At 42.3% G+C, this 112,802-nt stretch overlaps 2 protein-coding genes across 6 annotated transcripts; one reads left to right on the forward strand and one right to left on the reverse strand.

Moving 5' to 3' along the window:
• Nucleotides 1–52,839: 52,839 nt before the first annotated feature.
• NUFIP1 (nuclear FMR1 interacting protein 1) lies at nucleotides 52,840–81,707 on the reverse strand. 3 transcript variants are annotated; one of them, XM_050949225.1, is made up of 11 exons: nucleotides 81,383–81,707; nucleotides 80,467–80,555; nucleotides 77,957–78,061; nucleotides 75,231–75,293; nucleotides 74,812–74,888; nucleotides 67,079–67,171; nucleotides 63,391–63,497; nucleotides 63,232–63,291; nucleotides 61,369–61,503; nucleotides 59,443–59,684; nucleotides 52,840–56,225 (listed from the first exon to the last, which is right to left on the reverse strand). In XM_050949225.1, the coding sequence occupies exons 1-11, from the start codon at nucleotides 81,558–81,560 to the stop codon at nucleotides 55,890–55,892; spliced, it is 1,485 nt and encodes a 494-aa protein (XP_050805182.1). In that variant the 5' UTR covers nucleotides 81,561–81,707; the 3' UTR covers nucleotides 52,840–55,889. The 3 variants fall into 3 exon arrangements, with proteins under 3 accessions (XP_050805182.1, XP_050805175.1, XP_050805191.1); XM_050949218.1 differs by having other exon boundaries at nucleotides 63,232–63,497; nucleotides 81,383–81,706; XM_050949234.1 differs by lacking the exons at nucleotides 77,957–78,061; nucleotides 80,467–80,555; nucleotides 81,383–81,707 and adding an exon at nucleotides 76,451–76,502 and having other exon boundaries at nucleotides 63,232–63,497.
• Nucleotides 81,708–81,793: 86 nt separating this feature from the next.
• On the forward strand, nucleotides 81,794–111,971 carry GPALPP1 (GPALPP motifs containing 1). 3 transcript variants are annotated; one of them, XM_050950592.1, is made up of 8 exons: nucleotides 81,794–81,942; nucleotides 88,010–88,148; nucleotides 90,552–90,647; nucleotides 102,190–102,298; nucleotides 108,711–108,842; nucleotides 109,013–109,177; nucleotides 109,580–109,678; nucleotides 111,639–111,971. In XM_050950592.1, the coding sequence occupies exons 1-8, from the start codon at nucleotides 81,858–81,860 to the stop codon at nucleotides 111,852–111,854; spliced, it is 1,041 nt and encodes a 346-aa protein (XP_050806549.1). In that variant the 5' UTR covers nucleotides 81,794–81,857; the 3' UTR covers nucleotides 111,855–111,971. The 3 variants fall into 3 exon arrangements, with proteins under 3 accessions (XP_050806549.1, XP_050806560.1, XP_050806569.1); XM_050950603.1 differs by having other exon boundaries at nucleotides 88,016–88,148; XM_050950612.1 differs by lacking the exon at nucleotides 81,794–81,942 and adding an exon at nucleotides 82,192–82,301.
• The last annotated feature ends 831 nt before the right edge of the window (nucleotides 111,972–112,802 follow it).

The following is a 112,802-nucleotide window of genomic DNA, read 5'->3' on the forward strand; positions in this document are numbered from 1 at the left end:
GGACTGGGAACAGGGACTGGGGGTGGGGGAAATGGGATCATGTTTTGCTAAGGGGGGGAATGGGAACAGGGAATGGGAACAGGAACAGGGACACAGGCAAGGCTCTGTGGTGTCAGAGCTGGGAAGGGGGACACTAAGGAAGGAAATTGGAACCAGGCTTGCTGGAAGTTCACCCCAATAAACATCGAATTGTTTGCACCTTTGGACTTCAGGTATTGTTGCTCTCTGTTCATGTGAAAAGGACCAGGGAAGTAAGAGGGTGAAGGAATAAGCCCCCTAACAGTGAGTTCATCAGGAGGAAGTACGGCTGAGTGAATGGCAAGGAAGCCCTGTTACAACGATACCCTGTTCTCATAAAGAGAGCAGCTTTTGAAGTAGTGACAGAGCTTTGGATTTCAGCTTGCCGTGGCAAGTTCAGGCAAGTTAAGACTCATTCCTTTTGTGTGATAGAAGGTTTAAGTTTATTATTAGATCTGACTCAAAACATCCTTGCCAAGTTTGAAAGTTCATGATGTTTCAAAGAAAGAAAGACAGAAAGATTTCCCTCTTATAGAGGTTTCTTTCTTGATTATGAAGGAGGCCAAGGGTTATTTTATTTTCCTTCCCAATGATGTTGACAATAAGAATGGAAGATGTATAAGGAGGATTCAGCTGTGCTACTCAAACCCAAAAGCGGTTTTGTCCTTCACAACTTCTGAATGAGGCCATTGCTGCATTTGTCCCCATAATAAAATCTGTATTTCCCAGGTTTGTTTTTGGTTGTGGATGACACAAGGGTTACATGCAGATCAAAACAAGGTTCATGCAACTGTACATCAAGTAATAATGTGCACAATATAATAGTAGAGAGACCTATTAAGTTACACATTGGGTAGTCAGTCTTGTGTCATTCAGATGGAGCAGATAATGCAGCCACAGCAATGGGTGTTGTTCATCTGCAAAGCCTATAGGAGTTTTTCATGTGCAGAGGGTGCATATTCAGACCCAGGAGGTGTAATATACTCCTGAACAATATCCTCCTGAGTAGTCCTAAAACTAAGGCCACTGCTGGCCATAGTTCTCCACATTCTTCTGAATACTGGGAATGAGCTTTTCTAGCGCTGTGGTATCTCTCATTTACATTAGTCACAGATCAGCCTAAGAAGCAGACTTCCAGCGTTGTGTAAATAAGTCCAGCAGTGTGTGCCATCTATCTTACTGAACTCTTCGGTTTGAAGGAACTCTCCTCTGGGTGCCAGCCCAGCCACAACACTTTCTGGTCTAAAGCTATGACCCAATCGGTTACTTCTTTATTTATGGGGAACAAATACTTGGAATAATGCCCAGCCTGGGGGCATCGCCACTACACAAAGAGGTTTGAGCAGTTTTTTCTCACAGCCCTGACAACAATAGATAACAAGGGTTAAATAGCCCATAAAAGGACAGGCTAGAATTTGAAAATCAAATGAAAAAATTAGGCCCTGAATTTTTTACCCCCTATGTCCAGGACATCTAATCAGATCCCAATTTCCCTATTATTTTCTCTGTTTGATCATTTTTATTGCATATGTATGGTATTTAAAACTTAGATGCACATTTTATGTTACATTATATTATTTTATAACTACTCAGCCAATTCTCATGATGTTTAAATGGACACTGTCAATTTCATTCAGTAAAACAAATCTCTTCAATGGTCCCATCTAAAAGACCTTCCCTTTGTACTTCCATGTAATGCAAAAAAGTCTGAAGTTTTTTATCAGGAGTATAATATTAATACTTAAAAAAAAAAACCCACACCACCAATGGTGAGTTGTGAGGTTGACAGCTGTATTGCATTCCTAGAGTTTCAGACATTAGAGATGGAAAAGACTTATTAAACCATCCCCAGCTCAGGACTGTTCCCTATGTTTTCTGATGATGTGTCCAAGCTAATGTGCCTGGAAAAATGCTAATTAATGAAGTTTTAAAAGGATGCTAGATTTATCACAGCTTGATTGGAACAACTGATCTTCCATAAACACCATAACCCTCAAGCAACAGGCTACATGATGGGTTGCAATTCCCGCAGTTTCCCCAGGTTTGTAGATCTATTTGGGCCAGTTTCTATCTGATCCAAATGTAGGTAAGCCATGGTGGAAGAAGCACAAGAAGCCTTCAGCTCTCCCTGATGCATCTTGCCTAAGACCCAGCAGTGGTGGCAGCTCTTGTGCTTTGGGAAGCACAGAGGCTGCTCCCTCCCTGCTTCCCAAAAGGTGCTGCATGCTCCAGAGAGGTTGGGGAGGGGCAGGCAGGAGATGGGACCTATGGAACTGAACAGCCATACGGCAAAGAGTAATCTGTGCCTCACAAATGGGTGTAGTACGGGGCCTGGAGTCTGTGTAGAGCTGGGAACTCTGAAATGCTTTCTCTTTTACCAAAGCAGGATTCCTCCCAGTGCTTGGTCTGGGCCAGTACAGCTCTTCCCTGCCCCCAACACAGGGCTGTGACTGTTTGACACAATCCAGTCTTGTCTGAATCAGACTTACAACATACCTGCCAAGGCAAGGATACAAAAAACCCAGAGAAATAATGCGACAGTTTCTTTCCTAGAGGCTGCTCTTTACAATTAAAAAATAATAATCCAGTTAATCTTAGTGCCTTCCTCTATCAGCTCCTCCGAGGAATCCTGTGGGTGTGCTCATCTGCATACTTGATTGTTGGAACAACCATTTGCTGACTTCTCCATCCCATGCAACCCCCCACAATGGGGTCCTGTTCTGTGGAGTTTAAGCAACAGCTTGGTCTCTGCTGGGGAGAGTTTCCTTTCCAGAGTGCTAAGTCTGAATGATGATGTGGCAGCAGCCTTGATGTTAGATGCCAGGCGAAATAATGGAAAAGAAATATTTTTTATTGTGAAATGCCAAACTGATTTCACATCCAGCTGGCACTATTTATATATCCTCCTCTTATTTTTTTTTTTAAACACTGCCCTAATTTCACAGCCTGCAATTGTTTTTACAGCCCATTCCAAGGCCAGAGCATTCAAGAAAACCAAGTGCTCTTTCTCCATTGACGACATTAGCCACCACAGCAATTCCACAGAGAATGTACTAGTGCTGTCATAAGGCATACAATGTGTGTAGGGTTCTCTTGGAACTGTTGGAACAAGGCAGAAATCCTCATGCCTATGACTACCGGCTGGAAATGCACCAGGACAGGTACCAACTCCAAACGTTATATATCTGGAGCACCTTAGAAGTGGCAAATCGTTGAGACTGGAGCCAAACCTCTCCAAATAGTATGAAATCCAGTGAAAACAGACCTTAATCTTGAGCATGCCCAATAAATACCATTGGTACCTTTTTGCAAGGGAACGTCCCAGGAATTGTTCATTCTCACAGTATTTCCTGTGAATTACTATGGAACAAATTGTTTCCAGCCTGTTCCTAGTGCCAGCTAGCCACCTGTCTGGGTGGATTTGAACACACAAAAGGCTGAATATGAAAGAGAGAAATGATAATGAAGAAACAGAAAGGAACAGAAAAATGAAACAAAAAATCACAGATAACAGGGTTGTAAAGAATCTCCTGAGTCACTGGGTCAAGGGTCCTCTCCTCAGACGCCAGGATGGCCGCTATAATACTGTATATACAGTACTTTCCAAGTGTCTATCTAATCTTGCCTGGAATGCATCTAATATATGAATCATAATTACCCCACCAGGCAAAGCATTCCATTATCTGATGTCCTTTCTGATAAGTTATTGGGAAAAAATTCTTAAGTTCGACTGATCTTAAGCTGCAGTCATTCATTCCTTGTTTTACTTTATCCGGTGTAAATAACTCTTTTCTTCCACTAAGGTTTTTATAACCCTTGCTTTTATAAATTCTTTTCACTTATGTGCTTATCTTACTGTGTTTTAACCCTTTAACAATCACATACTTCTATGCACTATTCTTCACAGAATGAGGCTCAGGCACTTTTGAATTCAAAAGCTATAAAAAGTAGCATCAAGTGTATAACTTTATTTAGTCTTTAAATACAAAAGCCAAGCCTTCCAGTTTCATGAAGGAAGGTGATTTCAGAAGTGTGGAACATAGCTATTAAAAGCTCTCATCCTGAATGTTTTCAAATTATATTCAGCATACAGTCAGACGCGAGCAAACTCAAACCTCAAAAGATGACTAGAAAAAAGGCATGTCATTAAGTCACACTGAGTTATTACTAAAAGGACCTCAAAAATAAACAGAAATACTTTGAAATTAATAGCAGATGTTATTGGTAGTCAGCGAAGCAATATCAAAAGCAAACTAATATGACCAAATACCCTAATTCTATTTGGCCCCTAACTGTGTCATTCTGTACCAGCTGTAATCTTTTAATAGCACAATCTATTAGGTTCAAAAATAATGCATGACAATTATATACAATACAAACTCTTATCAGCCAAATCATTCCATAGGAATGATTTCTTTAGGCTAAATATATTCATATTTCTTTTAAAAAAATTGTAAGTCATGTAATCTAAAATTTTGGGCATGTTAAAAGAAGAAGCCAGATAAATTAAGAACACACAAAAATACAAGAGCTACAAAAAGAAGGCTTTTTTTTTTTTCCAAGGGGCTTGTCAAGACCATGTTTCTTACAGAGCAATGGCTAGGACTTCCCCTTCAAACACTGGCATAGCTGCAACAAATGGAAACACCGTGTTCACTTTCAAAGATGTGTGCAGGGAAACAGACCTGCCCAATGACAAACATACCTACACACAGGCCACTTACAGGTCAGCAGCCATACCCTACAGCTCTAACCCCCAATGGGTATATTAGTTCGAGACATTTCCCACTTCAACTTTACAGATTTATCAGATATTGAGAAATCAGGTTCTCTTTGGTAGACACCACTTTTATTTATTTTCGGAAGTCTTATGTAATTTTTACTAACAATTCATTGCACCTGTTATGGCTAGCCCTGACCTGTCGTATTGTTGCTATAGTAACCTCCTGAGGCAATTTAGAAGAATATGTTACAGATTTTTTTTTTAACTTTAAGAATGCAGAATCTTTGTATGAAGAAGATGTATGTAAGGTTAAATTAGACAAGGTCTCTGTGTATTCCATAAAAGCAGCATATGCTAATCAGAACTGCAGTGAAGTTTAAGAGTAGCTGCCTCATCCTTGGGACTTGAAATCAGTGGGCCTTTTTGCAAAGTACTACCAGGGCCAATCAGAGGGGCGGGCCAGGAGGGCCATATGGCCTGGACTTCAAACTCAAAGGGGGCTAGAAATTTAGACACTTGTTAATTTTTTGGCATTTGATAAGTTTCACAACTTGTTTTTATGTGCATCCCTATCGGACCAAAATGTGACACACTCTCTCAGCTTAGAGCTGCAAATTTAAGCAAATAAGAGATGTGATTTGGTAAAAGACAAAATCTATATCAGTTCACAAAAAAACTGTCATATTAACGAGTTTAAAATGTTCATAAATATTAATAAAAATATATCAGTTCTGATGGCACAAGATTAGAGTGTGATGAACATGTCCTCTCAGATCAGCTGATTATATAAACAAGCCAGTACTAGTGGCTGGTGCTGGATCAAGTGCATGTTGAAAGGTAGAGAATTGTTACATTTTAGTTTTAGATCTAGTTGACTAAGGAATTATCTATGTGTGAGAATTCCTCATTATTATCTTCATATGGTAGCTCAAAGAGGTGACTGGTTGGTTGGCTGAGCCCTAGCTTGGGCATTATCATAGGCTTTCATAGTCTATAGGCCCAGATTCAAGTTGAAAATTTGTGAGGACAATCTTGTATGGTAAGATTCGTGAGGACACACGTTTGAAGTTTTTGGACATTATCCCTCTGTCTTTATCCATGTGTGTGTTTACTATATATATATATATATATATATATATATATATATATATATATATATATATATGTCATCCCTTTGTCTTCAGCTCAGCCTGCTATCTTATACCTTGGGTGCTTGAGTTTTGACTCAATGATAAGGATAACAACATCTGTCTGTTTCATTTTGTGGTCTTAATTAGTATTCCTTCATTTTAAGTTTTTTCAGCCTTTGTGTACCATTCAGTATTAGTGTACATGTTTATAGCAGAAGATTTCAAGTGTAGATAAGCTACTTATTTACAGCAGAATATTTCAGGTGTGGATAGGCTACATATTTACTTTAGAACATTTCAGGTGTAAATAGGCTACTTATTTACAGTAGAGCATTTCAAGTGTGGATATGCTACTTATTTATAGCAGAACATTTCATATATGGTTGGCTCCATGTTTCAGCAATGAAAGACATTTTGTAGTTAGCTTGCTTTGTATTTCTTACATTGTGATTTACTTTTTCTAAAATCCTTGTTCCTCCTTTCCACCTTTTTCTCCACTTTTACCTGACTCGTTTTCGTAGCTTGTGTATCATGTGAGACAGGGGTGGCCAACCTGAGCCTGAGAAGGAGCCAGAATTTACCAGTGTACATTGCCAAAGAGCCACAGTAATCAGTGCTGGCTCTACAGTTTTCGCCGCCCCAAGCAGCGCACCGAATTGCTGCCGTGGGCAGCGGGGGCAGTCCGTGTGCCCTTAGGGCGGCAGGCGCGTTTCCGTAGCGGCGGCAATTCGGCAGCAGCTTCTATGTTTATCTGAAGCCGCCCCAAAAAGCTAAACATAGAAGCTGCTGCCAAATTGCCGCCACCGCGGAAATGCGCCTGCCGCCCTAACGACGCATGGACTGCCCCCGCCGCTCATGGCGGCAACTCGGCGCGCTGCTTGGGGCAAAACAACAGGGACTGCTGCCCCTTGCACATTGCCGTCCCTTGGAATGCTGGTGCCTGGAGCCAGCCCTGACTGTAATACGTCAGCAGCCTCCCATCAGCTCTCCATCCCACTCCCAGAGCCTCCCACCCACCAGCAGCCCTGCCAGTCAGTGCCTCTCCCTCCATCTCCTGATCAACTGTTTCCTGGAATGCAAGAGGTTCTGGGGAGGAGGAGCGAGGGCACAGCAGGCTATAGGGAGGGGGTGGGAAGGGGTGGAGTTGGGGACAGGGCCTGTGGAAGAGCCAGGGGTTGAGCACTGAGTACCCTCTGGCATCTAGGAAAGTTGGTGCCTGTAGCTCCAGCCTCAGAGTCAGTGCCTCTACAAGAAGCTACATATTAACTTCTGAAGAGCCACAGGTGGCTCCGGAGCCACAGGTTGGCCACTCCGATCTGTGAGCTTCCTAATTCATTTAACTGTCTACATAAAAAATATATATATTCATATCAAATCTCTTATTTTTTATTCTAGCTTTGCTGTTTTTTGACCTTACAATTTAACCATTTAATTATAATGGGAAAATAAACAAACAAACAAGATTAAAAACAAAATAAAACACTAAGCATTGTTCCGTAATCTTGAAATCCACTGGATTATTTTTATGAGCTGAGTGGGTTCAATTATTTAGAATTGAAAAGGAGTGAAATGAATGCACTTACTTGGATAATTTTTTGAGAGGCTCTCTATTTTTATTTTTATTCCGTGTTTCAGATAGATCACTATGAAGAGGAGATTTGAAAGTAGTGCAAGCAAGACAGTGAAAACAACTGAGTGAAGCAGCAGCTAAGAGCTCAAAGCCAATAGCTCCATTTATCAAACCACTGGAAAACACACTTTACCCAACAAACAATGCTACAGATAATGAAAACTCCGCAACTGCAACAGGTGATATTTCAATGCCAATACCTGAACATGAGGATAGTAGTCAAGAAAGGCATGTGGGAATAGTAACAGATGCAACAGAAGATCCTGTGTATGATCAAGAAACTCAACAGGAACATGTAGATCTTACGTAAGCAAGAGCAATTCATGAGTACTACAGGTTTGACTGTGACTGACGTTGGAATTATTGACAAGAGCAATGCTGCCCAAATGCAATCTTTTCTTCAAATTACTTGTTTTGAAATTCCAAGTTACATTCCATGAGATGCTGATCATCATGTTTTCCCTACTCGCCTGCTGACAAAATCTCTTCCAAATGGAGAGACCTGCATAAGAGACTGGTTATGCTGGAGTATGGAAAAACAATCTCTGTATTGTGCACCGTACTTCATTTTGAACAAAAGTGCTGCAAATGCATCAGTTCTCTCTTATCAATCAGGATGGAGCATCAACAGAGGTTGGAGGAAGTTAAAAGATCTAATACTATCACATGAGAGTTCAGCGTCACACACAAAAAACTATGTTGCATGGAAATCAACCAGTAGGGCAGCATCAACTGAAAGTTCAGTTGAGAATTTACTCTTGACTGAACTCTCTACAGAAACCAACAACTGGAAAAAACTTCTTGCGTGCATCCTGAATGTCATCCTTTTTCCTTGAGCGGGGATTGGCTTTCTTTGGTTCCAGTCAACAGATTGGTGATCGTGCAAATGGAAACTTTCCAGGCATAGTTGAGCTCCTCAGCAAATATGAACCACGTTTATCAGAGCATGTTAAATGTGTTTGAGAATCGCAAGAGAGTCAAAAGCGCATGCTAGTCCATTATCTCTCCACACGCATAGAACAAAATGAACTTTGTGGGTCATTCATACAAACAGTTCTTGATGAGATTCAAAATGTATTTTTCAATCATTGTTGATGCCACTCCAGATTGTTCTCACGTGGAACAGATTACTATGGGTATTTGATATGTTAAGATTGTAGACAGCTTATATATTTTCAATTGAAGAAAAGTTTATTTTGTTAGATAATTTCATGAGAAAACTGGAAAAGAAATTGCTGCTTGAATACTAGCAATTCTAGAAGGTTTTAAGTTAGATTTTCAAATCTGCATTGGTCAAGCCTATGACAATGCATCTAATATGGCTGGAAATACAAAGGTGTACAAGCAGTTGGACATTAGGACATTAGGAAAAAGTTCCTAACTGTCAGGGTAGTTAAACACTGGAATAAATTGCCTAGGGAGGTTGTGGAATCTCCATCTTTGGAGATATTTAAGAGTAGGTTAGATAAATGTCTATCAGGGATGGTTTAGACAGTATTTGGTCCTGCCATGAGGGCAGGGGACTGGACTCGATGAGCTCTCGAGGTCCCTTCCAGTCCTTGAGTCTATGAGTATAATTCAAACTGTATTTTCTCCAGCTGTGGAAACCACACACTAAACCTTCTAGGTGTTGACTGTGCTGAATCATGCAAGGAGGCAATCAGGATCGGCTTTAGGAACTGCGGGGCCTGATTCGAATACTCGGCGGCGGTCCGGGTCTTCAGAGGCACTTCGGCGTCAAGAGGTCCTTCACTCACTCTGGACCCCCCACTGCCGAAATGCTGCCGAAGACCCAGAGTGAGTGAAGGACCCCGCAGCCACTGAAGTGCCACTGAAGACCTGGACCGTTGCCTAGTATGTAAAAAAAAAATTTCAATTAAAAAGGTGCCTAAAGCGCAGGGCCCTCTTAGGTGCAGGGCCCAATTCCAGGGAGGGAATCAGCCTAAAGCTGGCCCTGGAGGCAATTACTTACTTTGGAATTGTTCAGCAAATGTACAATCTCTTCATTAGCAGTCCACAGAGGTGGGAAATTCTGAAGCAATATCTTCCTGTTTCACTGCCTGGGATGTCCAAAACTAGATGGTCTGCTCGTATTGATGGTGTTCAACCAGTTACGCAGCATTTGAATTCAGTGAGAAAGGCTTTAAATGAGTTTGAATCTCTCAATCTCACTGCATAGGCTCAAACTGAACTTCAGTCTATTCAGAAGCACATGTCCAAGTTTGAATGCATTCGGATGTCATCTTTGTGGATGAAACCACTTACAATGATCCGCCAAACTAATCTGATAATTGAAGCATGCAATGCTACACTTGATGTTTAGAGGGATAACACTGAAAGTCTTATCAATGACATTCAACAGATTCATGAAAAATGGGATGCGATCCTGACTCAGTCCAAATTAGTAGCACAGAATATTGGCATTTCATCTGAGTTCTCCACCAATCACAACTTACCTACTGAATCCGATGCCAAGCAGCATTATAGGGTCAACGTCTTCCTTGTCATCGTTGACTCTATTCAATCAGGTCTTACACATCGATTTGAATCACTGTGACTAATTTGTACCCTTTTTGGGTTTCTTTGGCAGTTCAACAGACTGAGTAATGAAGATCTACTTTCTGCAGATGAACAATTTCAGCAACAGTACAACAAAGAAATCTCAAAAGATCTCAGTGACGAGGTCATCTTCCTGAAATGAATATATTCCATGAACTTTAAATTGGATTGCAAGCCAAAGGAGTTGCTTCAAAGAAATACTTGAACTTGGACTCTCTGGGGTGTTTCCTAGTATCACAATTGCATTGCGTTACTTTTGTCAGTTTGCCTGCATCAGTGGCTTCAGGTAAATGCACCTTCAGTGTGTTGAAGCAGGTAAAGAACTATCACCATTCAACTATGGGACAAGAGCATTTGCATGGGCTCGCCATGCTTAATATCAGCTGTGACATTGCATGAAAGCTAGATTTTTTTCTCAATATAATTAGTGCATTTGCACAGAAAAAGGCTAGAAAAGCATTTGTTAAATAAAAAAAATTCAAATTATGTTTCACTCTTTTTTTGGTGCCTCATTTTGTTTTCATGTCTTGTCATTTTTTATTTTTATTATGGCTAGGGGCCTCAAAAGCTGGAAGTGGCCTGGGGTCCTCTCTGGACCTCTGAGAGGGCCTCGGTACTACCCAACATGAGTAACCAGAGCAGAATCAGGTCCTCACACTTTTGATGAGAAAATATCATTTGTGTGTGCCAGATAACATGCCATAAAAAATTAGGTCTGGATTCTCCCCTCAATTATACTATAATAATTCCAATTAAGTCACGGGCGCTTCATCAGTGTAAAACTAACATGAGTGAGAATCAGGCCGCTAACAATCTATAAAGGTACAATGTATTTGTGGTATAGCCTTTGAACACTCATTTACTTAGTTTTACATTTTAATAGGCATCATTTTAATGATTTGTTTATTAAACAAAAAAGAGACAATACAAGTAAAATACAATTGCACATACCAGTATACCAGTGACAGCAGTAAAAGTCAATGTATCTTAAATGATCAAGTTACCCAAGGCTTCATGCTCTGAAGACAGGATCTCTGATGCTGACGCTGACTAATGTCATATTTTTATCATGTTTAGTCTCACTAGTCAGGTGACTCAGGAAAACGAGAGTGTCTGAAAAGAAGAAAATATTTGTATTTGTTCCTGGAGAAGAGAGTTGTGAGAACTTGGGGAAAGAAATATTTTAATAACCCTGATATTCTTGTCTTCATCATCACCGGATCGCTATAAAGCATCAAGAACTTTGTGAGACGATATGGGGAGGATGCTCACTATCCAAGAACAAACTGGGCTGACCGTGACAGGGTGGATCCTACAAGTCAGAACAGTAGCAACACAGCCTGGTAGGAGACGGTGGTGGCAGCAGCAGTTCGTTAGTCCTTTCATCCAGAAGGAAGTTGTTTATTAACTGTTTATCAGTTGAACTCTTGCCCTTTTAGCGTTGTGTCATGATTTCCCCAACACTGCTGAGCCAAAGTGCACTGTTGTTCACTCATCCAAGTCCTGGTACCTCAAACCATGCAGATCAGGAAGGAACCCAAAGGATGGCTCTGAGATTTTAAATTATTTTATTTTAAATTAAAGTTAATTTAGTGTTCAGGAAAGATGCTAGACTGACAGTCTGGAGCCTGAAGGCCTCTGCTGAGCCATGAGACAGAGGCAATGCAAGCAGCAGTACTGAACACTTCCTCATGCAGCCCTCCCCATATGCCTCAAACCTGTTTGGGAGCGACCACCTCTAGAATGAGGAAGTAAATTAGTTTCCAAGCCCCACTGAATCCTTGGTTTATATAGGGTGGCAAAGCCCCAACCTTGTCTCAGTGGGTCCCGCGCTTCCAGGCGGATTATGCTGGCTTCAGAGACTCACTGTGACCTTCCACATAGTCCTTCTTTCCCTAGGGGCAAGGGTCACAGCCTACTGAGCCATTTTCATCATAAGCCAGCAAGGGAAGTGGGAAGAAACAACCCTCCCTTGCAGTCTCTGTTGCGTCACAGTCTCTGCGATTAATTGGGGAGGGAGGGGGAGGAAAGAAGGGAACCCAGCCCACTCTCTACTCTGGGTTCCAGCCCAGGGACCGTAATAGCAGCAACCCTTGGTAGCTGACTTTGAAACAGGACAGGTACAATTCCCTGGGCCACTTCCCCACAGCAGCACCTCCCCCAGCCCACTTCCTCACCATTTACTTCACCCTTACCTCAGGGCTTCCTCTCCTGTGCTGTATAGGGTTTGTGCTGCCTAGTTTCTCCAGCAGCATGGCTTCCTCTTACCATCCTGACACGCGCCCCCACCTGACTAACTGGAAGACTTTTAACTAGTTTCAGATAGCCCCTGATTAGCTTCAGGTGTCCCAATCAACCTAGCTATCTTCACTGCTTTCTAGAAGGATCTTAATTGGCCCCAGGTGTCTTAATTGACCTGGAGCAACTGCCATTTGCTTACCCTGGTAACATGGATTTGTTTAGCCTAGGCCTCATATATCTGTCTCCCACTACTTTCCTATAGCCATCTGGCCTTGCCCCGTCACATAAGCAAGTCTGCCATCAACAGCCAATATTGAGGATGGCTTTGGCAAAGTGAATGCCTGATCTCCCAAACTATCACCTGGTCACTTGCTGGAAGATTCTCTGCACCTTGATGTCTTTAAACCATAATTTAAGGACTTCAGTGGCTCAGACACAGGTTTGATACTGGAATGGATGGGTGAGATTCTGTAGTTTGCACTGTGCAAGAGGTCAGACTAGATGATCATCATGGTCCCTTCTGACCTTAAAGTCTATGATTTCACAGATACTGAAGAGTTATCAAATTATAGTGACTTTTAATCATTACAAACCTGAACTGAATGAAAATCAGTAGCCAAGAGGTGAAAGGCTCAATATCCCCAGCCCATCTGCTCCTATCATAGTGATATTGCAAGAAGATTACAGGCATTTAAAAGGACTTTTAAGTAACACAGTTCCATTGGCTAGTATACATTAACTACGAAATATTAATTACTGTTACCTTTCTCCTCCCTAAGCCTACAGTTTTGGTCATACTCATATCTTGCATTGTCTTGAATTAGATTGTCAGCTCCTTGGGGCAAAACCAGTGTCTTTTATTATTTTTATAGTGCTTAGAACACTTGAGCCCGCATGCCAAATGGCCCACTTACGCATTACCATAATATAAATATTGAATAGAACCTACTGCTGATTTGACTCAAAAAAAATCTATGAGGTGAATATTTCTAATGTAGTTAATAAATATAATATGTTCCCTCTTAATCCCCTTCCCACAAAAGGAACGGAAGGCCAAATTGCTGAATAATTTCAATCACTTTTTTCATGAACTGTGGTGATTTTACACTAGCAGAAGCAATTTATCCTACTAAACTTCACTAAAGATAGTTTCCCCCATTGGTTTTTCCAGTGGCATAATGTTTCATATCACTAAAGCCAATGGCTAGCTTTAACACCCTCTCTGTCTCTCTCCTTGTCTTATTGAGTTGACTTGTGCTGCGGCTTGAATTTAAGGCCAGCTGCAGTTTGAATGTAGATTCTGAGCAAGAAAACCAGCAGGCACTGTGGGCTGGTGTCAGGCAGGATTCCTATCATTGTAGTTTGTAGCTGTAGAATGTCCAGTAGGTTTTGCACTCTTAGGGAAAACAATGAATAAGATGTCCAAGAAACAAAGATTTCTGTCTTGGTGGTTCCAGTACGGGCTCAGTCAAGAAGTGAAGGATTTTATTATTCATATTTTCTTCTGGACATTATGGCCAACAATATAAACATTAGCAGCTCAAACCAATGTAGATGCTAATACCCACTGCTGGACCAGTTGCACTTTGTTTCACTTAACGCTTGGCTTCCTTGTTCGCTTGGCTTCTGTTTAAACACAATGACATTTTTTTCCCTAGCTGCATTCATATGCTATATTGTTATGCTGGCAGGGGAGAGTAAAACAGCTGCCCTTTGTTTAGATCAAAGGTAAGAAGCAGTTACTTTGTAAAATATAAAGAGCTTAAGATGGCTGAAACAACAGGAACCATCACCTAAAACAGAGGCCACATGCAAGGCCAGTCAGAAACTGAGTTATGTGGGCAGAGGGGTTTCACTGGGTATTATTTTGCAGGAGGTGGACGGTGTGGAAGGTGACAGACAAGGCAGCAAAAAGCTAAGGACAACCAGAGAAACACTTGTAGCATGACCTAAGAGAAAGCTAAGAGAGAGGGCTTTTTGAGTAGAGCGCTGGCTGGCATATGCGCTGACTCCATGGGTCCAAGGAAAAAAATTAGCAGGTGCTTAGCATCCACCAGCAGCCAAGCTCTCCTCCTCCCTCAGTGCCTTCATTCTGCTGGCAGCCCCACTGATCAACTCCTCTCCCTCCTTCCCAGCACCTCCTGCACATTGCAGAACAGCTGTTCCGTGGTGTGCAGGAGGCGCTGGGAGGGAGGGAGAGGAGCGGGGATGGGGTGTGCTCAAGGGAGGGAGTGAGAAGAGATTGGATGGGGGCAGGAAGAGGCAGGGGATGGGGGTTTGGAGGAGTGAGGTGGAGTGGGCGTGGGGTTGGGGCCGGATCAGGGGAGGGAAGAGGCAGGGTTGGGATGGGAGATTAGAGTAAGGGGTGGAATGGGGGTGGGCCTGGGGCGAAGGGTTTGAGCACACACCCATCTCCCCGGGTAGAGAGGAGGTCGGCACCTATGCTGGCTGGAAAAAGAGGCTTGGAATGTTGAACAAGGAAACTGCCTCCTGTTGGATTCTTACTGCATTCAGGGAAGTGACTTTATGTACTGTGGCAAAGCACCTCCTCCATTTTGCCAGACTTAACATTTCCCCCTCTGGTGGTGGCGGGGCCTGGAGTAAACCAGCTCCAGTGTGGACAGTCTTTGTCTTCCCTCTCTGTGTTCACTTGTCAGTATTTTCGAGGTAGGCCTCAGAGCAGGCTTATAGAGTGCTCCTCCACCAAACAAAGAGAAACAAATTTACAAACACAAAAACAAAGGGGGATACCTTTCCCTGCCCCCTTTCTGGGGTGGTGTTGTCCTGCTGTTAACCCCAGAGTGTCAGTCTTTCCCCAAAACACACACTTAGCTTTGGTTGTTTCCCCCTGTAGGGAGGAGAGCAGCCTCTAACCCTTGAGAAGCCTATCTCCTTGATGCCATTAACCTTGCAGCAACTTGTTGCTCCCCCTTCTCTCACCAGAGGACAGGTTTTAAAAGGTCTCAGGCAGCCCTTAACTGTAGATTTCAGAGCACTTGATGGGTCAGATTAATCTCTTAAAACTAGTCTAACTCCACTAGCTTGAACAGAGTAATTCCAGGTCTACATCCACACACAAAATCATCATCAGGCCTCTTCCCTTTTACACAGTGAGTTCCACTCCAATGCCTGAGAAACCCATTGTGGATTTCTGAACTATTGGTGAAATTCACCACAGCTTGGAGGGCCCACACAAGTCCCTCCAGAACATTTAAACCCCACACATATTGCATGGTGCAGAAGGAATCCCTGTGCCAGCTCTGAATAGATCAGCATAGGAAACCCAGTGGCAATGAGGCTACTCCGACTGTGCTTACCTGTATCTACATCCAGTACAGAAGGATCCTCCCATGAAAGTTGGAAGCTCTCCAAGAGTGGCAATGCTCAGCTTTCTGGGGACCAGTCCTCACTAGAGAAATAAACAGCATTGACCGTCAATTGCATGTGAAAGAGGCAGACCCAACTTCTAGGGCTTCCAGATAAACAATACAGAGATAGCTGTGAGCCTGTTGTTACAAATGAGATCTATATGTGAATTATTTTGTTATGATTTAACTCCTTCTCTACCAGTCCTGGACATCTCTTCCCCATTCCTCCAGAGTTTTCTTGTACTGTGCTTTAAAATGCAAATTTCATTGAAATTAATGGAATGAGAAGATGTTCGAAATATGAGGACTGGATGAACAACTTCAATGGGTCTAACTCACATAACTAATGGCTGAGTTAAGGTTTACTGGATCAAGCCCATGCCATTCAAAGTAGAGGTATTTGGGATATTGATACCATAGCTGGAGTGATGTGATTAATATTCCTGTTGACCTAATTGCTTATTATTTTAAATTATTTATTTTATTTTAATATAATTTTCAAGCTTCATTACAGCTTGTGGGTTGAGAACTAAGAGTGGCTGCTTATCAAGAAGGGGAGGAAGAACAAATGGGAAGAAAGAACAACTTTTGTGATGTGGATGTCATGTAAGTCTCTAAGCCCAACTTTCATGCCGCTGAACATTTTACTGCATGCATTTCCCATTCTTGATGGGCTAAACCCAAACTGTCTAGAGATAAAGGATTTTGGAAACTGATTGAGTCTCCAAAGCCTTCTGTTACACTGATAACTTTGGGGGTGCTGTCAGATTTTTCATTCATAATCTCAATTTTTTTTTTCTGAAGTGAAATTTGGCATCTAAAACACATCACATCCCTAAGTCTATTGTGTATGTGCACACAAATATCTAAGTGGTTATTACAAAGTTATTTGTTTTTAAAAAGATGGCCTATTTACATTGCCTTCTTGCACTTTTACACGCATTTCTGATTTTAGCCTTTTATAAAAGCTATGTTGCCAAGCTGAAAAGAAAGCCACGTTTAACAGTATTTGCTGTCTGAAGAAAACAAAATCCAAACTGACTCTGATTTGGAAGCTGAAAACCATCCGGTGGTTGGTTAGATAGCATTCTGAATTAATAATTCACTAACTAGCCTTGCATCTCCAAAGATTTGGGGTCTGATCCAGCAGCCTTTATACTCTCATGAGTAATCCCAGAGATTTCAGAGCGGGGGATAGGAAATTAGTCATGCTATCGAGAGCTGAATTTGGGGCCTGGGGATTAAGTCTTGCTTATATTAAAAGTGCAGATAAGTTCAGCAGTGCAGTCTTCTCCAAGTTGCCCCAACACTAACCCACTCTAAAAAGAACAAATCTTGTTTGCTATGATAATTTATCCAACCCTGTCCTATTCTTTTAGTCTCCAATTTTAAAATCAAATTTTCTTTCAACACATTCGTATCTAGTGGTGTCCCACAGTGGTCAATCCTGGGGCCGGTACTGTTCAATATTTTCATCAATGATTTGGATAGTGGAGTAGAAAGCATGCTTATAAAATCTGTAGATGACCCCAAGCTGGGAGGGGTTGCAAGCACTTTGGAGAACAGGTTTAAAATTCAAAATAACCTTGACAAATTGGAGAATTTGGTCTGAATTCAACAAACTGAAATTAATATAGACAATTGCAAAGTACTTCACTTAGGAAGGAAAAATGAAATCTCTGCTCTGCTCCAGCTTGAATCCTGTGTCCAATTCTGGGCACCACAATTTAAGAAAGATGTGGGCAACCAGGGAAGAGCCTAGAGGAGAGCAGCAAAAGTGTTTAGAAAACCTGACCTAAGAGGAAAGGTTTTTTAAAAAACCTGGGCATATTTAGTCTCAAGAAAAGAAGAGTAAGAGGAACCTGATGATAGTCTTCCAATCTGTTAAAGACTGTTATAAAGAGGACAGTGATCAATTGTTCATTGAAGGAAGGACAAGAAGTAATGGCTTGATCTGCAGCAAGGGAGATTTAGATTAGATAGTAGGAAAAGTTTTCTAACTATAAGGGTAGTGAAGCTTTGGAATAGGCTTCAAAGGGAGATTGTGGAATCCCCATCCTTGGAGGCTTTTAAAAACAAATTGGACAAACACCTATCAAGGATGGTCAAGGTTTACTTGGTCCTGTCACAGTGCAGGGGGCTGGACTTGATGACTTCTTGAGGTCCCTTCCACCCCTACATTTCAATTTTATTTCTTCAATCTCAGATTTTTTAAAAATTCCTCCACTAGGAGGGAGGCGGATTTTTAAAGCTCAGGAGGAAATAATGGGTTTTACTTTTGATGATTTTCATCTAGGAGATGTGTCAAAGGATTTCCAAGTCTGGATCTCAATAAATGTGCACTTTACAATCAACATCAGTGCAAGGAAATTTACACACTAGAGCCTCCAGCCTGTTAATTAAGGCTTCTTTCACAAAAAAAGTAATGTAATTAAGTCACTGCTTTTATTGTTGGCATTTCTAGTAGTGCACTGCTAAGCATCTTTTAAGAGAAAAGACACATTTGCTGTAGATTAATTAACACTTCAGAATTCATTTCATTTGAATGGGCAACATTTTTCAATGTATAGGCAGGATAGATGTTCATTGAGTCATTGTGATGTCAAACAGTTTCAATGTATTATTAAAATCCAATTTAAATGTCATATCACTCTGATTTACGTTTTACTGGCATTATGCATTAATCTGTCATAATTATAGGATATCACTAGGGCAAGGTTGAGATTATAGCTACCCAAGCTTAAAAAGAAGTCAATACTTGCATTTTGATAGCAACTTCAACTGGGGTCTCAAAGTGCTTTATTGGCATTTGTTACATTTCACAAAACTCCAGTGAATATGGAGCACTATTGTACTGACTGGCTAATTCTCAGAGTTTAAGTGATCACCCAACAAATCAATGGTTGAACCAGGACTAGAAGCTAGGAATCCTTGCTCCTAATCACCTGCTGTATTCATTAGGCCACACAAAACCATTAGTGTCTCACAAAAGAAAATGCACAAAAAATGAGACCGTACTTTCAAGGCCTTAACAAATCTTTGAGTTACTGGGTGCAGATGAATTTCTCATGGCTCTTCTGGGAACCCGCTCTAATGTATCAACATCCTTCTTGCATTGTAGGCACCAGAACTGGACACAATATTCCAGCAGCAGTCACACCCATGCCAAATACAGAGGTAAAATACCTTTCTACTCCTAATCAAGATTCCCTTGTTTATGCATCCCAGGATCACATTAGCTCGAGATGTGTGGGTCTAGAAAAACCTGTAAGATTTCAGGAAAAACAAACTTTTTTTCTCATTCCCCTTCCACCCCCGCCCCCCATTCCTCAAGGCCTGGTATGGAAAAATTGGAACATTTGGGGAAAGTTTAAAAAAAACTTTAATGTGAAGAATTTTGTTTCAGAATGAACAGTGAAATAATTTTTAGAGTTACTTTTAAAAGTGGTATTACTGCTGTACTTGAGTCCTTCAGAATGCTAATAATTAAGACTACATTTTAGTCACAGGTATTTTTAGTGAAAGTCATGGACAGATCACGGTGACCTGTCCATAACTTTTACTATATATCCCCGACTAACACTTGTGGGGGAGGGTGCGGCTTGGGAGGGGGGCCCTGGGGGCACCGCGGGTGCTGGGGAGGATGTCCCAGGGGGCGCGGCCTGTGGTGTGTGTGCCACAGGTGCTGGGGAGGCAGTTGCAGCCTGGGGGGTGCTGCTGGTGCTCAGGGGGGTCACGGCCCCAGAGGGGCACCGTGGGTACTCCGGAGAAGTGTGGGTGCTGTGGGGGGGTTGTGACCCAGAGGGGATGCAGGTCCTTGGTGGGGAACGGGTGCTGGGGGGGTTGGTAGGGCTGGGGCAGGCTCCTTATCTGGCTCTTGGGAAGCGCAGACCCCAGCTCCTAGCTCCATGTGCTGCCTCCACTCTACCCCAAGCCCTGGTTCTGCAGCTCCCATTGGCTGGGAACCACAGCCAATGGGAGCTGCAGGGGCGGTGCCTGCAGGCGCAGGCAGCGCATGGAGTTAAGAGCTGAAGGAGGGGAGTTCCTGTTGCCCTTCTGGGGAGGCCCCCCTAGGTAAGCCCTGAACCCCCCCTCAGCTCCTGCTGCGAGATGAGAGGGGGCTGTGACTGCTCTAGCCACGGCTGATGTGCCTGGCCCAGGGGTTGCCAAAGCTGATCAGGTGACCCCTGGACCAGGCACTCTGGCTGCTGCAGAAGTCATGGAGGTCACAGAAAATCACAGAAGCTGTGACCTCTGTGACAAACATGGGGCCTTACTAATAAGTATTTCAAATGAAGTCACATTATTTCAAAACTTATAGTATTAGGCAATTACAAGTTCCTGTATTCTGAAGGTGTATATACCATATATTTATCAGTGTAAACCCCTGGGGCATATTCTTACAGCCCCAAACAGCAGAGGGCACTGCCATCTCTACTAGAGAATAGGAGTGAGTACAATGGCCCTTTTTGTGGATTGCTGCCTGCTGTCCTCTGGTGACTTCTGTCCTAGAAGTGGAGTTTGGTGTGCTGCTACCGTGAGGCTGCTGTCCTCCAGACTTGTCCCAGTGAGCAGGCCGCTCATCCCAGAGATATCACCTATCCTCAGTGGACTGGGAGGTTGACACCTTCTGTCAGAAGAAAATGATAACATTAAAACACTCTAGCGGAACAAGATGGGTAAGTGTGGTGATGTCATTTGAAAGTTTATTTAAAAACAAAGAAGTTCTTCATGACCCAGTGCTAACTGAACATCTTAAAGTAGTTAAAGGTATATGACACACTGTACTTGGTGAAGATCTTCTGGGCACACCTGCAGAACTCTCTGAAGATTCAACAGCCATTGTGTCTGCAATCACTCTAGCTGAATCAGACAAACCACTTTTGTTAGACATTCCTCAACATACGGCCAAGACTAAGTCAATTGGTTTTGACAATTTACATGCATCTGCACTCACAAATCAGGATGTAGTAAAAATGAAGGACTTCATTTATAGTTGAGAAGAATTTTGCTGCACGCCAATACAACCTGCTGCAAACCTTTTAGATTAAAGGTAGTAATGTTGGTGATGATAGCATGTTACAGAGTCTGACTAAACTATTAAACAAGCAACATGCTTAGGACTAAATGTTGGCAAAGTACCTTCAAACGTTGCAGAATACAGGACCTCTTCAAGTGTTTGGTCCAACAATGCAATCTGTGAATCTGCCAAGCACGTTGCTCCTACAACATGGTGGCAACACAACCACTGGCTGCTCTTGCTTCCCAAATGCTTCAGATTCCTCCATCTTCTGCAACACGTGAAAGAAACTGGTCAGTGTTTGGAAATATACACATAAAAATCAAGAAACAGACTAACATATGAAAGACTTGAGAGACTTGTTTCTCTCATGCAAATCATCAGTTTAATTAAGCTCAGAATCAGAAGTTGTGGATTTTTCACACACAGATTCTGATTAGAGAAGTCACAAGTTAAAATTTAAGCTAGAATTTCCATGATTATATTAGGAACTAAACTGTTTAAGTTATACTACACTTGTTTATAGCATGGCTAATTTTGCCTACAGTTGTGACACAATAATGCTGTACTAAAGAACCTAGTGTTTACTATAAAGTTTGGATGTTTACCCAGATTCATTGCTGGTCCTTAATATTGTGCTGTGTTAACAACATTACATTGAATGTATATAGGATGTTTATTTTCTGAGCCTTTTCTCTAGAAACACGAGTGTTTTCTGTATCTGCATTATAAATCAAGTCTCTTTTTACTTACTGTTTCCGGGCCTTGTGGATATAATCTTCCTTTTTGTTTACAAGTCAACAGTATTGATGCTTTCTATTTTCAAAAAATTATTTTCCCCCTAGTTTAAAGATATGTCAATGGCAACAAAATACATTTAAGTACCTGAGCATGCAGCTCCATCTCTAATACTAAGTATATTTGTTGTTATTCAAAAGTAAAGAAAGTATACTTATTTCATAAATATATCTAGCAGTACTTTATGTTCTAATTAAATTATGCATAACACATTCCTTAATCTTAAAGAAGTAATTAATGTTTAGCTTTGATAAGCAAACAAGTACTGCAGATATTGCTCTTTTTTATGCCAAATTTCCATTTTTTTTCCTGAAAAAAATAAAAAAAAAGGCTGTTTTTTTCTGCATGCTCTCAAAATTTCCAGAAATTTTACTTCTCTCTTTTGGCCACAGTACATACAGGGAGCTCATGTTCAGCTGATTATCCACCATGCCTCCCAAATCTTTTTCAGAATCACTGCTTCCCAGCATAGTTTTCCCCTCCTATAAGTGTGGCCTACATTCTTTGTTCCTATATGCTAACATTAACATTTAGCTGTATTAAAATGCTTCGTGTTCGTTTGCATCCACTTTACCAAGTGATCCAGATTGCTCTGTCCTTCATTATTTACCACTCCCCCAATTTTTGGGTCATCTGCAAACTTTGTCAGTGATGATTTTGTGGGTTAAGGTCTTTTCTGCCAGGAAACATTTCTCTCTCAATCTCTTTTTCTATATCTATTGCTCCATTATATTGTCTATGCTCCATTACGTTTACTATACTATTGCATTGTAATGGAATATTAAAAAACAAAGTAACCTTTCCAAGCTGGAAAGGTTGTTGGAAATGTGTTGGATGTTCCTCTCTACCAAAGAAGGGAAGGAATAGACTGCAAATTGCATGCTTCAAATGCTCCCCTAGCCAGTCAAAGCCCCAGGCAGACATACCATGGAGTTGAGTCTGTTCAAGTTGGCATGGGGAATATTGGACCTAGATGGAGTTGAAGCCAGGAGAGTAGCCACTCTCTATGGTCTGCTTTCCTTGGATCCAGTGGATTTCTGAGTGAAAATTGCTACAAAGGGCCCAGAAACATCCACATTGACAGTACTGGAGGGCTTCAGCTCCCTTAATGTTGTAAATAAGGCATGAGATGTTTCCATTTTAACCACTTGAGAGCAACTGGGAAACTTGGCAAATGCAAAATGAAATGAGAAAAAACAAATTGTGTAGCAAAATTGTCAACACATTTTCCTTCATGCTTTCCAGAGACCATGGTTCCACTCCTATGAGTCAGGTTCTGCATAACATAAATTAATTTAGCCTAAATAAGATCCTGTTAATTCCACTGCCAAGTGTTTGCTTTTGAAGGCCATATTCTTTCATCATAAATGACTTTGGATGACACTTGTTGTTACCATGAAATCTATTCTTGAAAATATGTATTGTGAAGTGCATTGGCATTCTACAGGATTTTCTGTGCTCGTGTACAAAGAAAGCAGTTTAAGGTTTTGGTCATGAGAATATTGATAATTCCCCCAGAACAAAACTTGATTAAAAGCTAGGTTAGGCTGCTGCTACCCAATGTCACCCAATTCAAAATCAATGCTGAAATTTGCATGAATATGTATTGTATGGATTGCCAATCGGTCCACTTCTCCCACAAAAAAACCTCTACACTGTACTGCCCTCTGAATGAGAACCACGCTCTCCATCAAGATTACACCTACTTTTGTATTACAGCCTTTCTTCAAATCTGCTTTTGCTGTGATGCCTGCAAATCACTCTCCTTTGGCATCAATTAGGCAAGCGGTGAGCTGAGATGCCTGCTTTTCTGCTCAACTGTTTTACCTATCTTCCCAACCCCAAACTTCCCAACCCTATATTCCTGTTAATCTCTTTCCTCTTCCTGCTCCATCTGATGAGAGTGACATTTTCTAAATGGTTGTGTAAATCCAATGGGCCCTAAACTGGAAACACATTAGTCCACTGTTCTGACTCCGTGTGGCAAAGTCAGGAGTAAAATTGGCTGATGTTGAAGCTTGAGACATGATCGCCCCAACATGGTCTGATATTTGCAGGTAGGTGACAGTACATAATGCTCTGGTATGATCAATGTTAGGTATTTAATCAGTGCAGCTGTCCAGTGTGTCTTAAAATGGAAAGCAGATGAGGTCAAAGGAGGAGTCATGGCTGCCAAGGTGGCCAAGTCATAGAATCATAGACTTGTAGGACTGGAAGGGACCTCGAGAGGTCATCTAGCCTAGTCTCCTGCACTCATGGCAGGACTTTAGACCATCCCTGACAGGTGTTTGTCTAACCTGCTCTTAAATATCTCCAATGATGGAGATTCCACAACCACCCTATGCAATTTATTCCAGTGCTTAACCACCCTGACAGTTAGGAAGTTTTTCCTAATGTCCAACCTAAACCTCCCTTTCTGCAATTTAAGCCAATTGCTTCTTGTCCTACCCTCAGAGATAAAGAAGAACAATTTTTCTCCCTCCTTCTTGTAAAAACCTTTTTTGTATTTGAAAATTGTTATCATATCCCCTCTCAGTCTTCTCTTCTCCAGGCTAAACAAACCCAATTTTTTCAATCTTCCCTCATAGGTCGTGTTTTCTAGACCTTTAATCATTTTTTGTTGCTTGTCTCTGGACTTTCTCCAATCTGTCCACATCTTTCCTGAAATGTAGTGCCCAGAAGTGGAAACAATATTCCAGTTGAGGCCTAATTAGTACAGAGTAGAGCAGAAGAATTACTTCTCATGTCTTGCTTACAACACTCCTGCTAATACATCCCAGAATGATGTTCACTTTTTTTCAATGGTGTTACATTGTTTATTCATATTTATCTTGTGATCCACTATGACCCCCAGATCTCCTTCCTAGGCAGTCATTTCCCATTTTGTATGTGTGCAACTGATTGTTCCTTCCTAAGTGGAGTACTTTGTATTTTTCCCTATTGAATTTCATCTTATTTACATCAGACCATTTCTCCAGTTTGTCCAGATCATTTTGAATTTTAATCCTATCCTCCAAAGCACTTGCAACCCCTCCCAGCTTGGTATCGTGCACAAACTTTATAAGTGTACTCTCTATGCCATTATCTAAATCATTGAAGAAGATATTGACCAGAGCCAGACCCAGAACTGATCCCTGTGAGACCTCACTCATTATGCCCTTCCAGCAAGACTGTGAACCACTGATAACTACTCTTGGGGATGTTTTCCCAACAATTTATGCACCCCCTTATAGTGGTTCCATCTAGGTTGTACTTCCCTAGTTTGTTTGTGAGTAGATCCTGCGAGACAGTATCAAAAGCCTTACTAAAGTCAAGATATAACACATCTATTGCGTCCCCCCATCCACAAGTCTTGTTACATGACATGACACCCAACATTATTGTTAGAAGAAAACCACATGTCCAAAAGTGTTGTCAATATTGCTGTCTCCTCCCCAGAGTTTCAATCCATGTACCACACCTATCTATTACATCATCAGACACCAAACTTCTGAGCACATCTGTGCTAGGGAATCAGTTACTGCTATCTTTTGCTGATTTTTATGTAGCAACTGTGAAAGCTTCCCAAATAAGATGCAATGCCACAATTAAATTGAATGCATTTAATAGCCAAATGCTTTGAAAATTGCAAAGTGATACCACTTCTTATTTCCCTGGGGATTGCTAGAAAAATAGCTATATTCTGCACTCATTTACATTCAGTCCATTCCAGTGAAAGCAACAAATTGTCTGGATGTAAATGAGAACTAAATTAGGCCTATAATTTTCCATTTAGCCCTATTTTACAGCCTGCCTTGTTTCACTGAACCAAGAAATTAATCATTATAAAAGCTGCATTTATATTTCACTCTTCACCCTGGTACTTCAAAGCCCTTTGCAAATATTGCCCATATAACAGCTGTGCAGCCACATCTGGACTAGAACAAGCTTGAAGCTTCAAGGACAACAGCCAGCTGCTTTCTGACTCTTCTGATTTATTTTTTCCTGACTATTAACTGGAAAATAGATGAAGCTATGGGCCACAGAAGCATAGACCAGTACAACTCATTTCACACAAGTGTTCCAGCCCAAAACCAAATCAGGGTCCCGGAGATTAAAAGTAAGCATGTGAATCATTCCATCCTCTGCCCCTAAACTTTAATGGGGAAGCATTACTCAGATACTCAGAAACAGTTTAAATAGGGCACAGATGTAGTGATAGATCGCCACACAAAGCCCCAGAGCTCTCTCACTGTTTGTCACTATTCTTATGGTTTAACTCACAGCCACTAGCCACAGTTCCATCCACTCCACAAGCCAGAAACCAAAGGAATTGTGACAGGTTCTTTCTGCAGCTGTAGAACGAACTTTCACAAATGTTAGTATTTTGGAAAGAGATACAGATAAAAATCATTGGCCACTGTGCAGAAAGTCCCTGGTTTCACTGACCCATTTGCTACTTGAATTTAACCATTACAAATGACAGCTCACTTCAGACAAATTCCCTCAATTTCTGTCACTTGAAAAACCAAGGAGTGTTACCATTCATATTGGGTCTGGTCCAGTGCCCACTGCTGTCCATGGGAGTCTTTCCATTCATTTCAATAGGCATTGGATGAGGCCCTTACTAGATTTAAACTTCAGTACAAGCTTCTCATGCTAAAAGCCCTGTGAGAGAAACAGCGAGGCGGCTCTCACCTACAACACAGGAGAAACACACTGAACTATGTACTCCAGATCCAGAATTTTGAGTCAGGGAAACCAGGACAAAATCCTTATCCCTCGATCCCTCATACAAGTGGATAAAATAACATGAAAACAGAGGAGAGTGTCTGGCATGGTGAATTGGCAGGATACAGGTGGGGAAGGGAGCCCCTCTTGCTTAGAACTAGCAGAAAATGTTCCTTTCAAACTTTTTAGGTTGGAAAATCTTTTTTTCATTGAACATTTGTTTTGATTTTCCTTTAGAGGGGTCCTTAACAATTCTCTCCCTTTATTCCACCTCTCTCCCCCACCCCATCTTCCCCTTTGCAGCCACATAATTCCCTAAAATGATTTAAGGCTCTGGGTACAGAACATGCTAGAACAGAAGTAGGAGGAAGCAGGCCCAAGAAGTAGTTAGACTTCATATTGTGCTCCCCTCAACTGCCATGCTTTACCCATGTACAAAGAGCAAAACACAGTGCACATGCAGGATGGGAAGGGGTGACAAGGGAGAAAGAGAGTGCGTAGCTGTGGGCCTGGATTAGAACAAGTGTCACCACCAGCTGTGAGGCAGAGGCACAGACGAGGGAAATATTAGGTCCTATGTAAGTAATATTGACAACTTAATGCTCAACTGTCAAGTGTCTCTCGTCCCTTCCCTGCACTTTGGAAAGTTCCTCCCAAAAGAAAGATTCAGACTCGCCCTTCTCATGGACACGGATTTCTCTGACAGAACCCAGCTCTCATTTGCAAGCACACTGATGTACAAGGTAAGAGAGCAGTTCCATAGCAGACCTGCATATAGATGCTGTATAAACGGGAGCCAAATATTCTGACCAGTAACACACAATATAAAAGATATTCCTCCCTCCTCCCCAAAAAATCAAAAACAAATTTGTGGCGGTAGAACTCCACTTGTCACACAAATTGTATTTGGTCTCATCCCTAATGATTCCGAGCACTCTGGTAAGGAAATTTAAAGTAATCATGTGGGTGGGAGGTGGAAACAGACTCAAGAATTCACCACATATCCCATTTCCTTGGGGACTAGCATTACAGTTAGACATTGGTAAGTCCATATGTCAGAGGATGGAGCCAAGTCATGAGGTCTAGCTTGAATCTGTAATAGAAAACATGAGCCAAACCATTGCAGCTGACTATACACATCTGAGAAAGTAAAAATACCCTAGAAAAGGTCCCTGTGGCCACCTTTTAGATAATGCCAGAATAGTCTCACTGGGTTGAATCTTTGTCAACCACAGACAAAAGGTCAGCCAGAGACATGAGCTTTGCTTAAGCCTCCACTGCTTTAGCCATTTTAAGTGATGCTAGCAGCAAGGCGGAAACTTTACTGTACTAGCACGCAGTCTATAATATATACCATATAGACAGTCACTTTTACTTCCAGGATATTAAATCACAGACAACTAATCGTTAGTTAGTTCCCATCATACTAAACAAAGAAACAAAACAAAAATCACACAAAGCATCTATTTCTCTTTCCCAGTACAATCTGAAAGCACTTTAAAGTGTCACACTGACACCCTGCTGATACAATTCCTCCTCTTCTTTTTAAATCTGTGCCTATATATTTATCAACTGGAATCATAATCGTCTCCAGTGGTAATTAGTTGTGATGTCACAAATAAAGGATTCTAACTTCAGGCAATGTCTCAGGAAGCGCTGATCAATAAAGATAGTGTTTTCATGCAAAAATAATAAATAAAGCCCAGGAGTGAAGGGGAGAATTGTGCAGTATAAGACTGACCTACAATACTGTATCTCAATAGGAGGATTTTCTATCTACCTTAAAAGAATCCAAAGAGCCCATATCTGTAGAATATAGGCATTAATCTCTCTCAAAATTTCACGAGACATCACTGGCTCTTTAAAGACTTATTAAAACAAAATGAGGATGATTATGCTGTTGTGTTGTATAGTTAAAAGAAGATTACCAAATACTGCACTGTTTTTCTGCAGTGAGTTTTCTCCCTGCACTGAATTGTGTGTCTCATCTAGTAAAACTACAGTTGATAACATGGCAATCAGATTGTTTCACATGGGTTCTACTGGCCTTTTGTTAAAATTTCAACCGGAAAGTGCATTTACATTTGAAATGTGTGTCATGCTGACATGTCAGTGCTGCCCTTTGGGATAATCAGGATTTGAAGTGAGCAGTAATAGATGGATGGAGAAGAGAAATAATTCCCCTTGCTAAAATAAATGAATTAGTTTAATATAAACATGAAAAGGACCAAAGGGAAAGGAAATTACCATTGTTCAATGTTTTATTACTTGAGCAGTGGGCAAGAAGCCATTAAAAATAAACTGCCAACCTGTTCCAGAAAGCCTTATAAATGTAATCAGACCTTTGGGATGTTTTCCTTCTTATAAATCACAGCTTTGTACAAAATCTCACTTTTGCAGACAAATACAACCCATGGAAAGGTTGGCAAAAATGAATGGAAAGAAATATTGCTTTTCACTGCTGATGTGGTGCTTTACAAAATACTCAACCGTTTGTGTGTATACAGCAATTAAGCAATAACATTAATGGAATTCAATCCACACCAGTAACAAAAATAGTCTGATACCGACTGATAAATACTGAGACACAAATCAAAAAGCTTTATTTTTAGCAATTTACACACCTCAGAAAACATCACTATTATTACACCTTATAGGGGGGAAAGGAAGCTTGTAAACTGAATGAAGCAGTTACTTGGACCCTGTCTTCCAGCGAAGCTAATCCAGGATGGTTGCTGTAACTGAACCCACTGTGGCCATTATAGATGCTCTGAAAGCTCATTCTGGTTCCAAACAGTCTTTTGAGTGGTGTATTTGCTCAAAAAAAAAAAAAAAAAAAAAAAAAAAAAAAAAAAAACTTTTAGAATTCTTTACAATGGGCTTGATCATCTCAATGACAACATGGAGTCCAGACAGCTGTTTTAAAACTTTTTAAAATGTTGTAAAGAGTAAATAAGTGGTCCCCAAACCACAGTCCATGGGCAGCTGGCTGTTCATATGGTTCTGGCTCTCCTCTGCTTCCAGCTCTATACACTGTTACTTTTCCATGTATACTACTACTATAATTGTTCCAGGGATGTTACCCAATGGAATTACGAGCAGGAGAGGTGGTGGCCCACCAGATCATCTCTCTGTCAAGAAAAGATCCACATGCTGAGGAAGTTTGGGAAGCCCTGGAGTGACTCCATTAGAATACATAATGATGTGCTATTTCAGACCTGCAAGTTATAAATGATGATGATACAGGCCAGACAAAGAAACGGTAGCCACTTACACCATTATGTGATAACTGCAGGAAAATGCTGCATTTTAGTGGCAATCACCATCAGTGTGTTGGACAGGAAAACTTTTTGCTTCCTTTTGCAATTGATACCTTTCAGGGAAAAGCCTTGTGAAAATTTCTTCTCTATGACTCAATTGTAATAAGTAATTTTTTTCTAAGAAATCCACCACCAACAAAAAGACACATTGACATCAACCCTAAATCCTAATTATATTCTGTTTAGAAGGGCAAGCAGCTGAGAAACCAGTAGAGCAACTTACTATTTTACTGCACTTTGTGCTTTGGTTTTCTTTATCATACCTACTTGGGAAGCTTAGTGAATTCACATTTGTGAAGTGCTTAGAGATCTTGTATGAAAGAGCAGAAGCAGAGAGAGAGCACAGCAATTGAGTGAGCTGCCAAGGTGAGGCGATTTGGCCACAGGGGGAGGAAGATGAGGGATTAGACCAATTTAAAAAGACACCAACTCCTCAAGCAAAGTAACTGACAAGAAACATAAATACAGCTAAACTTTGCCCTGGTCTACACTACAAAATTACTTAGGTATAACTACAACACTCAGGGGCATAAATAATCCACACCCTTGAGCGATGTCATTATACCCACCTAAGCACCGGTGTAGACAGCGCTATGTGGCGGGAGAGCTTCTCCCACTGACAGTGTCTGCCTCTCATAGATGTGGATTAACTAAACCAATGGGAGAAGCTCTCTTCTGTCAGCTTAGAGTGTCTTCATTAAAGTGCTACAGCGGTGCAGCTGCATCAGTGTGATGCAGCATTTTAGGGGTAGACCTGCCCTTAGGCCACATCATAAAAAGCCGCAAGCATGAAAAAACACAGCCAGAGGATCAGCAAAGGGTGGGAGCTATCCAGTTTATTTCATTGAGACTAACATGTACGGTTACCTGCCGTGTGTGTGTGCCCGCATGCATTGCAAGTTATTCACAACCCTCAGAGACAGAGTATGGGCTCTGGAGGCCAGAGTGACTGAACTGGAGTATTAAAGGGAGACAGAAAAGTAGAAGAGACTTTTGAGGATGCAGTAGAATAGTACCATGTCCTGCCCAACAGCTTCTGTGCTGTTAAGGAGCAGGAAAGTCTCAGGGGCTGGAGAACATCAAGCTGGAGTGGAGGCAAATGACCCCATAGCTGGGTCCCACCTTCCAGATGTCATGATATACTCTCACACGGAGGATATCCCTCTGGGGACAGGGACCCCAATTACTAGGAAGAGACCAGCAACAGTAGTGAGGGATTTGATTATTAGAAATATAAATAGTTGGGTTTATGATGACAAAGATTTTCATTGTGAATTGCCTGATGAGTGTGAAGATAGAGGATCTCATGAGACATCTAGATAGCTTTACAGGTAGTGCTGGGGAGGAGCTGGTGGTCATAGTGTACATTGGTACATGTAAGTACCAATGACATACAGAAAGGTATGAGAGGTCCTGAAGGCTAAAGTTAGGCTGCCAGTAAGAGATTAAAGTCCGGGACTTTCATGGTAACATTCTCTGAAATGCTTCCATTTCCGTAAGCAGGGACAGTTAAATAGGCAGAGCTGCAGGGTCTCAATGCATGGATGAGATGATGGTGTAAGGAAGAGGGATTTAGGTTTGTCAGGAACTGGGGAAACTTGAGGGAAGGAGTGGCCTATGTAGGAGGAATCAGCTCCACCTTAACCAAAACAGAACCAGACTGATGGCACATAGAATTAAAAAGGTAGAGAAATTTTAAACTGAAGGCTGGGGAAAAACCAACAGCTGCAGAGAAGCACACAGCTTGGGCAGAGACAATCCTTAGGGCTGAAAGTATTGAAGGACAAACTCTATATCCAGGGCCAAAGACTGTATACCAGAAGCATTGCTGCCCTATGTCCAGGTAACCCTCCGTTAAGCAGAGAGGAGGGAGGGAACTAAACAGCAGCCTCAGATGTTGTAAAAAAAGGAGAGCTCTGATTCTTTACTCCAGTGACCAGATGCCTGGGAGAGAAGAGGTCCCTCCTGCTCCCCCGGGTGTCAGCTTGAAGGGAAGAGAGAGGGCCAGAGAAGAAGGGAGTATCTGGCTCCCCCACAGATTGTTTTTCCAGTTTTCCCAATCTTCAGTTGGGAAACTGCATCAAGTTAGGCCCTGTGGGAACCTATCATACCACTGCAGTTGAAGTGAGTGACTGACCCACCATATAGTTTGCCTTTTTGACCACTGCTGAACATTGTGTGGAAGTTTTCACAGAACTATCCATGGCAGTGGTGGGCTGCAAGGCAGTTTGTTTACATTAACCATCCGTAGGCACAGTCGCCCGCAGCTCCCAGTGGCCGCGGTTTGCTGTTCCCAGCCAATGGGAGCGGCAGGAAGTGGCGCAGGCACCGTGCCTATGGATGGTCAGTGTAAACAAACTGTCTTGCAGCCCACCATCAGGTTACCCTATCTGAAAACTTCCACACAATGTGCATCAGTGGTCAAAAAGGCAAACCAGGCATGCCAGATATGCTAAACAGTCATATGCCCCTTCATGCTTTGGCCACCATTTTGGAGGACATGCTGAAGATGCTCATTAAAAAAAAATGCATTAATTAAATTTTTGACTGATCTCCTTGGGGGGGAATTGTATGTCTCCTGCTGTGTGTTTTACTCGCATTCTGCCATATATTTATATATATGTTATACCAGTCTCAAATGATGAGCCAGCATGTTGTTCATTTTAAGAATACTTTCACTGCAGATTTGATAAAATGCAAAGAAGGTACCATGCGAGATTTCTAAACATAGCTAGAGCACTCCACCCAAGGTTTAAGAGTTTGAAGTGCCTTCCAAAATCTGAGAGGGATGAGGTGTGGAGCATGCTTTCAGCAACACACCATTGCAGAAACTACAGAACCCAAACCACCAAAAAAGAAAATCAGCCTTCTGCTGGTGGCATCTGACTCAGATGATGAAAATGAATATGTGCTGGTCTGACAGCTTGTAGTCTCAAGGAATGCATTGTTGATCTTCCTGAAAACACTATTCAGGCCACCAAGGATGTAGAAGTGCTTCACACCAATAATCCACGTGAGGATGGATTACAAGCCATCAGGAACAGTATCCCTGATGAGGCCACAGCACGCCTGGTGGCTGAGCTTTGTGACTTTGTCCTCACCCACAACCATTTCAGATTGGGGGACAACTTATACCTTCAAGTCAGTGGCACTGCTATGGGTACCCGCATGGCCCCACAGCATGCCAACATTTTTATGGCTGACTTAGAACAACACTTTCTTAGCTTTCGTCCCCCAACACCACTACTCTCCTTGCGCTACATTGATGACATCTTCATCATATGAACCCACAGAAAGGAGGCCCTTGAAGAATTCCACCTAGATTTCAACAATTTCCACCCCACCATCAACCTCAGCCTGGACCAGTCCACACAAGAGATCCACTTCCTGGATACTACAGTGCAAATAATTGATGGTAACATAAACACCACCCTATATCGGAAACCTACTGATCGCTATACTTACCTGCATGCCTCCAGCTTCCATACAGGACACATCACACAATCCATTGTCTACAGCCAAGCCCTAAGATATAACCGAATTTGCTCCAATCCCTCAGACAGAGACAAGCACCCACAAGATCAAGCATTCTTAAAACTACAATACACACCTGGGGAAGTGAGGAAACAGATTGACAGGGCGAGACAGGTACCCAGAAATCACCTACTACAGGACAGGTTCAACAAGGAAAATAACAGAATGTCACTGGCCATCACGTACAGCCCCCAGCTAAAACCATTCCAGTGCATTATCAACAATTTACAATCTGTCCTGGAAAATGATCCCTCACTCTCAGAGACCTTGGGAGGCAGGCCAGTCCTCACTTACAGACAACCCCGAAACCTGAAGCAAATACTCACCAGCAATTACATACCACACCACAGAAACATCAACCCAGGAATTCCTGTAGTAAACCTCGTTGCCTACGCTGTCCCCATATCTACTCTAACAACACCATCAGAGGACCCAACCGCATCAGCTACATCATCAAGGGCTCATTCACCTGCACATCTACTAATGTTATACATGCCATCATGTGCCAGCAATGCCCCTCTGCCATGTACATTGGCCATACCGGACAGTCCCTATGTAAAAGAATAAATGGACACAAATCGGAGATCAGGAATGGTAACATACAAAAGCCAGTAGGTGAACACTTCAATCTCCCTGGAGATTCAATAACAGATTTAAAAGTAACTATTCTTGAACAAAAAAACCTTCAGAAACAGACTTCAAAGAGAAACTGCAGAACTAAAATTCATTTGCAAATTTAACGCCATTAATTTAGGCTTGAATAGGGACTGGGGCTGACTGGCTCATTGCAAAAGCAGCTTTGCCTTTCCTGAAATTGACACCTCCTCATCTATTACTGGGAGTGGACTACATCCACCCTGATAGAATTGGCCCCGTCAACACTGGTTGTCCACTTGTGAGGTAACTACCTTCTCTTCATGTGTCATTATATAATGCCTGCATCTGTAACTTTCAATCCATGCATCTGAAGAAGTAGGTTTTTCACTCATGATAGCTTATGCCCAAATAACTTGTTAGTCTTTAAGGTGATACCGGACTCCTTTTTGTTTTTGTGGATACAGACTAACATGGCTACCCCCTGATACTTGTTTGCCTGAGCAATTGGCCGAACAAGAAGTAGGACTGTCTGGATTTGTAGGCTCTAAAGTTTGACATTGTTTTGTTTTTGAATGCAGTTTTTTGTGTGTGCATAATTCTATATAATCTATAATCCTGGACGCCCCATCATCTCGGGCATTGACACTCTCACTGAAGGACTGTCTGGATATATGGACTCTCTACTCAGACCCTATGCCACCAGCACTCCCAGCTATCTCCGTGACACCACTGATTTCCTGAGGAAACTACAATGCATTGGTCACCTTTCAGAAAACACCATCCTAGCCACCATGGATGTAGAGGCTCTCTACACAAACATCCCACATACAGATGGAATACAAGCTGTCAGGAACACTATCCCTGACGATGCCACAGCACAACTGGCTGCTGAGCTCTGTGCCTTTATACTTACACACAACTATTTCAAATTTGATGACAATATATATCTCCAGATCAGTGGCACTGCTATGGGCACTCGCATGGCCCCACAATATGCCAATATCTTTATGGCCGACCTGGAACAACGCTTCCTCAGCTCTTGTCCACTCACGCCCCTTCTCTACCTACGCTACATTGATGACATCTTCATCATCTGGACCCATGGGAAGGAGACTCTGGAAAAATTCCACCATGATTTCAACAGCTTCCACCCCACCATCAACCTCAGCCTGGACCAATCTACACGGGAGGTCCACTTTCTTGACACCACGGTGCAAATAAGTGATGGTCACATTAACACCACCCTATATCGAAAACCTACCAACCGCTATGCCTACCTTCATGCCTCCAGCTTCCATCCCGGACACATCACACGATCCATTGTCTACAGCCAAGCACTGAGGTACAACCGCATCTGCTCTAACCCCTCTGACAGAGACCAACACCTACAAAATCTCCACCAAGCATTCTCAAAACTACAATACCCACACGAGAAAATAAGGAAACAGATCAACAGAGCCAGACGTGTACCTAGAAGCCTCCTACTGCAAGACAAACCCAAGAAAGAAACCAACAGGACTCCACTGGCCATCACATACAGCCCCCAGCTAAAACCCCTCCAACGCATCATCAAGGATCTACAACCCATCCAAGACAATGATCCCACACTTTCACAGGCCTTGGGTGGCAGGCCAGTCCTTGCTCACAGACAACCTGCCAACCTGAAACATATTCTCACCAGTAACTGCACACCGCACCATAATAACTCTAGCTCAGGAACCAATCCATGCAACAAACCTCGATGCCAACTCTGCCCACATATCTACACCAGCGACACCATCACAGGACCTAACCAGATCAGCCACACCATCACTGGTTCATTCACCTGCACATCCACCAATGTAATATACGCCATCATATGCCAGCAATGCCCCTCTGCTATGTACATTGGCCAAACTGGACAGTCTCTACGGAAAAGGATAAATGGACACAAATCAGACATTAGGAATGGCAATATACAAAAACCTGTAGGGGAGCACTTCAACCTCCCTGGCCACACTATTGCAGACCTTAAGGTGGCCATCCTGCAGCAAAAAAACTTCAGGACCAGACTTCAAAGAGAAACTGCTGAGCTTCAGTTCATCTGCAAATTTGACACCATCAGCTCAGGATTGAACAAAGACTGTGAATGGCTTACCAACTACAGAACCAGTTTCTCCTCTCTTGGTTTTCACACCTCAACTGCTAGAACAGGGCCTCATCCTCCCTGATTGAACTGACCTCATTATCTCTAGCTTGCTTGCTAGCATATATATACTGCTCCTGAAAATTTCCACCACATGCATCTGAAGAAGTGGGTATTCACCCACGAAAGCTCATGCTCCAAAACGTCTGTTAGTCTATAAGGTGCCACAGGATTCTTTGCTGCTTTTACAATTCTATATTTGTAAGTCCAACTTTCATGATAAAGAGATTGCACTACAGTACTTGTATTAGGTGAATTCAAAAATACTATTACTTTTGGCTTTATACAGTGCAAATACTTGTAATCAAAAATAAATATAAAGTGAGCACTGTACACTTTGTATTCTGTGTTGAAATTCAAATCAATATATTTGAAAATGTGGAAAACATCCAAAAGTGTTTAAATAAATTGTATTCTATTATTGTTTAACAGTGCGATTAATCACGATAAAGTTTTTTAATCGTTTGACAGCCCTAGTAGGAACTATTAAGAACAGATAGAAAATAAGACAGAAAATATCATAATGCCACTATATAAATCTATGGTATGCCCACACCTTGAATACCATGTCCAGTTCTGGTCGCCCCATCTCAAAAAGGACATAGTGGTACTGGAAAAAAGAATCAGAGATTGGCAACAAAGATGACTAGGGGTGTGGAACTGCTTCTGTATGAGGAGAGACTAAATAGTTAGGGCTGTTGAGCTTAGAAAAGAGACAGCTAAGAGGTGAAATATCGAGGTGTATAAAACCATGATTCGTGTGGAAAAAGTGTTATTTAACCTTTCACACAATACAAAACCACAGGTCACCCAATGAAGTTAATAGGCAGCAGTTTTAATACAAAGAAGAAGAAGTTGTTTTTCTGCACAACACACAACTAACCTGTGGAACTCATTGGCATGGGATGTTATGAGAGCCAAAAGTGTAACTAGGTTCAAAAACAGAACTAGATAAGTTCATGGAGGATAGGTCCATCCATGGCTATTGGGCAAGATGGTCAAGGACATAACCAAATGATCAGAGTGACCACATGCCAGGAATGGAAGATGGGCAAATCACTCAATAATTGCCCTGGTTGGTACACTCTACCTGAAGCCCCAGTACAGGCCACTGTTAGAGACAGGATACTGGGCAAGATCTACCATGGTCTGACCAAGTATGGCAGCTCTTATGTTCTTGAGGACAAAATATTATAAACTCCTTATTTGTGTCATCGCAGGTTCTCTATCTTGGGCCACAGCATTGGATGGGTCCCTCAATCCACAGTAGTTTTGATGAGTTAGCAGGACTTGCTCAAGGGCATACTGCTGCCCATCATCCTCTACTTCAAGGTCTATGATCATCTCCTCTTAGGCCAGGTTTAGTTTCCATTTAATTAGTCCAGACCAGTGGAAACTGAGGTAGAAGCTATCCTCTCCCTCACTATCAGAAATACTGAGAACAACTGACACAGAGTTCTATCACTACCACTTGCCAAACCAACAGACCAGCAAGTCTCTTTTAATTTGAACATGATTGGCTGCATTTACCTCCCACCGATAAGTAAGAGCAGTGTTTTATGCTAGTTTTGTGAACAACTATTTGATAATCCTACATTTGTGAAGGTCTAATGATTGTTGTGCAGTAACCCTGACAGGGGGTTGGGATTGCAAAGTTTGCACAGGCAAGAAGCTAAAATGGATTAACCTATTGTTTAAAAAACAAAAGACAGTACCCAAAGCTAAGAGAGGACCGAGGATGATCGGTTCATATTTTGGGGTGGTTTTTTTTAATTCATACAGCAAAGCCTTCTTACCAAAAAAGCTATGTAAATATAGACATTGGAACTTCCTTGGTGCCTTGTTTCAGCAATTATCCTAATTTTTGAAGTCACCAGCTTGCTGTGCAGTAAGAACACATTTAGCTGAATGCCGTCATGGCATATGGTGCAATATAAGCACAAAACTTGGAATACAATCTAACTAAATCTTCCTAAACCACATCCCACAACCTACTTCCTAGGCCTGCCGCCAGTGTTGTGCTATGAGTCACGAAGGGAAACAAATAGAATGTGAAATTAAATAGGACAAAGCCCCTTTGCAGCATTTCAAAGCAGGACAATCATTGCACTGCAACATACAAATTAAGCCAGATCTGTGTGACTTTTCTTCAACAGATCCTCATGTTTGTAATAAGAAACATCTCTTTAATTAGTTTCACCTAATGAAATTTGTGTACTGTAAAGTGGGAGTTTTGCTCCTGGGCAGAAACTAAAAACTTCTCTCAGCTCAATTGGGCCATTTTTTTGTAGCAGTCATTGGCAAATTTTATTGAATCCTTGTGTCAAAACAGTAACAACTATTGTTTGCCTAGAACACAGGTCCATTTATAAGCTGCAATATGACACAGTTTGGAAAACCCCCACTGAAAAGCACTTCTACAAAATCCATTACTGGCAAAAAAGAGTAATTTCAGATTCTCCAAAATGCACAATAGAGAAACTTCAATCTGATTTTCAGTTTGCTGTGATCTGACATTCATTTATCTGTGCCATCTTTACAGGCATGGCTATTAAAAAAAAAACCCTTAAAAATGAAATAAAAAGGAGGAGGGAAAGGAGGTGCCTCATTTTTCATCTCTCCAACTGAAAGCTCAGGGTTACTCATTTTCATTACATCAAGGCTCTGTAAAATGAGTAGAATTCCTAAGATGTACATTTGCTCTTATGGAAATATTGACCCATAAGTTTCTGTTTAAATCCTCTCTGATGGCCTCCAGAGACAAAGCAATATCCATGGTAACAAACAACTTCACTGCAGAACAGAGATCACATCCAGAAAGGGTATAAAAGCTCTGTGTATTGATGACTAAAAGTCTGAAAGCATTAAGTCTGAAGCATAATGGAAGAGGATTCATTCAGCTGAATTGCAGAACTTTTATATCAGGATGCTGTTTTGCAAACATGTCAGAGACAACTAAAGAAAAATCAGAGTTTTGCCCAATAGTTTGATTTCACAACTATTTTATAGAAGGAGAGAGAAAAGGTGGTGCTCCATTCTGAGTTTATGGTTCTCCATTGAGTAGCTAAAGAAAAAAAATGGATCAGAATGAACTACAATGGAGAGGCAGCACAATGCGCAAGAATAAATCACCAATAAAGATAAAGAATTCAGATCAATCGTTCTTATTGAAATCCTGTTTTCTGCATATATTCACTCCCTTCAGGGAGTTTGCAAATTTCAGCCAAAAGGCCATGGTTCAATATTTCAGACTCTGCTGCTCCACCTTGGGCACTTAAATCCACACATAGGTACCTTAATGAAAGTAGTCCAATTTTCAGAGCTACCGTGCTATCATTTGTGTAGGTGCTGCTCTGAGAAGCCACAATACTGTGGGCTGGGAAATGTACGTTGCAATGGTCAAGCTCTGAACAGTGGCTCAGACCATTGCTGCTGCTTGGCCCTGTAGCCCAATGAGTGAAATCCTGGCCCCACTGAAGTCAATGACAGTTTCGCAAGCAACTTCAAGAAAACCACCTAATGAGTCTATTGTCTCAATGGACTGATGTCTGGCAACCAACTGGGAGACACAACAGGGTTTCCTGTAGCTCAAATGGGCCACGCTGTTTCCCTGAAGTTTACTGCACAGTGTAGTGTAGCTTTGTCAGTAGGCCACCACCCCCACTGCCTGTCTGACTGAGCCATGCTTCCAACGGGACCCAGCAGCACTCACTTCTAGACCAGAAAGGATCAAAGCATTGGACCTTAAAAACAAGCCTTAATGTTAGGTCTAGGAAAAAGGTGATTTTAGATCATTTCAAAAACATTTTTGGCTTCTCGGTCCCCAAGAGCCCAGCACAGTTAGACTGCTGGTAACTAAGACAGCAGACACTGCAGTCAGAGAACATAAAAAATAGTCCCAGTAATTTCATTTAAAAACAAAAAAACCCCAAGCTAATCCCTTCCAAAAAAAGACCTACCTATTATCTGTGACAAATCCAAAATATACAAGGGTATTGGGTAAAAACAATCAATGTTTCTTTGGAATGATTTGCCTAGTACATAATTTGGCTACTTGTGGGTAATGTGACCATCCCAAATTCATGCCGATACTGCACCACAATGACCTGTACTCCACATCTAGAGTGTTATTTCCAGGAGTGTCTCAGCTGTTATTATTGCAAATCAGATGACTATGGTCAGAATCAGAAGAACATCACCCATATGTTAGACAGGAGGAGAGGTCTTTAGTTTTGGAGACAGTTTGAATTCCTAATGCTGATGTGCCGCAAAGGAACATTTACCACTGCCCACGAGATATTTTAGGACTATCATAATTACCACAACAAGTAATGGCATTGGGCATGGGCTATGTGCCATACCACATGGAAAGATGATGCCACACCAGACGCACCCTCTTTCTCTATACATATCTTCTCATACTAGGGCTTCCTGTATTTCCAGTAAATGTTTTTGTCACATAGATTTTCTATATCTCTGGAGGAACAAGATGGTCTGTAATCAAGAGCTAGTTATTTGAAAATTAACACTCAACATAGCATCTCTAATGATGTTGTCAGGATAATGGCTTTACATCTTGACAGTAATGCAGTGTCTCCTGTCACTATGCAGGGGTACTGGTTCATTATCCACCTAAGTACTATTCAGGCCCCTGCTGGCTTAGCTTCAAAGGTCTGAAACACAATGTCCCTTTGTCCCTGTTACCCTACTGATTTTGTGTCTTCCCAGATGCATCCCTATCTGAAGATGAAGCCAATGCCATAATTACCAGTGTTGCAGTTCATACTGCAAGAGAGTCCAAAATTATGTCTCACTTCACTAAAATTGACTTTGAAAGAGACACTGTCCTCTAGCAACACAGTGAAGTGTTAATTGAGCAAAGTGTTTTAAAAAACAGCACTTTTCATCCATATTTGCAAGAACAACAAGAAATCCAGCATACACCCAGGACTACGACAGCACATATCCAAAAGGCGTGAAAGTGATTGGAGCTCAACTGCATAATATAAAACAGACCGAAAATCTCCTCCTCAATTATTCTCAGTCAAAAGACATGTGGGAGGCAGGCACTATTTGCCCATTGTGTCATTGAAAATTTCCTCCTTAAATTCCACAGAAACTGGTGTTACTGAATGATTAAAGAACGAGAAACAGGATAACTTTCCCCCCACCCCCAGTAAAACTTGACAGTGATGCACTGTGCAAAGGGCAACAGAGATTCAGATTCTGTCACAGATTAAGCCACAGGCTGCTAGTCCACATCATTTCTGAAACTTATCTCTTTAAAAACAGAACATGTTGCTTTTCTAGGCTTTAATCGGTTATCTGGAATTTATTAAGGGAGAGCCAGTGAACCAAAATTTGCTTCCCATCAAGCACACAAACACAAAAGCCACCGAATAGCTTTTGATTAATGCCAAATGAGGTTTTCATACAGGCCAACATTTTCAAACCTGGATGATTGGAATTAGGTTCCTAAATCCATAGTTAGGTACCTAACTAGAAGTGACTTGATTTTCAGGTGTGCTCAGTAACCCTCGCTCCCAGAGGAGCAAAGAAGCTAGCTGGAGAAGAGTCCTACTTCTTTTTGCTTGTCAATGCAGCTGCTAACAAACAAGACATGGTTTGCTGGATCACAGCTCCTCTGGTTTCTCTTTTGCTCAGGCTGCTAACTATGACCCTGCTGCAGAAATTCCATTCCTCATAAACACAAATGGACAGTTCAAATGAATGACCATTGGACCCTATACTTGAATAGGATCAGTGACTAGAGAATATTATGATTTTTCACTGAATGGTGCAGGATAAAGGATATAAACACTGAGGGTCAGAATGCTCAAGGTTCTCTAGTTCCCATTCACCAGCAGTGGCACGTGTGGATTGTGTATTGGACACTGAAGCAATACAGTAGCGCATTGAAATAGCTAATTACAGAGAAACTTAGAAGACGACGTCATATAAAAATAGACACAAAAACAATATGGTAAGTCAGAGGACATAAGTCCAGATCTTCATCAAACAGTAGTGATTTTAATGCATGCAAAATTCTTCAGACAAAACAGCAGTTCTACTGAAGTAGAAATCAAAGCTCTCTCTTACACACACTATGCTGGAATTCAGTGTTTCCATATTCCAAGTTAGAGCATACTGTCAAAACAAAACAAAAAACCCACAACCTTCAGACCAAGTGAAAGCCTGATTATTTTTCATGCATGAGTCCACATAGAAATCCAGTTATGCTCTGCTGCATCTGATCTCCTTTGGCTCATCCCTAGTTTCAAGGCCTGCTCGGCAGACCCGAAAAGAAGCATATGTATTTCTTCCACCAAGGCATGCATTAGACATAAGGGAGAGTTGGTGTGGGCTGCCTACAACCTGTGAATGTGTGTGTTCATGTATTACAAGAACTCTCACATCGTGACGGGGTGGAACAGACTCTTCGTGATTCAGCAGTTAAATGCACCCAGCAATCAGCAAGAATTATAAATAGAAATGCTGGGTGATTGGATGGCTCAGGCAGCCTGATGAAGTAGATTATAAACAGAGATCCTGCAGTTATGCTCATGATTGGAACAGGACAACTTTGAATGCTAGACAGTTTTAGTATCTGTCATCCCATTTATATCCTGAATTCTCTCATTAACACTTAGGCTATGTCTACAGTACAGTCTATCTTGGCAGAACTTATGTCACTTGGGGGTGTGAATAAACCACCCCGAGTGACGTAAGTTACACCAACATAAGTATTTGTGTGCACAGTGCTATGTTGGCAGGAGAGCATCTCCCATCGACATAGCTTCTGCCGATTGCGGAGGTGGGTTTTTATGCTGGAGGGAGAGCTGTCTCCCATTGACACACAGCATCTTTACCAGATGTATTGCACAAGCGCCACTACGTCAGGACAGCTGTGCCACTGCAGTGCAGTACGGGTAGACATGGCCTTAGATTGTAATAAAGACACTCGGACAAATTCCTCATCCAGCTCCATGAAGTCCATGGAGTTGCACCCAGGGCCAGTATAACCATTAGGCAAACTAGGCAGCCGCCTAGGGTGCCAACTCCAGCAGCTCCCTGCCCCAGCTCACCTCCACCTCCTCCCCTGAGCAGGCCGCCGCATCCTTCTTCTCTCCCTCCCTCCCAGCTGATTTGCAGGGCAAGCCTGGAAGGGAGAGGGGAGCAGGAGGAATGCGTGCACTTGGGGAAGAGGCAGGGCCAGGGCAGGGATTTGGAGAGGGATCCAATGGGGCAGGGATGGGGCAGAGTTGGGGCAGGGCTGGGAAGATAGGGAGGTGCAAGGTGGAAGTTGCGCCTAGGGTGCAAAATATTCTTGCACTGGCCCTGGTTACACCTGAGTTAGGCTTTGCATATAACTGAGCAGAAGTGATGGCTTAGAATCAATGCTAATAACTGAATATCTATCAATACGATATACAGCAGAGAGACAGACATGGCATGGTGGTCTGAACACAGGACTTCTGTGAGACAAGAACTACCGAGTTGAAATCCCAGCTCTAGACAGAGATTCTAGCTGTGGGTGGGAATCCAAGTCACTTAATGGGTGACTATCCTCAGATTGTACTTGGCCTTTGAGGGTCAGGATTAGCAAATCATCTAGTAAGGGTATAATTTTAAAACTATGATTTTGTGAGGGTGGAGTATTAAGAGTTCTTTCCAGAAGCCTTGACTCTACACTGGGGATAAGCCCCCACTAAGTTGTCTGACAAGAACGACTCCTCTCAGACTCCCACAAGGCAGCAATGGGGACAGTCAGGACTAGGCAGCGGAACAAGCAGATCTCCACGACATACTGCAGTTGACAAAGGGTGGAAGGAGCAAAAAGCACCATCAGGAGCCTTTATTAGAGTGTGGACATCAGCGGGGAAGGGATGAAACAGAAACTCCCACATAGGAGAGGTCCAGAGCACAGGGACGCCTCCTCCTCCAATTATGCCTGATATGGGTCAGGACACAATAGGTGCTAGTATTCTGAAAACCTGTTTGAAGAAGCACTGCAACATTCCATTTAATCACTTATCAAAGCCTTTTAGTCACAGAATTTCACAATACTACTCATGATATGCATTTCCATTACTTCTGGGTTTCAGCTGGGCCAGAAATTCCATTCTAAAATCTTGGCGGCATCTACAGACGCCAACAGAATTCAGGACCCATTGTCCCAGGTACCGATGAAGTCACAGTGACAGTCCTTGCCCTGAGGCGTTAACAGTCAAAATAGACAATATGCAAAAAGGGTGGGAGAAAGGAAGTATTTTAGGAGGAATTTCTGTGTCTCAATTTCTTCTGTATGAAATCAGGATAACACTTCCCTACCTCACAGTAATCTTATGAGAGATAAATTAGTGTATGCAAGGTGCTTTGAGCTCTGGATGCGATTTAAGGGCATTGCACTTTTGCCATTATGAAATTATACATACCTTTGAACCATGCTGCATTATTCTAGTAACAAACAGGAGAACTTGGTTGTTGACTTTTGTACATCACATTGAACGAGTGAATTTTCCTTCGTTCCTAGTTAGTGTGATACAGTCAATTAAAAAGCATTTCCCTCTTTGTATTCTTTGCGACAAGTATGAAGCTTATTGTCCTATTTATCACCACTGAACTGCATTTAGATGAGTTACTTATAGGGTTGAAAAAGACGAATCTAAGTGGTGAACTCAAACTGGGTCAAACAAATGTCTCTTCGGTCTCATGGCTCAGCTTGTGTTAATGGTCTTGGCCTTTTAGTTAGTTTAATGCAGCCAGACTGAAAAACTACATTCCCCCCTAAATACATGCAGTAGAAAGCACTCACTGTTCGTGTGTTAGAGGGACACGTGGTGGGTAGCAACTCCCTACATTTACACTTCCCTAGACAACCTGCTTTTTTTTTTTCTCCTTTTATCTTTAATATTTCAGCCGGCCAGATCAATGCAGTGAGGAAGAGATATTAGTCAACTATGGAATTTCTTGGAGGGGTATATTAGTTATTATAACTGCAAAGAACACACAAGTAACATGAGGTGTTAATACGGAAGTGACTTTGTTACTGCCTGCATTAAGCTTCGGAGCATGTACAGTGCAAAACTAGAAGTTTCCAGGAGCCTGAGCATACTCAGGTTTGATGAGAAAGAGTGAGAAACTCATTAACTGTGTGGATACACCTCTTGGTCTTTGTTAAACATTTCAGGGCACATCTGCATTGCAGTTTAAAGCATCACTGTATGTTGTAGGCTCCTCTTCTATTCCTTTTTGTCTGGTTTTCTTTATGGTCACAATGACAAGGTTGCCAAAAAACTAGATCAACCAAGTACCACATACCCAGCTTGACAGCATCTCTAAGGGTAGGGCTACACTGCATTGTAAAGTCAGGTCTGTGGGACCTACACATGCGGACACTGTTTCTGAGCCCCTGCTTGAGTGTCCATACTACATTGTAAACCTGAACCTGGGGCTCACAACTGTGTTAATACAGTCATATTGGATTATGCAAATCTTCTGACTCAGAACTGTGGCTTGAGCGCCATCCACACTGGAGAGTGACAGTTTGGACTGGAGTTTCAATGAGACTTGAGCTTTGACTTGGGCTCTGAATGCTTGCTGACCTGAGTCACAAAGGTGTATGTGGATGGTAGTGGGGGTTGAGCTCCAACCTGAATCTCAGCCCAGGTTGACAATGCAGTACAGATGTACTCTAGGTCTGTATTCATTTTGCACAAATGAAGAAACTGAAGCAACCCTGATGTTTATGGAGCTCTGGCCCAGAGACTACAGATCCAAGGTTGCTCATTTCAAGATGGAGCACAGAATGCTAAGCCCTGTAGTATGCAGAGTGCTCTGTGGCTCAAAAGCTTGTCTCTCTCACCAACAGAAGTTGGTCCAATAAAAGATATTACCTCACCCACCTTGTCTGGCTATGGTCCTGCAGTGAGATGTCTCTCCATGTTAATAATGAAGGCAGCAATAGGCCATATTGCCAAATTAGAGTCATAATAATATACCTATCTCATAGAGCTGGAAGGGATCCTGAATGGTCATTGAATCCAGCCCCCTGCCTTCACTAGCAGGACCAAGTATTGATTTTGCCCCAGATCCCTAAGTGGCCCCCTCAAGGACTGAGCTCTCAACCCTGGGTTCAACAGGCCAGTGCTCAAACCACTGAGCTACCCCTCCCGCCACGTGCAATTGCTTTACAAAGAGTGAAGATACACATTGAAGAAATACAAGAGTCAACACCACTGTTGACTGAACATTTCAAATAAAAAGTAGCTCCAGGGGGTTGGGGGAAGAGTGAGTCATTTAAACAGATGACACACTAGCTTGTGACTCTAGCTTTTAACACAGAAAGCAACTGCTGCTTAAGCATTAGTTTTAAGAAGGAAATCCTAAGTGTATTTCCTTATTGAAGTCCCAACTGAATTTACTAATCCCATGTCGGGAACAATGTGTCGTTCATCTATACGCTAATATTGAAAAAGACAATGATTCAAATGTTTAAAATAGAATGAGAGATACAACCTTATATTACCAATTTTCTCATGATGTGCCACATTGCAACAAGCTTTATTAAAATGGTTATATTTGGGGTTTCCCTGTGGGGATTTACACATCAGAATTGTGACAGGTTGGATCACAGAACCCCCTGCCAAGTCTACTTCTGCCCCTGCTGTCCTGCCCTGTCAGTTTAGGACTTCAGTGTCCCGCCCAGTTTGAGCCTGACTCGTTAGCCTGCTGCAAACCCAGACCCAGGTCTGAACCACGTCCCCTAACAACTGTAGGTTTCACCGAAAGCAGGTCACAGAAGTGTTCCCATCTTTAACACACAGATGCCCAACTCCCAGTGGAGTCTAAACCCAAATAAATCCATTTTACCCTGTATAAAGCTTATACAGGGTAAACTCAAATTGTTCGTCCTCTATAACATTGACAGAGAGATGTGCACAGCTGTTTGCCGCCCCTCCCCCGGTATTAATATATACTCTAGGTTAATAAGTAAAAAGTGATTTTATTAAATACAGAAAGTAGGATTTAAGTGGCTCCAAGTAGTGACAGAGAGAATAAAGTGAATTACCAAGCAAAATAAAATAAAACAGGCAAGTCTATGTCTAATACAGTAAGAAACGGAATACAGATAAGATCTCACCAGTTCCAGTAAGCTTCCTTTTACAGACTAGTCTCCTGCTAGTCTGGGTCCAGCAATCACTCACACCCCCCTGTGGTGACTATCCTTTGTTCCAGTTTCTTTCAGATATCATTGGGGTAAAGAGGCTCTCTCTTTAGCCAACTAAAGACAAAATGGAGGGATCTCCAACAGGTTTAAATACACACTCTCTTATGAGTGAAGACCCCCTCCTCTCTCCTATGCAAAGTCCATCTCCAAGATGGAGTTTTGGAGTCACATGGGCAAGCCACATGTCCATGCATGACTCAGAACTACGGGTAGCAGCCATTGTTCACATGCTACCTTGAACGTCCTCAAGCAGACTTCTTTTGTGGATTGGAGCATTCCAAGATCCGTTGTTCCTTAAGCGCTTCTTGATTGGGCACTTAACTTTGCAAATTCCTTTCTAAAGAAGCTGACCAAATTCCTTACAAAGCTTACTTAGAAATCAAGCAAGTATACAACCAATACTCAACTTCAAGTACAAAAATGATATATGTGTACAAATAGGATGAATAGAATCAGTAGACCATAACCTTCACAGAGATATGTTACATGGCACATGTAGCATAAAACATACTCTGGTTATGTCATATTCCTATAAAGCATTATTGGATATATCACCACAAGAATTACAATGATCTTCATGTACAGCCAAATTTTGATTGCCCTTCCAAGTCACAGACACCATCCAACTTACTGACAGAGACTGTACTTGACTTCCTTCAAAGGCTATTAGAATGGCCTTAATTCCTCAGAAAGAGGTTCCATTTTTTGAAGTCCTTCCACGGCCTTCACTTGAAGGCCTTGCAAACAAACATCCCCAGGAGATCAGGAATTAGTATCTGCATGGGGAACTCAGGCAAAAATTAAGTGACTTGCCCATAATCAAACAGGAAGTCTGTGGCAAAGTCAGGGTTTGAACCCAGATCTAAGTCCCAGTCTAGTGCCTTAAGCACAAGACCATTATTTCTCAATTGCAACAAGGCACCCCCAATTGAAAGTGTACTTAGCCCTTCGGTCCAGATTCAAACAATGCAACCAAGACTCTTACCTGGCAAGGTTGAGAATTAACACTAGGCTATGGGCTCAGTCTCATCTGAAGGCATTTTTACAGGCCCTTTTATGCAGGCATTACTCCTGGGGGAATTCTGCACCACTGCATGTGTGCATAACTAATGAGCCACGCATATTTTTAATTTTTTGCACAGAAAAAACTTTGGCTGCAAAGTTGCTGCAGGTCTGCCTTTTGACCAGGGGGCACTGTGGCAACAGAACACAGCAGCAGCTCCCAGCCAGTTAGGGAAGAACTGCTTCACAGCGCCAATTGGGCAAGGTCAGGAGACAGAGGCTATGAGGAGACTGACAGTGTGGTGCTGGGGGGATTGTCAGACTGGGGCTCAGGGCTAATGGGGGAGGACAGACTGTGGCAGGGGCTGAATGGGAGTGGAGGTGCAGGGCTACAGGGGGAGGGAGTGCAGAGCTACATAGGGACAGCAGGTGGCTGGGTGGGGGCACAGAGACACATGGGGATGGGGCGGGGGAACAGAGACAGGAGAGTGGCTGGGTGGGGGCACACAGACACATGGGAAGCGGGGAGGGATGCAGGGCCATGTGGGGATTGGGGAGCGGGTGTCTGAGTGGGGGTGGAGAGGCCAGGGGTCAACCAGGGTCTGCCTGGGGGAAGCTCCCTAACAATCCCTCTGACCCGCCAAAAAAACCCGTTTATACTTTTCCCAGCAACAACCCTCCAAGTTCACACCCTTCTGTCCCATCAATTACTTCCCTTTCCCTCAGATCCCCCATTACCCCTTCTTCCCCCAGCCTTTGCACTGCTTCTGGGGGGTGCAGGAAATATGGTCTGTATTGTAGTTCAGATGAATTATTACTCAGAGTTCTCTATTAATATGTCTAGTAAGGAATCTATTTGTAAGAAAACATTTTCTGAATTTTTTTGTTGTTTGTATTGTTACTGACATATTAGCTTACAGGTATTTTGAAATAAATGACCAAAAATAATTGAAACTGATATGATTATATTGTGTGATTTTGACAAATAAAATATGCAGAATTTTGCAGAATTTGAAAATAGTGTGCGCAGAATTTTTAATTGTTTGTTGCCAATTTTTAATTTTTTTGCACAGAATTCCCCTAGGAGTGAAGCATGCAAGTGGCATACTATAGCTCTTGTACATTAATGATCAAAGATTCATATTCCCTCTAACTTCAGAGATGCAGCCCAGAGACCATGGGTACTGCATGAGGGGAAATCATGCATCCTCCCACAAAAGACAGAAACCTTTTCAATCTGAATAGCACATCTAAGAATCTGTTAAATATGGGCCAGCTTAATCATTGGTGTAACTGTTAGAGGCAATGGAACTACCCCAAGGATAAATTTGGCCCACCAACTTTGCCTCAACAATCTCTCATTAAAACTAGGAATTTAAAATAAAGCCCTTCGCCCTTAAAGCTGAGATAGGTGCTTAGCCTGCTCCCCTCTTCCATACACCAAATTACAGCATAATGAAATGCCAAGTTTCTACTTTAATTGGTCCCATAAATATCAGGTACCACACCTTTATGACACCATTACATTTATTCAATTCTATGCAAAAAGCAAAGATTTTTTTGAAACTGAGTTTATATTCTTTCTTCTTCAAAAAGAAAGCCCAAAATGTTGCTGCTCCAGCCCCTTCACACCTAAGTTAAGGTATTTTTTTACTTCAGAAGGAAACAGAAGTGTCAATTCTGGTCTTCCTTCACTTTGCTAGACAATGCCAAGGCAGTCTCAGGCATGGATTAGGAGCTCTCACACCTTAACTAAATGGGTAAACAGCACTGCAAAAATCTTACAGACACGGTGTCTCTCAGAAATATGAATTAGAAACTGAAATTAAATAGGTGACAGCAAAAACAAGAGAGTGAAAAATAGGATTTTTTAAAAAACTCTAATATTTACCATGTCTTCACAATATAAGGCAGGCAAATTTCAGGACCCGTTTTGAGTAGATCTAGAGAGACAATACCTACCTCGTGATTGAAAAAAAAAATTTTAGAATTAATTAGCCTTAATTGAAAAGCGAGGCACACAGTTTGGGAGACCAAAAAGGCTCCTAAATGTGGTACTGAGCAATTGTGTCATATTTGTGACTCAACATTATGAAATAACCTTAACTACAGAATTGCCTTGGACAATGTACTAGCATCCTCCCTTTCACATCGTAAACCTTCCCCCATTTCATTTGGTCTTCTGACTACTCATGCTACCAAATCACAGTTCATTCTGCAAGTCTTTTTAATGGGAGAGCTCTTTATTTCCCCACATTGAGTTGGCGTAGGAAGCAGAGTTAAAAATACACCTAACACACATATAGGGCAAAGGGGTTGTCCTCCAGTAACAGTAAGTAAGTAAATGCTGACATTGATAGCTAAATACATTATGATCCTGTCCAAAACCAGGATCTTAACTTACCTAATTCAGATAGACCAGTGGGGCACACTTGAAAGAGGTTTCAACAGCCTGATACATGCAAAGCGCATATTCTTTTATGATAACAGGAAGGTAACAGTCCCATCACCAATGCAGAGAGAACTATTTCTGTGAGCTCTTTTTATGACAGAAGTAATACTCTCACTATCTGAGAGGAAACCCCACCTCCCCCCAAGCTCCTTTTAATCTAAACATTAGTCCATATTGCTTAAGGAGCATAAGCAACTGCAAACTAGGTCTGCATGTATAACAACAACTATGCCACAAGTGGCCAGTTAAATTCAGAGCTATATAAATACCCAATTTGCATACAGAATCACAACTGTGCACATACCAAATAACTATATATGCATTTTCAAAGAGAGTCAGACACTTAATCTTACGGACTGGGAGCACAGTTCCAAGAGACACTATGGCTAATGGGGTTAATTGTTAGTTGCACATTCATCTTGTTTTTTTTTTTTCTTTCTTGTGATCTTACATTGCTTTTGATTCTTCGGTCTCCCTTCTCAGTGAGGAGTCCTTAATAGTTCAGACCCTTACAAATTAATCAGTCTCAACAGGAACAGTTTTTCCTGATGAAATCTAAAGTAAAAAAAAAAAAAATTTTAAACCTACTACTGTGCTTTGGAACATCTTTCAGCATGTCACATTCTCCTGGAGGTTACTTTTGTTTTACTGGGCTGGTATTTGTTTTAAATGTCAGGAACCTCTACAGACAGACCGTATAAAAGTCTATATAGCATGCACAATAGAAAAGAGATGGAAAAAGTGTACCCTGCCAAGAACCACCACATCCTATCAGTTACAGACAGGAGACTCTGCTTGAAGAATCCATTTAAGGACAGTCACTGGAACAGCAGATGGGACAGGGCAAATCACCCAAGCAAAAAAAAGCAGGGAAGTGAGGGAATATTTACAAGTTATTAAATGCTTCTAGATTGTATTGATACAGGAATATTGAAGACTGATACCACTCTGGTTCACTGGTCCCAGTGCCCTTCCAAGGAACAATGCTTAACACGTAGGTACTTTTCATCCATCTCTCTCAAAATTACAAGGGTAGTTAAGCATTCCCCTTGCTTTACAGATATGGACACTGTGGCAGCAAGGTTAAATCAATTGCCCAAGGTGATACAAAGTCAAAGAGCTGGTAATGAACCTGGCTCTTTAACTCCAGAGTTGGGATCCCACTGCCATCTTTTCCAAAAACGTGTAGATATGGAATTTTAAACATTTAGCATCTTACTATAATCTTCTTTCTTTAGTGTTCTCCTCTCTTTGGTTCTCCAAGATCAGCTGCAGTACCTGATCTTAGCTTTGCTTGGGTAATCATGGAGTCCTAGGACATTCTCCATCCTTCCCTCATGCCATTTAAAATGTTCCAAGAGGAACTGGAACTTGCAAAGAACTACAAAACATGCTTCTACCCTAAAAAATATCCATCTTTAAAAATAAATGGCAGGCACACTTCAGCCGATAGTAGCCAATGTAGCCCATCCTGGGTAACCCACTTAGATACTGCTATTAGTTGTGTGTGTGTAAAACCCAATGAAGGCTGGGTTGCTACATGTGTAACAGGACGAATCACCAACATATTCTACACTAGTTCTAAAAAAAGATTACAAGACCTGCATTTTTGTCCATAAAAGATTTTATATCTGTAAGTTCGATGGACATCTTGTGGATAATGGGATTTAGATGATGAACAGAGGTGAGCACATTTGCATTGTTGTGGATAAACAACGCAGTGGTGGGGCAAGAGCAAACAGCAGCCACATCTAGTGGCCCGTGGAGTGTGGTAAGGGAACCCAGCCCCTCCAGCTTTACCGGGTTCTGACCCAGGGCCCTAGGAAGCTGGGGACTTCCTCGCAAAGGATTTAGGCATCGGCTTCCACTACCTCCCCTTGGTCACTTCCTATCAAAAATTGCACCAGGCATCTCCTCCGCTGGTGGTGGCCTGGTGTCCCCGTCAGTCTCTGCAGTCAGTCAGTCATCTGCACTATACTCTGGGTCCACGAGCTCTGCTGCTTGGAGCATCCTCAGCACCTCTGGAGGAGCCTGCAGCACACATCCTTCCTCCTCAGCAGCCAGCCCCAACTGAGCTGGGCTGCTTCTTTTTTCTGGCTTTTCCACCTGGAGCATGCGCAGCAGGGTAAAGGGGGCATGGCCTCCTGGACCCACAATGATTGGTCCATCCCCGTTGACTGAGTGCAGGGTTGGTACACCCCATCACATGGTTCTGTACCATTTTTTATCCGAAGTCTGAGATTTTAGAACCGTTACAACACAAGTACAGATGAGCTGCAAGAACCTTCATGTAAACACAAAATCACAAGGAGATGCTTACAGTTCAGTAATATAAGGCCACAAAGTTCATTTCTTTATTCCCTTCCCAGACAGAAGCCATCCCATGAATGAGAAGCATTGTTTAAACAAGACAGTTGTCTGTTAAGTCACATCACCATTCACAAACTTGACTAAGGTTTAGACAGCTATAAAAACGGACTTCAGTTTTTCTGGATTAAAAAGTGAAACATGGAATTTTAAAAGAAGGGTCATGAATTTAAATCAGACATCTTCTGTAGCTAAGTTACCAAAGCTGGGGGGGGAGGGCAGGGAAGACAGTGAAATGCTGAGTATTTTTATCCAGTGCAAATCACAAAGGCTGAAAGCTCCATTTTTCAAACAGTAATGCCATAATCCAACCAAAATCAATAATGAAACAATTAAAGGCTATGCATAGTATAAGAAATCAACTGCTGCAGATTCAAAATGCAACTGGTTATTTCTTACACAGCCACAGACAGGTATCGTAATGCAAGTGAGAGGAAAAAACTCATAGTCCTACTCTGATACAAAAAGAAAAGGCAAAGCCACAGAAGCAAAACTGAAGCTGCTTGACATAAACAAGACAGGAAATTACAGCATTAATGTGAAGGCTAGATAAAAGGAATTAGGAAAGCTAATTCTGGAATGTCAGGTGAAACTCCCTATTGACCTACAAAAGGAACCAAAGTGAAAAAGTCGGGTTTTCTGTATGCAGACCAAGGCTGCTATTCCTGGTTTAATGCAACTTACATATCTCCCCTTAGATTAAGCAGAAGCAGCTCATTCCTGGAGCACAAAAGGCAGTTTTAAATATATGCAGTACAAACACAACAAAAGCAAAATGAATTATTGATTTAAGACAGGAAGTCCTTCTATGTTAAATGTTTTTTCCCAGAAAGGCCCCTAAGCCCACCACAACCTGGGGGGGGAGGGGAGGGCGGAGGGAAGAGAGGAGAAATACTTAGGATTTTAATAATCTTAAATCAGGGAACAGAGGTACAAGCAATTCATAGCAGAGCCTTCCTCACATAGGATCTCCCTCTGCAAAGGGAGATTTGCCACAAATTTCAATAGGAACAAGAGCAGGACCTTAAGGAGTGGATTAGTTACCAAAAAAAAAAAGTGCAATTCTGTAGTAATCCTAACTTGCTCATTTTTGTTCACTACACCAATGCAACTGTTGATTTGATGCCCCTTCCACCCAACCCCCACACCCAGACTGAATATAAGTGTATCCAGAAACCAAATTCTGTAAAGGTTCCAATCTCCTTAGCTAAATTTTCACTGTTTATTTTTCACTGCAGTAAACTGTGTAAGAGCCACACTCAAGGTAATAAAATGAAGTGACGGTATGTGGGACCACCATGGGAACGATCAGTCATCTGGCTTGCAAGTACATATATAACAAGTTGATGATTGCTGTATTTAATAATCTATTACATATACACATTCCTAGGACTCACCACCCTCCTACATGAGTGCCAATATTTATATAAATTCCATAAATGTACACAGTATCTTACAAACATAGTATACAGCGTAGCTATATATAGTAGAGCAGTAAAGATGGATTTTTCAGCTATTCCCTGCCTCCTGTACTCCATGAACAAGATTTATTTCCACAAAACTGGCAAGGGTTTTAAAAACTGAACAAGATAACTTAATACATACAGCTATTGGATAATACAAAAAAAGCCTAGGGTCCTTAGTATTCCGCAGGTTACATAGAGGGGTGTACTTGTACCAGAATGAGTAAAACAAAGAAAGATCAATGTATTTCTTGAGAAGGCAATTTAATTTAGAAACTGAGCCTACGATATGCAATAATTGTGGCTAAAATACAGAATGCGGGGAACTATTTTTAAGCAGACTAAGTCACTTCCATATTTCCACTGGGAGTGAGACAAACTGACAGCTGAACTTCACAAGACGGTACCTGACAAATGTCTACACAATTTAACCAAAAGGTGGTGAATTTATTTTTAAATCCTCAACTAATGTAACTTTAAAGCTCATAAAAGCTTGTATGAGATTTATAACTTCAGGCACCACGGAGAGGAATGAACATTTTGTACGAGTGACATTAATAGCACAATTCCAAGGAAATCCACGGGATGTGTCACCGGCATTTTAAAAATGAATCAGAAAAAACAGGTTATAGAATGCCAGATAACAGTCTTAATTTTATATTAACTAGGGGAGATAAACAGAAACTCATCCTAGGAAGTTTCCTTAACTCCAAGTTACAATTTAAATACAGAGTAAAATATAGCACTCATTCCTACAAGCAATAAGGATCCATTTCAAGAGCTAGTTCAGCCAAGCAATGACCAGCCACAGCAGTTAAGGCTTGAGGTGAAGCTATGTCTAAAGTTACAGGCAGTTATTAAAGGATGCATAAAAGGTAGCAGTAGCTACTGGTTTGTCACTTAATGAATAATTTCAAACAAACAACTTTCTACTCTCTATTTAACTCCCCACCTAAAGCTGCCACCACCTTAACTGTGCTTCCATTCTCTCTGCTCAACTCATTTATTGCACTAGTGGTAGATTTCAGTGTGAAAGTTTTAGACCCAAACCAACTATTTTGTAAATTTTATATTTTAAACTAACAACAGCTGAGAGATGTATTAAAAAATTTATTCCAAAACATTCAGAGGCCCACTAACCCTCCAGTGACAACTGGTTGTCTGAGCAAGTTAGAGAGCACCATTATCAACAGCATCATTTTGCTGTGATTATGGTTTTAAAACACTGGCATATTCTGTAATGAAGAGTCCTCAATTCAATCCCATGGGCAAACAAATACTGCTACTGAAGAAAGATTAACTATGCTCCACTACACTGAGCTTTTCAAGTAGAAGGCAACGAGCCATCTGAAATGGATGCAATTTCCACAAGGAAAGGGTCACTTCTGACAGAGTGTTCTGAAAAGTGGTTTTAATGGTTCTTAAAATACAAAAAGGTAAGATTTATTTTTTTCTATTCTATTGTCAAAAAATATTTCAGTGAAGTACAAAAAGTTGAACCTTTGGTTTACCCTCCATGACACAGGCATACCATAACAAATGTCAGTTTTCTTCACATTGCCTTGCTGGGGTTTCCCATGTCTCCTCATCTATATAGTGAATCATCTGTGACGCCTGACCTATAGCTGCTTTTTCACTTTGAGCTATAAATAATGCATCTTGTTCTCCTTCTGCTAATTGAAGGTCAGAGCTACAAGAAACATTAGATTCATCAGGTCTGTCTGTCAAAAACTCCGCTGCAGCTCTAGAAGCCTGTCCACTGTCAGTTTCAGCTACTGGTTCTGTCTTTAAGTGAAGTCCAAACATGTCATTTCGGATGACGTATCGAACACACTGCAGAATCACATTCCTTTCGTGTCGTATGTCCTGGGCTAATAACTGGAATGAAAAAGAGAAAATGATTCAGGTTTCTTTCTCCTAGTCAGTAACAGATGCCAAGTAAATAAGGTATGGTGATCCCGTTAATTTAGATGTGTTTGCAAATGTATATAATACGTTTGCAAGCAAGATTTGGAAGTAAAGAGGCAGGAGAAATTACCCTATTATGTTGAATTCAGGACTTGGAGCCAATCTCAGCTCCACCACTGATTTACTGTGGGGTGTTGGCAAAAATCAGAGTCTCATCTGTAAAATGGGATTATTTTCCAGAGATGCTGCAAGACTTGTAACACTGCTTTGGAAGATGTGAAGTTTTAATTAGTATGTGAACATTATGACCCAGATTCAGTAAGGCACCTTTGTCCCACTGACTTCAAATTGGATAACTCACATGCTTTATCACTTTGCTGAATCAGGGGGGTATAGTTTTATCACTGCGTTAGAGCTGGCTGAATCTGACAAAATCCTTTTGAATAAGCTGTCATTCCGTTTAAACTACCTGGCAGAAAAATTAATACATCCAAAATGCGATTAATTTTTTCAAAAAAAAATAAAATACATGTTTCTTCACCAGACTGCTAAAGGCATTATTTTCTTTGAACTCCTACTAATGCTGCAAGAAAGTTAAACTAGTATTTATACAACAGTTGGAAGACTGTAGGATGTTTTTGGCATCGTGAACACTAAGAGTAAGTGGACTTTGCTGAGTAAGATCTGAGTATAAAGTAGGGGTTAAATCTGTGACTATGTGATCATTTACAAAAGAACTAGTGTAAAAAGTTGCACTCAGCTGAACTTGGCATACAAGATCTGATGGGAAGCAATTTGTTATAAATTTATTTCCAACAAAGAAGCCTATTTAGCTATTTAAAAGGGTGTTTACTATCCAGACTAGCTTTTTAAAAAAAGAGTTGTAAGTAGTTAGTCCATAAAATGAACTAGTTACACTTTTTGGTATTTCCCTATACATCAAATTCTTGATATGATTGAAGTCAGTTCAGATAGTGGAGCTTATTGTAATCATCACACACACAAACACACACACACACACACACAGTGTGAGGACAGTGCAACAACATTCTTGTTGCTGTAGTTGGGGTAACTGCAGAATTCCCAAGTGGTGGCATGAAGAAGCAGATGGGATGCACAATCGTCCTTTAATAAAGTTTGTTAACTGGCCATCTGCCTCATTATATTTAAACCATATGAGCAACTAGATGCACAACACCTTTTTATCCTGCTGTATGTATTGACAAATATTGGAAGAAATAGGACGTATAGGTTTTGTTATTCTCAGTCAGTCTGTATGCATACATGGGACTATGATAAACATGCTGGGCGTACTGAAGCTGATTTAATGAATGCCAACAGAAAACTCTGCAGCACCACTACAAGATCTGCTTTTAAAAAAACCACATCATTTCACACAGCATGTTCTTTCAATAAGCAAATCCCTTCGGAGGGAGGGAGGGGGGTAGACAGGTTTTCGACAGACTTTCTGACTTGGTTTCTCAGAATTTTCACACCACAGACCACTTTCTACAGTGGCAATCTTCTTCTGGATGCCTCTCATCACAAACACCCACTCCAATCTACATTTTTCCTGCTACAACCATAGTGATTAACACATGAACAAGTAATGTTAGGACAATATGAAAGTGAGAAGACAAAAATAAATATGCTTTATAATTAAACATCTGTTCCATCCACCTAAGATCCCCAGCCCACATATTATATCTATGCAGTTTATTCCTTCTCTCTGGTGGCAGAACTTGACATTAGTAGCCAGTCCTCCTTTAGGCACAGTTCTTGCTGTTCTGATCCCCAATGCTGCTTTATAGATTGGTTCCATCCTTAGCACTGCCACATCTCCAATTTCAGTATTGCTTGGAAGGAACCAGGGTTGCTTTTTTCCCAACCTTCCTCTGCCGCATGGAGTAATGATCGTCTGTTATGTCCAGATGATCCTATCTCACCTAATCTATTCCCTGCCATTGCAGAGGCCTGGGGCATTGGTGGCACCTCAGTCTCGCCTGTTTCTCTCTCTGCCTCTGGCACACAACAATTTAGTACCTGTACTACACAGGAGGACAGACTAGATGATATAATGGTCCCTTCTGGCCTTAAACTCTATGACATGACAGCTGAATCTGCCAGAGAAATGTAAAGAGCAAATGTGCTGGATGAAAATCGTTGTGGGTTTTTTTGCTTAAGTTTAGTTTGTCAGAATAGCCTCTGCATATCCGACTCAACCTCAGCTAGAAAGAAAAGCTGCAACATGAAGACTGCCTGTTTTGGTCAAGGAGGCTTCACCTAAATCTTCAGAACACCAGTGATATACAGACCAGTCTGCAAACCAGTGAAAATTATATTTCTACATAGAAGACGCCTGTGTATGCAGGAGGGGGACCATAGAATCATAGGACTGGAAGGGACCTTGAGAGGCCATCTAGTCCAGTCCCCTACCCTTATAGCAGGACTAAGTATTATCCAGACCATCCCTGACAGGTGTTTGTCTAATCTGCTCTTAAAAGCCTCCAATGACAGAGATTCCACAACCCCCCCTAGGAAATTTATTCCAGTGCTTAACCACCCTGACAGTCAGAAAGTTTTTTCTAATGTCCAAATGGGGAAGAAGGAGAGAAGAGGGTTGGACAGGATGCCTGATGTTCCCTGACAACCATTTTAGCTGATTAGAGATAGGTGTTGATATGAGGCCCTACACTGACTGAGGATGTGAGTACCACGCTTCTGGTTGAGACAGATTGGATGGTGGCCTTGTGCCCCATCAAGGGGGCAGAGGGAGGCGAGAAGGGAATCCGAATAATGACTGGACCACATAAAAGCAAGCATGATTTATAATGTGAATCTTTAGAGGGGGAAAAAAAAATGAATAAATAAGTAATTTTGCCCTTAGTGTAGCTTCGTAACTATGTGATTAAATTTTCAATTCTGGCTCACCAAAGCAAGCCATAATCTGAATAATACCATGCAGCAATCTGTTTACACATTTGTGTAACATTTTTGCTGAACTGCATGTTCATCCAGCCACCACGTTAAAAGAGTTGCTGTTAATATAGACAGCTTTATACTGTAATATGACTCATGCACAATTATAATAAGACCCCTGTGTGGCAGGCAGCCATTATTTGAGAGAGAGGGAGAGAGACAGAGAGAGAGAGAGAGAGAGAGAGAGAGAGAGAGAGAGGTCCTTTACCATTTCCAGCAGTGTTGGACGACGTTTGGGCAGTACAGGGAGCGACTTCTTCCTCCGTCTGTCAGAACCTCTGCAATGCCCTTTGTTTGCATTTGAGCTCGCCAACGTTGCACTTGCAAATTCTGCACGTTCCCTGCGATTTACGCTATTTGGACTTTGAGGGATATTTGAAGCTTGAGGGATATTTCGGAGGATAGTCTGATTTTCCTTAAGAGCTTTTGCTACAATCTTGGCAGGAACTTCTAAAAAAAAAAAGAACAAAACTGTAAACTCTCAAAGTCCTAAATAACAGTCACATATCTCTGTACTGACAGCTCACCTAGTTACTACTACTGGTACTAGCATGTCCTGTTTTAATGATCATGGATTTCTACAGAGGAGGGGATCTTATCCCCATTCCCATAATAGAAAACAAACACAGAAATAAAGTGACTTGCCCAATATCAGAGAGTCAGTAGAGAGTCTGGATCAGAACTCGGGTCTCTATCTTGCAATTAGTCCCATGCTCCAAACATCAGAGCACGCTGCTTTCACTTTATAACCCAGTTTGCAGTGAAATACATGGACAAGAAGGATGGCTCCGTGGTTAGGTGCTAGCCTGTGACCTGCAAGATCCAAATTCAATTCCCTGCTCTGCCACAGACTTCCTCTATGACCGTGGGCAAGTCACTCAGTCTCTGCGTCTCAGTTCCTGGTATGTAAAATGGGTGGTCATAGCACTTACCTCCCTCGCCGGGGTGTTGTGAAGATAACTACATTGAAGATTGTGATGTGCTCAGATATTACTGTAATGGGGACCAGGAAGGAATGAGCTCTGCATTAAATCAGAATGTGCACTCAGTCTTCAAGCACTACAAGAATCTCTAGTGGTAGCGCACTTACGTAGAAAGTACTAGAAGCTTGGATATTAGCTCACAGGGTGAGTGACAGCACATTCCTGGCTCTCTTCACCAAATATAATTTTAGGGTAAGGATTTTAAGGCTGTTTTTGCCCCTCACATACATTTCTCCAAAAGTTATCAATGCTCGTTTTGGACAGGATGCATCTCCACCTTTATCTCAGAACAAGGTGGTAGGACAGGACATGTAACATAGGGGGGGAAGAAACAAAAACAAGAAAAACAACACTGTGAACCTGTCACCCTTTGAGGAAACTCTGGAATGTAGTATAAAAAAAGAGAATGATTATTAATAGACAGGCTATGAACTAGATAAATCAGAGGTCAGATCTTGTAGGCAACTCTAATGTTCTACACTCAGTGAATCCCGGGTATACAAAAATGGTACATTGTGGTTGCTACTGCAATATAAATAATGAGTGGTCTCTCCCCCAGGGAGCAACAGTTGCTCTTAGAGTAGCCTCAGTGCAGTCTACTGGGTTTTTCCATCCTTCCATTCATCCCATGTTACCTTTTTCATCCTCCATTTGTGTCTGTGTTCGTATGAAGTACACTGAAAGCAGAGAGCGCTGCAAGCATAACAGCAGAAAACCTTCCCCCTTGAGATACAAAACATTCTACCTATAACACAATGTTCCCTCACTGCCTAACAAGCTAGAGTGGCAGATCCAAGGCTGCTCTCAATTACTCCACCAGCAGCTAGAGGTGCCAGGAACGAGGATGTTTTCCTACTCATGAACATCCTGAAGTAGAGCCAGTAAATGTTGTGTTTATATCTTTGGTTAGATCTAAGAATGCAAGTCTCTGAATATAAAAAGCTGCAAATTTACATATTCATAAATGAGGACAAAACTACGGGAAGATGGATGGCAGGCGAGGCAAGGTGCCCAGACTGCATGCCACCCTCCTTCTCAGATTGATGTTTATATGGAGACGAAGTGCCTTTTCTGGTACACTTTGAATGCTTTTGCGGTTCATAAGAGAGAGAGGGGGGGAAAAAAAAAAAGCTTGTTAGACCCCAACTCACCCTCTGGCTCGCTCTCGCTATCTGATGTGCTGCCATAGTTGGTCACCAGTGAACTCAGGGCAGAGGTTACCTGCTTCGGAATGACAGTCAGTCCCAACTTTCCATCCTCTGCAGCTGCTCCATCCTTGTCCGACTCTGCAAAGAGAGTACCAAGACTTTTCAATGCTCCTGTATGTTGACAGCCAGCTTTGTCACTAGACCTTCTCCTGGAGAATATGCATCCGATACTGGACAAGGTTATTCAACACCATTGCTTGATAAACTGCATGTTACTTCCTTTCCATTAGCATTCAGGGGTAGGAGTTGTCTAAACACCAATTTATAGCCCTGACAAAGGCCGTAGGGGAAAAAACAGTTTGATTTCTCTGAACAAGGACTTGAGCTTTTGGCTCCATCTTCATATAGTGAATTTAATTATAGTCTTTGCTATTAACTGCAAACAGCAGAGAGGGAGAAACTTGTTTAGATTTCCTGGATGTAGTCAGGTAATAAATATGTACAGAAATTAATCTTTTACAGGGGGAGAATTAATTACATTTAAAATCAGAATTGCCAAGGGGAAGAAATTTTGAGATTGTGACATCACTCTAAAGGACATTAAAATCAAGCTTATAAGACTATGGCAATGAGATCTCGGGGAACTTGATTACTTAAAAATATGTATTTAGTGCCATCTATACGAATGCTGCTTTAGTGAGTAAAGAGTTTATAATCCAAGTTGTTCACGATAACACAGAATACCAGGGGGCTAAGATACAGGATAATGACTTATGAATAGCTGCTAGTGGGCAAAAGGGAAAAATCTACTAAAAGCATCGCAAAGTAAACAGTTAAGATCACAGACAGATTTAATGGGATGCAAAGCTATATGTACCATGACACACCATTTCCTTTGGAGACATCACAGATATACTCAAATGCTGGCATTTAACCAGAAGGCTAATACATGTCAGTTCTTTTGCATGGAACCTACATGAAAATTTTTGGGGGAAAAAAAAACACATGCAAAACCCTATTGGTAACATTATTAGAAAGGTGTCTGTTAAAAGTTTTTGTGAATGCCCGGTTCAATTACAAGAATTAAAGAAACACTACCTGAAATCAGGATTTTGTTACAATTGTATTGTCCATGTATTAACCCCACATTAGATTATTAAACATGAAAATTTATAAAAAAACCAAACAGTTTGTCACTATTTTTGTTTTACTTTTTACATTTCATTCACCCTAAGACAATGAAGTCAGTTTCACTTTTAGGTTCTCAGAACAGCAGAATTTGGTTTCAAACATAAAGGGACTTGCATTTTTTTTTAAAGCAATTGTTTTGGGTGGAAACATTTCTACTCCTTTGTTTTTAAATCAAAGTTTGTTTTTACAACAATTAATTCTGGACCAAATTTACGTTAAGACTGTCCCTTTAATCTATTTATTGTAGAACACGTAATACTGTACACAAACTTCTCCGTGGCAGGGTTTCCAAATCACTGACCAGGAGGAAAAAGTTCAGGGTTCTTCTATCAACATTTTATGTTCTTAGCAGAAATTTCCATTCAAAAGGAAGTTCTAATGAAAATCTGGGTACAAGGGTCTTTAGTGACGCTGGCAGCAACAAATCTACGACTAACTAACCATTGAATTGCCTTGGCTGTAGTGCAAGAAAGTCCTAACAATGTTTTAAGTGGCAGATAGAAGAGTTGTCAAGTATGAGAAAGCACTTATCAGTGGCATTTTCCAAACCAAGTGTAAAGTCTTTGAAAAGACAAGCTCTTATCAAGTTACCAGCTCTCCTAAAAAGCTGTTACCTACGTAACATTAATTCCCCCTAAAGTAAAAGATTTCTCCAAGCTCCTCCCCTCATCTTACCAGCATCACTATTTGCCAGAATGCCAAGTGGATCCACATCCTTCATACAGGTCTGCGCATCTGAAACAGATTGTTTTTCAGGTTTCTTAACAAACGTGTGATTTTCTGGTCCACTAGCTGCATTCTGAGCTTTCAGCAGAGATGCATCATCTCCATCACCTTTCTTAAACTTCTTCCAGAACTGACGCTTCTGCTTCTTCTTCTGTCTTCCTTGCCACCCAGAAATCTCTTCATCTTGTGGAGCTTTCCACATTCCCTTCATTTTGCTAGAGGAAAGAAAATGTAAAATTCTTACACAAATAACACCACATAAAGAAAATGAAACTAATCAAGGTAAACATCCCCCCCCCAAACAAAATTAAAAAACCCTGCGCACTATAGCAGCCAAGAGATTAGAGGAATATTTGTCCTTCAATACAACATTTTTCAGGTTTCCCTGTGTTACATTGCTCTGCCCTGCTTCAATGTTTTAATCCACCAGTTTCAGCATATTAGTAGCCAAATGCAGTTTACTAGAATACCCATTTACAAGTGCTTTATTTGGGTTAATAAGTCTCATTTGGCTATTGGCACAATGAACTGAGACATGACAGAAGGAAGAGGAAGCTATGCTGGACACAAACTTGAGGAGAAAAAAAAAAGACTACAAAGAAAGCAAGACAGAGAAATGAAGAAACACACATGATCATGGGGATGGGACAAGGTATGACCTTGGTGAGATAAGAACAAAACTAGACAAGCTCCTTAATTCCCAACCCAGTGGTTGAAACAGTCCTAGATTTTTTTCATTTCACGTTACAAAGTCAACACTCTCTTCATTCAGAGAAATAAGGCCATTCAAAGGCAGAAAAACAGAAAGGAAAGAATCTGTCATCAGCATATGCCCATTACTGAAGTTACCTTAGTTTTAGCATATACTGCTACAGCACTTTGCAGAATACTGAAGCCTCAGACACATCAGACCAACCTATCACTCCAATTGCAATGACTGCTTACACATATGGGTAAGGGAGGGGAAGGGGGCAGAGGTAGAATGGACTGCTAGTGAGGGAAGGGGACAACAATTTTCCTCCTTTAGAGCAGGATATTTCAAGTTATATCAGGGAAACATGGAACTGTGTTTTTAATACAAGTAAGTTAAAGATAGAGCTATAGCATGCTAATTCTACAAATCACAAAATGAGCCTCAAATCTACCTATTTGAGATTATGGATGGATGAAAATGCTGGAAATGTGTTTAGACCATGGTTACAGTGAGAAGAGCTCCTATAAAAATGTTAATCCACGCCTGCCGAGAATGGGTCTTCTAAGTGATAATTTACTTAGTGCTTTGACAGGAGCTTAATTGCACCTCCAGACTATAATATTAACACAAGAATTCCCATACCAGAGTGGACCAAATGGTTCATTTTATTCACTACCAACGCTCCAACAGTTGAATCCACAGAGCACATTAGAGGAAGCTTTCTAATACCTGACAAATTTTGAAATACCATACAAAGGGCAAAAATTTCTCCCTAAAACCAGCTGATTCAGGCAATTTGAGTTCAACTCCAGCTGTGCCACATTCTTCCTTTGACCTTAGGCAAGTCATTTCATCTCTTTGCGCACCAGTTCCCCATCCACTAAATGGAGGTAACACTTTCTCCCACATTTTGCCTTTATTTAGACTGTAAACTCATTGGGGCAGGAACTGTCTCTTACTACGTGTTTGTACAGTGCCTGGCAGAATAGGGTCATGAATTCAGTTTGGGGTGTCTAGGCACTGCTCTAACACTTAACCAATGTTTCATGGGTTAAGGGAGGCTGTGATACGGGAGGTGCCATAAAACCAAGGCCCTGACCACTTGCGGTCACTAAAAACCCAGGGCACTTCTCAAGAACCAGAATTAGATGTCCCAGTCAAATTCCAGTTTGGAAACTGCCTTCTGCCCTCATCTGCTGCTTCTATTAGCAAACGCATTCTTCACTTCCTGTTCCGAACTGCAGCATAACTGTGCAGTATTAACCAGCTGCTACATTCTACCCTGCAGGTAGCTACATTTAAGTGATAGGTGAAGTGGTCCTTCTGTATCTTTAATCTACTCCATAGGGATGTTGAGAATTAATATTTGCAAAGCACTTCAGAGGGCCAGAATTCAAAGGTGGTATCGAAGTATCAAATGCTTTTGAAAAAAAATCTTACTTAGCTATTTGCCTCAATAGGAAGGCTTCCAGAGAGCAAAGTTGAATTCTCTTCTGTTTCACACAACAGTAAATTTGCAAGATTAAGCACCCAGTTCCAGATTTTTATTGTTGACATTCATATAAAAAATTACAACTTTTTGGGCAGCAGATTAAGTTTATAGTACTAACAGTTAGGAAAGAGGCGCTTTAAGAAAGCCAGGGTTACAGAGATCACTTAGTGAGAACAAACAGGAAAAAGTTTACATCATTTTTCTGATCACTCTTCTGACCAGAAGTAAGAGATTGAAGTATAATTGCTGAGTGACATCTAAGGGCTGCTCATTAGTGAAGCCACATGTGTTAAAACAAAAATTATTAAATACCACTGATTTTGTTACTTTGACAAGTCAGATTCACTTTTAACTTTAGTTACTAAACAAGTAGGAGAGTCTCTTAATGTCTGCTTTCATGCATTCAAGGCTTTAAATTCACAACTAGTACTGAGAATCAAACACTTGTTGAAGTGCCCCTGCAATTACAAACCCCTCCTCCCCATGCAAGGAGAATCCCATATTTTTTCTTTAAAAGCAGCAGGCTTTACTATGGGCCAGAAGAGAGGCGTAAAGGCAATCTGAGATGCTACCAGAGATATAAGTGACAGAAGTGGCTTCTGAAGCTTCGTCTACATCAAGGGTAGGCAACCTATGGCACGCGTGCCAAAGGCGGCATGCGAGCTGATTTTCAGTGGCACTCACACTACCTGGGTCCTGGCCACTGGTCTGAGGGGCTCTGCATTTTAATTTTATTTTAAATGAAGCTTCTTAAACATTTTAAAAACCTTATTTACTTTACATACAACAATAGTTTAGTTATATATTATGGTCTCTTTCTATAAGTCTTTCTAAAAACATTAAAATGTATTACTAGCACACAAAAACTCAAATCAGAGTGAATAAACGAAGACTCGGCACACCAATTCTGAAAGGTTGCTGACTCTGGTCTACATTAAGAATATTTGCAACCGTTGACATTACCAAATTAGGCTACATTGGTATAAATCCACTTAGCATTTGTGCAGCCCATCTATCTGAGGGATTTGCACTGGCATAACTAAAATCAATGTAGTTACACTAGTGCAAGATTTTTTAAGTGCAGACAACTTCAAGGCCCAAGCCCACTTTCCCACAGCAGAAAGAAAGGTCCACAAAGAAGCTGGAAGGAGTCTGACATAACAACCTGGGAACAATCTTGCTGCCTCCACTCAGATCCTCTGGTCCACTAAACCAGACCCTGGAGGTTTGGGATATTATAACGCCTTTAAAAAAATCCCTCGCTACAGCAATATTCAAGTAAAGCCACTGATGAAGCTTGACATGAGGCAGACAGTATGCAGAAAAGTGGGGTGGGGGGAGGAAAAGAGCAGAGGCTACACATATGGAGGGAGGGAAAAACAGATCAGAGTGCATGAGAGGAGTGAACAAATAAAATCCAAGAGGAACAAAAAAAGAGCCCCAGAGAAATCAAGATAAGGCAGGGTGGAAGAGATGAAAATAAGAGTATTGCAGGTACTTTCAGCTACCAAAGCAGTTTACAGTGACAATTAGATAGCTTAGAAACTCAAATAGGTAATTCCTTCTTAAGTTTGTTATTATTGCTCTGAGAATCGTCAGAGAAAGCTTACCCAAACTGTGCAGTTGTCAGCACGTCTCCTCTCTCCTCTTTTTCTATCTGTAATGCTTTCTTCTTTTCAATGTTTGCCAACGTAGGAAAGTTTCTAGAGCAAATAAATATATATGTTTTTAGAATGTTTTACACACCCTTGCTCTAACTCACATTTGCATTATGAACAGCACAGGAAAGATTTAGTTGCGCACACAAAAAAATGAAATATTAAAAGCAAATTATTTCCTCCTGAAGCAGGGTTTGGTAAGAAAAATACATATACCTCTACCCCGACATACGTAGATGAAGATGGACCTTGAAGTGCAGAATCTGTTTACACACACGCCCTCTATGACAGCATAGGATTATGCCCTACAATTTTTTATTTTAAGTGCTTCATCCAATCTAGTTTTAATTGTCTTTAAGGTACAATATATGTTTATCAAGATAGTCTCATCCTCCATGTGAAAGAGTTTCTGCTTATCAGTCTCACTGACGGGTTTTGAAATGAAATAAAAAACAAAAAAGTGTTTCACACAAAAACAGTCTCTGGATGCATATTCAGCCACAACACTTTCAGTACCTAGATGTCATTGCTCTGTAAAGCACTTTGAGGCAGAAAAAGGCTATACACAATAATCTAACTCGATTCTGTTCTTTAGGAGAGTAATTCAGGTTATTAACATTTTATAAGTCTATTAATATGGAAGAGTGAGAAGCCTGGAACAGCTATACATATATATATTATCAACAGTCTTCGGATCCACATATTTAGTCTTGTCACATTCAACTTTCTATTATTTTCTAACAGCAAAAGTTAAGTGCTAAAAAGTCACACTGATGCAAGAGAAGCTGAAGGACAAAGATGGAAAAAGCATAAGTGGTTTCTGAAAACCCTGCCTTGAACAGAAATTCTGGTATTAGGAGGTTTTCACAGATCATGCTTAGATTCATTTTTTCATCGATTCCAAGGCCAAAAGGGACCATTGTGATCATCCAGTCTAATTTCCTCTATAACACAGGCTAGAGAACTCCTCCAAATAATCCCTCTTAGAACTAAAAACTTTCAGAGAAGCATTGAGTCTTGATTTAAGAAGTTGCCAGTGATGGAGAATCACCAAAATCCTTGGTAAGTTGTTCTAGTGTTAATTACCCTCACTCACGTACATCTTATTGTCAGTCTGAATTTATTCAGCTTCAACTTCCACCCACTGGACCTTGTTATACCTTTGCTAGATTGATGACCCATTCAAAACACATTCACTGTGCCATTTATTTTATTATGAGGAGATGATTTTTAAAAAATCTTTCAAAGTATTGATTGGTAATAGGACATGAAGCCTGTTACCTTCAGGTCACCAGTTCAAATGCAGCCTAGATTACTAGTCACCAGAAGTCACAATATGATGGCTATTCAGTAGCGTATATATGCAAAGTAGGCAACATTAGTCAAGTGGGAAGGTGACCACATTTCAAAAACTACGGTCACAATTAGCTTCTTTGTTGGCAGAGAGATCATGATATTACCCTTCCTCTCTGCCTGCATATAAAACTGCCCAAACAACACGTCAAGAGACTTTTCCACATGCTGGAGGGAAATACACAAATGAGATTTAGTGTTATCAGTAAAGTTGACATCAGCCCTATTGGCTGCCTGTGTTGCCTGTGAGCATAGAGGCCTCAAAAAGCACCTCACCACACCAGCCTAACTTTAGGTTTCTGAGGCTGAAGAGAGGCTTACCAGGCCCCAAGACTACCCAAACAGCTTCAGGACTTTCAATGGAACAGCAAGTGCAAAGTCCATAGTCACCACCGCAATTAAAGTGACATTTCCTAGATTAAAAAAGTTTTGTTTGGGCAGGCTAAGAAGAGAGGAAAGTGTTAGTTTTCCTATTGCAGGTGGGTATGCATCCTTGGTGTAGGTACTCTCACCAACAGGTTTTAGTAGAACACACATTCTTGGAAGACGGAGCAACTACTATAAAAAATAAAATATTCTGATCCTGAAAAGTAACTATTCATAGTTGGAAAAAAAAAACCAGCAACAGGAGAGGAATTAAAAAGATCCCTTAAGAGTCTTAGCACAGAAATGAACACAACTGTTGTCTATTTATGAGCTCACCAATGATTACCTTAAAAAAAAAAAATCTCTCCTGAGTAACCACAGGAACTTTCAGAAAGAAGAAAGTTGTTTTTCTAGTACCACAGACTCAAACTGCATAACAGCTCACATTCCCTCTGGTGCTCCCTTTTCATTATTGTGACAACAGCACAACTTCAGTTCTAAATTCTTACTTTACTGGAGGCCCAATTACTGCTTCACAAAAGCTACAGTTTTTCAGAGTATTAATAGAGCATCCTCATTTTACAAAAAGAGTATCAGAAGCCACCAAGGCAGTCATTTTGTTGCACCTATTTATTATAAACAAGATGCCCACACAGGCAATGAAAGCACGGAAAGAAACCACAGAACTATACCACCTAGTGGACTTGTTTTAGAACAAGTTCCGAGTTACACAGCCTTATTATTCCTATTCCTTATAGATAAGCAACAAGCCCATTTCCAAAGTATTTTTCTCAGGCAATTTTATACAAAAGTTTCTACAGTAACTTACTTGCAATATGACATTAAGAGCATCTGCACTTCACATACTGAGCAGAAAAATTTGAGTCTTTACACAATTCAGGTATAAAATATTTCACCAGTAAAAGTTTACTTAGAATTAACTGTAGACACCTTTATAGTTGACTCAAATTCAACAAGGAAATCATACAGTTTTACTTTTTATAAAGTGAATAGTTTTTGTAGGGTACCTACAAGTTTGCTGTAAAGCTCTCACCCTCTACACAGTGTGGATTTATGTCCTTCATTTGCCAATCCCTGTACTCAATCCAGCTCATACTATTTTCCTCATCTGTTAGTGTCTAGTACAGAATGTTTATACACACATAAACCTAGAACTTTTCCAGGGACTAGGCAGCCAGCTAGAACATGCAAATTGAGGGCCTGGCAACAGGTGTTTGGCTTTACCTGCATACCTCAACAGAGGGCTGTTTAGAAACATAGAAAGTGCCATACAAGATCAAACCTGAGGTCTATTTAGACCAGTATCCCATCTCCAGTGGCCAGCACCAGACGCTTCAGAGAAAGGTGTAACCACTAAGCAGAGGTGTGATAATCTGCCCGCCCCCCACACAACTAGATCTCATTCTAATCTCTAATAGAAAGAGATTGTCTTAATCTCTAAAACATGAGGCTTAACATCCTTTTCACAGAATTTATTAATTACTACTTCATGAAAAAAATCTATTTTAAACTTGTTTTTTGAAAGGTAAAGCACAAGAGAAAAAAGTACGACCTTAATGCTGCAATAGCACTTATAAGCCAACCAGGTAAGGGCCCCATTATGCCTAGCATTGTACAAACATAGTGACAGTCCCTGCCTCCAACAGTTTACAATCTGAAAGACTCACTGTTACACTTTCATCTCCAACTTCAGAAGCTGGAAAAGAGAAGCCTTCATTCTGAGGGAATACAATAAAGTAATATCACTGCTATAACTATTTTTTTTAAAATACACCTCTACCCTGACATAACGCCACCCGATATAACATGAATTCGGATATAAAGCGGTAAAGCAGCGCTCTGGGGGGCGGGGCTGCGCACTCCAGCAGATCAAATCAAGTTCGATATAATGCGGTTTCACCTATAATGCAGTAAGATTTTTTGGCTCCCGCGGACAGCGTTATATCGAGGTAGAGGTGTACCACAGAAGATCATCACACACTGAGCACACCACTGTAGTTTTCTCTCGAAACACGACAAACTCAGCAGTCACTACTTCAACGTACAGAAGACTTTAAAAGTTGTTCCTCGGGATGACCTGATTCAAAACCAAATCTAAGGTGCAGACTAGTAAAGTTCTACTATATTATTCAGAAGCATTTAATATTTACTTGGGCATTCTGTTAGTCACGCTCCAGTCATCAACAAGATAGAACCTTATAAGTTAACTTCCTGTTCTTTTATTGAAAATTAAATAGTCTTTAATTTCTGAACTGACGTAGAAGTACTTAGTCTGATGTACAAAACGCATCTCATATGCTACAAGTTTTTTTAAATAAAATCCTAAACCAAAAAAAAACAAAACAAAACCAAACCCAAGCTGCATTTTTAAGTGTAGGCCAAACAGTAGCCATGTCTTCATGTCTGAACAGCTTAAAATCCATTACATAAATGAATGTTTCAATGTACTTCTTACTATAGGTGTTAACATTTTCAGTTTTGCTATCTGACCTTCCCAAGGGCAATGTTACAGAAGATGAAGTATGACAACAAACAAAATGGGAGTCTTACTGTACAAGCAAAGTGAACTGACATCAGCACAAGTTGGAAATCTGCCCACAGATATTCCCCAAAAAGGAGACTTTTTGTATCCAAGTGATGAAAGGAGTTGCATGTGAAAAATCCACTATTAATTTTTTATTTATTAATTTTCAATTTTCAAAATACTAAATTTTCACTTGGAGCTATCCTAGTGCCAAAAAACTTAGCCATGGGTTACCGATATCATAGATTACATTTATTTAATGAACTCTGCAACACTTATTGTATTTACATAACGCGGGAGGAGGAGGGTTCTAGAAGCTTTGCTGAAAAAGTAAGCCAGTTTGCAATGACACCAAATTCCAGATAACATGAAAGTGAGCCAAGAAATTCCTTTTGAATTGCTTTAGGATACAGAAGCAGCTTTGGTACCCACAGCAGCTAATAGTCACTGAATTTATCAGACAGAAGTCAAGCTTGTTTTTTCCCCATTAACTATAACTCCTGGGGGAATTCTGTGCACCCGCATCCGTCTTGCATATATTGTATTTTCATGCACAAAAACCAAACATTTTGCCTAAGCAGTGCTGCAGTTCCGCCTTTTGCCCACCAGAGGCCACTGCGGTACCAGAAAAAGCAGCTGCATTCATGCCTCTGTTCTGGCATCACAGCAGCCTCTGGTGGGTAAAAGGTGGAACTGCAGCAATTAGGCAAATGTTTTTTATGCAGGAAAATAAAAATTTCTATGCCCAGTGTTGCTGAATTCCCCCAGGAGTAGAGTCCATCACAGCATCCTTCCTGCCCAGCCAGGTTAGGACAGGGTGGAACACACAGAGCTGCAGGGGGGGGGGGTGTCACAGACTGGGGTTCAAAATGGCTGGGGGCGGGCTGGGAGGGCAAGCAGGCATGGGCTCAGAAGCTAGTGGGGCAATAGTGTTGAGCCTGGGGATAGAGACTGCAGATACCCATGGGGATGAGGGATGTGGGAACAGGGGCAGATGTGCCTGACTGAATAGGAGAGGCTTGGGGTCACCCCTAGCTTTTCAGAAACTCCAAAGCTTGCCAGCATGACTTCCCATCATCTTACCTGCCAAAGTCTGTCAGACTACAGAAATTTTTCTAGGAAAATCTCTCTTTGTAGCAGAGATACTCAGTCCCCTTTGTCAGACAAACTTGTCACTGAGCTTCTCTCTCTCCCTGCCCCCTCCTTGCCACTGTTAAGACTGAGACAGGGTGGGAGAGGGAGGCTTGGAGGCGGTATCCTGACAAGTAGAGCTTGCAGATCTACCACAGAAAAGGCAAGATCTCCTCCATCTGGCAAACCTCTTGATTCACTAGGGGTGAGTCCCAAACTGATAGACCATGGCAGGTTTATTAAGAGAGTGTGCAGGCAATGCTGAGTATGTCTCCAGAAGGAGAAATCAGAGAGCCATGTGGGAGAACAGAAGGCACATGGTCAGGGCAGTGGGTTTCCCTGAACCTCCCAGTCAGCCTACCCACCAGTTCCCAGCCCAGTATCCCAATGCCCACTTTATCTCCCCAGTTCCACAGTACCTCTTTCGTCCTACACCAAATCCACTGACCCATTCCACACAGAAAGTCTATTCATGCTTACTTTGTTTTCTTGCAGAATTTTAATGTCAGTAAATCTGAATAAAAAAGTCCTCAGGTGTGAATATTACAGAGTAGGAAGAGGAGAAGCAGTTCTGGACACACAGGATGTTCTGTAGAACATGAAAGAGCTACAGTTATGTGCCAAGAGATGTCTTCCACGGACTTTCTGGGGTATGTCCCATTGAAGCAATGGCCAGGCCTATTCTTATGCAATCTAGTAATATCATAGACCACTACAATGTGACTGCAAGCTGGAGCCAGTTTTGTTTCTGAAGCCATTACAAAGAGACGCCCAGTAATAAAATCCACCTCTCTAATATAATGTTATACAGCACTACCACTAATTTTCTCTCTCTCATACATATAAATAATGAATAAAATAAAAGTAAGGGAGAGAGAGACATTACACACCTATATTAATATAAAAATGTTCATAACCCACAACTGCAGCCAGAGAAACAAAATCTAGAACATCTACGACAACCTGAATTATTAATCAGGTGCAACTTGCCTATCTTTGAAAAGTCAGTAGGATCAGATCCAGACCAGTACAGTGTCTATTTTCAAATATCCAGCTGTTTTTCTTTCATCTTATCTGTGAGTGTAGGCATTATCTCCATTTCACAGATGAGGAACTGGTCATTCCTATAAGTGCATTAACCACAGAATAAGTTTAATCAGTTTAATCTCTTATACCTTTTGATTTAAAGTGCTTTACACTATTACAAACAGGAAATGGTTTTTGTAGAAGAAAGAGGTACCGAGTAGTACTCATCCTTGAATAAATACTCTCTATGAACAGGGACATACATAAGGGGGAGGGGGGGGCAAGCAACGGTTTCACCCCCCTCCCCCCAAAAAATCTCCATGTGTCCCTGCAGCCTGGGGGACGAAGTAGCAGGGCAGCTGCCTGAGCTCCTTCTCCCTCCCCCACTGCAGCTGCTGATTCGCCTTCTCTGCTGCCTCCAACCCCGGCTCCCCTCAAAAGGTGGACTGCAAAGCAGACAGCAGTGCTGGGACTCCAGCAGCAGGGAAGAAGCAGCAGCAGCTGCATAGGTGGGGAGCGGAGGAGCTCAGCCTGCAGCCAGCAGCCCTGCTGCTTCCTCCACCCCCAGGCTGCAGGGACAGAGTGCTGCTGCCAGAGGGAGCGGCTGCCTCCTCGCTGCTTGGCATCCCCACCAGAAGCATCCTGCCAGAGGTATCCAGAGAAATTTAGGGGGGGGGGGGGGAAAGAGCACAGGAACCTTTCATTAGTGTGTGTTTAATGTGGCCTTCCAAAAGTGGTGATATTTAAATTCCTGCACAAGTCCCTGTATATGAATTAGCAGAGCTTGCTGGATGATAATCAAGAGATATAGGTTAGAAAGAATGTTGTTAGGTACAAATTTAAAGTCTACAGAAATTACTTGTCAATATCTGGAAGTCTGCACTCAACGAAGTATACTATAGAGGTGGTGAGTACACCATTTTCAGATGTTCACATCTTCATTATTTCAGACCCAACTATTTCCAATATCATCCACCACACATTCCTCATTTCAGGAATCTGAGCTTTAAACATGACATGTACAAACAGTATGAGTTATCTAAAGACAAAATAATGCATCTTAAAGACTGAGGCATACATTTTTCTTGCTGGCGTAACTTGAGAGTTTGAATCTTTTCCCCCCTAAGCATTAAAAAAAATTATTAAGTTAAGGGCTAGGAACCCCAAGGGACAGGAGTGCACATGAGTGCACAGGAGCGATGAGAAGTTTTGGAACTGAAAGCCTCTTACAACTTAAAATATACAGTCTCGGAAACTCACTCACCTTTTTCTTTCCTCTCTCCATTTAGCAATCTCCTCTGGAGTATCTAATTGTATTCTTTTAGCACCAGGAGCATGCATCTAGGGAGGACAAATTTTCAAAAGCATTACAAAATGTGACTCAATTACACAAAATTACACAAAATTCTGCAACTTTAAAAACCCAGACACTGATTAAGTTGGGTGTAGCATATAGAAAATGAGAAGACTAAAAATGATACATGGTAATTTTCGTTTCTATTATGTTGTCTTTTACATGCTTTTCATGTTTAATATGGGATTGAGGGTCAGTTTTAAAGCTGAGACTGGACTTTACGCATTTTTATATTTCTGCAGAATGACAAAAGACAACCAGAGAAGAAGGTAATAATCAATTCTACAATTTTCATGGACTCAATTTTTGAAGCAGTTTGGGGTACCTACATTCTTCCAGTGAATCTGAACCAACTTCTCATGTGCACTGAAACTGCAACCATCTTCTGCACACTGCAAAAGAAGAAAAAAAAAAAAAATACTCCAACACTATTTGAATGGAATTATACACACAAGAAGAGTCAAGATGTAGCCCACTTATTTTCAACTACATTGCATACCACTGCATATTAGATCACTTTCTTGAATGGTGAAACAAAATAAACTGCCAACATAGTCTCAGTTACTCGCACAGAGCCCTGAAGATGTAGAAGGCTAAGTTCCAGTACTACAGCATTAACAATTAAATTTAATAAAAAGACATTCAATTACTAAGTGGCCTAAGAGTAATACATTATGGTCACATTTTTACAATATTTATTCTCCACAGTACCCATTTATGATGACATCTTAGGATTCAGAATGCACTCAACAATCTATAACAGTGCAGATCTTCCATCATTTCATGCAGGAATTGGAGCAGCTGGCATCCAAGAATTAGTCTGAGCCCCATTATAGAGGACTTGCCAAAACTGTACACACACTGTAGTCATCCCTGTTCTAGGGCAGGAGACTGTCAGCATTTCAGATTGGATGCAAACAGCACAAGCACATTGTCAACACCTCTTAGGTTCATGCTGTACTGGATACCTATAGGTGGCCAAAACAAGGCAAATCCCTCTTGCAGTGTCATCCCTGAAGACTTCAGTAATTCACGCAAAATTATATGACTTTTCACATATCATGGATAATTTCAACTACTGATTACCAATTTTACATTTACCATTATGAATCAAAAACCTACACGACCAGCATGCTTATAAGTACAGGAAGAACCTATGTACTCAGTTAGGGCCTCCATTTTCAATCGTAATCAAAAAAGAACACCCGCGACAACACAGTGACTCCTTGCACCATAGGTGCTGACTTCACGTTTTGCCAGTGGGTCCCTCATTCTGGCTCCGACCCCTTCTCCAAGGCCCCACCCCCACTCCACCTCTTCCTGCCCCATCCCCCTAGACCTCCCTGAATGTCGTCTTCTTGACAACTCCCTCCCCTAAGTGCCTCTCGCTCACTCCTTTCTGCCCCCTCCTGCCTTAAGGGCAAAGTGCATGTGCTGGAGGGGTGCTCTGCCAGTTTTGAGAGGAGGCTATTTTCAGCATATTTATACACTTTCATTCTAGTTATTGAAAGTGTGTCTATCACTGGTATCTCCCCTTCCTGGTGTTTACCAGTTCTTGCTCTCCACCTGTGTCCCTTTCCCCATCTCTCTCTCTCTGCTCTCCACCTCCCAGTGGCTCTGTTATCACCTGCTCCCACCCACGCACTTAAAGCAGCTGTCTCCCCCCAACCCCACCCTCTGCCGCCAGCCCAGAAATTTGCCCTCCTTGAGACAGAGAGAAATTTAATTCAACAGCCCAGCATAGAAATGGCCCATTCATTTATCCTGCTGTGTGGCTGCTGTGTCGCTTCAGCCTCTGGGGCTGCAGCTCACCCTTGCTTTGAAGCTTGCTCCTGACTCCCTCACACATTGCAACTTTTGTGGGAGGGAAGCCCCTGGTGGGACCATGGCCATAGGCTGGGGGGAGAGTTGCTTCCTCCACTGGGCTGCAGCAGCCCAGCATCCTGAAGCAAGATGAGCTCAGATGTCCCAGGGTAAAGCAAAGCAGTGTCTCCTGACTTGAAGCTGATGGGGGGGTGGTTGCAATGGAAGGGATTCCCTGGAATCTGCGGGAGAGTGGAATCAATCAATCCTTCCTGACACAGGGAGGAGGGGACACTGGAGAGGGGTGGGAGAGGCAGAGATGAAGTTTATCTCTGGGAAGAAAAGCCCCTCAGAGAGGCTTGATCTGGGCGTGGGGGACACCTTTGAGCTGGGCACTACTTGTGCCTGCTCTCATGCCTGGCAAAGGGCAAACTTTTCTTAAAGGAGCCATGCCCTTTGGTTTGTTCCCCTGCCAGCACTAAGGGGGTTCACAGCTGGTTTCTCCTGGCTGGAGGGAGGGGCACAGGTCCTGTGGGAGACACCAGGGTGGGTTGAGAATAGCTGGCTCGGTCCTTGAGAAACTCCCCGGCCCATATTCCCCCCAGTAGCCCCATAGGGCCAGCCGAGAAGCTGGCCACCCGTCTCCCCCAGCCCCCTGCCGAGAGGCTGCCCACCCCATCTCCCCCACCCCTCCGCAGCGAGCCCAGAAGCTGCCATGCCCTGGCTGCTTGTCTCCCCTAGCCCAGCTCCCTCTGCCCTAAAAATTGAAAGGACTCACATTTGCCTGCAGTGGGAGGTGGGAGCCCACTGGGAGCTTCAGCAGCTGCAGGGGAAACAGCTGATAGGCGGGGACTTCCCGCCAGACAACTGATTGGCTGCAGCCAGCCAAAGAGCTGATGAGGGCTGATGTGCATGCTAAATAGCTGATTGGCAGTTGCCAACAGCTGCTCTCCCCGGTGGGTGCTAAGCATCCACGAATTTTTTTCTGTGGGTGCTCCAGCCCCAGAGCACCCATGGAGTCAGCGCCTATGCCTTGCACTATTTGGAGTCAGTGAAGATGACGACTCCAAAGAAAGTGCCACCTAGCAACACCTCCTGTAGCACATGATTTTCCATTGGTGATCTCCCATTCAAGTACTGTCTGAGACCAAAACCTGCTTAGCTTATGAAATCACAGGCCAAAATGGTATAACTATAAATTGTAAAAATAAATTTGCAGGAAAGTTTGTCTTATAAAGCAGCTTAAACTAACCTGTGTGTGCTGTGCAACATGTTCATCATATTTTTCTTGGTTTTTATAGCCACGATCACAAGTATCACAGTAATGAGAGAAAACTGGTTCTTTTTTTCTTTTGTTCTGTTAAAAAAAGAGTGACACTGTTATCATTTCTTCAAAAAGTAAGTTACACTTTATTTTAAATAGAATCCAATATGCTGGAACATGCTTACATGATGATATTAAAATTATTTTAGTTGGTCTTTCAATAGTCAAAACATTTCATACATAATCTAGACCTGGGGTTTGCAACCTTTCAGAAGTGGTGTGCCAAGTCTTCATTTATTCACTCTAATTTAAGGTTTTACGTGCCAGTAATACATTTCAACGTTTTTAGAAGGTCTCTCTCTGTAAATCTGTAATATATAACTAAACTATTGTTGTATGTAAAGTAAACATGGTTTTTAAAATGTTTAAGAAGCTTCATTTAAAATTAAATTAAAATGCAGATCAATTTAATTCAGTGGTTCTTAAATTGGGGTGCACGCAACCCCGAGGGAGTGCAAGATGCCCTTCTTGGGGGTACGAGACATGCAAAATTTCATTAGAAGCTGGAGATGGCTGCAGAGCGCTGGGCCCAGGCCAGGAGCAGACCTCAGCTGGCAAGGGGCCAGAGACCCGAACCCCAGACCGTCAGCAGGCTGAGCGGTGTAACAGACAGAACCCCAGACCAGCAGCGGCTCATCCACTGCTGGTCTGGGGTTCTGCCAGCTCCTGGCAGCCAGGGTCCCAGCCGCCGGCCCTGCTCAGCCCACTGATGGCAGCAGGTTCCATTCACCCAGACCAGCAGCGGGCTGAGTGGAGCCAGGGGCCGGAACCCCAGACCGTCGGTGGGCTGAGCGTGATGGCAGACAGAACCCCAGACTAGCAGCGGGCTGAGTGGAGCCAGGGGCCGGAACCCCAGACCGTCGGTGGGCTGAGCGTGATGGCAGACAGAACCCCAGACTAGCAGCGGGCTGAGTGGAGCCAGGGGCAGGAACCCCAGACCGTCGGTGGGCTGAGCGTGATGGCAGGCAGAACCCCAGACTAGCAGCGGCTCATCTGCTGCCAGTCTGGGGTTCTGCGAGCTCCTGCCAGCCGGGTTCCCGGCTGCCGGCCCTGCTCACCCCGCTGCTGGCTGGAGATTCCGTTCACCCATGCCAGCAGCGGGCAGAGCGGAGCTGGCAGCCGGGACCCCAGATGGTAAGGGACAGGCAGCCGGAACTCCAGACCATCAGCAGGCTGAGCAGAGTGGCAGACAGAACCCCAGACCGGCGGCGGGCTGAGCAGCTCAGCCTGCTGCCAGTCTGGGGTTTTGTCCACCGGCTCCTACCAGCCAGGTTCCCGGCTGCTGGCCTCGCTCAGCCCATACTGGCCAGGGGTTCCGTTCACCCAGGCAGGCAGCTGGCTGAGCAGGACCGGCAGCCGGAACCCCGGCTGGCAGCAGCGTGCCAGTAAAAATCAGCTTGTGTGCCACCTTTGGCACGCGCGCCACAGGTTGCTGACCCCTGCTCTAGACTGAAAAATTACTAAAAAAAAAAAAAAAAAAATCTAATTATTGTGTTCCATATCTCGCAGTTTCCAACTCAAATGTGCTCAGTTTACAAGTAACATCTTTTTATTAAGTGTCACCACTGCTAACATAACCAAAATGCCAAAGTGGCTTCATCACCAGAAATAAAAGTTCTTGCAAGGTTAGTATGTCTCAACAATAAACTCATGTGCGCAACATACAATTTAAGTAAGTTGATTAGAGCATCCCTCCTTTCATGCATCCAGAACTTGCAGACTTGTTTCATCATGAAATGCTCTCATTTATAACATAATATTTAACACAGAGGTCGGCAAACTATGGCCCATGGGCTAGACTGTCCTACCTGGCCCCAGAGGCTAGCCCCTGGCCCCTCTCCTGCTGTCCCACCTCCCCTGCAGCCTCAGCTCACCTGCCACCAGTGCTCTGGGCGGTGGGGCTGCGAGCTCCTGCCAAGCAACACAGCTGCCAGTTCTGGTGCTCTGAGCAGCATGGTAAGGGGGCGGGGAGATTGGATAAGGGGCAGGCAGTCCCGGAGGCAGTTGGATAGGCGTGGAAGTCCCAGGGGGCCTGTCAGGGGGCAGGGGTGTGGAATGGAGTCAAGGCAGTCAGGGGACAGGGGAGTTGGATAGAGTGTGGTTCCAGTGGGAGCGGTTCCGGGAGGGGGTGGTCAGGGGACAAGAAGCAGGGGGGGTTGGATGGGTCAGGGGTTCTGAGGGAGGCAGTCAGGGGTGGGAAGTGGGAGGAGGAGGGGGCCAGGCTGTTTGGGGAGGCACAGTCTTCCCTACCCAGCCCTCCATACAGTTTCGGAACTCCGATGTGGTCCTCAGGCGGAAAAGTTTGCCCACCCCTGGGTTAACATATGTTACAACATATGGTTATAACATAATCCTCATTATTGTGGTAGGATTAAGACTACTGTATCCCAGAAGTACAACTGAGTTACTGAACTCCACATAATAGATATAATAAGTACCTTTTGCTTGAAGTTTCCACCTGGAGAATGTTTAAAAAATGCAGGTGTTGGTTCAGCTTGCCATTCTTGGGTGAAATGGCAATTTCCACCTTCGATAAAAAAAAAATTACAAGAAAAATGAAATTATGCATAGCTGTTACAATACTTTCTTCAATATTGTGTTTGAAAAAAAAAGGCAGTGCACTCCACATAACCTTACAAAAAAATCTTTTAAAGAAAAACACAAATATGGAAGTTTTTTGATCCATCTGATATTTTTTACCTTATCTGTGTAATCACAATATTACACTACTTGTTATCTTATACTCCTTGGCGTCCTATACGTCATTGCTAAGACCTCTCAGGATCTCCCTCATTCTAAATATGCTTTTAAAAAACTGCCTGAAAATTAGTGCTACCACTTAAAAAAAATCAAAAATACTAATTTATTATTAATAGTCAAGAAAACACAGATTTTTTGGTTTGTTTTTTCAATGACATCATCAACATGGGAAACCCCAAAGGGACACAGCCTCCTTGGAGGTATATTATATCATCACCAAATCTTTGACAAATAAAGACAAAAACCTGGTTTTAAGTTTCAGGGTTGGGAAACGGGAAAGAGCGTGGGAACGACCTCATCCTTCTTTTAGTCATAAAACGTAGCCAGCACTGGAGAAAAACAATAACCACCTAACAGAGCCACAAGCCAGAGTGCACGTGAGAAGCAGGGCTGTAGCACCCAGGACTACTCCTCCTCACCCCCGCCACCCCGAGATGCGGGTGGGGAGAAACCCTGCGCGCCCCGCAGGATGGATACGCGGGGAACGGTGCAGGAGCCCCCCCAGCGGGGGGGTTACGTTGGGAGAACAGGCAGGGGGGTTTATCCGGCCGGGTGCAGAACCCCTCCCTCTGGCCCCCGCGAGGTCTCCCCTACCTGGGTGCGGGGCTCCCGGCAGCTCCCCGTACGCCGGTGAGGGCTGGTACCATGCGCCGGGCGGCGGATAATCCCCAGGCGGCGGCGCCCAGAAGCCGGGGTCCCAGGCGGGGGGCGGGCAGAACACAGGTGGCCTGAACATGGGAGGCGGCGGCGGGTACCAGGCGAACGGATTCATGTCAGGCGCGAAAAGACCCCTCCGGCCACCCGCCCTGCTACTGCCAGCGGCGCTCGCTTCCACATGGGGGACACCGGCGGCCGCTGCATTATACGTCACTTCCGACACTGCTGTAAACACCGCGCCCCAAAGCCGGGGTGTGGAACCCTGCCGCCCACACTACCTTTAACGTCATCGTATAGCGCCGGAAGAGCCATGGGCAGCGTTAGCCGCCTATGTGCTGGCGGGTTTGGGCCGCCAGGGTCGCTACGCCATACGCATGCGCCCGCCATAGCGGCGGCAGCGGGTTGTTGTGCCATGGCCCGAGAGCTGATGGGGCCGGCGCTGCCCCCGGGGTTTGCCAGCTGCGCCGAGGCGGACCCAGATGAGGACTTCAGCCAGGGTGAGGGCGCGATAGAGGACAGGGTTTGGCCTGGGTGTGAGCAGCACCGCGGCGCGGGGGCTCCTCGGGGGGGATTCCGTCCCGTCCCAGCCCAGGGCTGTGTGTAGCCCCGGCGCCGCGCCCGCCGGAGCGTGTCCGGGCCGGCGGGACCCGTCCGCAGCCCCCGCGCAGGCTGGGTGGCACGTACTGCGCTGCGGCGGTTTTCAGGGGATTTCCCGGGGGTCTGCACCTCCCTGCGACATATTCTTGGGGTCCGCACATGAGGAAAGGTTGAAACCCACCGCCGTGCTGCAGAGTGACCTCTCTCTTCCCTGCTATGGCCCTGCTGTCATTAAGGCCGAGACAAGCTCTAATTGAAGGTTTCGTGTACCAATAATACATTTTAACGTTTTTAGAAGGTCTCTTTATATATGTCTATAATATATAATAACTAAACTATTGTTGTATGTAAAGTAAATAAGGTTTTTAAAATATTTAAGAAGCTTCATTTAAAATTAAATTAAAATGCTGAGCCTCTCCCTCCCCCCCGACCGATGGCCGGGACCCGGGCAGTGCCACTGAAAATCGTTTGAAAATATGTTAAGGCCTAAACTTATTATTGTGTCTGAAACAGAGATTGGAAACCTTTGGCACATAGCCCATCGGGGAAATCCGCTGATGGGCCAGGACAGTTTGTTTACCTGCAGCATCCGCAGGTTCAGCCAATCGCAGCTCCCACTGGATGCAGTTTGCTGTTCCAGGCGAATGGGGCTGTGGGAAGTGGCAGCCAGCACATCCCTTGGCCCACGCCGGTTCCCGTAGCTCCCGTTAGCCCAGATCGGGAATGGCAAACCGCGACCAGTGGGAGCCTGGATCGGCCGAACCTGCAGACGCTGCAGGTAAACAAACCGTCCTGGCCCATCAGTGGATTTCCCTGACGGGCTGCATGCCAAAGGTTGCCGATCGCTGATCTAAAACATTTTAAATAAAAAATAAATACTGTATGTATTCATTCATACGCTGAATTTTTTTTTAGTGAAAAAGGGAAGCACCAGAGAAGGAGTTCGGCTTATGAACAGGTATATAGAAGGAGAGGTGGGATTCAGCTCCTCCCCCCAAACATAGGGAGCAAGGAGAGGCAGCACAGCCAGCAGAGACAGAAGGGAAGAGGTGGGGCCAGAGTCTCTCTGCTTCTGGCCACGCTGCTCTCCCCCCAGTCTCCGAAGCAGCTGCAGCTCCAGGGCTGGCAGGCTGTAGCCGTGCTGCTCGGCCCTACCTCCCAGAGCAGGCTGTGGCTGTGCCACCCGGTGTAGCAGCACAAACAGCGACCCTCCACTTTTGCAACTAGCTGCAGTTTCCGCCATGCAAAAACAAAGGTTACTGGGCATGCTGAGTTCGGGTGAGCATGCTCAGTGCACCCAAAGTAGGGAATTGGGAGAGGGAGCTTTTTGTGTTGTCACACCGGCCTGCCAGAGCCAGGGGCAACTCCAGGCACCAGCACGCCAAGCATGTGCTTGGGGCGGCAAGCCACTGGGGGCGCTCTGCCGGTCGCTGCAAGGGCGGCAAGCAGGCTGCCTTCAGCAGTTTGCCTGCGGAGGGTCCGCTGGTCCCGCAGCTTCGGCGGACCTCCCGCAGGCAAGCCGCTGAAGGCAGCCCACTTGCCATGCTTGGGGCGGCAAAATGCCTAGAGCTGCCCCTGGCCGGAGCACGGTGTGGCTGTGCCACCCAGCCCAGCCTGCTGGGACGTGCTGCGGCCATGCCGCCTGATTTGGCCCCCTGAAGCAGGCTGCCGCCATGCTGCCCAGCCTGCCCCAGCAGCTCCAGCCAGGCGAGAGACATCCTCCCCTGGCCTTCCCCAGATAAGGTGGGAAGGGATGGAGTGGCAACAGTGTGGGAGTCCCAGACTAGAGGTGGGGCCACATGGGGGGTGGTCACAGGTGTTAGTCCCCTGACCCCCCAGTTTCTCCTCCCCTCCCCCAAAACACCTTCCCTACCAGTTGCTGTCCTGGCCCAGTCAGGGTAAGCAGCTGGTGCGCCAGGATACTTTGTTTACTTAGGTTTACCTCCATGCCTGTGGACGCTCAAGGTAAACAAACCATCTCAGCCCACCAGCGGCTTATCCTGATGGCCTGGGAGCCAAAGTTTGCCAACCCCTGAATTATAGGGTCGGCTTATGAATGAGTCATAAAAATTTTCTATTTTTACTTATCCATCAGGGTATCGGCATATAAATGAATTGGCTTATGATCAAGTACAATAACTCCTCACTTAACTTTGAAGTTATGTTCCTGAAAAATGCAACTTTAAGTGAAATAATGTTAAACGAATCCAATTTACCCATAAGATTTAATGTAAATGCAGGGGGTTAGGTTCCAAGGAAATGTTTTTGGGGCAGATAAAAGCCATTATGTACTGTATATAATACTGCTTCTCTCCGGCCGTCCCTGCTCCACGGGCTGAAGGACTTGGGAGGAGTAGGGACAGCTGCGCAGCCAGCGTCCGGAGAGAAGCGGTGCTTTCCCCTTCAAAGCTGACCGGAGAGAAGTGGTGCTTTAAAGGGGAAAGCACCGCTTCTCTCTGGACGCTGGCTGCGTGGCTGCCCCTGCTCCTCCTGAGTCCTCCAAACTGTGCTCGCAAGGCTGCATTCTGAAAGGGGCTTTAGAACTGCAGGCCGGGGCCCCCTTAGCCCAGGGCCCTGCAGCCCCTAAAGCCCCTGCGTTCTGGGTGGCCCTACCTGGTGGAGGGGCAACTTCCCCGCTCACTGTCTCTCCCAGAAAGTCCTGAGTGCCACCAAACAGCTGTTTGGGGGGGGGGGGAAGCGCTGGAAGGGAGGGGAAGGAGGCGGAGAAGAGGAACTTGTGCAGTGCTCCCTTGTTAAGTCAGCCAAACGACTTATAAGGGAGCATTGCACAACTTTAAATGAGTATGCTCCCTAATGGAGCAGTGATGTAACTTCAAAACAACATTAAGTGGGAGTTTGTTAAGTGAGGAGTTACTGTATATATGGTATGCTTAATCCATGAGCCTCTATCAAAATCTTTTGAGTTAAAGGCTGCTTTTCTATATACAGAAAGAATCGGGAGGGAGAACAGCCAACTTCTGAGGTTAAATTTAATAATATGGCACAACAAGTTATATACTGTACTATAGACTTATTTTGTTTAATAGAAATACATTTGATATGCTGTTTTGTGTGTTTAATTAAATTCTAGTTAATATCCTAATGCAGCAGGAAGCAAATCATGAGCAAGTTAATTATCTAGTAAATAACCAAGATATCATACACTATTTTCTAATATACTAAAAATGTATAATTAATAAGAATCTGAAAATATTAAGCTACTGTATATAATGTATATAATTATAGTGTACCTGCCTAGGTAGCAAAAAAAAAAAATTACCAACTGTAAAGGCTCTATCTAGTTGTAAATCAGCATGTTTTAATTGTCACATCAGCCAATGTGAATTATTTTTTTTAGAAAATAACTGCAGTACAACTGGAAAAGTTGATTAAAATTGCTGATTTAAATAGAGACTTTCCACTTGGTGATTTAAATCATGATTTAATTGCGTGATATGAAGCACCTTGATTGAAATCAATCCATCCTGTTAAAAATAGTTCTCAAGCCTAGGTTGGACCTAGTTTCATTCATTAACATTAATATTTTCAACTATGTTAAAACTCAGTTGTTATTAACACAATTCTCCCGCAGATGTAGCATGGCTGCCCAGTTCTGTGTAGCTTTGTGACATTTCATATAAATGATCTAAAGAATTTGCACATTTACAAATAATTAGTATGTAAACAGAGTTCTGCTTCTGACCAGCACACTCTTCCCTGAGCAGTGGTGACAGCAGGACATGGAGCTATACCCAGAGGGGTGTGGGGGAGGAAAGTGGGGTTGCTGGAAAGTGTCTAAGATGGATTAAGATGTTGGGGCAGGAAGCTGGTGCATGCTGGGATTACTGGGGTAAGCGGAGAGATTGTGTGGAGGCTGCAGTTGCTGAGACTTCTGTGGTGCATGGGAGGATATTTGATGGGGGAACTGGTGCAACTTGCTAGGGGATAAGGATGTCTGCATTCCACACCTGCTGCTGCTGCCACCACTTCCCAGCTGTTCCTTCTTGGGCCTTGCTCTTCTCTGACTGATACTTGATGTTTCTTTTCTTTTGACTTGATCTGAACAACTCTTCAAATATGTATTTTTTTTTTTACTTGTTTGGTAGTTGAATTTATGTGTGAGCTTGTCCTTCACCTTTCCTCGGACATTTTCATTTCTAGACATCTTTTTTAGCATCTACCTTCTTTAGAGAAAATGACGTACAAAATTGTGCACTTTCAAGCTTGTAATTCCATCAGAAAAGGTTAATTTGATACCTTAAATCAGAAGAGTGAAGACAACCATATATTAGTGCCAACATTCATGAATAGGAATTGCTACTTCACATGCACAGTTTGGTTATGTGCAATTTTCATAAGGCAGTATGTCAGCAAATATTTAATAATCCTTTCTTTTGGCTTCATTATGCCTGCTTATTCCTTTTGCATGTAACATACACAAAACAACTACATTAAAAGGGCACTATTAAGGTTTCAGAGTCAAGCATTCAAAAGTTAGGAGATGCTAGAAGTAAAGTTCCTTTTATAGACACAAAGTTCATATCCCTACCAAATTAAGTCCCTGGTTCAAAGGATCTGTTAAAAGAAAAGATTGTTTTGCCCATGTTAAAAAATTCTGCCAATGTATTTTTCCTTAGCCCTGTTCTTAGAAAATGCTGAACCATTTTGGCTGAAATTTTCCAAATATTTCAACCCGAGACAGACACCAGGCATGGAAAACTTCAGCCCAAGTGGTTAATATTTGGTAAAGTGTTAAGTCTCTGAAAACAGGGTCTTATAATGGGAACTTTTGGGCACCCTTAATAATAAGCAGCATTAGCAGCCCCATTTATAATTGCCTGTCACATCTGCAGGATACTTTACTCATTTAGGTTCTGATCCTGCAAACATTTATACATAAACTTAACTTTACACGTGTGTAATGCTGCTGAATTTAAGTTGTGAAAAGTTGAGAATGTGCATAGGTGCTTTCAGGATCAGGGTCTTAAATATATATATTTTTAAATAACCGATCAAAAATGGGCATGCATTCAGTTACACTGATCAAACAAACCAAAATGGGTAACATATTGACAGTAGTCAATATAATATATTGCTTATTAATCCTTGGCCTCTTTCCTGTGTCTTCCAAAATCACTTCTTATAACTTTGGGGGGGGGGGCGGGAGAGAGGGAGGGCAACTCTGACAGCAATCACCAGAAATACCTAGTATTGAAGTGGATTCATGGGTCTGTTGTCTTGGTTCATTTCCTTTCCATGTAAACAAGAAGCTGAAATGAGAGGCAGATCAGTGGTTGATTTGTAAATTGTATGTTGTTCTTGTTTTGTGTTTTAGTTATGTGAAGAAATGATGAGTTGTATAATGTCCCCATTAATCTTTCTCATTCTTGTCTAAGATTTGCCTACTAAAAGTCGAGCTTCTAGATGGATCTGGTTTATTTTGCATAATTTAAAAGGTCACAGCTCTTTAATTGTAGATGTAATTTTCTCCCAGCCTTCGTTTATATGACTTCATTGTACCTGATTCTCTTTTTGTTCTAGTTCTTTGGCTGTAGTAAAAGTTCACTGTACTTCTTCCCAGCCAAATAAGTTTCCCTTCCCGTCTGCCTTAAAGTCAGTGTTTGAAATTTCAAAAGGCCCCGTGGAGTTTATGCCTCGGAATGCACTGTGAAATTATAAAAAGCCCAGTAGTGTCGGAGTCATTCAACCCTGTGATATCAATTATTCATTTAAGCTATAATTCAACAAAGCACTTAAAACACATGCTTAAATCAGTCTTTATTCAGCAAATCATTCTTATGTGCTCGGCTGTGTCAGGACCTTTGTTAAATCATTGTTAACTCTTATGTAGAGACAGGACTGTTTGAATAAAGTTAAATCCAGTGAGAAATATTTTGATGATACTAAAAGTGGTAATGTTCTTCTAAAGTGTTTAATAAAATATCCACACTAAATCTTGATGTTTAGTTGCAGGTCCAGTATTGCCTCCTGGCTACAAAAAAAGCTCAGAAATGCATGACAGTGATGAAGGCTCCAAGTCTCCTTCTCTGCTCAGAGAAGCAAATAGAGATTCTGAAGAGGAGCAGGACTCTGATCCAGTACCCAAGTCAGTCTGTTTGTGTGTCATTCATGTATTTACACTTGTAAAATAAGGAGAAATTGGACCACTTCATACAATGAGTTGACTGAATTAGCCCAGATGCAGAATTGGAAAGGGGCTATACTATGGAACTAAAGAAAGCAAATGCCACACCAAGATAAAGTCTGCTAACATTGTCTTCTCATCCTTTCCAGGGTGATAGTGGCTGTCTAATCTGTGTCTCCCCTTAGATTGTGACTGGCTTGTTCAGTGCAATCTAAATTGTTCATTTCATTTTAATTTTGTATCTAGGTTGACGTGTCACTTAACTTTTAGATTGTACTTTTAATTTGTGTGTGTACAGCAAGTTTCCCTGCAGAAAATAATAGGCAACTTGTTAGTATAACTATATTAAAGTTGCTGTGGTGGGCCTGTTCATGGAAGTGTATTTTGGTAAACTATATCTTTACTAGCAATAAGCAATGGATCTATAGTAGACTTTGGGTGGACTGTGAATTTTGAAATTAGTGTTTCCTAATATAAATGCATATTAAGAAGCATATTGGTGGTAGAAATGAAATTTTGAGGTTAAAAAAAGAAAAAGGCCAAAATTTTCAAACTTAGACTCCTATATCCATATCTAGGAATTTAAATAGAAGTGGCTCAATTTTAGAAGTTCTAAGCACCCACAAATCTTATTGAAGTTAATAGCTAGAGGTGCTTTAGGATCTTTGAAAATTAAACCAAACTTCTAACTTTAGGCATAAAGTCTTGAAAAATGTGGCCTTTGACTCTACATGAATATAAACGTACTACTGTAATGGGAGATACTGCACCTGTTTTAGGAACAGGTATATGGTAAGAATACTCAGATTGTCATAACATCAAAGTTATAGATCAAGTGGGTGATCGCAGGGAAAATTAGCTTACCGGTGACATAGCGAACAATTTGTTAGCATAAGCCTCATTCCAACTCTGATTCTCTGACATGTTAATAGGAGTCTTTCTACTGACTTCAGTGGGAACTAGTTTGGGCTCCTAGATACAGCGTTCATATTAAAAATGTTTAAGATAAACAGATAATAGAGTTATCTCCTTTTTAGATTATCTATTTAACTTAGGTATTTGTAACATACCTATCATCATAATAGACTCATAGACTCTAGGACTGGAAGGGACCTCGAGAGGTCATCGAGTCCAGTCCCCTGCCCTCGTGGCAGGACCAAATACTGTCTAGACCATCCCTAATAGATATTTATCTAACCTACTCTTAAATATCTCCAGAGATGGAGATTCCACAACTTCCCTAGGCAATCTATTCCAGTGTTTAACTACCCTGACAGTTAGGAACTTTTTCCTAATGTCCAACCTAAATCTCCCTTGCTGCAGTTTAAGCCCATTGCTTCTTGTTCTATCATTAGAGGCTAAGGTGAACAAGTTTTCTCCCTCCTCCTGATGACACCCTTTTAGATACCTGAAAACTGCTATCATGTCCCCTCTTAGTCTTCTCTTTTCCAAACTAAACAAACCCAATTCCTTCAGCCTTCCTTCATAGGTCATGTTCTCAAGACCTTTAATCATTCTTGTTGCTCTTCTGTGGACCCTCTCCAATTTCTCCACATCTTTCTTGAAATGCAGTGCCCAGAACTGGACACAATACTCCAGTTGAGGCCTAACCAGCACAGAGTAAAGCGGAAACTCCAGTTGAGGCCTAACCAGCGCAGAGTAAAGCTGTAAAATAATACTGTATGTAGGGACCAGTCTGACTCCCATTGAAGTCAGTGTAAAGATTCCTGTGCGTGATCAAGCCCTTAACAAGTGTGGGTATATGATTATTTTGATTTGAAGGGCAGAAGTATTCTTTTTTTTAATAGCAAATCTCAGCAAACTGCACATTCTCAGATTTAATGGGAATAATCAAATATGAAAAGTTTAAAAACATGTAAGTGCTTGCAGGATTGGCGTCTTAGAGGGCATTAATACTATTTCCATGTAATGATCGTTAATGTAAATACTCCTCACTGTTCCCCCATGGTTTTATTTACTGATTGTTCAGTCTAAAATTCAGTTTGGAGAAGTACTAGTCAAAATGTATAGAATGATGGTAGAAATGTAGCAGGAAATATGCTGATGTTAAAATTACTTTATGCATGCAAAACAAGCATTACTGTGTTGTACTATTTGATTTTCTCTTTCTGCACCAATAACATTTTTTTTAAAATGTCACTGCAGTGTAAGAATGAGGCTTATGCTAACAAATATTTAATTGCTCCAAATTATTTCAGATTCTTTTGCTGTGTTTCCGTGGTAACAGCAAGATAGTACATAATGTAAGACTTTTGGAAATCATTTTGATTTTTTTTCCTTTAAAGTGCAGATAATTGCCATCTATGTCAGAATAATTATTAAGCTAAATCACTGTATTTGTAGAAAACAGAAAAGAGCTCAGGAAGATGACGATGATGATGGCTTTTTTGGACCTGCTCTTCCTCCTGGATTTAAAAAGCAAGAAGATTCTCCAGAGAGGTAATTAAAGCGGAATAGTGTTCAGGCTCCTCTCATTAGAGCCACAAAATATTTTATTTTAAAAATATTTTAAATATTTTAATGAAAATAATTGTTTTATCAGTGAACACCTTAGTTATACGTAAATTTTATGTGATTAGAATTCCTTCTTCCACATAGCAGTGTTCCTTTGTAATTTGAGTACAGAATTCCTCTGGGAAGTCGGAGAGAAGAGAAAACTTGTATATGAACTGTCTAAACATATTTTGAATATCAAATTTCTCCCACCTTCTAAGATAAAGCTCAAAAAGAGTATGCGTGTTAGACAGGCAAACTGTTGTATGGAATACGCTTGTGTTTTTTCAATATTTATTTTGAAGATTTTATAAGTATTGTCTAATATCTATAACTACCTTAGGCCCAAACTCTATGAACTCCTCAGGTGCAGGGGCCCACCTGCATGGAACTCATTGCAGGACTGAGACATTAATTTGTTTCTATGTAATATAATATGACATATATTATTGCGGTGGTTGTTCTGTTAATACGTTGGGATCATTAGTTTTCTTCATGTAAACAATGCTGAATGGAGTATGTTTGTTAAAATCATATTTTATTAAATCAGCATTGTTTATAGCCTCTTTGTCAGAAACAAAGCCCATTCAACCACACACAATTGTAAAATACCTATTGGAGAAAGCTAGTTGTTAATTTTCCGTTCAGAATTTAACTGCATCTGACAGCTTCCTAATCTTCACATCAATCTCAGCTCTTTTCAGTGTAATTCAAAATGATATTCTGTGTGAAAATCACTACTTTCAAGAGAATGTTAGTAGATAAAATGTTCAGCAGAAACTTCCTGCAGATTTGCTTTTGACATCTGTGCTGTTTGCTTCCTCAGTGCTATAAAGAGTCAGTAGAAAGAATGATCCAATATTTACTTGTCAGGAATAATGTCATTGTTAGGAAGATGAGCCAGGCTGTTGCTGAACAGTTCTGATTGTAACATTATTATCTGCAAGGAATTCCGTAGTTGAAAGTGTGTCTCAAATCTGAGAATTGTTATTGAGCAAGAACTTCTGTATACACCTCTACCCTGATATAACACGACCCGATATAAAACGGGTTCGCATATAGCGCAGTAACACGGGGTTCCGGCAGCGGGGCTTGGGCGGCACTTTAAAGGGCCCAGGGCTCCGGCTGCTGCGGGGAGCCCCGGGCCCTTTAAATCACCACTGGAGCCCTGCCACTGCTACCTTGGAGCTGCGGCAGTGGGGCTCGGCTGGTGATTTAAAGGATCCAGGCTCCCCGCAGCAGTCGGAGCCCGGAGCTCTTTAAATCACCGCTGGAGCCCTGCCGCCACTACCCTAGGGCTCTGGCAGTGTACAGTGTATAAATTCTGGTTAATGTTATGAGATTGTATCATTTAGTGCTGCAATGTGTAGTAGTTCTACCATGAGCTGTCAAGATCCGTGACATCTCTCTCATTCACAGAAATACACTGGTCTGGAAGAAATTACACAACAAATAAAATAAATCATTAACTTTAACAACTGAACTCTGGCTGAACAATGAGTATGCTAAGGATGGTGCTTGGCAGAGCCCAAAACATGAGCTGTGTGACCTAGTGGTTGGAGCTAGCAGGAGAGTCAGGGTTGTGGTCACACCACCGGTCAAAATCCATCCCAAGGGTCAAAGTTGTTGATTAGATTGCTCTTGCCCCTCGCTCCACCGATATGGCCACCAGGTGCCCGTTATCTACCGGGTAATGAGCGTTGGAATAGGGCGGAGGTTCGATCACTGGATGCCCTGGGGGGGGGGGTGACAAGTGGCCAAGGGCAGTGACGGGGATAACGCAAGCAATCAGTCGTAGTGTTAAAGATTGAGGATTTATTAAAGGAGTCACAGATAAGGATGAGGGATAACACAATTGGTTACAGCTTGGGCTTACAATATAATACTAGAACAAATAACACAAACACTACAATTACAAATAGAAGCTGGCCCTGGTATTTTTCTAAGTCCCAATAATTATTCAGGTCGTCCCAGGGGTTAGTAGAAGTGATATTGGTGCTGTTAGTAATCATAAATGCAGCAACTAATCTTAGTAGACACAAATTGCTAGGCTCAACTGGTCCCCCTTGCGTTCAAGGTTTCCTGGTCAACGGGTTTCCCCTAGCAGGAGCCTTGGGGCGGCTGGGACCAGTCTTTGCCTTTTATCTGGCAGCACAGATATACAGAAATCCTTAACAGCTATTTATACTTACACATACAAACCACAAAAGTTTCATTACGGCCGGCAAGCAGTCAGGCTCTGGGAAACGCGTGAGCCAGGGAGAGCTTCAGGTTGATCAGACCTGGATACGGTTCGACGGGAATTCGAGTTCTCTCTCCCACCGTCCCCGGGAGGGGGTCAGGAATATATAGCGAATTTTTCGTCATAATTTGTGAGAAGCCAATTGCGGGGTCGCGAGTGGCTTATGCCCATACAAGGGAGGCAGTCGGGCCCCTACATCCCTACCCAGGAAGCAACCGTCGTGAGGGGAACTTCGTCCCTTCAGGCCGGCTGACCACAAGGCTGCTTTTCCTGTTACAAGTTCTGCTTTCCGAGCAGCTACGTGATCAGTGGCAGTTTTGGGGGCTGGGGGAAAAATCCGTTGGGGGTGGAGGCCGGAGCACCTGCTGTCTGGCCCTGGGGCCCAACTTGGGGGTCCAACAAAAGTCAGAGTCTGCAACTGGGTCAGGGCAAGGAAGCAGGCAACAGGAACAAGGCATGGTAGATAGCAGGAACCAGGTGAGGAAGCGAGGACGTGGTCTCAGAGGTCTGGGCATGAGCAAGTCTAAGGACTAGTTGCTCAGACGAGGCCTAGGACAGGAAGTCTTGTACCTGGTGGTGTCCAATCGGCTGTCAACTGTTAGTCATCTCACCATGCTGAGTCAGTGAGTGTAGCTTCTGTGATGAGGTATTAGCAGCAGTTCTGTTGTCCACCCTCGTAGCTCAATGGCCCAGAAGATAAGGCTGCTGCTTAGCAGCCCTGGCTTTGAGACCTGTGGCACCTGACAGTGTCTGAGTTGTGAGAACTAATTCTGCCTAGGTTTGAAGAGTGGAAAAATCCCTTAACAGGAAACCAAAGAAACCAGGTGGTATTCAGACACAAGGAGAAGCTTGGGCAGGAAAGGGGAACAAACAGAACTTGTTTTTGTAGCAAAGGGGACCTTTAACTGTGGGACCAGCCAAGGTCAAAGGAGGCTGGCTGCGGGAAAGAGAGGGAGAAGAGACCAGAGAGATTCCATGTTCCAGAGGAGAAGCCATGTGCAGGAAAGCAGGGAGAGAGGAAAGATCCCAAACTCCATAAACAAACACTGAGCCAAATCCTAAAGAATGCTCAAGAGGTGAGGAAACTGAGGCAGGGATGGTGTGCAGGTGTTGTATTGTTTTGTCTAGATATGTATATATCTTGTCTGTCTGTAGTATAGAGTGGCGGATTTGGGAACTTTTTCAAAGCCTGTGCATTGTGTGCTTCAACTATCATGTCCCTAGAGAGGTGAATATAAACTAGATTTCCCACAAATTTGGCACTCTGGGAAAGGCTGTGCTTATGATACTGGAGAAACTGGGGTAGCTAGCATGAAACACAGGGCGTAGGCAATTGAACTTTCAGAAGGGGGTGTAAGCTGGAAGATCTGCACATCCAGAATGTGGCCAGTGACCCAAAGGCAGAACCTGGACTCTGCTTAGACTCAGGAAGCTTAAAAGCACATAGGCTCAAAACAGCAGCTTGGTGAGTGTCTGACAGGCAGTTATACCAGAGCTGCCACATCTTTAATGCAATAAAATGTCTCCAAATGTGTAGTTAAAAGTAGTATAAATAGCTGGTATAATTATTTCAGGATAACATATGGTATCTCAGCACTTGCTTTCATTAAAAAGGCCATTACCTGCTGTCAGGGTTCCCTCCCCACTCTGAACTCTGGGGTACAGGTCTGGGGACCCGCATGAAAGACCCCCTAAGCTTATATTCCACCAGCTTAGGTTAAAAACTTTCCCAAGGCACAAATTCCTTTCCCTGTCCTTGGACAGTATTGCTGCCACCACCAAGTGATTTACACAAACATTCAGAAAGGGGTCACTTCGAGCCCGATCGCCCCCAAAATATACCCCCCCAATCCACTTCACCCCCTTTTCTGGGGGGGGGAGGTAGGGAGGGGCTTGAGATTAATATACCAACTGATAGGTTAACAAAGTGAGCACAGATCAAATCCCTGATTTTTAGGACACTGAAAATCAATCAGGTTCTTAAAATAATTTTATTTAAATAAAAAAGTAAAAGAATCACACCTGCAAAATCAGGATAGAAGAAAACTTTACAGAGTAAATAACAAGATTTGAAACACAGAGGATTGCCCTCTAGGCTCATCTTCAAAGTAACAAAAACAGGAATAAACCTCCCTCTTAGCATAGGGAAAATTCACAAGCTAAAACAGAGGATAATCTAATGCATTCCCTTGTTATTACAATTTCTGTAATTTTTAGATGCATCAGTTCAGGGTCTTTTTAGGAGCTGGGTTACCTGCCTGGTCTCTCTCTTTGTCTCAACCAACAAAGAGAGCACAAACAAAACCTTTTCCCTCTCCCCCCCTCGCCCCCTTTACAAGTATCTTCTTTCCCCTTTGGTCCTTCTGGTCAGGTGCCAACTAGGTTAATTGAACTGATTAACCCCTTACAGGTAAGTGATTCTGTACCTCTGGCCAGGAGGGATTTATGTTACTGCATACATAAAGGTTGTTACCCTTCCCTTTATATTTATGACACCTCTCATCCTTCAAATCCCTCCTCAAAGAATGATTTGTGCTGTCACACATAAAGGAAGTCAGCCAGACAATGGCTAGGTGGGGCAGCAGCTGGGGAAAGCTGATTTTATTATGTATTAATTTGGGTTTTTTAAATCTTTAGATTATTTAGGACCATCTTGTTGTGCACATCAATAACTCAATGTGACTGTTACTCTTCCTTTCCCAGTTCTTATTGTACAGTTTCAAGTAAATGTGAACCAGCACCCTGCACGGTGGGGTCCTGGGTACTGTCACAGCACAAATAATACTGAAAACATGTTTCATTGGACAGGAGACATTCTTTCAGCCATATACAAATAGGATCTCTAATAAAACAGCCAAAGTGTCAGATCCTGAAAGCTTTGCACAGTAGGTCCTCTTGAGGTTGACGAGACTACTCGTGTGAACATGGCTAGCAGGATTGGGCCCACGGGGGGGGGAGGCAGCCATTTAAAGGTGAACTAGAGAGCAAAGAACTGTGCACCTTTCACTTCTACTTTCTGACATAGAGTAAATTCCGCTTATTAGCAATCCCTTGGTTGCCTGCAAAAGGTTGGTACTGTATTACTGTCAGGAGCTAATAAGCGAAAGGCAGGTTTTCAAGGTAGTACCCAGGGAAAGAAGCGCTTGGACATGCCTTTCCTGGCTGCAGTCCTGTAAGCGTGGCTGCAGGCAGGGCAGCAGCAGGGACAGAAGCTGCAATCTGGATGCTGGGGCTTTCTCTGGGGATCAGAGATGCTGGGGACCCATGGGGCTGCACCATACCTCTCCCTGCACTCTCCAGGGGTTGGGGCTCAGCATGTCCCAGCACTTCCTTCCTTCAACAGTGTAGACCCCCAGCAGGGCACAGCCTGGAAAGTGCAGGGAGCGGGACCATGCAGCTCCGACACCTGTGCTGCATTTCCCCTCTCCACTGTTCCCCTGACCACAGCCTCCTATGCCAGCCCGCAGCCACTTACCTCCTGTGTGTCCCTGTGCACAGGCTGATTTGCCAGGCTGCTGTCCCACAAGGAAGTACTGGGATGGACTGAGCACCAGCCACAGACAGTTTTCCAGGCCTGCAGCCAGGGAAGCATGTTCAAGCCCCACAAGCCTGTGTGCACAGCACATCCCAGCAGTTCCTTCCCTGACTGCAGCCCTACAAACCTGTGTGCAGTTAGAATCTTTCTTTAAAATAAAAAATGTTACTAATAAGCGGCATGCTGTTGCAAATATTCAAATTCCATTAACATTGATGTTAATGGGATGGGATTGGTTACCAGCAAAATGTCTCTAGTAACCAAAAGTTGCTAGTATCAGGATTGCTATTAAGCAGGATACACTGTATTAAGAGTGTCTTAAAGTCTTTTGATCCACTCCCCTCCTGGATTTTTTTCTGCTTAAATGGTCAAATTAAACAAAGCACAGTTAGGGCTAACATGCATTAACTGAACATATGGGGTCAGATTGTGCCCCAGCTTGTGTGCTGGCACAAGGGAGAAAAGGGGCATTAAGGGATCCCCTTGCACTTCGAGAGAAACAGGCTTTGCAGAGCTACCTTCTCCCCTTCTTGAGCAAATGTGTGAAAAGGGCGGGGACCACGCAGAGCCTTGTCTCTCTTCTACCGCTCTCCAGTGCACTAGCAGTGTAACTATGCTGGCACATTGGGGAACACATGATGTTACTGGTATAGACCTGATGCCATTTACTCCCACCCCAGATGAGTGGGAAGAAGATTGTGATGCCTAATTAGTGTCTCCCTCCTGAGCTGTTCCAGGGGCAACAAAACAACACAGTGCCCCTTATTCTGGTCAGATTACAATCTGCTCAGTCTAGTCCATAATTACTGAAACAAAATGATTCATGTTGATTTCAGTGCATGGATAGCCCAGTGTATGAATGGCTCATAAGTATGTGAGGATATACTATTTATGCCTTGTATAATATATCCCCACTCCTTTCAAACATCTTTATTTCTCAGACACATCTTTCAAATTTGTCAAAGCATATATTCTTAATTGAGCACTGTATATGTGACAATTTTCAGCTTTTAAAACACCTTTTTTGAGTTAGTCAAGTACAAAATATAGATGAACCTTTTGAAACCAGTTTTGAAAATAGTATCACTCTGACAATATTCTAATATAGAAATTCAACTTGTGAATATTTTTGGAAAAACCTAAAATCAGAGTTGAGAACAAACAAGATATTTTAGCCGCAAATGTACAAATTTTCAAGAAATTAAGCCTCAGAAAAATAAGATTGGGGGAGTTCATTTTCAACTATAATACTAACTATGGCTTGAAAAATCCAGTGGCTAATGGGAAACTCTCAGGCAAGTATGGGGTCCTCGGTGCATCGTTTTTTGTGTAACTTAAAATTTCATTTTAAAAAATATTGTTTCTTGCCCATATGTTTCTAAAAATAATCTTCTGCATATGTGCCAAAAGTAAACAGCAGCCCTGTTTTCTGCCTCAGCCCGTAGAAAAACATTAGAGCTGTGCCAAACAGCAGAGCATATTAACAAGATTTCACTCAGATTCACACTTGCTGTTCAGAGATCCTCTGGGCAGCCAGCAAGCTGTCAAAAATCCTGTCAGTTCTGTGCTGCTGAGGAAAGTCCTGAGCAGCAGTGGAGTTATTCATGCAGAAGACACCACAGAAATGGAGGCTGTGAGACGTAGAGTATTGAAAACCATTTTCCTACCCCCTCCTTGGAACAGTCTACAAGGTGGGAGGGGGTAGAGTAGCTGAGGCTTGCCCCCTCTTAGGCTTTGTCTATGTAGGGAAGTTTTATGGGTTATACCCCCAGCATAGATACTCTACTCTGGACTATGAGGGAACGTCTCCACTGCAGCTGGGGTGTGATTCCCAGCACAGGTAGACAGACGCATGCTAATTCTGCCTCAACTAGCATGCTAAAAATTGCAGTGCAGGCACTGTAGCGTGGGCAGCAGCTAGGGCTGACCACCCAAGCTTGGACTAAGGACTTCGGCGGGCTTGGACTCAGGCAGCTAGCCCAAGCCACTGCCAGTGTGGCGACATCCACACTATTTAGTGTGCTAGCTTAGGCAGCGCAAGCACAGGTCTGTCTACCCACACTGACACTCCAGCTGCAGTGTCATAGCCAGAGTGACTTTCTTTTGTTTAGTGTACACCCCTTCCCACGCAACATAAGCATAATTGACATAAGCACTCTTCCACCAGTATAAATGTATTTGTTTTAAATTCACACTTCAGTGATACCAAATAGCCTTCCTCAGGAGCGTAGCCAGGTGGAGGGAACAGGGGGAGCAATAAAAAAAAGGCGCCACTTGCTGCAGTGCTTTTACTCACCCGGAGCACTGCCTGGTGAGTAAAAGCGCCGCAGCTCCCCCCCTAGCTGCGCTACTGGCCTTCCTGTGTGAACACTGCCTTAACTTACTTGGTGAGTTAGCAGAAGAGAAGACAAAAAGCTGCTTCTCTCTTCCAGCAGCTAGATGGGGGTGGAGCTTCACATTTAGCAGACACTTGTAAGCCAGAGGCTGCAATGAAAGATGAGCTCTCTGGCTAGGGGCAGCACCGCAGTAGAATTCCCTTCCTGGCACTCGTGCTACAGCAGACTGGTTTCTCGGGGGAGGATTGCCCCTGAACCTTGCAGGTGCCCCCTGTTTACACACATGCCCTTTGTTCTATCTCCTTTTTGTCAGTAGGTGTAATCCTCTGACTATTGGAGTCTGGTAAGATTTTGTTTGTTTTGCTTGAAGTCTTGGCAATAGCATCACTACTGAAAGGCTTGATTGATTAGATTATACCAGATTTAATAAAAGCATAATTCAGTGGCCCTGGGGCTCATTTTCTCTGTTCCTGAAATCTCTCATTCAGGGTTTCAGCCAGCTGTCTTCAGGAGTCAGGAAGATATTATTTTTTCTCCCAGTGTATTCTGGCTTGCTTTTTTTTTTAATTATTATTATTTTTTTTTTAATCTCCTTTGAAACATCAGGCATGGCCACAACTGGAGATGGGACATTGGATGTGGAAGAGCCAGGACTCTGAAGTGTCACTGAGGGCTTGTCTACATCACAAAGTTGCAGCGCTGGTGAGGGGGTTACAGCGCTGCAACTTAGGAGGTGTACACATCTGCAGGGCATCACCAGCGCTGCAACTCCCTGTTTGCAGCGCTGGCCGTACTCCCGTTTTGTCTCGGGTGTAGAGGATCCAGCGCTGGTGATCAAGTGTAGACACTTACCAGCGCTTTTCTTGACCTCCGTGGAATAAGCAGGTATCCCAGCATACCTGAGGAAGCCTCTGGTAATCAAGCTGGTCTCCTTCCCCGGTTTGTTCTCGCGTTCCCCGAACCCCGAGCAAGCAGGTCTCCTTCCCTGCGGTTTTCAGGGTGGTTCGGGGAACGCGAGAGCAAACCGCGGCGAAGATGGTCTCCTTCCCCGGTTTGCTCTCGCGTTCCCCGAACCCCGAGCGAGCAGGTCTCCTTCCCTGCGGTTTGCTGGGTGGTTCGGGGAATGCGAGAGCAAACCGCGGCGAAGCTGGTCTCCTTCCCCGGTTTGCTCTCGCGTTCCCCGAACCCCCGTGCAAGCAGGTCTCCTTCCCTGCAGTTTGCAGGGGGGTTCGGGGCACACGAGAGCAAACCGCGGCGAAGCTGGTCTCCTTCCCCGGTTTGCTCTCGCGTTCCCCGAACCCCCCTTGAAGCCGCCCAACATCGCTGCAGTGTGGCCACATCTAACACCACTTGCAGCGCTGGTTGCTGTAAGTGTGGCCACTCTGCAGCGCTGGCCCTATACAGCTGTACTAATACAGCTGTAACAACCAGCGCTGCAAAATTGTAGATGTAGACATACCCTGAGCATTTTCTCTCTCGCGCGTGCTTGGCTGGCTGGTTCTGAGGGTCTCAAGCACCTACGGAAAAAAATAGTGGGTGCTTAGTACCCAGGAGTCAGAGCTTGAGTGTGGAATGTGATGAGTTCTGTGCTGCTAATAACTTCTGCCCTTGGCAGACAGTTTGTTTATAAACAGAGGCAGGGTGATTAAGATAACAAAAGGCTTGTCATTAAGGATTGTTAGATGATCCTGAAAGCATTCCCAGGCACTCCAGTTAAAAGATAGAAAACAAAGGGTAGGAATAAATGGTCCATTTTCAGAATGGAGAGAAGTAAATAGTAGTGTCCCCCAAGGGGCTTTTGCTGGGCTGGGATCACTGCTGTTCAACATATTTATAAATGATCTGCAAAATGGAGTAAACAGTGAGGTGGCAAAGTTTGCAGATGGTACAAAATTATTCAAGATAATTAAGTCCAAAACAGACTGCAAAGAGTTACAATGGATCTCACAAAACTGGGTGATTTGGTAACAAAATGGCAGATGAAATTCAACGTTAAATGCAAAGTAATGCACATAGCAAAATAGAAACCCAACAATAGATACAAAATGATGGTGCCTAAATCAAGAAAGAGATCTTGGAGTCATTTGCTGTACTCTGGAAGCGCTGTGTTTCCAGATTACTGCTAATTCATAAGAATCCTTCTCACTGTGCCTGTATCATTCTGAACTGTGGAATGCTCATTCTCCTGCTTCAGAAGACTTAAAAATTATCTCCAGTCATCAGTGGGACAGACGCAACTGAATAATGTAGCTGTCCTTAATGTGCATCTCAATAATACCTGGGAACCTAGATGTAAATAAGATTACTGACAGTTTCATCCAGAAAGCTACAGTGAGACATGTCTTTAAACTGGGACGTTAGTGAAAACGACTTGTAGGTGATTGCAGTCATCTTAATATACTGTAATTCATGATAATGTAATTATGTAGTTCATAATAATTGAATCATTATTCAGATAGTAAAGATATCAATGATAGACATATTCAATAACTAGAATATGAAAGAAATATATAAATATGCTGAAAATAGCCTCCCCCTAAAACTGGTAGAGTACCCCCCCACACACACACACACTCTCTCTCTCTCTCTCTCTCTCCCCCTTCAGAAGCACCCACGGGCAAAAACAAAAATCAGCACCTGTGGTTTAACGGATCATCATATGCAGGGTCAGGAAGGAATTCTCCCCAGGTCAGACTGTCAGTGACCTTGGGGGTTTTCGCCTTCCCTTGCAGAGTGTGGGTATGAGTCACTTGACATGATTATCTGGGTATATCTCATATAATCATTTCCCTGCCATAAAAGGGGCCTCAAGCAGTGGTGCACCTCAGTTCCTCCTAGTCTCTGCCTATGGCACATAATAGTCTAATGATTCTCTGGTCTAATTTGGGTTGTTGGGTTTAGTGTGTGGGTGCTGGGTAATGTTGTTGGCCTGTGAATATACAGGTGGTCAGACTTGGTGATCTGCTGGTACCTTCTGGCTTTAAACTTTAATGAGGTATTTTTGATTGCACAAAATGTGCAGATCATATTGATAAACAGGTGGAACATATTTAATAGAGACAGTGTCTACTTGTGGTTTGGGTTTTTTTAAGTGATAATTTTAAAAATCTTCTGGAATGTGGAGATGAAAGTGTGATTTTTCAAGTTGATGATATCCCCTTTGTAAATGTAATGCATAGAAAGATGAAAATGTATGAATATTAATGAAAATGTGACTTTTACAAGAGAATACACTTTCAACTTTACCACTTCATTGAACTGTTCAAATATTGATTCTTGCTGCAAACAATAAAAAGTTGTTACTTAAATGTGCTTTTCATGCTGATTCTTTTTTAAATTAGGGAATGGAAATAAGAATTCTTCTTTTTCTTTGAGGCCTGTTATAGGTCCTGCTTTACCCCCTGGTTTTAGGAAACCTACACAGTATACTGAAGATAACAGCTGTTCCATAGGATCTTCTATTTCTTCAGAATTCCATACCCAGGTTTGTAAAAACTGACATGGCACAGATCCATCTTGTATTTATAGTGCGGTGGCATCTGAAGGATTCTAACAAACTGATGGCCTGATCCAAAGCCCATAGAAATAATTTTTTAATAGAGTAGATCTTGTTTTGGACCGTAAACTCTATAGGGCAGGGATTTGTCATGCTCTGTAGGTGGAAAGCGTCCAGCTCATTTTGGGTGCCTCTGCAGTATAAATAATCAAGTAGCTTCTGAACTGCAACTGCAGAATCCTGTCTGAAAAGGGGTTATGCAGCAGAGAAGTAAGTTTCTCTGCCCACCTTTTCATTTATATTGTGCTTGAGCATGCTTGGCCCTTCAGGGAATTTAGAAAAGAAATAATCTCTGCCCTGTAGATTTTACAATCTAAGTTTAATGATCTAACAAGTGAGTTGGGAGCAAACATGAAGATGGGGAGTTGGCAAGGAGCAGGACAAAGCAGAGGAAATGTTGTGAGGTGCCGGGAAAAGGAGGGGTGAGGGTGCGAGCAGCAGGTGTTCTAAAGTAACTGTGGCAAACTTGTTATTCTTTGCCACAAAGCCTGCTCTTTCTTGGTTTTGCTGGAGGATGGGTGTAGACTGAATTAAATAAAAAAGTCAGGCCTATGGACTTGTAGTCAAACAAGTGTCCCCTCACTTTCTCCCTTTTTTATTGGTGTGATAGCCTCTCCCATAGAGGGTATTGTGGTGGAGTTCAAACAAGCTTCCCTTCCCAGGACTCAAAATGCCAACAAATCCCAAGTAGATGGTATTCACTCCCCTGTCTTTGGGAAAGAGACAGTCAGATGGTCAGCATGTCTTGATAGATTCTAAACAACATTACTGGAAGCCTGGGGCAATGCCCATCGACAGTTGCGTAGTGAGGGGTACAGTGAATTCCCAACCACCCCATACCTGGGACCTTCACTCTTGTACTGGGAACAGAGGCAGTAAGCTGGGGGTGCTTCCCAAGCTACCATCTAGACCAGCACTCCTGCGGTGGCTGGAGAGAAATCCTGAAAGTAAGTTAGTGCTGAGCTCAGAAGAGTCTCATACTAGATATAAAGAGTTGTTAGACTAGTTGGTATGAGATCTCACACTTATTTTGAAGGAGCAGGGGTGTTGAATATTTAACAATGACAGTTTCTCCAAAGTGTTCGTTTTGTATTATACTTCAACCCCAGAGTTTTAAAAAGTATGTCTAAAAATCTCATTTTCTCAGTTGCTTGTCTTTTGTGATTGACAGTGGTTCTTCAAGTGGTGTAGTCTTGGAGGGTAGATGAGGCCTGAACTGTATGTTTAAAAAAAACAAAAAAAAAAAACAACAACAAACCACCCTTACCTTTACATGCTTCCTTTATCCATCATAAGAAACTAAAAATTGGGCACAAGCACTCCCCCCTCCTCCTTTGTATGTTATCTTCAATTGTGTCAGATCATGGTGCGCTTTAGGATGGGAAGTGGTCATTTTTCTTTCCCTTTACTCTTCCCTATTTAAGATTTCTTTCAAAATTGTGCTCTTCATTACTCCCTCCCATTGCCCTTGGTGTCTTTCCTCTTTCACTACTTCCTCTGACTGCCTAGCTCCTGCTGGGATGTAACTTAGCAGGGAATTCTACTCTAAGGTAATATATAGTGGTAGTGAAGGTGTAAGATATGCCAGAATTGGTGCCATGGGTTTAGTTTTAACTAGGATTGTCAGGCAATTAAAAAATTGCACTAATATAATACTATTTATTTAAATTTTTGGATGTTTTCTACATTTTCAAATATTGATTTCAATTACAACAACACAGAATAAAGTGTACCATGATCATTTATTACAAATATTTGCACTATTAAAAACAAGAAATAGTATATTTTAATTCACCTAATACAAATATTGTAGTGCAATCTGTCATAAAATTTGAGTTTACAAATGTAGAATTATATACAAAAAACTGCATTCAAAAACAATGTACAACTTTAGAACCTAGAAGTCCACTCAGTCCTCCTTCAACCAATTGCTCAGACAAACAAGTTTGTTTACACTTTGCAGGAGATAATACTGCTCATGTCTTGTTTACAGTGTCACCTGAAAGCAAGAACAGGTATTTGCATGTTGTTGTTGTAGCCAGCATTGCAAGATACTTACATGCCAGATATGCTAAAGATTCATGTGTCCCTTAATGCTTCAACCACCATTCCAGAGGACGTGTCCATGCTGATGACAGGTTCTGCTTAATAACGATCAAAAGCAGAGCAGACTAACGCATGTTCATTATCATCTGAGTCAGATGCCACCAGCAGGTTCAGATTCTGTAGTTTCCACATCAGAGTGTTGCTCCTTTAAGACATCTGAAAGCATTCTCCCAAAATCTGAGAGGGATGAGGTGTAAAGGCACTTGAGATTCATAAACCTTGAGTCGAGTGCTGTAGCTATTTAGAACTCTCACATTGATACCTTCTTAGCGTTTTGTCAGATCTGCTGTGAAAGTATTTTTAAAACGAACATGTGCTGGGTTATCATCCAAGATTGCTGTAACATGAAATATATGGCAGAATGTGGATAAAACAGAATAGGAGACATCCAATTCTCCCCAAGGAGGTCAGTCAGAAGTTTAATTAATGCATTATTTTTTTAAACGAGCATCAGCATGGAAGCATGTCCTCTGGAATTCTGGCCAAAGCATGAAGGGGCATATGAATTTTTAACATATCTGGCATGTAAATACCTTGCAGTGCCAGCTACAAAAGTGAGAACAAGCATTCATACTTACAGGTGATATTGTCTATAATAAGCAGGCAGCATTATGTCCTGTAAATGTAAACAAACTTATTTGCCTTAGCGATTGGCCAAACAAGAAGTAGGACTGAGTGGACCTGTAAGCTCTGAAGTTTTACATTGCATTAAAAAAATAAAACAATTACTTAAAAAAATACATTTGCATCTGAAGAAGTGGGCTGTAGCCCACGAAAGCTTATGCTCAAAATAAATTTGTTAGTCTCTAAGGTGCCACAAGTACTCCTGTTCTTTTTGCGGATACAGACTAACACAGCTGCTACTCTGAAACTTATATTTGTAAGTTGCACTTACATAATTAAGAGATTGCACTACAGTACTTGTATGGTGTGAATTGAAATTTATCATTTTAGAGTGAAAATATTAGTAATCAAAAATAAAGTGGACACTGTAGACTTTAAAAGCAGCAAAGAATCCTGTGGCACCTTATAGACTAACAGACATTTTGGAGCATGAGCTTTTGTGGGTGAATACCCACTTTGTCAAATGCAGAAAGCTCATGCTCCAAAACATGTTAGTCTATAAGGTGCCACAGGATTCTTTGCTGCTTTTACAGATCCAGACTAACACGGCTACCCCTCTGATACTGTACACTTTGTATTGTGTTGTAATAGAAATCAATATTGGAAAATTTAGAAAAACAGCCAAAAATATTTAATAAATGTCACTTGGTATTCTGTTGCTTAACAGTGTGATTAATTGCAATTAATTTTTTTTAATCACAGTTAATTTTTTTGATATGAGTTAACCTCCACATTTCACATGAAACAACTGATTCAACTTCCAACCTTTTATACCAAACCTCACCGATATAACAGGGAGGCTATATTACACACGCTAGACCTCAGAAGAGCCCTAGCCTTCTACCTGGATAGTACGAAGGTTTTCAGGATGTCTTCTAGACTTTTTCTTGCTGTTGCAGAGAGATCCAAGGGCTCCGCTATCTCAGCCCAGAGACTTTCCACATGGGTGTCAAACTGGATTAGACAGTTATCAACCTTGTAATATGACCTCTCCAGATAATATTTGCACACCCTCCACAAAGTCAATCTCCTCAGCCATCACCTTCTTCAAGAATATCCTATCTTAGACATCTATAGAGCAGCAACGTGAGCAGTCCACACTTTCGCAGAACACTATGCAATCTCTAGAGACTCCACCTCCTTTGCCATCTTCAGCTCCACAGAAGAGTCATCTGTAACTGACCTGACTTCGAAGTCCCAAGCTGCCCACAAAGATAGTGCTCGGGAGTTACCTGCAGTGGAGCACCCATATGGACGCTAATCAAAGAAGTTACTCATTTTGTGCAGTAATTATGGTTCTTCAGTGTGTGTTCCCCATGGGAGCTCCGCAAACCACCCTCCTTCCCTGTTCTCCAGGGTTCTTGTCTAGGACGCAGCAGTAGAGAAGGAACTGAGGGGGGTTAGCCCGCATTTGTTGTCTAAATCGACACTACTTCTGAAGTTCTCCAATCAGCAGTGCAGGGAAGCAAGCACCCCTGCAGTGGAGCACCCATAGTGACATCTCGAAGAACCATCCTTACTGCACAAGGTGAGTAACTTCTTTTACACTGAAGTCTGGTGGTGGTTTTTCCCCCCTCTCCACTCTTTTCTGCCATGGCCTCATCTACTGTTTGGAAGCCCACCTGTCAATTTAAACTCAGCATGCCAAAACCATCTCACCCCCAGAATCAATCCCTCCTCTTCCTATTAGATAATTCCACAGTTGTCAGTTTTGTGGGCCCACAGCCCTATTGTCATCTTACTCTCTTGCCTTCCTCCAACATTCAGGGTGTGTCTAAAGCCTGCCACATCTTCCCTTACAAAATACAGATAAGGTCCCTGTTTTTTCTTACTGACTGGGGGCAGGGGAGGGACACCCTTGTCCATTGGAATGGTTCTCGAGGTACTTAGGACTGTTGATCTTGTTGTGACCTCCTGCCTCCAGGAAGAGCTGGCCTTGCCCACAGTGCCTCTGGTACTTCCCTACCACCACCAGCTTGTTTGCCACTCAAGCTTGCTTGTCTGGGCTGTGCCAGCCCTGTTGTTGTCTTGTAGGTTACCAATAGATGCCACCACTCTCCTCTGGTGCTTGAATGCATCTGTTCCACTTAACAGGCCCCACCTTTATGTCAGTGTCAAACTCTTTATTAGCAGCAAAGAATCCTGTGGCACCTTATAGACTAACAGACGTTTTGGAGCATGAGCTTTCGTGGGTGAATACCCACTTCGTCAGATGCATGTAGTGGAAATTTCCAAGGGCAGGTATATATATGCAGGCAAGCTAGAGATAATGAAGTTAGTTCAGTCAGGGAGGATGAGGCCCTCTTCTAGCAGTTGAGGTGTGAAAACCAAGGGAGGAGAAACTGGTTTTGTAGTTGGCAAGCCATTCACAGTCTTTGTTTAATCCTGAGCTGATGGTGTCAAATTTGCAGATGAACTGAAGCTCAGCAGTTTCTCCTTGAAGTCTGGCCTGAAGTTTTTTTGCTGCAGGATGGCCACCTTAAGGTCTGCTATAGTGTGGCCAGGGCGGCTGAAGTGTTATCGTACAGGTTTTTGTATATTGCCATTCCTAATATCTGATTTGTGTCCGTTTATCCTTTTCCGTAGCGACTGTCCAGTTTGGCCGATGTACATAGCATAGCATCTGCTTTTACAGATCCAGACTAACACGGCTACCCCTCTGATACTTAAAATTCTTTATTCTCATTTTCAAGGCTTTGCACAACTCTGCCATTTAGTACAGCTCATCGCTAGTCACTTGGCAGTCTTTTGCAACACTTGTGTCCTTCCATTTCCACTTCTCTTAGATGGACTTTTGTGCCATCTCCATTCAGCACTCTACACCTGGAATGTCTCCTTTTATTCTGTACTTCATCCAGCCTTCTTCAGATCTGACTTTCCCAACACTCCTTCACTATAAATTTGATTTTAAACAATGTTGAAAGGAAATTAACAAAAAAAACCCACCACACACAAACCAAACCTTAACTAGGAACTAGCACAGCATGTGCTCTACCAGTGAAGCAGTTCCATAACTATATTCTGTTTATTCCTTCCTTCTTTCCACCCCCACCCTTCCCTGTTGTCCTCCTCCCAACATCCAGTCTTGCTATGATCAGTTTAGATTCTAAGCTCTTTTCTTGCTATGTAAAATGCTATCCACATCTATGGCAATACATTCAGAATGTTGATGGCAGTAATGGAGGATATATTGGTGCCTGTGATATCTGAGTTGTACGCTTCACTTGTTTCTGATGTTAATCGTTTGTCACTGGAGTGACAAGAGTGAGTAAAATATCAAAAGATATCTTGATGTTGATTATTCTACACATCTTAAACAAGAAAAGTGCATTATTAATGTGCCTCTGGCAAGAATTCTATTGACCACCACTGATGACATTTTCATAAGTGTAGAGATTAACAGAAACCAAATTATTTCTAAAAAGACAATGGGAGTTAGAGCTGGGACTGGACAGATTTTAAATGCTTGAATACTACACCTGTTCCTTAATATGAATTCAAAGAAATTATTGGTCATAGGCCTATTTGAGAAGACAGTTGGGTTTATAGCTAAGAATATTTCTATAGTCACCTGTTATGGTTGATAGAGGTCTTATTTTATTTTTGGAAGGCAACAGATAGTGAGGAAGACGACGCGGTCATAGGTCCAATGCCTGCAAAAGGACCAGTAGAATCCAGTGTAACTAGAGACTTTGAACGCAGAGCTCAGCGAATGAAAGAAAAACTTACTACTTCAGATGATGTAAGTTAATAATTTTGACTGTGCATGTTTTCTTGGCCTAAAAAGATTTGTATGAATTTTAGCAAGCTCACCTGTATGTATTGAAGATGCTAAATGACTGTAGCACTTAATAAAACGTTATCTAGAAGAATCCACAATTAACTTTCCCACTATGATTTTTTTTCTTCAAGGATGGGTCCAAGCAAGTTTCAAGGGAGTCTTGGATGACTGAGCTTCCACCAGAATTGAAAGGCTTTGGATTGGGCCCAAGAACTTTCAAGAGAAGAACAGATGAGAAATCAGGAGATAAGTCAATTTGGACAGATACTCCAGCTGACAGAGAGAGGAAAGCCCAAGTGAGCATTTATTCATTCGTATAAACGTGCAGACAGTCTATATGTTATCAGTCTTCTCAGGAGTTCACCTCTGCCATTCAGGGATAATCTAATAAAAGTGCTCTCATGTTCCCAAACACAGAAATTTCATATCTAAAGTAGTTATTTTCCTTCTTACATTAAACGTTACATCTGTCTGCAATGGCCTGGGAAGTCTATTGTTCTGGATCAATTTAACGAACAGCCGGTTACAGTGTGGCCAGGCTGTTTCTTATCAAGCAGAACAAAAATTGTTGAGGGGCAGAGGTACAAAGGCTCTATCTTGACCTGCTCCTCTAATATTTAAGCAAGATAAATATAGACTTTGTCACTTACTTCAAGTATGCTGCCTGCTAATAATTGCAGTCTGCTTCCATTCGTCAGGAAATGCAAGAAGCAAAGAAGTCAGCCAGTAAAGGTGATGAAGAAATTGTATTATCTGCAAGAGACAAGAGACTGGCTGAGCAGCTGTCTTCATACAATGTAAGTATAAGCACAAAATCCTTTATCTTCTAGGTTTCCTTTAACTCTTACCTCTTTTGGTTTCTCAAACCTAGCACAGTTGGTTTCCATGGTGATATCACTACTTTCTTCTCTTCTGGGGCCCAAACCTGCAGCCATTAGAGAATTTGTCATTGACTTCAACAAGAGCAAGATTGGGCCCTCCTGCTGCTGCTGAAAAATAGTGTCAGAGTGTATGTAGGTTTTTAAATGCATTTTCTTAGATGAGTTTCAGTTTGTGTTTTACTTAAACAATTCCTATGGTAGAACTTCTGCTGCTGGGAATAGACAGTTTCAAGTCAAACAGTAAAAGACTTCACTGAATTACAGGCATCCCTGGAAGAAAACAGCATTGCAGGTTTAATTGAAAGGTTAAAATACAGAACCATCCAAAGGAGGCTTAATGTGCCTAAGAGATCAATACCATAATTGTCTGCCTTTCGGGCAACATTTTTATTTGGAAATATTCCTTAGTTTCTGCAAAAGCAGTTGTGGTTTTCATGGACAAATATTGGTAATTAAAAATCTGAGCCTCATAGCTTCACAATCACTTCCCTCCCCCACCCACTGCTGTCTCACAGCATGGGCTATTGTCTGTCCTACAGCTGCCCCTTCCTTTTCTCCCTTGTTTACAACCGTCAGCTGGAAGACAGTCAAATCGCCTAAGAGAAAACAATTAACTAAGAACAGCAACCTTGGTTTATATTAGAAGAATTGAGTTTATGGGGCACTCTTGATAATTTGCAGTTCATTAGGTAATGTATCTTTTTAGACTTATAGGGCTTGCAGATCCAGAGCTATTAGTCTACAGTCTTGAATTTTCTCTGTATTTCTTGCTCCTTGTTCAGTTGTGGACATTACATAAATGCAGTTCTTTTAAGTTACATTCTGTTATCCCCTCTATCAGAGAGAAACTTACACAGTAATAGTATATGCAAGGTTAGCTGATGCCTCTTAAAAGGTTTTGAAAAATGTTCTGCATAGAAACAAGTCTTAGGTCATTTTCAAGTGGCTTTTCTTCCTTTTTCTTTCTCCCATTGATTTCCTACCAAGGACACTTGCCTGGAAAGTACTTTATATCTTAAAATGGTTTCTTTTTAGCATCTGCAGTGATAAGTTGGCACTATCAATCCTCTGGTGTAACTCTATTAAAGGCAGTGGAATTACACCAGGAATTAATCTGGCCCGTGATTTAATGATTTTCCACAGCAACAGTTTGATATCACAGAAGACGATGACTACAAGTGGGGAATAAGCATAAGGAAAATAGAATTTAACGAAGAGCTTGTCTTCATGTAGATGTCATTAATACTACAAAAGATAGAAGCAGATTTGCTTAGACCAGTTTGTGTCAGGTCTTTTCACAGGTTTGCAATGGGATGGGAGTCCAAGGAACTGCCTAGCCATAGCAGGACATATATACTTTGCTTTCAGAAGATGGAGCCGCATCCCCTATTTGGGACTGATGTTGCTCCTGTTTAAAAATCAATGGGAGTTTTACCATTGACTTGTATGACAGCAGCATGAGGTTTTGAAAAATCATAAGACCCTAATTCAGCAAAGCACCGAAGCCTGTACTTAACTTCAAGCATGTGACTAGTCCTATTGACTTCAGTGGACTAATCAAATGCTAAAGTACTTTGCTGAATTAAAACCAATCTTTAGTCCTTTTTTCGTGTAACTTCATACTCATCAGTCTACAGTGACAGTTTCAGAGGTAAGAACCCCATTTTAAAAAAGAGTGTATAAAAGTGTTTCTAATTTGAGTTACCCTGCACTCATCTACTTTGAATTTAATTTACTTGCATGTTGCCCAGTAACAACTTGTTTTTCTGGAATTCCTCATAAACTGTCAAGAGTCAGGATGGTTAAGTCATTTTTGTTTTTGCCATATTTCACCATCACTCTGCAATATTCACCCTCCTTCTTCCCCTATTTCCAGGACTCAAAAAGATCAGAATCTCTCATGGATATGCATCATAAAAAATTAAAGAGCAAAGCAACTGAAGATAAGAAACCCCAAGAGAGAAGGCCATTTGACCGAGACCAGGACCTCCAAGTCAATCGATTTGATGAAGTTCAAAAGAAAGCCCTAATAAAGAAATCCAGAGAGTTAAACACCAGGTTTTCACATAGCAAAGGCAATATGTTTTTATAATACAAAGATATGACTTTTCTTTCAGGAGAAATCTATTAAACTTCAGCAACTTCCAAAAAAAGTACATTGTTCTGTAAATACTTGTGTGAAAAATAAATTTCTTTGTTTAAAAAGGAATGTTGATGTGATATTATTTCTTATGTAAATATAATATTTAGGAACAATCTAATGTATAAAAATCAAAAAAGATTTTTAGTTCAAAATTGTTGCAGGATAAGTTGGTTAACCTCATTTTTAGATCAACCTATATTTCAAAAAGGATAAATTTAAAAGTGGTTATTGTGACCCTTTAGGATTTACCCTGGCCAGTAAAGCATTCAGTGACCACCTGCCCTGCAACTCTGGATTTGTTGAATGTTGTGTTGCTGTGGCTCACAGCCCAGACAGCAACAGCCAGCCTACAAGCATGTAGGTCTCACCCAGCACATCCACCACCCAGTGACTCATTGCAGAGGGACCTCCACAACCCTTCCAGACCCAAGTTCTCCCCAGAGACATCTTTCTGCAGTGCTCAGTCCCCTCTTATTGTAGCACTTGCAAAACTGTCAATTTTGCTGCTCCTTTAACAAGGCAGTACACAGCAGCTGGTTAACTTACCTGGGGTTCTCTCACTCTTCCCTTCAACCATAGCCCTGAGTTGATTTATATAAAGTTAAAAAGTTCATTAACTTAGACATAGGTTTAAGTGATAGAAATGGTTGCAAAAATGCACTTCCAAGACTGAAATGCAACAAACTATAGCCTTTTTGTTCAAAACAGTTCTCCCTATAGTCATTCTTCCAGCATGGCTGGCTAGTCCTGGCTGAGGATCAATTACATAGCTTGAAGTGCTTGATTTTCTTTGTCTCCTGTGGTGAAGGATATAGTCCAATAAATATTTGAAATATATATCCCCAGATAGTTCCTTTCCCCTGCTGGCTCATCCCCAATGTGTGACTTTTACAATGC

The sequence above is a fragment of the Gopherus flavomarginatus genome, chromosome 1 (genome assembly GCF_025201925.1).
Source record: "Gopherus flavomarginatus isolate rGopFla2 chromosome 1, rGopFla2.mat.asm, whole genome shotgun sequence".
NCBI classification, from domain to species: Eukaryota; Metazoa; Chordata; order Testudines; family Testudinidae; genus Gopherus; species Gopherus flavomarginatus.

Bases quoted from the DNA above. Each gene is read 5' to 3' on its own strand.
- NUFIP1 (XM_050949218.1), bottom strand. From the start codon at position 81,560: ATGAATCCGTTCGCCTGGTACCCGCCGCCGCCTCCCATGTTCAGGCCA. The intron at 75,294-77,956 runs GTTAGTTTAAGC...CTTCTTTTGCAG, and splicing joins ATGTTGCACAGCACACACAG to TGTGCAGAAGATGGTTGCAG. The intron at 61,504-63,231 runs GTAAGATGAGGG...CTCTCTTTGCAG, and splicing joins TCTGGCAAATAGTGATGCTG to AGTCGGACAAGGATGGAGCA.
- GPALPP1 (XM_050950592.1), top strand. From the start codon at position 81,858: ATGGCCCGAGAGCTGATGGGGCCGGCGCTGCCCCCGGGGTTTGCCAGC. The intron at 81,943-88,009 runs GTGAGGGCGCGA...CTTGATGTTTAG, and splicing joins AGATGAGGACTTCAGCCAGG to TTGCAGGTCCAGTATTGCCT. The intron at 90,648-102,189 runs GTAATTAAAGCG...TTTTTCTTTGAG, and splicing joins CAAGAAGATTCTCCAGAGAG to GCCTGTTATAGGTCCTGCTT.